The 144,179-nt window shown below is 42.7% G+C and overlaps 3 protein-coding genes across 6 annotated transcripts; 1 reads left to right on the plus strand and 2 right to left on the minus strand.

Moving 5' to 3' along the window:
• Positions 1 to 327: 327 nt before the first annotated feature.
• On the plus strand, positions 328 to 62,232 carry LOC140897151 (piezo-type mechanosensitive ion channel component 2). The gene is made up of 49 exons (XM_073309522.1): positions 328 to 334; positions 1,870 to 1,912; positions 3,007 to 3,193; positions 3,680 to 3,881; positions 4,473 to 4,656; positions 5,375 to 5,537; positions 5,905 to 6,105; positions 6,993 to 7,107; positions 7,763 to 7,878; positions 8,679 to 8,942; positions 10,106 to 10,211; positions 10,918 to 11,099; positions 11,573 to 11,721; positions 14,258 to 14,431; positions 17,081 to 17,184; positions 17,831 to 17,994; positions 19,419 to 19,595; positions 20,251 to 20,394; positions 21,166 to 21,366; positions 22,646 to 22,850; positions 24,869 to 24,970; positions 25,113 to 25,278; positions 26,326 to 26,569; positions 28,012 to 28,112; positions 29,355 to 29,364; positions 30,796 to 30,941; positions 32,229 to 32,318; positions 36,285 to 36,400; positions 37,985 to 38,097; positions 38,753 to 38,864; positions 39,309 to 39,380; positions 41,674 to 41,840; positions 43,577 to 43,764; positions 46,193 to 46,417; positions 47,609 to 47,867; positions 48,259 to 48,447; positions 49,049 to 49,247; positions 49,709 to 49,838; positions 50,033 to 50,180; positions 51,839 to 52,053; positions 52,813 to 52,971; positions 54,722 to 54,869; positions 56,276 to 56,464; positions 56,833 to 56,925; positions 58,025 to 58,194; positions 58,930 to 59,046; positions 60,014 to 60,093; positions 60,469 to 60,697; positions 61,977 to 62,232. Exons 1-49 carry the CDS (start codon positions 328 to 330, stop codon positions 62,230 to 62,232), a joined length of 7,521 nt encoding a protein of 2,506 aa, XP_073165623.1.
• A 1,508-nt stretch (positions 62,233 to 63,740) lies between these two features.
• On the minus strand, positions 63,741 to 84,859 carry NPEPL1 (aminopeptidase like 1). The gene is made up of 12 exons (XM_073309226.1): positions 84,656 to 84,859; positions 82,077 to 82,262; positions 80,180 to 80,350; positions 77,312 to 77,401; positions 76,398 to 76,479; positions 76,023 to 76,165; positions 74,796 to 74,873; positions 70,608 to 70,708; positions 68,886 to 69,009; positions 66,978 to 67,154; positions 65,808 to 65,918; positions 63,741 to 64,569 (listed from the first exon to the last, which is right to left on the minus strand). Exons 1-12 carry the CDS (start codon positions 84,803 to 84,805, stop codon positions 64,411 to 64,413), a joined length of 1,572 nt encoding a protein of 523 aa, XP_073165327.1. The 5' UTR covers positions 84,806 to 84,859; the 3' UTR covers positions 63,741 to 64,410.
• An 8,505-nt stretch (positions 84,860 to 93,364) lies between these two features.
• Positions 93,365 to 111,974, minus strand: STX16 (syntaxin 16). 4 transcript variants are annotated; one of them, XM_073309229.2, is made up of 9 exons: positions 111,715 to 111,969; positions 107,282 to 107,293; positions 102,769 to 102,876; positions 101,819 to 101,959; positions 100,847 to 101,009; positions 99,110 to 99,201; positions 97,240 to 97,383; positions 96,437 to 96,517; positions 93,365 to 94,179 (listed from the first exon to the last, which is right to left on the minus strand). In XM_073309229.2, the coding sequence occupies exons 1-9, from the start codon at positions 111,847 to 111,849 to the stop codon at positions 94,075 to 94,077; spliced, it is 981 nt and encodes a 326-aa protein (XP_073165330.1). In that variant the 5' UTR covers positions 111,850 to 111,969; the 3' UTR covers positions 93,365 to 94,074. The 4 variants fall into 4 exon arrangements, with proteins under 4 accessions (XP_073165330.1, XP_073165331.1, XP_073165332.1 ...); XM_073309230.2 differs by lacking the exon at positions 107,282 to 107,293 and having other exon boundaries at positions 111,715 to 111,974; XM_073309231.2 differs by lacking the exon at positions 107,282 to 107,293 and having other exon boundaries at positions 111,769 to 111,973.
• Positions 111,975 to 144,179: the final 32,205 nt, after the last annotated feature.

Here is a 144,179-nt window from a genome sequence, read left to right on the forward strand (position 1 = left end):
GGCAAAAAATAAAATCAAAGAAGCAAGAGGCAGAGCAAAATAACAGAATACATAATCATGGCTCTTGTACCAAAGAGTGGGGTAGTCTTATGGTTAGAAGTTAGAGGGAATGAGCGATATCTTTGAAGTAAAATATCTAAATTCCTCTACTGATCCAGTGTTAATGACACATACATTCATAGGCTTCATTTTTATTCCAGTTTATGTCTCAGTTAAAGTCAGTTTGATTATTTCACAGCGATATCGTTCAGATACAACGGGCTGTCTCTGGCCTATCTCATCTTTCTACTGCTTATTCCACTGTTCCCCAAGCCTACAGCTGTCACAATGAAAGGTAGGTGACCGCCTTCAAGTTCTAGACTATCAATATTGTGTTAAAACAAATTAAATTAATTGAATAAGTAGATTCCACCTTGTAGAATTCTATAGAGGCACATTGTGCTAAGTTCTTATTTACTTCCTTTATTTGATGTTTAAAGAGTGTAGCTGCAGTTGTATATCTTTCTATTTATTAGTCCTGGGGGATGGCCCCACTCATGGGCCTTGGGCTGGTGGATGTTTGGCCTTTCTGTGGGTGGAATTGTTTTTGTTCACAGTGCAGTTGGGAAGGGCAGGGAGCTGTTGCCCCATGCATTGTATCCATCTGATTTAGTCTGTTAGTTCTTAGGGCAGGGACCTTGGCTTGTCATGTTTCGTAGGATTCTTGGTGCGCTATCGTAACAAAGCCAGCATTTTATTTTTCAGGAGGCACACAGCAGTTCCTTAGAGCGATAAATTACACCAGCTTCACTTTCCTTATGATCCAAGTGGCGTTTCAGATTGCATTCTACTATCTGCCACCTAATGGTAAATTTCATTTCCACTGCAATAATTTATCCTATGGTAAAGAGCCCAAGGAATTCATCTACAGGAGCAGAATGCCATCATTAGAGATGGGCCTGGATCCAATTACCCCTGAGCTATAAAGGATTTTGATTGATCTCAACTTCTCCTCTGATTGCATTTCTACTCTGGGCTGAAACAAACCCTGGGTCCAAATGTTGCAGTTCAGATACAGCTCTCATTGCTCCTAAAGGTGCCCCTAATGCATTTAAATGTGCTTCAATGCCACTGAAATCCCACAATTGCTAGTCCCTTTCGGAAATCTTGACCCACATGCTTTACATGTGCAGACGAAGCATTTTGCTTGTGCAAATAATGCAAGCATGTTCTTTAGAAGTCTTTTGAAAGTCCTTAAAAGTAAAATAGATTATATTCCTTTCACCCCAGTTTTGTTGCCGTATAAAGTGATCCATATCAATGAATCTTGTTTTGGGGTGTTATACTGCACTCACTGAAGACAATAGCAAAAGCCCTCCCTATTTTACTGTTCTGCATGTTATGCAGTATTTCCACTGTCTATAGATTTACTTTTCAAAAGGATGCAGGCAGGAAAGCGAGACGCAAGCCTATTGATGAGAATGAATGTTTGGGTTGGAAAACATTAGGGCAGTGGTTCCCAAGCTTGTTCTGCCACTTGTGCAGGGAAAGCCCCTGGTGCGCCAGGCTGGTTTGTTTACCTGCCGCATCCTCAGGTTTGGCTGATCATGGCTCCCAGTGGCCGCGGTTTGCTGCTCCAGGCCAATGGGAGCTGCTGGAAGCGGCACGGGCCGAGGGACGTACTGGCCGCCGCTTCCAGCAGCCCCTTTGACCTGGAGCAGTGAACCGCAGCCACAGGGAGCCGTGATTGGCCAAACCTGTGGATGCGGCAGGTAAACAAACTGGCCCGGTCCACCAGGGGCTTTCCCTGAACAAGCAGCAGAACAAGTTTGGGAACCACTGCATTAGGGAATCAGTTTATAAACAGGTCTCTTTGTTCTTTTCCATTAGGCTATGGTTGGGAGGATGTGCTTGGTCATTTTGGAATTCTAAGGTAGGATATCAGTTGCATGTCTCTTCTTTTAAGATGTAGACACTGAAAATTGAATGCTTAATAATAATATCACAGATTTGTTTAGGTCCATAAGAAAGCACAAATTATACATGAGAACCCTAGTATTGTAGGGAATTACAATCCTTCTGCAAGCTATGTGAGCACATTTTGAAGGGGAGAATTAGTTCTTTAGGGTAGGGACCATCTCCTTATCACGTGTTTGTACAGTGCCTAGCACACAGAGGGCCTGACTCTGACTGGGGCCTTTAGGTCCTATTGTATTATACTTAAAAATAAGGGCAATATTATTTTAGTGGTTGATTTAGCAAGTATGGTCAATTAAATATACACTTAGATGTTGCAGATGGGATTGTCTGTTAATATTGGAGATCTCTCTTTTTTTGCTGATCTGAATGAGCTGTAAAAACCTTTCTATCCTATTGGTGTGGGGAAAAAAATCCATTGAATTTTCTTTACTGAGGTCTCCACTTTGCCAGGCTTGACGGTTTGCTCTGAAAAAAATACACTACAAATTCTAACGCCATTTGAACCAGAGATGCAGACTAAATGACCTTAAAACATACACCACTGGAGCTGGTAATTTTGACCAAGTGTTCTATGGCTGACTTTTATAACAAAAAACAATAAAAAAAAATGTAAATACCGAGTATCAATAACTCTTTTCTTAATGTTGCAAATGTTATAAGCTGTGTTTATAATAAAACCCTTAGTTTGCTCACGCTCTGCTAATAAAAGATCAAGAGATTTGAAGATTATATTTCTTCATTTCAGCAGATGTTCAATGCCAATTGTGGAAAAAAAGACATCTTAAAAAATTCTGCTCAGTATCTAAATGTAATATTACCTGCTATTTAATAATGTGGTATTGTACTCTGCTGTGGAATACTGAAACTACAATAAAGCAAATTGCAATAGGATAACCAAGTGCACTTCATTCTTAGGTCCTTTTTTTAATGCACAGATGCATTTCTGGGATTAGTTTTCAGATTAAATATTACAGGAACATTTGGAAAAATTAGACTCATTTCTGAGCACTAGCCTCATGTTTCACTCATGTGCTTTCCACTCTGCAGGCTCAGCAAAGTTGATGCTGGAAATGTCATCCGCCTGCTGGTTCCTGACATTGGAATGTTTTTCACTGGCTTCATGGTTATAAAGCTTTGTAAAAAACAGGTGAAACCTCTTATTCCCAAAATGCGGCTTCATTCTGAAGACCAGGAGCAGGATGAGGAGGAGCAGGATGAGGAGGAGGAGGAGGTGGTATGTTCAGCATCCTCTTACATGAATTAAGAGACTTCAACAGGCTAACCCACTGGACATTGGGGCAAAATGAATTGGGCTGTGTGTGTGGGAGCCACATGGACACTGGATTACATTCACTTACAGAAACAAAACCCGATGACTGCTCCATAGTGGGCCCGCTATGCAGGGAACTAAAGAAACAATTCCACTCCCTAAGCCAGTGGAGTGAGTCCTGCCTTATGTATTCAGACATGAGAGTTGCTTTCTCCCTATTCATGACTGTCTGTCTAGCCTGATGAGATCACAGGAACAAGCGCTCACACCTCAGACTGTATGGTTTCAGTGAAGTATTTAGGGACTCAAATGTGCCATGGCCATTATGTTTTTCAGTAGCCTTTTGTGCCTAATGCTGCATATCCATGCTGTAAACCATAGTCCTGGAATCTGTCTGGCAACACTTGGTTTTCATGCTCGGATCTTGCTTAGACATTCTTGTTTCCACAGGACTATGAAACGGAAGAAGGAGACAGTGATGAGGAAGAGACCAACTGTTTATCTGAAGAGGATTTGGGAAAAGAGGCACGTGACCGAAAACCAGGTTTCATTCAGAAAGTCACTACGTTCCTAGCAGGCTTGAAAATCATATTTGAAGCCATCCTGACAAGTGCTGGAAAGGTGGTAGCAACTCTTCTATTAGGCTTAGCAGGTAAGAATGTTAAAGCAGGAGGTTAAAAGGAAGTAAGAGTCTTCATCCCGTAAACAAAGCATGAAAAATAAGACAAGCAGCTAGAAGCAATCCTTTTCACCTCCATTGCTTGTTATTTGCTGTTGCCCAGTTATTTTTTTGTTTGATCTATGCATTGTTGTGTTGTTGTCAGCCTTTATTGTCATAGGTTATTGTTGCAAAATTGCAATCACTTATAGGGCAGAATTTCCTTTTCAGAGCTGCAGGGAGACCTTTACACAGCTATTCATTGGAGGTTGGAGAGGGGAATTTGTCTGCAATGGGCAAGTCCCTTGGCCCACTGAAAACTGTGAGGGTCTCATTTTCTTTTCTAGTTAGTTAAGATGGTTGAAGGCATCACCTGAGACTGTGTTCTGCTTGCTTAATATTTATTCATATGGAAATTAATAAATGGCACTTTCACAGTGGCTTCTCTTACTAGTTGGGGTCACTGTCCATCAATTGAGGAGCCACTTTGGCCTGATCTGTGTATCCTGTTTGCTGTGGAACAGAAGCCCTTTCATGGCCGGTTTTTCCCCCCAGGTATAATTTTGCCTTCTGTGACTTCTGCAGTCTACTTTTTCACCTTTCTCGGCTTGTGCTCCTGGTGGGCTTGTCATCGTCCCATTACCGTGGTCACCTTCAGCAGTTTGTGTGTGATGATGGCTATATTCAGTGCAGGTCACCTTGCTGCCCTTTACCTGTACCAGTTGCCATATTTTCAGGACCTGGTTCCTCCTGATGACATTTATGCCAGGTAAAGATGTCAGCTTCCATACAGAAAAGGATAGGGTTAATACTTTTAAATAAACTGTTCTAAAGGCAGAATTGAAATATATACGAAAGATCCTAAGTTGACCCACTGAGGCAGTATAAAAACAAGTAACATATCAACATTTCCCAAGGAGAGAGATCTGTAGGGAACATTTTTTCTTTTAAGCTTTTAGGACTTCCGTTACTTTGCTGTTGCCTAGTACCTTTTATCGGAGGAGTTCATAGCAATTTATAAACATTAACTAAGCCACAAGTCTTCTGTGTTTTATCATCATCATCTCCATTTTATAAATGGAGGAGTTGAGGCTAAATAACTTCCCCAAAGTCACACAGGAAAACTGTGGCAGGAGAATAGAATGTAATCCAGAAAAATCCTGGCCCAATTGAAGTCAATGGGAGTTTTGCTGTTGACCTCAGTGGGCCAGGAGGTCACTTGAGGACTCATGCCCAGTCGCCTTCTCTAACCACTAGGGTGCATCAGGAATTTGTCATGGTCTCTTTAATAATTACTCTGAGTTGCAAATAAAGGCAGTTTGACAGAACAATAAAAATGAGGATGATCAGTGAGATCTTATTTTTAGTAGTAAAGTATTTAGTATTATTTGACACTATTCTTAAAAATTCTAAATAATAAAACAGCAATAGTAAAAATTATAGAATACAACCAGTGTTAGCACTGTCTCCAACTTTTGTTTCTCCAGGTTCCTGGGGATGGTGGCGCTTATCAAGACAAACACCACAGAAATCTGGAAGCTGCAGATTCATTCTGGATTAAGCTGGCCTGTGTTTTTAAATCCTCTTTTGCTGCTTGTATTGTATTATTCACTGGTCCTGTTGCTACAGCAGTGGGCTCTGAGTCCTAAGGTAATGCATGGGTCAAAGTGCAGAATGGACAGGACAGATCACAAATGGCACCATAATTAAATACAGCCATATTCAAGAGAGAAATCAAGAAAAAAATCTGTCTTTCCATATGCTTTCTCCATTCCCCCCCTGGAATTTATGAGGGAGGCCTGGCAAGAAGTTCTTTAAATATTCATCCCTCTTGTCCTGTGCACTGCACAAATGTGAAAACAGGCCATGTCTGCTGTTTCAGTTCCCAACTGGATCATGTCCATGGAATATAATAAGGGTGATAGCCAGTAACAGTGCCGTAACCATTGCATTGGATAGCATGTAGCTGTATCCAGAGGTGGTGTGACATCTGTCTGTTATATTTCCTTTAATACAGGAATGTGAAGAGGGCATCCAGTCACCACCAGAAGAGCAGAGTAAGTTGGAGGTGGACACCATGCTCTGGATGGCAAAGAATGAGAAGAAAAGGGTAATGGCTATCTTAAGACGGTTTCTGCAACTGTTACAGGGGATATTAATGGTTCAGAATTTGGGTTTTGTACGAAGGGCCAACATTTTCACCAGTGAATGCCTAAAGGTAGGCCCTTAAATCCGTAATTAGACACCTCAGTAAGTGGCTGGATTGCCGAGACTGCTGAGCATCTAAGAACTCCCATAGACACCACATTGGGTGCAGTCACTTCGCTTCACTGTTTTCTTGGTGCACTCTGGAAACCAGCTGTGACATTTATAGGGCTAGTTGCATCTCTGTCTCCTTTCTGGTCTCTGAGTACACTCCTTCAGGTGTCAGGCCTTGTGCCTTTTCCTGCCCCAGCGTGGACTATTGCAATTCTTCCACTCTTAGGCTGGGCCCTGGGATACAGTACCCTATGCATCAACTGGTCTTACATAGTTACATGAAATCTTACTGAATTTGGGCCCCTGCAGTTCTTCCCTTTGGGAGTCTGACTAGTGGTGAACGCTGTGCTCAGACAGCCTTCTGAAAACCACATATTGTTTATTCTAACAGTAGGAACAAAGGATTTTAACCAACCAAACAGTCCACATTCATCTCTTACTTAAAAACGTATCATCTCCCAGTGGTAATCTATGCAGGTGTAACTTCTTCAGATACCTCACTGTGCCTCCATCTTAGTCTGGTTCTCCCAAACCGCCTCCCACTTTTGACCTCCTATGTTTGCAGGACTTTTCCTGTCCTGGCTTTTTCTCTTAAAAACTCTCAGGTGTTTGCTGCGAAGTGGCTTATCTTGAGCCATTCTTTCCCTTCTTGCTTCCCCACTGCCAGTCTCCTGTTAGTCCCCAGTATAGTCATACAATAAACATCCCAATAGCCAGGTCAACATACAGTATTCATCAATTACAGAGTAGCTCCAAATCTGTCACACCAGCATCCTAGACTAATGCATGGCACAGTGTCTGTAGAAAAGATAGGCAGGAGAAACACTATTCTATTTCCTTTTCTAGGTGGCTTATTTTTCAAATGGAAGCTGGCAGGACACGCCCCTTTTACAGTGTGAACATGGCAGGAGCCTCACAGCCAGTGCGGACACCAGTGAAGGACACAGCGCTCCTCTCTCAGGTACTGTACATCTCAAAGTGATGTTTGAATCATTGCATGAAAAAGCATGACACACAAACCATGAAGTGTAGTAGGCATCTATCATCTTGGAAAGCAGGCAGCACCAAGAAGACTAGGAAAGAAAGAATTTGATTTCATTCTGCATTTGTCATACTCACAGCATCTCCCAGTACATTTTTCTGATCGAGGTTATACAGGTAGACCAGGCTCCTCCTTCTACAGCTGGCTCTGTCACTGCCATCTTGGAAAACAAGCTAATTTTTGAATGAGGTGTGGAATGCAGCATCCTCGGTGGGTGAGGCCAAGGAGTCTTGTGCATTAGATGATACCTGCAGCAAGGCAAAAGCTGCAGGTAAATGAGTTTGCGTTACGGGCAGTTATATTTGCACATGTAAAGCAAGAATTTATCTCCATCCATTTAATATTGATTATTTCGGAGGTATATTTTCTACACAGTATCTGTGGAGGTATGGTCAACTCCTTCCAGAGTTCAGGGGAGTTGCACGCATACCTCCTTAAGTGCAGTCACAAAACACACACCCCTAAGACAAGACTTCTAAAGGATACAGAATACCATCAATTCTCAAAATAAGGGCTCAGCTTTGTACTAGAGACCTTTCAATCACCTTATCTATACACTTTACATTTCTTACAGAGGATAGCACCTGCCCTGAAAATGCAGACGCTGATGGGGATGGGACTAGCAGTATGGCAGTACTAGGGCAGTTCATTATGAATCAAAGTTATGTCAGTGCACTGATTGCCATGATGGTAAGATATGGAGTTGATGGAACTCTTTTTTCTACCTTCTTGTCATTTTCTGTTTTCCATTTGCCTTCCTAAAGAGCTTGTTATAGCGTGGAATACATTCATTGGAAAACATTGTAGAGTGTCTCAAAACCTTGTAAGAAACGGATTCACTGCTTTCTTCTAGGGCAAGGCTTCATATTCTGCACTACTTTCATGAAGCCCAACAAAATTCTGCATATATTGTGCATGTGGAATGTGTTGTAGAATCAGGAATGGTGAATAGATCAGCACTGCCCATTGCAGAGTAAAATGTTAGTAAGGAGTAATACAGCAATGAGTGGATTCTGATCTGCTACATAGTAAATCCACAGCAAATTCACTTTCCGAGCAAGCTCTGAGAATATTCTCCCCTTGCCATTGCAATGAAGAACACAAATAGAAAACGCATATCTGGTCATAAGAAATCCTATCTACTCTGATTTTGTAATGGGCAGTGCACTTTGGGCTAAATTTTCAGCTAATCTCAAACTGGCCCTACCGTTTTGTGTCCACCTTTGCACAGATGAGTGCATGTACCTGTGTTACACGCAGAGAACCTGCACCTGGGTGCAAATCAGGCTGCTGGTTGTCCAGCCGCATGATAGCGGGACAGGAAATAGAAATATGTTCACTTTTGTGGCCACAGGGGCATGTGCCAAAGTGGAGTGCAAAATTAAAGACTGAAGCTGGTAATACGCCTCTTGCTTTTCAGCTATCCCTGATTTTAGCTTCATTAAGATTTAAACAGCAGCATTCTTTCACTTAGATGTATTTGTTTGCAGGTTTGGAGCATCACCCACAACAGCTGGCTGACTTTTGTTCTGCTGATTTGGTCTTGTATCATTTGGATGGTTCGTGACCGGCGTCGTTATGCCATGCGTAGCTCTCCGTTCCTTGCCATCTATGGGAATATCCTGGTGATCCTCAATTTCTTTGTAGGGTTCAATATTTCACAAGAAGAACTGTTTCCTGAAATTCCAACCTCCGTGCTCATTGACTTTGATTTAAAACCATATTCTTTCCCATGTGTGCATCTTGGTGTTAAGGTACAGCCTTGGTGTTTTCTCATTTAATTGCAATGCTAGTAATGCAGACACAGGAAAGAACCAAGAAAATACATATTTATAAGTTGCGCCTCCATTTTGGGAGAAAAAAATTGAGATTGTGATCAGGGACCAAATGAGAAAGACTCACAGACTCGATAGAGATAGTCACAAGAGATTTACACAGTGTGGTCATCATGTACTTATCAAACCCAATTCATTTCTTTGAAAGAATGGTAGTAAAAGCAGAAAGGGCCTGATGAAGTTGGCTTAATTTGCTTGGACTTTTATGAGGCTTTGATTCAGCACAGTGTGCCTGGTTAGCAAGAGATGAGTCTGAGCCACAAAATTTGGAACCAGATATATATCTGAAGTTGCTGAAAGGTTCAGGGTGTTCCGATTTGGTTTTTGGTCTCAGTGCATTATACAGATTGAGGCCAGCTGCAAAATTCAGATCTGGGTCCAAACTCTCCCAGAGTTCAGGGGTTTGATCCAGGCTCATCTCTAGCCTGTGGAGATTGGTTAATACTCAGTTGTTTAAAAATGGACTTTGTAAGAGAGGCCAAGAAGTGGAGGCAAGAAGTGGTGGCAAATAGTTAAGATCAAATATGTGTAAGAGAAAATGAAGGTGAACCAGAATCCCTATGAATTAATAAATCCTCACAGGGAGGTTTTATTTTCTCTTTATATACTTCACCTCAGGACTTGTGTAGTTTTTATACCAGAGTTGGGGAGGAAGAACATTTGGGATGGTGTCACAGAAGCCACATTTTGCCTTCTGCCTAAGCCAAACTCATTAAGTTGGCAACAAATAAAGCAACAATGTTATCACTAAAAAAGTTGGTTTGCAAATGATTGTTCTCAGTTTGTCCTGCAGTAGTGCCTGGGATCAACCCCTCTGTGCTAGGTGCTATACAAACACATAATAAAAGATAGGTGCGACCCCTAAGACCTTGCAACCTAGATTCTGCTCCTTAGTTATAATTTAAACATATGTAAAATCTAAGCACTAGACCAGCTTTTTCTTTTTCCCACTGTGCTACTAATTTTTCCACTTCATTGGGACAGAGAATTAGGAATCTATATTCCTAGGGAGAGGAGTTATTTGCATTTCTATGTGGGTTCTTTCCATGAAAAAGTAAGGCACAAATGTGGTTTCACTGCAGATCTTTTATGCATTCACGTTCTGGCTATTGCTAAGGCAGCATATGATCAAAAGACATATGGAGGAGAAGCAAGAAACTCTCACAGAAGTCACAGTGGATGCGAATGGTAAGAAAATGTAACACTATATCATCAGACCACCCTGATACTCCATCTGCCTGTTGTGGTTCGAGCTCCCCATCACCGTTGTTCCTATGAGTCACCATTGCGGGGGAGGGATAGCTCAGTGGTTTGAGCATTGGCCTGCTAAACCCAGGATTATGAGCTCAATCCTTGAGGAGGCCATTTAGGGATCTAGGGCAAAAATTGGGGATTGGTCCTGCTTTGAGCAGGGGGTTGGACTAGATGACCTCCTGAGGTCTCTTCCAACCCTGATAGTCTATGATTCCATACAGAAGATGCCAAATCTCTTGATGTATTAGGTCATTTAACAAGCCCTAATATAGCCCTAATAGGGCCCAGGAAGCCATTGCAATATTATTACTATATTAGCAATACATTATATTGCTATATTATTTATTTGTCTTACTTTAGCATTGTTGCTTACTTTAGCCCCAGTCCTGGGCCAGAACCCCACTGTGTGAGGTGCTGTACAAACACAGAACAAAAAAGTTGGTCCCTGCCCCAAAAATCTAAGTATATGACACAGTTGCAATCTAAGTCTGTGACATAGTTTAACATGGGACATTAAACACATTAGGATAGATATTTGCTAGCCTAGGAATGTAGAATGTTAATAAAGGTATTAGAATGTTACAATAGCCAAGCACATCCTAGTGTCACACCTGACAGATTTGCATTCCTCTTTTTACAGAAAGGGAAATCCCGCACAATCCTCTGCTGGAAATATTTGGCTCTCTGATTAAAGGAATGCTGGTTAAATACTGGATCTATTTCTGCGCTGCCATGTTTTTCATTGTCAGTTTCAATGGCAAAGTAGTGGTCTACAAAATTCTGTACATTATGCTCTTTCTGTTCTGTGTAGCTTTATATCAGGTAAGCAACCTGGAATTTAAAGTTCTCACACTCTCCACTTTGTTTCCTGCAGGGCAGATCCACAGCTGGTGTAAATTGTCATAGCTCGATTGACTTCAATGCAGCTATGACAATTTGCACCAGCTATGGATTTGCCCTTTTGTATCCTGCTTTGCCTACAGTATGATTATCTTGATATAGCTACTGGCCTATATTTTGTCCTTAGTCTATGAAGCTTCTCATTTGCTATGGCTACCATTCAATTTGAATTGAAATGACTGTCTCAAATAGAATAGATATCCAAGCTGCTCATTTTGTTGGGAAACCTTTGAGACACACACACACTTTGTCAAATGTTCCAGACTCATCAATAGGAGTTCTCAGTTTAGCATTTTGGATAGGAGAGGGGATTTGACCTAGATGCTGTCAGTGGGCTGTCTTCAGTTTACTTAACAAACTGAGGTTCATCTAATCTGAGATGCATTTGGTTTCAGGTTCACTATGAGTGGTGGAGACGAATTCTGAAGTATTTTTGGCTCACTGTTGTCTCTTATTCAATGGTGGTCCTCATTGCTGTGTACGCCTACCAATTCAAAACCATTTCTGGGTCCTTGCTCCTGACTTTGGGACTGTCAGAGGAGGGGTAAGGACTCTAATTATATTTTAAAGAAATGAAACAAAATTATCCTCCTGGAAATCCTATTTCACTCATTTTATCTAGGAATCTATATTATTTATATGTATTATGGTAGCGTTTTGAGGCATCAACCCTAGATTAGGGCCCACTGTGCTAGGTAGTATACAAACATATCAAGCTACAGTCCCTACCCCAAAGACCTTACAGTCTAATAGACAACACAGAGATTATAGACCAGACTGTGATATGCTCACTCACCCTGAATAGTGCCCTATACCACAAATAGTGCTATTGACATTAATGGAACTTTGCCAATGAGGATCTGCCTCAGAATCTGCTCACCTGCATTAAGCATGACGATGACCATGATGGGGAATAAATGAACATTTATTGGCCCATCCAAAAATTATTCACCCCAGGTAAGATGAGAGGAGGAATTTTTCAAGGCTGAAAGAATCATTTTCACAGTGTAGACTGGTTATTCAGGTACCCTTACTCCAAATGCCCCCTGACTCCTTAAGGATAGCTACTGATTTCTCAGTAGAGAACTCAAAGTAAGTGTGAGTCACACAGCATGAGTAAAGATATCAGTATCTGGCTCTTGGATCACTCGACACACTATGTGTCCCCCACCCCAACAGTTACATGAAGCCACTAACATCCATTGCTAATAGTAGCTGGTTCTTATCTCTCCATCATCAGGTATAGCTGCTGCCTTAGATTCCCTTCAGGATCAGTACCCGATGGGTGTGGACATTTTAGCCCTTTAGCCAAACTTACAAGGCAACCCCTTGCAGGATATCCAAAGTCCCAAGTAAACAACTGGGCAGCCTGACTACAAGAGTTCACTATACACACTGCCTCCTCATCGGGTTTCTTCACCGAGGCATTTCCACCCTAGAGGCTGATGTAAAAAAGCCATAAACAAAGAAAAGAAGGCCCAAAATACACAGTCCCTGGGTGGATCCTTGGCTACTTGATCACAGGCTCCCTCCGCTGAAGTGGGGAATGTGGGGCTTCCTTCCTTCCCCTCCCCCCTCCTCAGCAGGAAGACACAACTCTGGTCACTTCACCCAGAAGAAGAAAACTCTAGGCAAAGCCCTAAAAAAACTCCTTTGCCAAAGGTTTTCATCTTTACCCAGCCCCAAGACCTTTCTCAGATACCTTTGCTCAGTTCCTAGGTCTGTCCTGGAGAAATCCACCAGCAGCTACCACTCTTCTCAAAACCTCTCTGGGATGAGGGACAAAAGGGTTTATAAACCAGGTCCTCTTTTCCAGCATGCCCTGCAGGCCAGTAGACCTGTTTTTAAAGAGCTCATACACACTGTTACACTGATCACCATTCAATCATAATTCCTACCCCATCACTCCTTTATAGCGCAATTAAATTACAACCTCCCTTATCACATCCTGTGAGCCCATCCCATCCCCAACAGCCTGATTCCAAAGCCTATGGAAAGACTCCCTTTGACTTCAGCAAGCTTTGGATCAGTGCCTAAAAGCCTGTTAAGGTTAGTAAGTATGTGCCTGGAATGTCAGTAAATTTGAGCTATGTTGTATTAGTTAATGATTGTCGCCACACTGAGGTGCATGGATGAAAGGACTAGTATGGGTCCAGTCCTATAAGGTGCTAAGTGCCTCCTCTGATTTCAGTGTGAGCTGAGTACCTCAGCACTTCCCTTGATAAAGCCCAATAAATTCACAGCATTATTATGAGATTAATAGTGCAGTGAGGGTGTGTTACCCTATTTTCTTTATGGGAATGTACAACAGCTCCCAGTGGTTTCTGTATTTTCAATGATGTGGCTAAGGCAGGAGGATGTAGGGTATAACCCAAACAAACCACAATGGGTGACTTGCTGAAATACAAACCCCAGGCTTGCTTGAGGGACTCATCATCTTTTTTTCTTTTGGGAACTATTGCTGATGTTAGCTTGAAAATATTGTAGCCAGCTTTTCTGGAAAGACTCTGTACTTTGTTTGGTTAAATAGTTTGAGGGTTTTCACAGTAATTGTAGCCACATAGTGGTAGATTTTCTAAGATCAATGGAGTTTATTCCCCCACACAAAGTTGGACTTGGATCTTTCCTGAGGTTAGAGAAAGAGAGAGACAGCAGGAAGGAAATTTGGGAATAACATTCTGTGCTCGAAAAAGACAACAGGGTTCTTTATGTGAACTCAAGATAACATTGAAAATAAAAGGGTGTATCTCTGTAGATGAAGTGTAGTGAATAGCCCCTGCCATGACTTCAGAATCCAGGAAAGGATTTAGGAAGACCATGACTGGTAGCACAAGGCTCCATCAGTCTTCTGAAATCTTGAGATCTAGAGAGAACTATATGGTCTCTCTGCATCCAGAAAGCCTCAATGAAGAATCTCTTTGATGCTCATTAAAACTGAGATCAGTCTATTATATAGTAGCTTCATATAACTAGCTACCTCACTATATTCTAGAGTAACCTTTCTCTGTATCCTTACTAGAAATTTGTCCCTTAGTTAATAAGGCTGACCTGTGAAAGGCTTTTTCCTTTTTACCTGACAGGTTAAAAGACCTGGGTCTTGAACAGTATGACACAGTAGAACTGTTTGCTAAGATTCTGCTTCCTTCCACTTTTCTCCTGGCCTGCATCCTTCAGCTTCATTACTTTAGTGAGGATTTTCTGAAGATCACTGACCTGAGTAACATTCCCATCAAGCATGAATGTACTTTTGGCAGGTATGTGACCAGATCTGCACATTGGTAAACTGCCAAGCATGTGAGCATGTCCTTACCGAAGCGTTATCAGCTGGAAAATGAGACTTGAAAGTGCTTTACAGTTTATATATTTACAAGAATTTATATTGGTTTTCTGATGCACATGGAGGAACAAAGGCACTTTACAGATAAGTTAGGCTGGCAATTACAGCAAGTCTAATCGGTGCATGCTTTTATTACAGCTGCACATACAAAATGGTACCTCCAGAAATAAATACTTAATAGTGATAATTTGTCCTGCACTTACTCAGCTGGGGGAATTTCACATACACACTGGTCACATATATGAATGTGCAATTACTATGCCTCACTTATTTGAAATCTGGTCTTTTAAACATAATAGGCCAAATTTTTAAAGCCATGCACAGTGGTTGTGCCCATAAAGAGATGTGAACAGTAATCCCACTTTTGCATTCAAAAATTCCTCTTTCCATGCAAAATTCTGGGGCTTTCTGGGTGCATTGGTATGGAAACCTTGTTTGAAAATTTGCCACAAAATAAGAGTCAGACAAGAAGAGAACAACATAAGCTTTCCTTACTTTCTAAAATATTGGCAGGAATTTTCGTGGAAATACATTAATGTGTTCCTTTCCCTTAATGAATTATAATGACTCCTATTATACCTAAAATATTCCATGTTGATTTTCTTTGGATAATAAATATTGTGTGGTTTTTTCCCCCTGAATGGAGGGGGTGGGGATAATAGAAATATGCCAATAAATATGATACGTACATAAAGAGCCTGCTCCCACTGAAATTCTGGTTAGTTTTGTTATTGATTTCAATGGGAGCAACACTGAGCACATTGCTCTACTGAAGATGAGTTTCACACTGAACCATTGCCACACGTAGCTTGCAACATAGGTAAATGTTCCTAACAGAGAAAGGGCCCAATTTTCAAACTTGGGTGCCCAAAACCTTAATCCTGCATTAGGCCATGCCAACATGGAGCCCCATGCCCATGAGGATTCCCATAAATGCAAAAAAGATCCTTGAAACATGTGTTAGGTGCCTAGGTGTTAGTTTGAGCACCCAGAAGCACAAATGCATTCCCTGATTTAGTAACCCAGCTTTGAAAATTGAACTCTGTATAATGTCAGAAATATTGGTCTCATCTTATTTTTGGAGGGATTTTTGGAAAGGAAGGTACTAGTGCTGAACCTCATTGTGATGCAGAAGATAATGTGGGAGGATGAGGCACATCCTGTCAGCCATGTGCTAAAGAGAACATATGTTGACTTTATGCTATATTTTCTCTCTAGTAAAAAGAAAACTGAAACTCAGGTGTATCTCTTGGCTGACATGTGAGTTCATTTAATTTCTTCACCCTTTCCCAAACATTTTCTTTTTAACTATATCCAACACCGTTATTTTGATTGTCGTTCCTTCTGCTGTAGGACAACACACAATGGAGCTCAGCAAGGATAGTAAAATAGGTCACTGATGGAGAGGGGAAGGAGAAACAGGGAATAGGCCATCAATAACCTTCCCATACATGTCCTGGCCAACATTTTCTTTCCTGTATTATAGGGCAGTATTCTGTGTACAAGTTTGCTGCTTTCCTCACTCAAGATGGATGCACTGTAGTTGGTGCAGTGTAGGTTCAAAACACTTGTTTGTGTGTTGAATTCTCTCTCTCTAATGGTTCTCCCCAGCAAGGATAATCACTGGCTGCTTTCTGTTAGCTGCTTACTGATAGCTCGAGTGGTAGGTGCTGAACCTATAACAGGAATAATAGGTTATTCCTATTAATAACCAGGGATACTGTATGAACGTGGCCATATATAAATTTGTGAATTGCTGTGGGTCTGTTGGGATGAAAGACTCCATAAATCTGTAAGGGATTCATATTAGTACTTGTAGAAAACTAGACAGATAAAATTCAATATTTGGATGTTATATTTTTCCTGCTTTTAATTTTCAGGCTTAAAGAAAGTATTTGGAAACTGCAAAACAGGTGAGAATGAAAGGACACTGAGGAATGCATTTCTCTGTATGCTTCATTGGAGTCTATTTTGCTCTTGATGCCTGGATGACACATAGGTGTAGCTCTGATTAGAAGTAAATGGATTTACTTGTGTTACTTCTCCATGAATTTATAGTAGAACCAACTAGTATAGTTTGTACTTAGCAATCTGACATTGGGAACACTTGTTCCCGATATGCAGCGCTGTCATAGCATGTCTAAGAAGATAGTGGAGACAGGTTTTTTAAAAAATGGATTAACATGAGATTTGTTTGCTTTAGTTTAGACCCCAGGCTCACAACACAGCAGTATTATTTACAAACATAATAGGGTGGGATTTTCAAACTTGCTCAGCTTTGGTTCAGTTCTGCTCCTGTTAAATTCAGTGGGAGTTCTACCGCTTGATTTTAATCAGAGCGAGGCAAACCATGAGCTCATTTGAAAATCCCACCCATAAATTATACATATCACAGGTGTATACTTCAACTTTGTATTCTGTTCCCTTTCAGTTTAGTTGCAGACAATTAAAAATGGATCACAATTTGTGTAATATCAGCATATGTCTAACTCTCTTTAACACCACAAGGTAAAGGGATCAATGTCTAAGTTGTCTGGCATTAGCAACTTTCTTGTGTTCCCAACAGGCTCGCAGCCAATGAACTGCATGGTGAAAATCAAACCACCTTGGACAAGATAGAGAAGACAACAGTGGATGAACCCCTGGGAGGGGCTCAGCAGGAGAAATCAGGTGATATGATATTGCAGCATTGGTTGAATGATTTTTTTTTTTTTTTTTACATGGAGCAAAGCCAATACTATGTAGTTTATCGGCAAGTACTTGAGTATTCTTATTCTAGGGGTTGACTTCAGGCATTGTAGGTGTATGGCAGTGGGATTCCTGCCCAAGGGCTGACGATACTTGCAGTCCTTGTCCTCCCTAAACACAAAGGTGATAGGAAGCAATAATGATTAGTGAGTATGGAGATATAAAGCATGGTGGATATATAGTTTTTTTGGATCTAGGCCCCAAATACAATTTTGCTTTGTTCTTTATTCCTAACCTGATTTTGCTCTAGCAGGAACTGTGATACAGTGGAATTCACAGCTTATTTCTTAAAGCTTAATTGTGCCAATACAAAATAGTCACCAAAGCCAGAGGAAGGAATAGCTCTCCATGTATGAGCTATTGTTGACCTGTTTAATCCCATATTTCTCCACCACAATACTGCCGCCCCTGAATTCTTCCTTCCTTACTCTGATGTGGAGTATGAAGATATAGCTGACAAATCATTTGACAAAGCAGTAAAAATAGTAAAGGATTTCTATTGTTCTGTCTCCAAAATCATCTTTAAAAGTGATTTTAAAGCACTAACCCAGCACTTTTCTTTTCTTAGTGGGAGGGCCTAATAAGTGGAGCCTGGTGATCGACAAGTTGGCTTCTGTTCTCCTGCAGCTTTTGGAAAGGTTTCATAAAACTCAGGTGTTAGCCTGGAGAGTCCTAGAGCTGCACATCCTTAAAATTGTTTCCACTTGGGTCATCTGGATCACGCTCCAGGAGGTTGGTGAATAATATGAAGATCCTGAAAATATCATTTGTTTTCTGCAAACACCTTTCCTGGTGCTACAAGAGACTCAGATCTCCTCCAAATCAGCAGCCATGGCCAGTTATGTTTGTATTTTAGGCCAGTAACTGTAATCCTCTAAGTACATAGAAATGTATATTAGTGGGGGTTTGTTCCTGCTTCTAATGAGGTCTACACACGCTGCATGTTGTCCAACCTGAGCAGCTTCCTGGAGTTTGGCTTTATTGTTAAGTCAAGCAACCAAACAAACCTCAATCTAAATGATCTCTGCAAGCTGGCTGTTTTTAGGGTTTTACATCCAACACCTCTCCCCCATTCCCTAGTTTCCTCTGCTTCTTGAAAGGTTCTAAACACTTCTGTATATTCTAGATGGACCTGACTGAATCGACATGCTGGTACTTCTCTGCTATAAATTCCAATGCACCTTCATAAAGGGTTCATTTATATGTAGAGTTCTAGAGAGTCTGCCAACCTGCTACAAGGCTTCACTGTGCCTTTAATGTGCCAGCTTGCACACTGCCTCCAAGGTCTCCTGGGGAGTGCAGCCAGCATGCCACCCTTAAAGAAGGTGTAGCATGAACTCTCATCTGATGATGAACAGCTCTGCTAATTTCTGTGGTGGATGACACAGAGCCATGGCCTCACTTCGACCCTATTCTTCCCTGCCCCTTTAGTTAAGTTTATTTGAATTCAGGAGAGCACAGGGACTGCTATTGTGCCTAGATGTGGGGCACCATCTGACTTGTTTTAGAATTTTTATCATGTGATATGCCATACTAGATCCTACTTGGTTTTCTTCTCGGTTTGCTAAGCAAAGTTTCCTTTCCTCCCTGCAGCCATCAGAATAAACCTTAGTTAAGACTCAGGTGGCTTATGTAAGTCAGACCCAAGATTTCATAGTTAAATGCATGTGCAAATAGCTAGTTAGACAGGGCTTCCTCAGAACCCAAATTGTTCCTGTTTGTTTCTGTTAAGATCCAGGTTTTCATAAATGTTTTTCATGAATCTGTCTGTGCAAACTGTAGACATCAAATTTTACAGAGCTAGGAAACTACATAACAGTGACCTAAATGTCACTTAGTCCCTTGCAAGGTCAAAAGTCATCCTTAAATATCAGTAAGAGAAAAATGTAAATGAAAACATATCACTTACTACATTTACATAAGACAAGATTTTCTAAACATCAGGAAAGGACCTTTCTGCCCAGCAGTATTACTTGTCATCCCAAACCATCAGGGCATATTTTTTCCTCAAATAGTCTTTTGCTTTATTTAATAGTATATCTGTTATTCCGTATTGTGTTGCAAATACCACAAGCTGAATTCCTCAACCCACAAACACACCGGCAAAGAGGTAAGTTACAGTGAAACAACTGATTTTTTTCCTGCAATGATTTTAGGTATCTTTGATGAATTACCCTTTCTTCATCCTTTGGGTGTTTGCCCTGCCCTATCCCAAGCTCCGCCCTCATGCATCAAAGATCTGCACAGTTTGGTCCTGTGTGATGGTTATCTGTAAAATGATGTACCAGTTGAAATTCGTCAGGCCGCATGACTACTCCTCAAACTGTATGCAGGTGAGCATTCTAAAGAACTTGGGTCCTGATTGTGCAACCACTTGTGATATATCTAGCATAGCATTTTGAGTGAGCAAAAGCGAACCTCCCAGCCTGGGTCGACAGACTCTGACCAGTGAGGCTCACTCTGGCCCTCTAAAATTAGCTGTATAGGCGGTGCTTTGATATTGCATCTCAGATTAGAGTTCAGGCTCTGAAGCCTAGGGAGGGGATGGGGTTCTTAGTACATCGCACTCAGCAAAGATCTGTGACCAGCCAGCAAGCAGTCAGTAGTAGTAGGTCAAAGTACATTAAGGAACTTAATTTCCTTTACTCAATCACTTCTCTCTCATGTTACTTACTGGGCACAAAGAAATGAATTGTCAGGAGGCTTATAAAATTAAAAGATGTATAAATGATAGCTATGCACATAGAAGTGTTGCCAAGCAAGAAAAACCAAGCACTCTTAGGTGAAGTTTTTGGAATAGAAAATTATCCATGCCTACCACAAAAGCTAAATTAGAAGGCATCTGTTCCATTTGTGTGCATTACATACTGGATATAAATAAATAAACTTTAAACACAGTAGGGAGCTATTAGAACTTGTGCTTACCCCTATTATTGAAGGGGTTAGTTTCTGAGAGTGTATTTCAGACAAACATGCTTCATTCCATAGGGACTGTACCAGAACAGAACCTACTATCATGACAGCCTGGACGAGCTGTTGCAGAAATCAGCGTTGTACGTTGCTCCTGTTGATCCTGCCGATTGGTGTGGAGGGTTACAGAAGTGCGGTGACAATGTTTTACCCTGCTTGAAGGTAGGATTCTTATTGGCTGTCTGATGTCACTGTTACTAACTAGAGTAACTGGGGTAATCAGCAGCTTCACTCAGCACAAACCCCCTGCTGATATGTCAGACTTTGACATGCACAAGCAGAAAGAGGAGCTTGAAATAGGAAGAGGGAGCAACATGGGAATCTGAAAATTTTTTTAAAATAAATTCTGGTTAGATCTTAATGAGAAGATGTGATAAAAAAAGATGACAGGATAAATGGAAGAGAGGAGATCAAAGAAAAGGAGGTGGTTTTCTCAGCCATTCTGCTGTACTTGGTTGTCTTCTCATTCTGCTTCAGCAGCTGATGAGACACCAATAAATGTTCTTCATACCTTCAAGAGTCATTATTGTTGGTCTCAAGGAACAGCTTATCCCTTGAAATTGCCACTGGTCTGTATCCAGCTTAGCTACTACTCCAGTATTATGGGAGAGAAGTCCATGGGAGACTCTTTCCCAAGACAGCATGTTGCAATGTTCCAGGAGAGAAAAGAAGCATTTCTCATTCATGTCTCATAGCACTTATTATTCGCATGAGACATTTTTATATAGTGCTGTAAATGTACCTGGCACTTTACAGAATAGAGGAAAAGCAGAGTCCCTGGCATCCAATGTAATGGACAAGACACAGCTCAGAACAGCAGCTTAGTTGTTGTAAGCTCCATTTGCCCTGCCGTTTGCCCTTCTCAGTGTGGGTTGCTCAATATTGCATTTAGGATGCCATTAACATCTGGGCCATTTCATTCTGCCCTTGCAGAACCATCTCAGCATCTTGGCATTAATGGTAATAGAAGTGACTGTGCATCACCACCAGCTCTTCTACCGGACTCAAAACCAGCTGACACCACCTGTTACGGGGATCATTTTTGATACCATCACCCGAGAGCACCTGGATGATGGGTTACTCAGCTGCATCAAATACTTTATCAACTATAGTTTCTATAAGTTTGGACTAGAGGTGAGCAAATATCAGGGGAGAACAATCCTCTTTGGACTTGGTCCCCAGCAATAGCTCACTGAGGCATTAAGAAGCCTGTGGAAAACACACAGAGAATCTAAATTCCCTTCTGGTTTAAACAAGCACAACTCCATTGACTTCCCCTAGAAAATTTGTTCCCATGCAGATATGGGCAGCAATTACCAGTGAGATCAGATTTGCACAGATGCAGAGCTCTTAGGGCTTGATTCACCTCCCTGGTTGGAGCTGGTTGCAGTTTGAAGCCTCCCCTGCCCAGGTTGCCACACCTGAGAGCAGATTACAGTATCAGGGATTCAGTCTGGGGAGGACAGCTTTAAAATCCAGGCTGCCTGCAATTTATGGCCTGCTCTTCTTGGGCTTATCATGCTCCATTTCAGGGTGGCAGCAGTGGGCTCCTGTGCCCCGATGGAGTGCTGCGCTCCCTCTCCCAGAGGGATAAGGAGGGGGAAGTTCAGCAGAAAGTTTTTATTGCTGCTATAAACAATTTAACATGTCAGCAGGTCCTTTTTTTTTTGTCTTCTGGCGATGGTTTTCACTGTAGCATGAGGTAAATGCATTGTTTTGTGGGTACATCCTCTTTGAAAACCTGGCCCTTGTCATTCCCTTCACTGCATGAGCTTCTCTCAGTGTTTCTCTTCATAGCATTGGTTCAGGGGAAGTCACCCTTGTGGAAGGAAAGGCAGAATTTTCCTCTTCGTATCTTATTCCCTAGTGACCAACTCTCCTTTCTTGAATCTATCAACTTTGACTACGGCCTTGTCTACATGGGAAAGTCTTACCAATACTGTTAAACCACTATAGTTACATGGGTATAACACTCATGTGGAGGCTCTTATTCTGGAATGAGCGCCTTGTTCAGATGTCTTCTGCAGTTTCCACAGTATGCATCCGATGAAGTGAGCTGTAGCTCACGAAAGTTTATGCTCAAATAAATTGGTTAGTCTCTAAGGTGCCACAAGTACTCCTTTTCTTTTTGTTCAGATTAGTTTAAACTCCTTTTCAAGTGATGTAAGATAAACTGAAAAAAGCCTCTCTTATGCCAAAGTAAGAGTGTCCACATGGCAGGGTTATACTGCTAAAATTATATTGGTTTAAATTCACATCTTAGCTCATACCAGTACGACTTTCCCACACAGCCAACTGCTAACACTCCCTGCAGTGGTGACCTTTGAAAAAGTAAGCAGTCAGAAGGGCTTTCTGAGTGACCGTGGGCTTTAACTGATGCCACCTGGCTCACTGGAACATTCCATTCTTTCAGATGTGTCTCATCATGTCTGTGAATGTCATTAAGCAGCGTATGGATTTCTATGCCCTTCTCCACGGCTGCTGGCTTGTCTACCTGCTGCACCGCCGCCGAAGGAAAGCAGTGGCTGAGGTCTGGCTGAGATACTGTTCTTGCCTTGCCAGTGTCATGACCTTTCAGTATTTGCTGTGCATTGGCCTCCCTCCTGCTTTCTGTAAAGGTAAATGCAACACGGTGCATTGTCTGAGTGGGGGCGGTTGAGTGAACACATAGAAAAGCCCCCAGCAGTCACTAATAACCTGAAAGAGGACTGGCCAAGTCATGATTGGTGAGGGTGGTTGAGCCATATCCCATCCAGCTCTGTAAGGAGAAGAGGGCATACAGAGACACCGAAAGGGGAAAGTCCCTGGTGATGGTGTGTAAGCTAGTGGGGGGGGGGGGAGGAAGGGGTGTTCTACCAACCAGGGAATGGAAATAACACTCCAAGCCTCAATCATCTAACACCCTTTCCTTTCCTATCTGCCCCTCAAAACACCACCAAATCAACTGAAAACCACTGGGCAATAATCCCCAGAGGCTACTGCCTGCTCGGAGAGGAGACCCATCCTTTCCTCTTAGTTCTCTTGTGTTCCAGCTTACCTTTTCTTTTAGACTCCACCACGAGCATCCAGTGACCAGACTTGTTAAACCCGTTTAAGCTGAAGCACCTTTATCTGGTCAGGTGACCCCCAAAACATACCCAAACATAATATTAGTATTACGATGATTATTATTACATCCCTGTAAAATTGTGTCTTTTGTCTGTAGCTTCTCTCTCCCTCTCTATGGTTTTTCCCTTCAAAAGGTTACAGTCACATTAGGCTGACTTGCTTGGTTTCACCTCCTAGCATAAGTGACACCCCATGTGCTCTCCCTGCACTATGAGAATCAGAAGAGCCAAGCTATTCCATGATTCTAGAGACACCAGGTACAGCCAAGGGACGGGAGGGGAGGGGGCAGCGAGGCCACGGCAGAGAAACAGATGAGGTGAGGTATTTCAGGGGGACCAAATAGCTTGTAACTCACTGGCTGGGATCAGCTGGCTCTGAGCTACAACAAGCAGAGGTCAGAGAACACACTGGAACAGACCAGGACAATTCCGTCTCTATTCAATCCCAAGCCCATGTGGTAAACTGCATGCCAGGAATAACACTACGAAGATTTTAAGTTCTGGTCCAGCTCCCATTAAAGTCAGTTGAAAGATTCTCTCACGGGGTGCATTACTCACGGCCAGGCTGGCGCCTCCTCGTGATCACTTTGGGGATTAGCTCAAGGCTGACGCACCCTGTCCACAGCTTGCACACTACCACTCCGTCCCTGATTCCACCTACAGCCCCTCCCTCAGCTGCTGGAGCTGCAGCATCCTCTTCATGGCTCAGCCCTTTGACCATGTCACTATCCATATTCCCCCTTCCAGGGGTTAGTGTCTCTGTCCAATAATCATGCCACTTCCCTAGTGGCAACTGGGATGGGGGGGACGGACCTGGGCCCACCCGCTACTCCAGATCCCAGCCCAGGGACCCTGTATCTTGCAGCCTCCTGCTGCACCTCTAGTTCCTCTAATCACTGCTACGATCCCCTGGACCACTTCTCCATGGCCCCAGCATCTTCTTTGCCCTTACTGCAGGGCACTCAGCTGTTCAGTCCCTGTAGCCAATCAGGAGCTGTCTCTTGCTCCCTCAGGTCCTGCCAGCAACTGACCTGTCCGTGGTGCTGGCTTTCTTTCCATCTGTTAGGGACACAGTCCTCATCCTTTCAGCTCCCAACAGCTACTAACCTTTATTCAGCCCTGCAGCTCCTTTTATGTGAACCTGCTGGGCCCTGATTGGCTGTTCCTTGCAGCCTCTCTCCTATTGACTGCGCCCCATACAGTCTCTTTAGGCCTCTTTTAACTCTTTACATGCCAGTGAGGGGTGGACGCCCTGTCACACACTCCCATTGAATTCTTCAGAGGCTTGATCCAACTCACACTGGAGAACTCATGCCCTCAACACTAGTTGTTTCAGCATTGATGAGCGCTCACTTTTATTGGTAGCAATCGTGCCAACCCTGTGCTATCAGGAGGATGTGCTGTTATCCTGACGTGTGCCATTTCCCTTGAGAAATGCCAGTGCGCTTCAACTCGAACATTTCTAGGCTGTAAGCTCAGAAATTAGTTTAAAATGTTTTGTGTGATAAAAAGAACCCCTTTGCCAACAGATTATCCGTGGAGAACCTCTCGCTGGACAATCCATTCCAATCTGATTAAGTGGCTCTATCTGCCTGATTTTGCCAAGAGACCAGATGCCAGTTTTCTCCTGTGTAAGTATCAATCATCCAGTGCAGCATTTTACTGTCTGAAATCCCTGCTGCTATCTACTAATCATTGTCACCATAATATTAAACATAACCAGAGCAGTCTTGCCTGAAGCTGCTAAGAAGCTGTTTTCCTGTCTCCTCCCAGATGACTTCCTGCTTCTGCTTTTTGCCTCCCTGCAATGGCAGGTATTCGAAGATGAGAATAAGGCTTGTGTGCGAATAAAGGCAGGAGATAATGTGGAGATCAGCCGTGAATTAGACCCAGCTGCTCTCAGCCAGTACAGCCCTGTGCCAAACTTTATCCACTGCAGGTAGGAACCAACAAGTTTTGCTTTGGACAAGTATAACCGGTGGAAACATGGAATCTGGATTTTGAAGGTGTTTGGATATAAGATTTTATCAGGCCTTTAAGAGAAGTAGAGCTGTGCAGTTTGGATCTGGAGTCAGGTTTGTGCTCAGAGTCCCCATCCAATCCATAGTTTGTGGGTGTTTGTAGGTGGGGCTCATCTTTAGTTACAAACCCTTTAATAATTAATAGATTTCAAAGCCAGAAGGGATCACTAGATCACCCAGTCTGGCTTTCTGTGCAACACAGGGCAGAGAATTTTACCCACTTACCCCTGTTTTGAGCCCAGTAACTTGTGTTTGACTAAATCATAGTTTCAGGATGGGCATCCAGTCTTTATCTGAAGACATCAAGAGATGGGGAATCCACCACTTCTTTAGGTAGTTTGTCCCAACAGTTCATCACCATCACCCTTAAAAATTATAAACTGACCCACTGCTGCCATGCTGCTAAACTGTAGCACTCTGTTGGAATTCCCTATGTCTTATATAGTACAGTAGCTGGCTTTTAGTATACTCAATGCATCCAAATAAAATGTCATTTAATTACAAGGAGGCATGATATCAGAGAATGGACTAATATCCTAGGATAAAGATCAAAATAGATTTAGTTAACTTTATCAGCTCATTAGCAAAAGATCTTGAGTGGGTCTATGCAAAGTTCATACTGCGTGGAAATTTTTTGCACATAGCATCTTTTCTCTTCTTTGTCTGAACCAGCAATGTATTTATGAACCACTTTAATTTTTAGTGTAATAGACAGATAAAATAACTGTTTGCAAAAGGAGTGGGCAAGCCTATTATCTCAGTTCACCTGGTAGAGCTTCTACCTAGGGAACACAAAGTTCACTGATCTCGTCTCGACTGAGCTGGTGTATAATGTGTAGATGCAATGGGGTGCTGCCATAAGTCAAGGGGCACTGTTGGTTTACATATTTAAGTGCATGGCCACCAACTGGCAGACACGAGAGTCTCCCTGATACTGCTCTAACACTTCATTTCCCCTCCCACAGGTCCTATTTGGATATGGCTAAAGTGGTTGTGTTCGGCTACCACTTCTGGTTTGTGCTCTGCCTGATTTTTGTCACTGGGACAACTCGAATCAACATATTCTGTCTGGGCTACCTGACAGCCTGTTTCTACTTTATGCTCTTTGGAAGCGGTCTCCTTCTAAAGCCGGTCAAGAATGTTCTCAGATTGTGGGACTATTTGACGGCATACACTGCCTTAGTTATAGTGATGAAGAATCTTCTGGCTGTATGTATTGTCTTTCACAGAATTAGGGAAATATCTGCCCTCTGGCTATTTTTAATATTACAGAAGGACCTAGAGTCACCATCCAAAATCTGGGACCCAGTGGGCTAAGGAGTTTACATGTGTATTATGAAAAATGTCCCTGCCCTAAGAGTTTACTATCTAAGGCCCTGATCCTATGAAGACCTCCTCATGGGCAGATCCTTGAAGTCAGTGAGGTTCTTGACAGACAAAACGTAGAAGAAAGGGAAGTATTAGTATCCCCACTTTTCAGATGGAGGGGACTGAAGGATGCAGAGTTCATGTGACTTTCCCAAGGTCACACAGGTAGTGTGTGGCAGAGAGGGGAACATCACCCAGAACTCATGAGTCCCAGTCCAGTGCTTGAGCTGCAAGACCATCCATCCTCTCTATTTCCACAGCCAAGTAATAGCCAGCTGGCAGTGGAATCAGTGGGCGTCTGCTGTGTGTGAGGAAAGCAGGATGTGGAGAGCATGGGAAAGGGGGCCCCACACTTTCTGCAAATACAGAGCTGTGGGTGAGGTTGGTTTCAGGAGCTGTGGTGTGCAGGGGAGGTGAGTTTCAGGACAAGACTGGGGAGTTACAAGGGCACGACCAGGGCTTCCGCAATGAAGTGGCTTCACTGTCTAAAGCCTTTCTCTTCATGCATGAAGGGGTGGGGACACAGCCGCTTTGAAGGCTAATAAGTCCTGAGGCCAAGTAGTGGCTCTGTTACTGGCCTATGGCCTCTGAGGCAGGATTCTGCCACCCATTTGTGGAACTCCCCTGGGCACAGCCCACTTACGCTCTCTGTGACAGTGACTGGAATATGGCCCTGTTTGACTTTTCCAGTTCAGTTGATTTAAGCCCTTCTATATGATGATAAATGTTACATAATAAAATTATGCACATTTCAAAAAAATAATCTGGCCCTATATCTCTTTCGCCTAGAGGGTAGGGAAGCATTCACAGCTGTGGTCTGTGCTGGAGCTCTTCTGTGGATGAAAGGAAGATGTCTTTCCCCAGGCTACTCATGCAGCACCTTTAATGAAAACTAAATTCACTTTAAAAGTAAAAAAGAGTTTTCAGAAATAGCTTCCTGCTCATGAAAATCTATCAGTCCATCCATTAGGGACATGTGGCATGGCTTGGCCCCAGCTTTCCACGTGCGGGCCCTCCCAACAGCAAATAGAGAGCAAAGCACTTTTCTCTAATTACAGGCCATTCCTCCATGCTTCCTATCTTCTCTGTTCCTTTGGCAGGAAAGTGGGATACCTGAGAATCCTCTTCTCTAGCTAATTCAGGAACAGCAGTTAGAAAGGCTCATTAAACTGACCCATCACACTACTTTAGATAAAAACAGCAAGTGCAATTAGAGCTTAGATAAATGAATACAAGGAACAAAATGCTGCTGAGCCTTTTCACTGTCTCCTTTTTGATTGTAGATTGGAGCGTGTGCCTATCTTGATAAGTTACTGAGAAACCATTGCTGGCTAATACAGACCTTTGGCATGTTCTGTACTATACCGGGGTATGACTTGGGTAAGTAGCAAATAATGAACAGGCAGAGAGGAGGTACCATTTGACTGTAATTTCAGAAAAACATTTTCTTACTGAAGGATAAGCAAAAGTCTAGTCCACTTTTTCTACAAAGCCAATAAAACACTGTCTCAGTAGCTGTGCAAGCAGAGACCTGTTTATTGAAGTGGAGGTCACAAATGTGTATGGCATGTAACAATTCCATGTGGAAGCATACCATGGCCCAGCTAGTCTGGGAAACAGATAGGAGCTAGATGCTCCAGAGAAATGTAGAAAGCCACCGTAATACACCCTAGTCATTCCAATGTGTTATTCCATGTGGGGTGTGTGTATGTGAGAGAGACGGTGACCACAAAAGAGCCCAGAAGCCTCTACTGGAATTGTATAATGGCTTACGTAGGGTCTGATCCAAAGGCCATTGAAGCCAATGAGAGTCTTTTCATTGAATTCACTGGGCTTTGGATCAGATCATAGAGAATGAAAATAGGAGCTGAACCAGTAGTCCTGACTTGCTGCCTTCCTATTCACGGTTGCACTGTTTCATGATGTCTATAGCAGAACCTGAGGGTTCTTTATAGGCTGCAAATTGCTGCAGGTTAAGTATATGTGTCTGTCAGTTTTTTCCTGCTGTGTTGTAGCATGAAGACTTGATACTGCCTGTATCAGAGGAACAACATGCAGTGAAGCGTTTGTACAGTTGGTGTGACGCTTTAGATCTTCAGTGATCTAAAAATTAAAAAGCAGTCCTACAAAAAGTGGAAACTAGTGGAAATAACACAAGTATGTAGGGACAAAATTAGGAAGTCCAAGGCACAAAACGAGATCAAACTATCTGGAGACATAAAGGGTAACAAGAAAACATTCTACAAATACATTTGAAGTAAGAGGAAGCCCAAGGAAAGGGTAGGCCTGCTGCTCAATGGGGGAGGGGGAGAATAATAACAGAAAATGTGGAAATGGCAGAGGTGCTTAATGACTTATTTGTTTCGGTTTTCACCAAGAAGGTTGGTGCTGATTGGACATCTAATGTAGTGAATACCAGTGAAAATGAGGTAGGATCAGAAGAGGCTAAAATAGGGAAAGAACAAGTTAAAAATTACTTGGACAAATTAGATGTCTTCAAGTAACCTGGGCCTGATGAAATGCATTCTAGACTACTCAAGGAGCTGACTGAGGAGACATCTGAGCCATTAGCAATTATCTTTGAGAAGTCATGGTAGACGGGAAAGATTCCAGAAGACTGGAAAAGGGCAAATATAGTGCCAATCTATAAAAATGGAAAATAAGGACAACCCAGAGAATTACAGACCAGTCAGCTTAACTTCTGTACCTGGAAAGATAATCGAGCAAATAATTAAGCAATCAATTTGCAAACATCTAGAAGATAATAAGGTGATAAGTAACAGACCGCATGGTTTTGTCAAGAACAGATCGTGTCAAACTGACCTGATAGCTTTTTTTGACAGGATAACAAGCCTTGTGGATGGGGGAAGCGGTAGATGTGGTATATCTTGACTTTAGTAAAGCTTTTGATACTGTCTTGCATGACCTTCTCATACACAAACTAGGAGAATGCAACCTAGATGGAGCTACTAAGGTGGGTGCAAAACTGGTTGCAAACTGTTCCCAGAGAGTAGTTATCAGTGGTTCACAGTCATACTGGAAGGGCATAATGAGTGGGGTGCGGCAGGCATCAGTTCTGGGTCCGGTTCTGTTCAATATCTTCATCAATGAGTTAGATAATGGTATAGAGAGTACACTTATAAAGTTTGCAGACGATACCAAATGGGGAGGGGATGCAAATGCTTTGGAGGATAGGATTATAATTCAAAATGATCTGGATAAACTGGAGAAATGGTCTGAAGTAAATAGGATGAAATTAAATAAGGACAAATGCAAAGTACTCCTTTTAGAAAAGAACAATCAGTTGCACACATACAAAATGGGAAATGACTGCCTAAGAAGTAGTACTGTGGAAAGAGATCTGGGGGTCATGGTGGACCACAAGCTAAATATGAGTCAACAGTATAACGCTGTTGCAAAAAAAGTGAACATCATTCTGGCATGTATTAGCAGCAGTGTTTTAAGCAAGACACGAGAAGTAATTCTTCTGCTCTACTCTGTGCTGATTAGGTCTGAACTGGAGTACTGTGTCCACTTCTGGGCTCCACATTTCAGGAAGGATGTGGATAAATTGGAGAGAGTCCAGAGAAGAGCGACAAAAATGATTAAAGGTCTAGAAAACATGACCTATGAGGGAAGATTGAAAAAATTGGGTTTGTTTAGTCTGGAGAAGAGAAGACTGAGAGGGGACATGATAACAGTTTTCAAGTATGTAAAAGGTTGTCACAAGGAGGAGGGAGAAAAATTGTTCTTCTTAACCTCCGAGGATAGGACAAGAAGCAGTGGGCTTAAATTGCAGGAAGGGAGGTTTACACTGGACATTAGGAAAACTTCCTAACTGTCAGGGTGGTTAAGTGCTGGAATAAATTGCCTAGGGAGGTTGTGGAATCTCCATCATTAGAGATTTTTAAGAGCAGGTTAGACAAACACCTACCAGGGATGGTCTAGATAATACTTAGTCCTGCCACGAGTGCAGAGGACTGGACTAGATGACCTCTCGAGGTCCTTCCAGTCCTATGATTCTATGATTCTATGATTTCTCCTGTGTAGCTCTTCCTGAGGACGAGAAATGCGAGCTGCCTGAAAATGAAGCAGGGGTTGTTTGGGACGCGATAAGTTTCACTTTCTTGCTGGTCCAGCGGAGAATCTTTGTGAGCTATTACTTCCTCTACGTAGTGGCAGATCTGAAGGCTGCCAAGATCTTAGCTTCAAGGTACATGCACTGGATGTAACAAGTTTAAACCAACAGTCCCCAATGGTGCAGAGAAGTTGGAGGCTCCCGCTTCTCTGTAAAGAAATCTGGTCTCTCTGGGATTTGGATTTCTGGGGATAGTAATGGGGAGCCTCCCAAGGTGTGTGTTCCAAAAACAAGGGATCCAGTCAGACAATTATTAATACTTGTTGAGCACTGATAATGTGCTCAGTGCTGTAAAAGTAAACAAGATATGGCGCCTGCCCCAAGAAGCTTACAACCTGACTCAAGCCTCTATAATGCCCTGGGTGATGATGCAAACTCAAGGTGGGGAAGAAATCTTGCAAAGGTTTCATGTAAGGAGTGTGACTTAAGAAGGCAGATGTTTTAAGTGCTTGAGGCTCCATTGCAATGATCATGCCTTAGCCAATTTGTCAGTGAGGCAAGAGATGAGGATGGGTCTATGGTAAACCTGGCTTTACATCCTAACTTTCGGGACCACATACTTCACACAATGGGCAGGGTGGGGAATATAGACCTTTTGTGACTGTTATAACATTCATCTGTAGTTCTGAGGATTTCAGTGGAAATCCTGAAGGGTTTGACAAGCAGATCGCCATGTGTTTAGGAGCTATGTTTGGGCAGTACCAGAAAGTGGCAGAGACAGAAAATATGGCATGTGCCATAAAAAAAATGTCACCTAGAATAAATAATGTGCAACTCTGAACTGTGGGATTATAATTCTATTGGGATGTTCATGGGACACCGTAGTCCATGAAAGAGAAGCTTCTTGAGGTGGAGAGGATTCCCTTTACCCTTTCTACATTCCTCTCCCACTTCAAGTTTCTGTTTCTCGTTGTCCCTTATCCATTATCTATATCTGCTTGTCTGTTTCTGCACTTACAATACACCCCTTAATATGGTATTTAATATCTATCAACCCCTCTCTCTGTTCAAATTTCTGCTGGAGTGATTTACCCTGAATCATCCATCTCACTGCCAGAGTGACTCTTCACTGAAATCTTCAGAACTGCTGTTTTTATTGGTGGAATCAGAGGTCTGATGTCAATCTCTTTTTTACCAGAACTCACCAATCAGAGCCCAGAGAATGATGTAATTGCTGTCAATTGCCTTAATCCACCAATGAGAACGGAGACAGAAGTGTCACTCCAATGTGATTTACCAGATTGATAATGCTCTGGTTAGCGGGGTATATTTAACACGGTCTACCCCTTTGTGGTATGAAGATAGTTGCATGCTGCACAGTGAAGTGTTTATCGAATGATCTGGTTTGTTTCACACATGCAGAGGAGCTGAACTGTTTGAAGTAAAGCTGAAAAAAGTTGTGGCGCTCAGATTGGAGGAAGAGAAAAAATCATTACAAGCCATGAGGAGACAGTAAGTTTGCTGTTCATTTAAAATCACACACTACTTATACACCACATATCTAACCGGTGACTACAGGGATGTGTAAACTCTTCACTTCTCTCTCTATTCTATACTACAGTATAGGATACTATATTTTCCATCCTCTTTGATTCCCCCTCCCCCAACCTTCTTAGTGACTCATAACTCAAATCCTTTCCCGTCACTATGAGGAAGAGTTAGGGCTAATGCTACAAACAACAACAATGGCAATCAAATGAAAATAGTTACTGATGAGCTTCAAATGGAGGGAGTCAAAATATGTACTCAGTGCCCAACACACAGTAAAAACTCCCTGCCCTTATTCTTCTGTGGGACTTTAGGATCCTGATAGAGGTAGTTCTAGGAGAGTTTTGGACTCTCGACGGCAAGACCAGAAAGCTATTGACTCCGCTCCATGGTTGATACTACAGAGGAATTGTAACACAGGCCAGCTGTTTGGCTGGTACAAGATCCCTTGTGCTGGACGACAATCAGCTGTTCTGTGCCATGGAATTTTAGGCTTTTCACTGTTTGAGAACAAATTGCCAATAGGATCAATGATGGTATCCAGTCAAAAGGATTGTCTGCATTAGGCTTTAGCCAGTAGTGTAGCTACACTGGTACAAACCATACCATATTGCACTGGGGTAAACTGAGTCTGGCACTGGTACAATATATCCCAGTTTGAAACCACGGTAAGTGGCATTGGTGCAAGTCCCCATTAACACATCACATCTACAAAAGGGACTGGCACCGGTACAACTACACCAGTGCAGCTATAACACAAGGCTTTATTAAAGAGTCCCACACTGGAGATGACCCCATTCAGACAAAGACAAACCAACCTAGAGACGTATTAAACTTCCCTTGAAGACTGAAAGGATGTGTGAAATGGGGACCTGCACAGTGCCTATAATCATTAGCCCCACAGGGGTGATAAATCTGATTGTACTTGGCAGTGTCAAGTCCCTGGTGCTACCTGATTACTGATGTGATATAGGCGACAGCCCTGTAAGAAACAATACAATCTGCCTGGTGCTGTCAGACTGGAATAATGAGACCCACATTCCGTCTTGCAGTGGGGACTGGATGAAACCTCGATTACTCGTTAGATAAGCAAAGCTTGATCAAACATTTCATGTCATCTGCTGCAGAATTTCACAGATGTTTCCTTGCAAAACTCCTAAGTTAAATGCCAAACATTTCCTCACCACATGCAAAGTTGGCCAAAAGCCAAACATTGGTGGAGTTTATTTTGGTTTGGCCTATAGTATTACATGGATATATCAAACTGCTTCCTGTTTTGAATATCAGATCTTGGACTCGATAGCTTCCAAATCTTAGCCAGGTCCAAAGTAAGCTGTGCTCAGTAAAAAAAATAATAATAATACTAGCAACAGTATACATAGTCAGATGAATAATTATGCTTTTATTATTTCCTGGCTGGCTAGCTTGCATGTGTTCTTATGGAGGCGACCAGCCTTCTCAGAGACATATGCTGAGCCCATTCTGGCCAAAGGGTATGTTATTATCACAACCTTTTTTCTTAGCTGTCAAAGGAGTGCTCCTCAACATCTGTATTCAGAGCTGAAGCCAATTCCTACTGAAGTCCATGCAAAGATTCCCCTTGACTTCAGTGGGGTTTGGATTAGCTCTGTTACAATGTTAATATTCTCAAGTTAATTTAAGCCCAATGAAGACACAGGCCTCCTGTTTTAGTATCAGTTATAATATTTTAGATAGATATGCCCTGGGGCTAGTGTTAGTGCTTGTGATAAAAGCTTCAGAACGAAGCGTATTGGTGACACTTCAGGTGTTAGGAGGAGATGGTGGGGAACGAGATTGAAAGAGAAAGAGAGAAAAAGAAGTGTCTAGTTTGGGTACAGGACTGGGAGCCGAAAACTCCTGAGATTAAGACCCAGCTCTGACAAGGCCTCTGCTCCATCTGTGTCGTCGGACAAACTGGTTCCACATTTACCAGCTGGTGCTAGTTACCAGGGCTGTTCCAAATTTTTCTGTCAAAACCTTTTTTCGATGAAAAAATTGGGTTTTTGACAGAACACAGTGTGTAGAATGCGTGTAGTTCCTTGAAAATTTTTTACTTTCTTCAAAAAACCCAAACCCCAAACATTTTTAGCTGAAAACAACATTTTTGGATTTTGGTAGTTTTTGGCCAAAAACGTTTATTTTGCGTTTTGTTTTGTTGTTGGGTTTTTTTTGACAAAAAGTCAACATTTAACATGAGGAAAAACACCCATTTTCTGATCACCTCTATTATTAATACTATGTTGGAGGTAACAATGACCAAGTTGGGGCTCATATGTCATGGGGATTTTTTGAGGATCACTATGTAATGTTTGCAAAAAGAAAAGGAGTACTTGTGGCACCTTAGAGACTAATCAATTTATTTGAGCATAAGCTTTCGTGAGCTACAGCTCACTTCATCGGATGCATTCAGTGAAAAATACAGTGAGGAGATTTATATACACACAGAACATGAAAAAATGGGTGTTTATCATGCACACTGTAAGGAGAGTGATCACTTAAGATGAGTGGGGGGGAGAAAACCTTTTGTAGCGATAATCAAGGTGGGCCATTTCCAGCAGTTAACAAGAACGTCTGAGGAACAGTTGGAGGGGAGGGGGCGGAATAAACAAGGGGAGATAGTTTTACTTTGTGTAATGACTCAACCACTCCCAGTCTCTATTCAAGCCTAAGTTAATTGTATCCAATTTGCAAATTAATTCCAATTCAGCAGTCACTCATTGGAGTCTGTTTTTGAAGTTTTTTTTGTTGAAGAATAGCCACTTTTAGGTCAGAAATCGAGTGACCAGAGAGATTGAAGTGTTCTCCGACTGGTTTATGAATGTTAAAATTCTTGACATCTGATTTGTGTCCATTTATTCTTTTTCGTGGAGACTGTCCAGTTTGACCAATGTACATGGCAGAGGGGCATTGCTGACACATGATGGCATATATCACATTGGTAGATGTGCAGGTGAACGAGCCTCTGACAGTGTGGCTGATGTGATTAGGCCCTATGATGGTGTCCCCTGAATAGATATGTGGACACAGTTGGCAGCAAGCTTTGTTGCAAGGATAGGTTCCTGGGTTAGTGGTTCTGTTGTGTGGTGTGTGGTTGCTGGTGAGTATTTGCTTCAAGTTGGGGGGCTGTCTGTAGGCAAGGACTGGCCTGTCTCCCAAGATTTGTGAGAGCGATGGGTCGTCCTTCAGGATAGGTTGTAGATCCTTGATGATGCGTTGTAGAGGTTTTAGTTGGGGGCTGACGGTGACGGCTAGTGGCGTTCTGTTATTTTCTTTGTTGGGCCTGTCCTGTAGTAGGTGACTTCTGGGTTCTCTTCTGGCTCTTTCAGTCTGTTTCTTCACTTCAGTAGGTGGGTACTGTAGTTGTAAGAATGTTTGATAGAGATCTTGTAGGCGTTTGTCTCTGTCTGAGGGGTTGGAGCAAATGCGGTTGTACCACAGAGCTTGGCTGTAGACAATGGATTGTGTGGTGTGGTCTGGGTGAAAGCTGGAGCCATGTAGGTAGGAATAACGGTCAGTAGGTTTCCAGTATAGGGTGGTATTTATGTGACCATCGCTTATTAGCACTGTAGTGTCCAGAAAGTGGATCTCTTGTGTGGACTGGTCCAGGCTGAGGTTGATAGTGGGATGGAAATTGTTGAAATTATGGTGGAATTCCTCAAGGGCTTCTTTTCCATGGGTCCAGATGATGAAGATGTCATCAATATAGCGCAAGTAGAGTAGGGGCATTAGGGGATGAGAGCTGAGGAAGTGTTGTTCTAAGCCATAAAAATGTTCGCATACTGTGGGGCCATGCGGGTACCCATAGCAGTGCCGCTGATTTGAAGGTATACATTGAAGACAGAAAGCACTTACTTTTCTAAATGCTAATGATTTTTATACTCCTGTCTGTGTTCTGTCTTAAACCTATAGAATGGAACTAATCAAATTGAAGCAGAAGAAACTTGACAATTTGAAGCAAATGACACCAAGCCCAGAAGAAACAGCTGTGGATCAATCCGCCAAAGAGCAGCAGCTGCTAGATCTAGGTGAAATGATGTCACGTTAAATAGCCTGTGTAGTGACAACAACATGGAGAGAGATCACTTTGCCTTCCCTTCCTCTGCTTTCCGTTTTTGCACTGCACTGCGTTTTTGTACTCCACAGTACACAGTAAATTGCCTTTTCACAACCCCAGTGCTGCTGAAGCTGAAATTCACATTCAGCCTTCGCATCCAAAGCCAAAATAACTGGGCTCTGTCCAGGCCTTGTCTGTAGGTCTGTGGGATGAATTTAATCCCTGAAACCCACAGTTAGGCCACTGGTCTTTGATATAAACTCCCTCTGCTGCTCCTCACGATAGGGTATCTAGGCAATGGGATTCTGGGGTATGAGATCCAGGGAATGGATCCTGCCTGCAATTCAGAGCTGCTGTGGAGAACCCCCCTAGGGCTCACAAAGAATGAAGAGATCTACCTGTACATACAGCCAACCCACAGGCTCCAATGCAGTCCCACAGTGGGCCCTGCACAGCTTTGTGAATTGAGAAATGTAATTCTTTTAAGTTGTGGAGAGGGGAAAAAAGACCTGTCCATCTGTTTCACGACATACATTTTACAACCACCTTTGCAGAGGAGGGCGGCAACAAGGAAAACAAGGACAAGAAGATATGGTGGCAACCCTGGGTGAACCACACCTCCAGTAAGTTTTCTGTGTGCACTAAAGGTTTGTGAGCCACAACTAACTGGAAAAATGACATGTATAAGTTAGGGCAATGTAGCCTGCTAGAAACAGTGTCTTTGCACACAGTTGCTGGGATTGTACACAACAAGAACCTGCAGAAACTTTTTGTTTGGTTGGATGGTTGCATTTTAGCCCCACACTCAAAAAAACAACAACAAACCACCCCCCAAAAAAAATACAACCATAGGGCTTCATGTAGAAGTCAATCGGAGTTTTGCCATTAACTCTAGTGGGAGCAGGCTTATGATTCTGCTGTAAACCTAAGGCCAGATTCTGCTCTCGGCAGGAATACCTCCCCTGCTGCACACACAGCAGGCTGGCAGCAAAAAGGAAACATCATGGGTGGGGGGGGGACCCATAGAGGACAATTGTCTTTATTTAATTCGGGGTCAGCTGACAATTACATGATTTATAAAACACATTTATAATGCAACCAATCTGTTCTTCAATAGCTGTCCTAACAGTCAGCCCTATTTAGGAAGGATGCTTGCTATGTGTATCTTAGCAAAAACTGTACCATTTGTCTGCTCTGTCCCTTCCAAGCCCTCTCCTAGCCCTACATATTTCACTGCTGTTGAAATGTGGTTTTCTTTCCCAATGTCCCTATTCATAGCCTAAGGGCTGCTCTAAAGTATATTAAGCATAAAGATACTAATCAAGCGAATAAAAAATAGTAACAGCAAAAATACTCGCATGCTCCACTATGCTAATTAATATTTACTAAAACGTGTTCTGTTAAAATGGCTAGACTAGGATTTTCAAAGCCACATAGATAGGCAGCTCCTATTTAGATGTGCAACTCTTATTGATTTCAAGGGGACTTGTGCATCTAAATCCCCTGGGCAGCTCTGCAAAATCTCAGCCACATCTCTTTCTGGAACTGATTTTAGTGATTCGAGCTGGGAGCTACTACCTCTTTGAGACAGACAGTGAGGAAGAAGAGGAACAAGGGCAGACAGAAAAGAGGGAGGAAGAATCACCAAAGAAGAAAACAGCATTCCAGGTGCAGGACTTACTTATGATAATACTGAGTAGTGTTGCCTAGTGGATTGAGCACTGGACTGGGACTCAGGAGACTTGGGTTCTATTTCCAGCTCTGCCTCTGGATTCCTGTGTGACCTTGAGCAAGTCACCTGATTTCCCGGTGTCTCAGTTTTGCCTTCTGTAAAATGGCAATGATGATGCTTATGTCTTTTGTAAAATGCTTTGAGACTTACGGGTGAAAAGAGTGAGGTCTTATTATTAATTTATTATTAATCATTAATTATGATTATTTTACACAGTTACCTTTTTTCAAAAAAATCCCAAGAGATTTACTGCAAACTACCAAAATATTTTCCTAACATTGCTCTTCCATGGAAGCAATTGCTGTTGTTACTAGGGGGATGTTAGGTGTCTGTAAAGGGAAGCGGAAGGCGTCAGTGAATTCCCAGTGAGAGGGAAAGTGGTCTGTAGACCCATGAATGGGAGAGGAGCAAAGGGATCCATCTGAATGGAAGTGGGAACGGGGGACACACCACATATTTGATCCACTCTATTAAAAAGTTTGTGAAGCTCCGGCATACCGGAGTACGTCAAACGAAACACAGCTTAGGCTTGATCAGCTGGATGGAAGCACCAGGCTTCTCTCCAAAGACTAATGGGGTTTCTCCATGCAGCTTGCATATGAAGCCTGGATGTCCAGCTCTAAATCAGCTCTAAGAACAAGAAAACAAGATGAAACCAGAGAGCAGAGGAAGAAAGAGGAGGAGGAGCAACTGCGACTGGCAGGTAATGGGAAGAATGCACAGACACCTGCGCACAGGGGCTGCTTGGCCAAATTAGACAGAAAAAGAACTGTTTGAATGAGAGAGGCTGTAATTCCTACAGCAAGAATCACTAATAGAACATTAAGGGTAGTCATTTACATGTGGCCAGGTCAGGAAACGCTGACACCAGCTTTAATTACCATCCATATCGCCTGTCCGCAGCACATCCCACATGCTGGATGAAGACTTCCCTTTTCCATAGCCATAATGCCCTTAACTTTGCCCCACATACATGTGCATTTCAATACAGTGTCTTGTTATCTGATTATGTAACCTGCAGCTGGAGTCATAACCCCATTGATTTCACTGGGCATTGTGCTGGGCTCATAATTCCTGAATAGCTGGAAAGATGTCAAGGCAAAGTTTCTCTCCTCTATAGCTCTGTTTATGTTCCTATATGATACAGGAGAGGTGAAGTTGGAATTCCATGAAGAGAAAGGGGAGATATCAGTCACTGAAGAGAACCTAGATGAGCCAGGTGAGTAGCTCCATATTGTAGCAGCAAACCAGAAGCCCTTGCTCAGATGACTTCATAGACTCATAGACTTTAAGACCATAAGGGACCATCATGATCTAATCTGACCTCCTGCATTCCAGGCCACAGAACCTCACCCACCTACTCCTGTAATAGATTCAAAGCCTCTGGCTGAGTTACTGACGTCTCAAGATTTGAAGACTTCAGGTTACAGTGAATCTACCATTTACTCTAGTTCAAACCAGCAAGTGACCTGGACCCACATTGCAGAGGAAGGCAAAAAACAACCCAGGATCTCTGCCAGTCTGACCTGTGGGAAAATTCCTTCCCATCCCCACAAATGGCAATCAATTAGACCCTGAACATGTGGGCGAGACCCACCAGCCAGAAACCTGTGAAAGAATTCTCTGTAGTAACTCAGAGCCCTCCCCATCCAGTGTCCCATCTCCAACTGTTGGAGATATTTACTACTAGCAGATGTAGATGGGCCATATGCCATTGTAGGCAATCTCATCATATCATCTCCTCCATACATTTATCATGCTCAGTTTATTTCCCCCTTTACTCCGCTTGGAAGGCTGATCCAGAACTTCATTCCTCTGATGGTTAGAAACCTTTATTTAATTTCAAGTCTAAACTTACGGATGGCCAGTTTATATCCATTTGTTCTTGTGCCAACATTGGCCCTTAACTTAAATAACTCCTCTCCGTCCCTGGTGTTTATCCCTCTGCTGTATTCATAGAGAATAATCATATCTCTTGTCAGCCTTCATTTTGTTAGTCTAATCAAGCCAAGCTCCTTAAGGAGGGGTTGTAAGTGCTTTGGAGGATAGGATTATAATTCAAAATTATGTGGACAAACTAGAGAAATGGTCTGAAGTAAATAGGATGAAATTAAATAAGGACAAATGCAAAGTACTCCATTTAGGAAGGAACAATCAGTTGCACACATACAAAATGGGAAATGGCTGCCTAGGAAGGAGTACTGCGGAAAGAGATCTGGGGGGGTCCTAGTGACGCAAGCTATGAGTCAACAGTGTAACACTGTTGCAAAAAAAGGAAACATCATTCTGGGATGTATTAGTAGGAGTCTTGTAAGCAAGACACAAGAAGTAATTCTTCCGTTCTACTCTGCGCTGATTAGGCCTCAACTGGAGTATTGTGTCCAGTTCTGGGCGCCACATTTCAGGAAAGATGTGGACAAATTGGAGAGAGTCCAGAAAAGAGCAACAAAAATGATTAAAGGTCTAGAAAACAAGACCTATGAGGGAAGCTTGGAAAAATTGGGTTTGTTTAGTCTGGAGAAGAGAAGACTGAGAGGGGACATGATAACAGTTTTCAAGTACATAAATGTTGTTACAAGGAGGGAGAAAAATTGTTCTTCTCAACCTCTGAGGATAGGACAAGAAGTAATGGGCGTAAATTGCAGGAAGGGAGGTTTAGGTTGGACGGTAGGAAAAACTTCCTAACTGTCAGGGTGGTTAAGCACTGGCATAAATTGCTTAGGGAGGTTATGGAATTTCCATCATTGGATATTTTTAAGAGCAGGTTAGACAAACACCTGCCAGGGATGGTCTAGATAATACTTAGTCCTGCCATGAGTGCAGGGGACGGGACTAGATGACCTCTCGAGGTCCCTTCCAGTCCTATGATTCTAAGTCCTCTCTTGTAAAGTAGGTTCTCTGCTCCTCTGATCATCCTAGTAGCCCTTCTCTGTACCTGTTCCAGTTTGAATTCATCTTTCTTAAACATAGGAAACCAGAATGCCACACAGTATTCCAGATGAGGTCTCATCAGTGCCTTGTATCATGGTACTAACACTTCCCTATCTCTAGTGGAAATACCTTGCCTGATGCATCCTACGATTGCATTAGCATTTTCATGGCCACATCATATTGGTGGCTCATAGTCATCCTGTGATCAGCCAATACACCCAGGTCTTTCTCCGCCTCTGTCACTTCCAGCTGATATGTCCCCATTTTATAGGGATTAAGAAGAATTTTTCTTAAATGCATGACCTGGCACTTTACACTATTAAATTTCATCCTGTTTCTATTACTCCTGTTTTCAAAGTAATTCAAATCTTAATGTATGATATTCTGGTCCACCTCTGTGTGGGCAATATCCACTTCAGTAAGATGGATCAGGATTGGATGGGAATAAAGATAACCTAAACTGACCTTTGAAATCCTTTATCACTGTGTCTCAGCCAATGCTGAGGAACTGGTTGAAATAGAATAGTGCATAGAACCATTTCCTGTTTGTAACTGTATATGTTTTTTTCCCCTTTTGACAGAAAGTATAATTGAAAGGATAATCAATACAGTCAAGTTTACTTGGGTCTTTGTTCAAGCATTGCTAGATGATATTACAGAGGCACTGAACTCTCTCTGTAAAAATAACCTGGACATAGCAAATGTGCTGAGAATTGAAAGGTGCATGCTATGGCGAGAAATTAATAAGGTAAGATCACTGTCATTTTACACAATGTCCTGTTTTTTTTTGTTTATGTAACAGGATGTCTGACTATATTCAACTGTAACAAGCCGGAAATTCTGGGCTCTGTCCTGAAATCTTTATATACACAAAATTCTCATTGAGCTAGATATGCATAAAAATGCCCCATTGAGCACAAGCTCATTGATAGAGGTGTCTTGAAAAGAGAAAAGTCACATAAAATTTTCATTGGTCACTTCAATTCCAGTCCAAGACTCCATTTCAAGTCACTTTTAATTTTCTTTTTCATTTTCAAAATATGATGTCCAGGTTTTTTATTGAAGTTTTCCAACCAGTTTCTTTGATTATTTATGCATTACAATAGTAACTAGGAATATGGTTTATTCATGTTCATTTGTGGACCAATCTTTCTGCATTAGGTCATGTTCTGAAACCCATTGTTACTCCCCTGAAAGAGACTTGATGTCAATATAAATTCTGAGCGCTGCTTACATCACTGAACAAAAGTATTCCAGGTGCCTGAAAGACTGACTTGCAAGGAAAGATTAAAAGAGCTAATATTTAGAGCTGGTTGAACAATTTTATTGAAACTATTTTCTAATGAAAAATGGCTTTTTGATTAAATGGGAACTTTCATGAAAAAAAATCCTGTTATTGTAAAAAAAAAAATTGGGGTTTTCTTTTAAAAAATAAAACGGGGTGTTTTTTAGTTTTCAGCAACAACAAATTGAAAAAAATTGTTTACATTTTTTGTTTTTTCAACAAGAACCAGGAAAATTTTAAGAAAAGTTTTGGTGAAACTGAAAATCATTTGTCTTCATTTAAATTTTTCATGGAGAAAATCCCCAATAATTTAATAAGAACATAGGAACTGGTGTATTGCAGCGGTTCTCTAACTGCGGGTTGGGACCCCAAAGTGGGTTGCAACCCCATTTTAATGGGCTCGCCAGAGTTGAAGCCTGAGCCCAACTGTCTTGGGTCAAAGCCTGAGGGCTTCTGCCCTGGGTGGTGGGGCTCAGGTTACAGGCCCCCCCCCAGCCTGGGACTGAAGCCCTTGGGCTTCGCCGCCCCCCACACCCAGGGCCGTGGGGCTTAGGCTTTGGCCCGCCCTGCCCAGGGCAGTGGGGCTTGGGCAGGTTCAGGCTTCGGTCCATTCTTCTGGGCTCATGTAGTAATTTTTGTTGTCGGAAGGGGGTCGCGGTGAAAAAATGTTTGAGAACCCCTGGTGTACTGGATCAGAACCAAGGTGCAGTTAGTCCAGTGTCCATGACAGTTAGTCCAGTGAAAGTGGCCAGCACCAGATTCTTCAGAAGAAGATGTAAGAAACTCCACAGTAGGGAGAAAGGGGTCTCCTCTTGGTCTCCAATAGAGATTGGCTTAAATCACAAAACATGAGGTTTAATATTCCTTTCAAAATTTGTGCTATTATTAATTTATGATAACACTGGATATTCTTGAGATCCAAATAAATATCTATTCCCACAGGTTTCTACTAACTATGTTTAGTTGACTAAGAGCTGTCATGCTTATATTCTGAAGGGCATTAACAGCAAGGAAGGGAACATCTTATTTAGTGTGGGACACAAGGATATAAAAAGAGCACCAGCCATCGGTTTTAAAGATGGGAATTCCCCATGGGAAGTAGGGGTCTCAAAGGGTAATATGGGATTACAATCGCTTCCATTGACAGAAACGAGGACAGCATTTTTCCCATCTGACTGATTTTGTATTAATTTTTTAAGGGAAAAGAGGCCTCGCCAGACACAATTCTCCAATATTACAACATGAAGAAGACTCAGCAAGTGCAAGCAAATCCTTATGGAGGAAATAAAATGAAAGGCACATGGGAGGATCAGCGTGAAGACACATTAGAGTACCAGCAGATACCCAGGGGGGGAACCCAGCTACCTCATGAGAGCAGTGCATCCAGGTGAATAGACGGTGGAACATTATCCTTGTCAGAACTTCTCATAAGAGCTGGTCAAACCTATAGTGAGGTAATGTGCAGCTAGGCAATATTTGCTGGATTTGTTACAAATCTAAGGTGTTTATCTGCTCCCCCAACCCCAGCCATAGTATCTGAGCAGCTAACAATATTTTAATGTATGTATCCTCACAACTCCGTGGAAGGTGCTGTTATCCGCATTCTACAGCTGGGAACTGAGGCACAGGGAGGCTACATGATGTGCCAGAGGTCACACAGGAAGTCTATGGTGGAGCAGAGACTTGAAGCCAGGTTTCCTAAACCTTAGGCTAGTGCTCTGATCACTGAGCCATCCTTCCTCTCAAGCCTCCAAGCCTGGGTTGTGGAGTGAACCTGGTCCCAGTTCAGAGTGAGTCTGGGATAACTGATGGTTTGAATGGAAGCTGGGTGAAGCTCGGCAGCTCTGCTTTGCTTCACTTTGAGATTTTTAAATTCATTTGAGCTCAAAGCAAAAACTGTGGCATGAAGCAGGAGTAATCCCAAGGGAGGGGTATCAGTGTCATCAGTTAGCCACACTTGGAGTCAGCTAATGAATGGTTACAGTGAGATGAGGTGGCATCCTGCAAAACTCAGAACTGATAGGTAAGGTCCCAGGAAGAAAATCTAAGGGAAAAAAGGAGTTCAGGAGAACTGGTGGTTTCTCAAGGAGACAATACGAAAGGCACAACTGCAAGCTATCTTGATGCAAAGGAAAGACAGGAAGAATAGTAAGAGGCCACTATGGCTCCATCAGGAGCTCTTTAATGACTGGAAAATCAAAAAGAAATCCTAAAAAAAAGTGGAATCATGGACAAATTTCTAAGGAGGAGTACAAATGAATACGCACAAGCATGTAAGGGCAAAATCAGAACAGGTAAGGCACACAATGAGTTACACCTAGCAAGGGACATAAAAGGCAGTAAGAAGAGGTTCTTCAAATACATTAGGAGCAAGAGAAAGATGAAGGAAAGTCTGCTTAGCAGGAAAGGAGGGCTAATAACTGATGACATAAAAAGAAAGCTGACATGTTTAATGCCTAGTGGGTCACACATTGAATATAAATTAACAATATGATGCAGCTGCGAAAAAGACGAATATCATTGAGGGGTGTTTTAGCAGGAGTATCATATGTAAGACACGGTAGGTATTTGTCCTGCTCTACTCAGCACTGGTAAAGTCTCAGCTGGAAAGCTGTGTCCAATTCTGGGTGCCACACTTTAGGGAACAAATTGGAGAGAATCTAGAGGAGACAAAAATGATGAAACGTTTAGAAAACCTGACTTATGAGGGATGGTTAAAAAAAACTGGGCATGTGTAGTCTTGAGAAAAGATGACCAAGTAAGGACCTGATAACAGTCTTCAAATGTGTTAAGGGCGGTTATAAAAAAGATGGTAATCAATTGTTCTTCATGTCCACTGAAAGTGGGACAAGAAGTAATGGGTTTAATCTGCAGCAAAGGAAATTTAGGTTAGATGTTAGGAAAAACTTTCAAACAATAAAGGTAGGTAAGCTCTGAAATAGGCTTCCAGGGGAGGTTGCGGAATACATATTAGTGGGGATTTTTCAGAACAGGTTGGACAAACACCTGTCAGGGATAGTCTAGGTTTACGCGGTCCTGCTACAGAGCAGGGGCCTGGATGTGGTGACTTCTTGAATCCCTTCCAGCCTTACATTTCTATGGTTCTATGATTCTATGAAAAATAGCCCCTAGGGCAGTGGTTCTCAAACTTTTGTACTGGTGATCCCTTTCACAAAGCAAGTCTGTGAATGCGACCCTCCTAATAAATTAAAAACACTTTTTTATATATGTAACACCATTATAAATACTGGAGGCAAAGCGGGGTTTGGGGTGGAGGCTGACAGCTCATGACCCCCCAGGTAATAACCTCATGACCCCCTAAGGGGTCCTGACCCCCAGTTTGAGAACCCCTGCTCTAGGGAGTGGCTACAGGGAGGTCAGTTAGCAACAGCTAAACTCGGGGGAATGATTACAGCGGAATTAGCTGGCATGCAGCTGGAGTAACCCATGTGTAATATTGCAGAGAGATCAATTAGCATGCAGCTCATACAATGACTGCTGTGAGGCCAGTTAGCCTGCAACTAGTGTGATGCAACATGAAATACTTTGAATACTTTAAAAGAACAAGCTTATAACGTTAATTAATAACGTTAATAACGTTAAATTCTGTGTGAATCCTTTCTAATCACTGTCACCATGACCTTACATGTTAAAATTCTTAGCTGGATTCTGAATTTATGGTGAGTGAGCCCCTTCTCCCTTTGGCATGAGACAGGAGGTTTCATATTAGTACAATTATTTCAGTGTCAATTAAGAAACTTAACTTATGATTTTCAGTGATTTTTTTTAAATAAAGAAACTCATTCTGGATCTAGGACACCTGATGAAGTTGCTGAGGAAATTAATGGAGATGAGGCAGGACAGAAGGTGGAAGATGAAGACAGCGTCAAAGAAGCTGCCCCAGAAATGACCACTCCTCTTCCTTCCTCTGAAACAAAAGATTATGCTGTTTCCCCATCAGCTGAGAGGAGCAAAGAAGCAGGCAGGCCATTAAATGAAGTTCCTGTTATCATGACTGCCAGTGAGCTGCTTCTGAACAGGCAAGAAAGACCTAAAGTCAAACCCAGCTGCAGAGATACCCACAATGTGTTCATGGAATGATGATGTGCCTTAAACAGCATGGCGCCACTTAATTGTTTCTAGTTTTTTCACTTGCACAAGCTGACATGGGACACTGTGTTTGATGTCAGACTAAAAAGAGACTTTATAGGGCAGATGCTCAGCTGGCGTAAGTCAGTGTAGCTCCATCCATAGTAAAGCTATGTCAGTTTTCACCAGCTGGGGGATATGGAATTATGGATTATAGTCTCCACCCATGAGAGACTAAAACTACTGCATGGTCGAACTGGTTAAAAATTTTCACATTAAAAGTCCCCCCCCCCCAGCTTTTTTTTTCCAAAATGAAACTTTTCATAACAAGTTGTTGAAATGCTCATTTTTTTTTGCAAATTTTTCCATATGATTTTTTCTGAAATTTTTACCAAAATAGATTTTGTTGCTTACCACAAACAGTTACTGATTGAAAATGGTGGTTGTGGTAAATGAAAAAATATTTAAAAAACAAATTAAAATTTCAGTAAAAAAACAAAAACAAAAACCCACCCCCACAGAACATTTTAGGCCCAGTTTGAACCCTGTGAGATGAAAACAAGTCAGAAATTTCAAAAATGTCACTAAGGTGTTTTTTGTTGTTGTTTTGTGTCCCCTCCTCCCCCCTCTTCTCCCCCCGGCCCCCCGACCAGCTCTACTATTAGGGATAGATTTAAAGAACTGTGCCCATGCAGCAGAGGCATTTGTGTTCATAGGAGCACTATGGTTGTTATGCACTAATGCTACTGAATTGGTGAATTAAGGGCTAAGGTCAACAAAAATGGAGGGTGCTCAGCAGCACCTCCAAGAGTTGCTTTGTACTTGGAAGTTTAAATGTGCAAACACACCCATGTTTTGTGGGGGCCACTGAGCAGGTGCTGTTCAGAATTAGGGGTGGGGGACTATGAGTGTATGTGAGTTAGGTCAGTAACAGCTTTCACAGAAGATTTGGTTGACAAAGTATCACAGCTTTAGTCATGCAGTTCTGAAGAGATTATATTATGCCATACATCTGGTCTCATATATATATATATATATATATAATCTTCTGTATTCAAAATACTAGCTTATAGCCTTGCACCAATTTTGTGAGGAAATATAATTAATCTATTTTTATATATTTTTTTTGTTCTATGTTTCAGGATGTTTCATGACAATGAACTGGAGCAGTCAGACAAGTTTTATCAGAGTCTGCCTCGATCCCTGAAGTTGGGCTTTGCTTTGTACAATGCGATGGTGTCCAAGTCAGAAATGCTCTGTTATTTTGTCATCATTCTCAACCACATGGTCTCTGCTTCTGTCCTCACTTTGGTTCTGCCCATCCTTATATTCCTGTGGGCCATGTTATCCATTCCAAGGCCTACTAAATTCTTCTGGATGATGGCTATCGTTTATACAGAGGTATGCAACAGCCAGAAAATTGCCTTGCTGCAGACATAAGTGTCTCTCTGCAAACAAGTACTATTCTTTTTCTTTACATTAAAGTGCAATAAACTTCTGTTAGAATGGATGTTAATGGGGTAGACTAGATGGCAGACGTGACTAAAGGATACTGGTAGGTCTGAAGGTAGTTCATGAACTGCAGGTAATTTGCTGAACATAAAACCAGAAATAAAGAAAATTAGAGAACATCTATACGGGATGAAACACCACGGCAAGGTTGGCTCTTCAGGATCACAAGCCAGCAAAAATGTATTTGGAAGATCTACAAACTCTTCTGAAAATGTTTAAGGCTAGATGTTGCCCTGCCAGGCCATGTCTTCCAACTAACTTCGTCTTTTTTCCTCTCTAGGTAACAGTAGTTGTCAAATATTTTGCTCAGTTTGGATTCTTTCCCTGGACCACTAAGTTATACTGCGGCATCAATGCAGAAGAGCCATTTGTTCTGCCAAACATTGTTGGGATTGAGAAGAAGGATGGCTATGTGCATTTTGATCTTGTGCAGCTGCTGGCTTTGTTCTTTCACAGGTCTATCTTGAAGGTAACTTGTTCTTGAAGAGAAGGAGAAGAAATGGCTAATTTCTTAGAGCTCTGCTGAATGTTGGCAGAGAAAAACTGAAACTCTGCTAAACTTGCCTGGTCTTAATTTCTGTTATAAATTCAAAACTCATCCCATCCTTTGGGGGCAGGGACTCAGACTCCAAACCCAGGTTTAGATTTAAACTTAGCATTTGGCCCTCAACTCCAATGGTCTGAACAAAATCCCAGATTTGAACACTTATGGGCCTAATTCTTTACATATAAATGCCATTTTCTTTAATGTGAGATACTCACATGCTGTGATGGGAGATTAGAGTCCTTGGGGTGAAATCCTAGCCCTGCTGAAGTCAATAAGAGGTTTGCCCCTGGATTTTAAAGGCTTTGAAGTGTGGATCCAAATCTGGGGACTTGTGCCCATTCCCTACCCACCGTGAAACCAACCGTTCGTCTCAAGTGTTGCCTCCCCCTGTTTCTCTCTCCCCCATTCTGTGTCTTTCTGTCTCCGCCTGCAGAGGGATTCATGGTTACTGTGAATTAAAGATGGTGTGCTGAGGACACAGTGTATCAAACTGTATTAATCATTCTTTAAATGTTCCCATTAGCGTCATGGACTCTGGGATTCCAACGGTGTCAATGTGTCTGATTCCAAGAAAAGGAGATTTTCTAGGAGGCAAAAGAACCAGGAGTCCAGAGGTGGCCTGCAGGAAGAGGAGCCTGGATCGGGGCCATGGCACCTTTTCAGACATCACAATCCCTCAGGGAGTGTCTTCAGAGGAAGGAAGACAGTCTCCGTTAACAGAGGTAGTGGGGGCCACACTGAGCTATTTTTAGACACTAAGGGGGCTTTCATTTTAAAATTCAGGTGGAGAAAATACTATAAGAGCCAAATTTTCAGTTGTTCAGCTTCCTTTCTCTGGATGCACCTGAAAATAGGGGATTGTGCCTTAGGTGGTTGTAGTCTCTACCCCCCCATAGTAGGGTATTACTGTGATTTTTTTCCCTAATGTGCCCAGTAGCATGGTGTATAGGTGCCAAATAATTCCTTCTGAGTAACTTAATGTATTTGCTAGCCCAAGAAACTATATTCATAGGACATTCTCAAACACTGATTTCTTGAGAGATAACCCTACTGGCTGAATTACTGCCTTATTGGAACATCTAAGGTTAAACAGAATTGTAAACCTTTGTGACAAAATTAGGACCTGGCTGTTAAGAAAAGAACAGCCCTTAGACAAACCTGTGATTTGTCTTCCCTTTGGTAGGCAAGACTCAGAAGAATGAAGCCAGGAAGAAATGGAGGCTTTTTAGAAAGAGTCCCATCAGCAAGAAGAAACTTCTTAAGGAAAAGATGAAACAACTGATATTGAAAGCAAAGAAGCTGGTGATTAAAATGTAATTGGGGTATTATTTGTAACATCTCTTACGAAAATGAGACATTGTTGCACTTCAGTTCAGTAGAGTAATTATAATTCCAGTTTTTATGCGTCTTCTATGGAAGATGTGCACTGGATACATTCATCTGATCGTTCTGAGGATGCATTGTTACAATTTCCATTGAACTAGATTATATCTGTTTTTACCCCTAGTGTCCTTCAAATCTATCGACCTATCAGGCAGTTCTTCTACGACATTATTCATCCGGAGTACAGCCCCGTCTGTGATGTCTATGCACTGATGTTCCTGGTTGACGTGATCAATTTTATAATTGTTATCTTTGGATACTGGGCTTTTGGCGTAAGCACAAATGCACCTTCTTTATATAGACTGCAAAGCAAATAGCTTGATTATTAACTTGGGGACTGTGGTATATAGTCAGCAGTCTCTACCATGACTGCATACTCCAGGATTTAGGGAGACACGAGGAGGCACAGGCTAAGTTAATCAGTCTGGGAGCCAGGAGGAACCACAGTGTCCTGTGTGTGTGCGAATAAAGAACACACTTTGTATTCAGGACAGTTGATTCCTCTCTCTTCTCTACCACCAGGGACATGATGGAAATTTCCCCTGAATTACAGCCACTCTTTTTGTTTGTTTTTGATTCAACCTTAAATTCTCTTGAGCAAGGAGTCTCCATAGACTAGAGAAGAGACTATCTACAAAAGACAGGCTAACTGATACAGATAACACAGAGATTAATGATGAGGGAGAGGCTCAACAGCAGACACTGGGCAGGGAGTACCATTGTTTCCCAAAGAAAGCAAATGTTTCACTTAATTCGATCATGAATTCTGTTTGTTCCATTCCCCGCCCCCCCTTCTCTAGACTTTGTTTTATTTATTTTATACAGAGTAGATCACCTCAGTACAGATATTTTAGATGGAAATCTAGTCAAAAGAAAGGAGAAAGGGAGGGTTACCTAAGGCCTTGATCCTGTGAGGTACTGAAACCCTTCTGCAAGGTGAAGAACACCATAGACATTAATGGGAGCCGAGGGCAGCCTCTTTCAGGAGAGGGTCTTACTGCACAGAGAGCCTGTTTCATTTCCAGAAGGGCTATAACACCAAACCGATGGCAAAGCGGCAATGCAGTGTAGGCTTCTGGAACAGAAGCACAACCCAGTCAGTGAGTGCTATGCTTATACTCTCAGCATTGCTGCTTGCACATTGTGCTTGGCTGCCATAGCACTTGCTTGTGCTTTCCACATCTGGATGTTGTTGTTATGTCTCAAAGGAATCTGATTCTGCTTCCAAGTGGGGGAATGATCAGTGATAACAACAGATGAGTCTATCAAGATCCTTAAAGGCTTGGTTTCATGCAAAATAGTCCTAGTTATAAAAACTTAGGGAGGAGAAAGAGAAAGCAAGGGATGGAGATGGATCCAAACCGCAGCTCTGAAGCCCTGATATTTTTATAATGGGTCTAGTTAAAACTCCATATCTGAACCCTCCCAAGCATGAGTGGGGATTTGAAATCTGGATCTGAATATTTCCAAAACACAGGGTGTTTGATTTTGGCAGGTTCAAGCTACAAACATGGTCCTGGCTCTGGATGCAGGGTAGATGCCCATTGCTCTATAACACAAAGGAATAGAATTGTTTAAAAACCAGTTGATCTTCAGACTCCTCCACGGGGCATCAGCAACGGCTCACTGTCATTTTATTTGTGTCTTTATTTAAGATGCTTCTACTTAGTGCCTGCTGAGTAGAGATTTGCTTGTAGAGAGGAGGGATTAGAGCTTTGCCTTTCCAACCCCTACAGAAAATGCAGCACTTACTTACAGTTGTAAGCCCCCTTATACTCAGGGGAAATACTTGCCTGAATAAGGACTACTCACATAAGTAATAGTCTGGAGATTCCCACTCTCCAATGGGTTATATAAAATCATTGGATAAATCCTGAGTGGTATTGCTTTGTAACTAGATTTTCCCCTTATTTGTTATGATTAATTTCAGAAACACTCAGCAGCTGCTGACATAACTGAATCCCTGTCGGAAGACCAGGTCCCTGAAGCCTTCCTGGTGATGCTTCTGATTCAGTTTGGCACCATGATAGTGGACCGGGCCATTTACTTGAGGAAGACTATGTTTGGGAAGTGTGTATTCCAGGTTGTCCTTGTCTTTGGCATTCACTTCTGGATGTTTTTCATCTTGCCAGGTGTTACCGAAAGGTACAACTGTGGCCAGTGTCACATGAAAATCTCTCTCTCTCTCGTGAGCAGGACTTGCTTTCAATGGGAAAACAGACATTAGCCGTGGTGGCTTTGAAGTCTGACATTTCTTCATGCTTTCAGCAGTGATTTAATTTGTGCTGTTGGCACTTATGCTGGGATGGGTGGGTTTGGAAATGGATAGATGGACAACTTAATTTCCTTCCACAGTCTTCATGTTGAAAGTGCGGCATGCTTTGGGTAAAGAGAACAAAAGAGAGTGCAATTATGTGTGCAAAATGCTACTGCGTTGCACGCCTAGTTTATTTGAGAAAATAGCAAGGTATATGGTTCGTATGCAAACTCAGTTATGTCTGTGCATCTGACTCTTTGAAAATGAGATCTCAGGAGAAGGAGACTTCTGCAGACTTATGAAGTATGGCAAGGGGAAAAAACCCTGGAAGAAATAGTCTCCCAACTTTAGATATATCCTACTTTGAAACTGCTCACTATTGGTCAACACCCTCCTTTCATGGATGGACATTTATTATTCAAGCTGCAGGGAAAAGAAGCTCCATTTAACAGGACCCATAGTCTCAAGTGACGACATATGGCCACTCACTTTACATCTCATTTTCACTAGGTTCCAATCCAGTCTGAGGAGGTTATATTAACATGAAGGTCAAACTAGTGATTGAGGAACTGTCACATTAAAAAAAAATGTAAGGACTTTGGGTGACCAAAATAGTGTAATGGAATCTCTGTTTTATTCACTTACAGGAGATTTAACAGAAACTATGTGGCTCAGCTTTGGTACTTGGTCAAATGTGTTTATTTTGGCCTGTCCGCGTATCAGATCAAATGTGGTTATCCGAATCGGGTCCTAGGCAACTTTCTGACAAAGAGTTACAATTTCGTAAACCTTTTCCTATTCCAAGGGTAAGCAGAGAGGCGATGTTCAGCTTTTATAATAGAGGCTAAAAACCTGTGGGCCAAGTCCTAGTCTCATTGAAGCCAATGGTACAATCCTCACTCAATTCAGTGGGACCAGCATTTAGCTCTATGAATGTTGACTGTTGACTCTATGAATGTTGACTGTTCTGGGGGTATGTGTGATTTATGGCAAGTATATCACAAATTAAGGTCAAGCCCTAAGTTTGCACTTTAGAGGAAAGGAGAGCAGGGTCTAAATGCCATAATTTGACTCTTGAATCCAATCCACATTTCTTGTTGCTGTAGCCGAGCTTTTCCCCTAACCTGATTGCTACTTTTCTACATAATCGCTCAATAAACTTCTTGGACAAATCATCTCACTTCCTGGCAGTCTCCCCTTAGCTAGATCGTTTCTGATTGCCTAGAATAGCTGCTTATTCCTCCAGCATGGGTCTCTGGAATGTATATGCTGTGATCCAGTGTCAAGAGGCAAGGAAATATTAGCAGAATTCAATGTAAATATTGTGTAAATCATCCTGAAATAGCATGGTTGTGAGATGAGCCTAACTGAAAGTTAAATAGACTAAGTAAATATAGACTAAATATATTCCATGCCTGGAATTGCCACTGGAATGGATCCAGACAGGAAATATGTTGATACACAGTCTTGTGGCAGAGATATTAAAAAGCCATTGGCCAGTTTGGTCATATTTGGGATGAATTTTATGTACTCAGTGCATTTTTAAATACATGCTGAGTTACATATTATTAACCTAAAAAACCCTATGGAAAAAATATCCATTTCCCATATGGGCTGACATTGCATGGAGCAATCTGTGGGTTTTGTATAAAGGAAGAGGCTCTGAAAGGAACTTTAAGGGAGGAATCTCTCTCTGGCATATTCGTGGCCTAGTTTTCAAGCATTGGCCTCCAGTGGGCCATGCAGAAACACTGCACTGCAGTTTTGAATGGTATTACCTGCCAACTCAGGGGATAGCAACAATGATTTGTACACAAAGGGGATAGGCTTTGCAGACACACACCCATCAGGATCAGTGGATGTTCCATGAATAAACTCCATCTCTTACATCCACAGGTGAGCAAATCTATCAGTTTGGGTTAGAGACTATACTACTCTGTACAGCACCTAGTACAATTAGACACCATTCTTGGGTGGTCTTTTGTACACAGGCGCTGACAGCTGAAAAGGACGCACACAGGTATTTGCACAGGAACAAGAGGAGGCCACGTCAAGGCCCCATTGGAAATTTGGCTTTTAAAGAAGATCTTCCAAATTTGAATCATTCCCTGGTGGGTGAATAGGTTTATAGGAACTGCCAGATGGGATCAGATGAGTGATCCATCCAGTCCAGTACCCTGCTTCTGATAGTGGCCAGTACCAGATGCTTCAGACTTCCCATAATGGAAAATTGTGGGATAATTTGCCCATAGGGGAAGTTTCTTCTTACCCCCAGGCAGTTAGCATTTGGCTTCTGCCTCGAAGCATGAAGGTTTCTGTGATTTCTGAAATCCCTGGGCACTCTGTAAAGTCTCAGTACTATACAACTACACACTGGAAACTGTTTTTCAGGAGCTGATAAAGGAAAAGTCCCCCAAAATCAAGGAGGATTGTGCCAGGGAAAAAGATTTCAATAAATGCCTGAAAATTATCTGCTAGCACTCTGCTAGGCTCTGATATTTAACACAGATGTCACTCTAAAAGGTTAATAACATTCTTTCTTTCTTCAACTGGTAGGTTTCGTATGGTGCCTTTCCTTACTGAGCTGAGAGCTGTCATGGACTGGGTTTGGACGGACACCACGCTGAGTCTTTCCAGCTGGATCTGTGTGGAGGATTTATATGCAAATGTTTTCATTATGAAATGCCTGAGAGAGTCTGAGAAGGTGAGTGATTCCAGTTGTACAATCCCGTCTCATCAAATTCTCTGACAGATGTTTCTGAGGCCAGTTGAGGCTGTGGAGGGAGAATAATGCACCCTTCAGAAAAAATTGGACTTGGGAAGATTGTATGTTTGAGCAGAACCTTCCCTTGCTCACTGTCCACCACAATGCTGCAGATAAATGGAGATGCCTGTAGCATTCTGACTGTATAGTTAAACAAGGCAGCCGTAATTACGCAGTCAGCAATGTCTCGGGCATAGACCTGTTTTACTCAGAGTGGGGATTTTATCGGGGACTCCAAGATTATGGGATCTTTTGCCTTTTAGTCAGACAGACACTAGAGATGGGAGTTTGGTTTTGCCTAGCAGTACATCCCCATTCCAGTACCACTTCAGCGTCAGCATTGGTTTGAGCCCATCTGCAGGATCTTTTATGTTATCAAAAGCTACTCTTGCACTTACAGAATAGTCACTGTGGGTGGCATCCTGGCCCCACTGAAGTCAGTGTCAAACCTCCTGTTGACTTTAATGGAGCCAGGATTTCACCCTCTCTCTGTAAGGTGAGGAGGAGAACTCCTTGCCCATATCTAAAAAAACCTCTCCCTTACAATTTCCAGCTAGACAGTTCTTCCTTATTTATAAGTACAACTCATATCTCCTGGTGGGGATGAGGGAATATATTAAATATAGCTTCCACTAGTTGTTTTGGAATCAAACCTGGGAGCCAGCTCCATCTCAGATTTGTCCTCAATATCTGAATGCCATGCTCTGCCGCCAGCTGCTGCTGCTTTCTGTGGAGAGCAGCGCCCTTTCACTGGAAGGAGTTGGGGGACATCTCGTTTCTATCAAGACTTTAGGCTCCCAGCCCTTCTCCCTTTAGATGCTGCTTCCTCGCCCTGTGGCCTTTTTACAGCCTTGCCCCGGTCTATTTCGCTAGTGCTGTTTCCTCAAAGAGCTGTTCCATGGCAGTGGCTACTCAGTCCTGAGAGGGAGCAATGGGCTACTCTAAGAACATCATATATACATTATACTGATAATTTCTACTGAATTATAAGTGTGTACAGTTCATTACAACTCCAACCCTCACAAATAAAATAGTGAGCATTTTCAGCTTATGCATGTCTTAAAAACTTTATAATTTTTAAATAGTTCATTAGAGGTGAATAGATAAGTTACAAGTGGAATAACTAATTTGAGGTTGTGTGTTTTCCAGTTGGTCTGCACATGGGGTGTGTGTGTGTGTGTGTGTATTGAGTAATCTGCCACTCAGTGTGCATGCAAAACAGTTAGGTTGTTTTCCAAATGCTTTGACTATCTCATAGCCTCAAAATGGTCACCAAGTTCCTTCCTGCCTGGTTTCCCTGCCATGCTACAATTGCATCATACTCAATTATATCTTTTTATTTGCAGAAATATCCTCAGCCTTCTGGCCAGAAGAAGAAAATGATCGTGAAGTATGGAATAGGGGGCTGCATTGTCTTTATATTGGTCTGCATCGTGTGGTTCCCACTGCTTCTTATGTCACTGGTTAAATCTGTGGCAGGAGTAACCAATCAGCCCCTGGATGTCTCAGTCCAAATTACCATTAGCGGTTACGAGGTAAGGGGAGTATTCTTACACGAGTGTGACAGACACTGACACACACACGGGCTAAGTGGATTTACACTAGGGTCAGAATCTTTTCACCTTATTGTTCACTGGTGTGCAAATGGCCTATGCTAGGGGCGATGGAAGGCTGCTGTCACTGGAAGGCTGTTCAGTGCCCTGTGTGAAATGGCAGTGGAAGCAATAGAAAAGGGAAAGGTATTAAGACGAAAGAAAAGGGGAGGTGGTAAATTCTATCTGGTTTCATGCTTCATACCAGTGGCATGGATTTTCTCTGTATTGCTACAGTGCCTGGAGGCACAGGGGTCCCAGGCTGCACTGAGAATGCCAGATCTGTGATTCGCCCTCTCTTTCTTGCCTAGTCATTATTCACCATGAGCGCTCAGCAGAGGAATCTGATCCCTTTCTCTCCAGCAGCTTATAATGAGCTGGCTAATCAATATGCCCTTCACCCGGTAAGTGTCAGGGCTCATTTAATCAGAGAGCCCAGATTCCCTCCAGTCATCCCTCAATGTTAGTGCTGCTCAGTGAGAGTTCTCCAGCAGGTGTCAGGTGCTTTGGTGGACATATCTTCCCTTTCCTGGAGTGAGCCCCTCACAAAACTGCAGTGATTTTTTTAGCCCAAGTTATGTCTACAGAGGGATTTCAGCAGTGCTTAGAAGTCATGGCACATGCTGGCAGGGTGACTCAGCAGAAACAAAACACAGGGGTAGTCAGGCGGGTCTTTCCTTAAGAGGGTATGTTTGCAACTTAAAGTCAAAGCAAAAAACAAAAGTCACCAAATATTTCCCCAGTCTAGAGCCTGACAGTCCCTAAAGTAACTCTTCTCCTCAGTGCCCTAAGCAGCCAATTTATAGCCCTTCCCCACAGCACCTGTGCAAGGGGGGAGGGAATGCTGAGCTGGTGTTAACCCCTTGCTCACCAAGAACCAGATAGTGCCATGCACCCTGTCACACCTGGTTTAAATCTGGCTGCAGGTTAAACTGGTTTTTAACCCTACTCTAGGGTACATCCCTGCTTCTATGAGGGTTAGTGGGCCCTCAGTCCAGTTATGGCCCCTTTGTTACACTCAGGAAGTGCAAAGGAACCATAATTCAGCTCCAAATGCCCAGCAGAGAATTCCCCTGCTGGAGGAGAGGCCCTATCAGCACATCAGTGCTGCTGCCAGGTCCTGTTCTCCCAGCCAAGGGCAGAAGGAGGGCATGGGGGGGGGGGAAGATGAGTGGCTCTATTCCACTGTGCCAATCTTTCCTGGCAGCAGCTCTGTGAGGGCTGTTCCTTGGTGACCCCATTCCTGTCCCTCCTGGAGCTCTGGGAACTTGGCCGTGAGGGAGGATTGGGCCCAGCACTAGGTTTTTGAGTAGTGCCTCCGACAGCCTGGCCCTGCTCTCAGCAGTCGAGCTACCTGAGGTAAATGCCACAGTTTGGCTGCTGTTGAGTTTGAGCCATTTTAAATGGGTTGGTTCCCTGTTGCAAAACCTGTGTAGATGAGGCCCTAACAAGAAGCCAAAAGGTTCCTGTTTTGATGTTTTACCCCTTCTATCCCTTCCCAAGTCTGCCATGCAGTTTATAGTGAACTACGGCCCAGAGGACATCGTCATTGCTAAAATAAAGAGCAATGCCAGCTTGCTGTGGAGCATCAGTCCTGCCAGCCGAGAGGCCATGATGGACGAGCTCTCCAGCTCCGCTGCTGTCTACGTCGACTTTCACTGGACCATTCTCAGGTAAATGCAGCATCGTGGTTAACACTGCAGTCGGTTAATGCAGCTCAAGGTCTATATTTTAAAAGTACTTTTCAGAGGAGTGACAAGTCAGTTTTAACAACATCAGTTAATGAATTATATAGTGGTCATACTCATTCATTCAGACTTCACTACGGTTAGCCTGCTGGTGTGCTGAGGTCCCTGCCACTCATGCTGTCACATTGTGTCCTGTGCTTCCCCTGCCTGTCTAATACAGAGTGGGAGCTCTTTGGGGCAGGGACCATCTTTGTGTTCTGTGTTAGTACATCACCCAGCACAAAGGGGGCCTGGTCCATGTCAGGGGCTCCTAAGAGCTACCACAATACAAATACACAATAATAATAATTAGTTAATTAATGGCTTCCATTCAGGGATCTCAAAGCCCTTTACAAACATTCATTCATGACTTGAGCCTTACACCTACCTCCGCGGAGAGGCTGGTGTAATTATCCTCTGAAATCTCTGTAGCACTTTGTGTTGCAGCTTCACCTCCAACATGTCCCCTTCCATAGGGCTTGCAAGGGACCCTCATAAGAAAGCCCGTAGCTGTCTTATACAGTGCCTGCACCAGAGGAATTCTTTCCCACCAGTTAAATGACTTTTACAGCCCCTGTACACCTCCACAGCAGGAAGAAGAATCCCTTCCAGTAAGTCTTATCTTGGAACTACATTTGTGTACCACACTTGAATATACCTCACTTGATTTTCTCTGGGCAGGAACGCTTCTCTGGTGAAGAATGTGGAAGCATCTGGCAAGCACACCGTGCGGTACAAAGAGAAGGAAATAAGAGAACAAATTGTTCAAATGCTAAATGGGACCAGGAAAGAGCCAATGTCAGTATTTTTCTTCTGTTTGAGCAGCATTTTCAAAATGCGCCATGGCAAAGAATTGTTGTTGGTGAACACAGTAGAGGGGATTTTTCACACGTTAAATGGGAGGGTCATTCCTTTTACAAACATTATAACCACACTATGTTAGGACTTCCCCCGTTTGATGACAAGGAGGGGCAGGGGTGTTGTAGTCACTCCTAGAAGTATTTTAGCTCCCATTTACGGTCATCCTTTTCTAAAATACATTGCATATGAACAATGGTGTCTGTACAGCCCTAGAGACTGAAGCCCTGGATTCCACAAAGCAGTACAACTCAGGCAGCAGCTGCCCTGCACACGTGCCTGGAGGGATCATCTCTGTGGTTTCGGGGTGGTTGGTTTCCAGAACCCAGTCGACCCCAGGACTCTTTCCTGAAGCTGCCAAAAATGGGCAACTAATGAGGAAGACTGGAAGGATGATCTGGTTGTTAGGGTGCTAGCCTAGAACTCCACAGACCTGGGTTCAATTCCTGACTTTGCCACAGACTTCCTGCAGGACCTTAGGCAGGTCACTCAGATGTAGATCCACAAAGTTATTTAGAGACCTAACTCCTGTTGATTTCAATAGGGGGTTAGGCATCTAACTACCTTTGAGGGTCAAGGCCTCATTTTCCCATCTGTATAATGGGGATAATGTCACTGCCCTACCTCACAAGGGTCTTAGGAGGTTAAATATGTTAATAATTTGAGGCACTCACATATTACAGCAATGGGGGGGCAATATAGGTACCTTAGCTAGTTTCTCTGTTATGGTCCTTGAGAGCTAGACAGAACCATTCTGTTAACAGATTGAGTGGGAGTTGCAAAGTTCAGATTCACTCTGGGGGGTTGATCCAAGCACATTTCTAAGTGGTAATGATCCAGAAGATTAATGCATAGCACTGAAGTATTTGATAATTCCAATGCAACGTTGGCTTCCACTTGCTTCTAGACTGCTTCCTGGCGTCGTACCAAGATACCTCAGGGCTACTGCTGGATCAGAAGCTAAAACTGCACATCGCTTGCAAGTTGGTAAGCAGTTGCAATAAATTAATTATGTTTTGGTCTCAGAGTTCCTTTGTGGAAACTGAAGTGGTACCCACTGTGGGCTAAGAGGGGAAATATTGTGAGCCTCACACACATTTCCAAATATCACAAAGATTCTGCACCAAACTGGCTGAAATGGAAATATTTCCCCAGTAACAAATTCCCATAAATTTGTGAGCACATCAGTTTTTACATGTGCAAGAAAGCAGATCACTGCACTGCTCTACAGAACAGATTCTCTTCTCTGAAGAGGAGTACTTGGAGAAGGAAATAGCATGCAGGGAAGGGAAGCATAGAACTGAAAGGTATTAGGCATGTAGGGAAAAAGCTCCTAATTTTATCTTTGCATTTGGGAACCAGCTCATTCTCATAAACCACAAGATATAGACAAAATGGCTTTCTTCCGAAACATAACCATAAAACTACAGCAGCTGGCCATCAACTCGTCTTCCAGCCAAGTTACTGAGTGGTGGGTTATTCAAGAGTGGAATCCTACCTGCTCTGGTAATGCTTGCAGCAAGAATATGGAGCTTATCATCTACAATGACAAAGTCAGCCCTTCCAGTCTGGGATTCCTGGCAGGCTACGGGTAAGGATGGCATGCTACGCTACAAAAATACTCCCCATTGCTCTTTCTAGGTGGTGGAATACTTTATTCGGGTTTATTAGGTAGTTATTCAGTATTGGCATTTCCCTACACAACCAGGCAGAATATATATCTATTCTGTCTGATTGTGTTTGACAGGTTGGTTCTTTCATAGTTTTTCAATATTTTCTATATGGCTCAAAAGCTGAGCCTGTCAGGCACTGCTCTGAAAGATAAGCCCTTAGGTGGGTTATTAGCAACTGAAATGGAGGTGTAGGGTTATCACCAACCAGATCTAACATTTGATTACTCCTCTTTGACCCTGCTGTAGTCAATGAAGTTGCACAAGTGTAACTGAGAGCAGAATTTAGCTAATGGTCAGCAAGCTAACATTTGATCTACGTCAGTCAAATTGTTGCAAAGTGCTACAGCTTTCAAAATTAGCAGCGATTCTGAGGGAAAACAGTCACATAAAGCAATTCCATTTCCGTGTGTCCCACAATAGGTTTTATGCACCACCTAGCAATTTACTGAAGTCCTAGGTCTGTGTTCTGAAAGGGCTTGAAGGCACAGGTGCTTTATTTTCCTTCAAAACTGAGAACAAATTCCTTGGGTTTGGCCAGCGAGCAGTCCTTATATCCCTAAAAATCACACATCTTTCAGTAAAAGCAAATGTGAAAACAAAGAGGAAAAAAGTCCCCTTCCCAGAGCACTAGGCTGGGAACTACTTTGGACCCAGTTTCCAATCCCTGGGTTAGGAGATTTTATTTCAGACTAGAAATAAAGCAGAAATTTAATAGTGAAGGGTAATTAGCTATCGGCACACCTTAGCTAAGGAGGTGGTGATTTAAAGAATTCATGTGATGGAAAATCCAAGATTGGATTTCTTTCTAAAAAGACATGCGGTAGCTCAACCACAAGTTATGGGTTTAATGCAGGCAGCACCGGGGGAGGTAATTCTATGGCCTGTGTTATGCAAGAGGTCATAGCTGATCACAATGGTCTCTCCTTCTGGCCTATTAATTGACCTTAATCTGCACTGGTAGTCTCACTGAAATTAGTGGAACTTTGTATAACTATTCGAGGTAAGGATGGTAAAGTTGGGTCCTTTGGGAAAAGCTAAATTGCACATTAATGGATACCTAAATAGCTTGCTTATTATAGACATTTATGCACAACTCCCATAGAATGGGCAGATAGCATGACCATATTAGGGAAGAGATATGGTCCCTTATTTCTTCTCCCAGTTCTGATCAACCCTGTACTCCCCTCTTCTCCTCAGCATCGTTGGCCTCTATATGTCCGTTGTCCTCGTCATTGGGAAGTTTATCCGAGAGTTCTTCAATGGCATCTCCCGTTCAATAATGTTTGAAGAGCTGCCCAACGTGGACCGCATCCTGAAACTCTGCACAGACATCTTCCTGGTGAGGGAGATTGGGGAGCTGGAGCTGGAGGAACAACTCTTTGCCAAACTCACCTTTTTGTACAGATCTCCTGAAACTATGATCAAGTGGACTAGAGAGTCAAAGGAACAGTGACAGGACAAATATTTGTTTAGTGAAGATCAGGCTTAGGAAGCAAACTATTGGCATGGGCTGCTTCAGAAGCAAATAGAACATTCAGGAACGGGAGATGCTGTGAGCATCTCCTCTCCATTGGCGTATTTCCACCTTAAGCTTTTCCAAAAGTTCCTCACCAAAATGTATCGTGTTTAGGCAGAAAGTGTACTTTTCAGGCCAGTGACTTCCCTTTGCTCAACCAGGGAAGACCTAGTATTGATCCCCTACAGACTGCACCCCACAATCATGGGTGCAGAGAGCTCGGCCCAAGTCCACCTGATTTTATCTGCAAAGCAGCTAGAAACTTCCTCACAGAAACTTCTAATCAGCCTCTGAGCAACTGCAGCTTGGGCTAACCAAGCTGAGCACCATTAATGGCTGAAGATAAATTATAGGGAGGAAATTTTAATCGGGCTAATTTACAAGAGTCTAGGTTCAAATGCAAGATTTTAAAAAAACACTTAAAGGGGTACTAGGACATGGGTGATGAGGCTTCCAGTGCTCATTGGACAAAATGCACAGACTCAAGATGTGTAAACATTCCAGTTTAGAACATAAAAACAAACCATTCCAAGACAAAATAAAAGAACAGAATGGGGCAGGGCATGATCTCTCTAGCTAGGCCTAAGGTCCCTTCAATTCTTAAGAGGTCTCTACCACAGTCTTTACCCAACTAATATTCTACTTCATAGTTTGGAGGGGTTTTCTATCTTGCTCTGCTTTTAAGTGGATACTCACTCCTTCCAGGTGAGAGTTCATCCACTTTTTCCTCGCTGCAGAATCACTGAAAAATGGGTTGGCAGAAGAGAACAGGGGTATTGGGCAACGTTTTGTTAGGTTAAAATGGAGGGGTTACCTGAATGGTATCCAGGATGGTACCCCAGCATAGGGACAAGGGGATGGAGTAGGGAAGTTCTTTTACAAATAAAAATGTCTGAGGAGGCAGCATGCCTCCAGCGGACAGGGCACTGGACTGAGCATCAGGAGCCCCAGGGTTTCTATTTCCAGTTCTGCCAAGCTGTGAAACTCTGGGAAAGTCACTTCTCTCCTCCGTGCCTGGTTCCCCTCCCAAGATCCTGTCTGTCTTGTCTATTTAGACTAGAAGCTCCTCAGGACAGGGTCTGTCTCTCACTATGTGTGTGCACAGTACCTAGCACAACAAGCCCTTAATCTCTGTTCAGTGAATCAAGTGAGAGAATTTGGTATTCTCATTCCAGTCATTAGCAGAAGCTCCTCTGCACCTAGTCATTCAGCACAAGTGGCAGCAGCTCCTGGGAGGAAAAGAGTGCTGTGGGTCTGATCTGAAGTGCAGCAGTAGAGCTGGGTGTGAGAACTTGCACAGCGCAGTCCATTCAGACTCTCGTTTGAGGAACACCCAGTACTTTCGGAAATACAAATAATGCCATGAAGTTCCATGTTGGGATACACAAATGGCTTTAATAAACTCAGACCATGCATGTGCGAAGCAGATAGAAGCAAGCAGCCACTTTGCTTTGTAAACCAAGTTTATTCATAGTCCCACTATTTCTTTTTTTCTTTCAAAGTGAATATGTTCCGTTATCTGAAAGAGTAAGAGCGACATGGAATTGCGTTTTGGCCCACTCTTTTGTTGATTGTAATGGTCAGCAAAAGCTTAACATGCAGGTTCTGCCCCTTACTAAAATAAAAAGCCTTTTCCCATTAGACCTTCTTTGCTGCTAAGCTGAATTGCCATGGAATAAGCCGAGCCTACAGTGGTTTTTTCTTCCTCAAATAACTCTGTTGTGAGAAGCAGTGGGGCCTGTAAGAATCAATAAAACCTCATGGAAAGTAACAAAGGAAATCAGAAGGCCTGGTAAGCAAGAGTTGCAGTGGCTTATTCATGCATTAATGCACTCAGCAAGTTTTGAGAGGTGCTTTAAGGAGGACATTTCCCTCCCTCCACTAAAGCTAGCGGAGCTCAGAGATTGCAAGGTCAATGTTGTTCAGCAACTGTGTGCACAAATAGTTTAAAAAACAAAAGAATAGGCCATTTAATCAGAAATAAGTAATCGATCTCATCATGACAGTTAAAAAAAAAAAATGGCAGTTTCCCAAATGTGGTATTTTCTTTGCTTCAGAACGGATCGGTGCAAGGTGAGGTAATACAGGCGCCCCATCGGTAAGTGCTGGGGAACATTAAACAAGGCGTCGCCTTTTAGAATCTCTCTCCATCTCCTCATCTGGAGAGTCTCCATTGCATCCCAGAGGGGACACCATGTTCAGCAGAGGATCTTCAGATGCACGGCCAAACAGGGACAGCAACAAAGCCACTCCATAACCAGTAGCTCGTTCGCCCTAGAAAAAAATGGGTACACTTCAGATTTTAATATCACTTGGGTATTGCACTCATCCTCACTCTTTTCCAAGTAGAATCCAGGCACATCCAGACAGAGAGCTGACCCATGAGTCTGCTCACATTCTTGGGGTGGCATTTTCCAAAGTGCCTAGGGAGTGGGATGTCCAACTCCCTTAGCTGCTTTGGAAAATCCCACCTTTTATGCCGCACTTGGCAGAACTCTGAAGAAGCTGGCAGCGTGCTCACAGGCAGGCATTTCTGAGGGATCCTGCTGAAATGAAAGTGCTAAATAAGTGGGCACCACACATAAAGGAGAAAAACGGAGAATCCCACTAATACTTTAAGATATGCAGATGTCTAGAAACATACATTCTATTAATGCAGAAATCCCAGTCTGCTCTGTAATAATAGAAATGAACACAGCACAACATACTTTACAATGATCTTTAACATCAAAGCAAGAATGTATTCTATGAAACTGATCTACAGATGAGTTGGAAGTAGTACATGGTTGCTCTACAAGAGAAGCCTCCTCTGTTTCTCTGGAACTGTACTTTGTGGGTTAAGTTACGGCTGATATTGGTGAGTGGGTGAAGTTTGCACTCTACTGTAGTTTAGTAGGAGGCAGAGTACAGTTGATTTGCGTCAGAGAGAGACTGACAATTAATGTGTTGTATTTATCCTAACCCCTCTCACAGCAGAGAATCCACAATTCAATACCAGAGAGGAAAATCCAGCTGCACAATTTTGTTTTGTTTTTTAAAAACAGCAAAGCAGCTAGTTGGTTAGCAAGAGAAGAATGAGGGTGCAAATATCTGCTGAGGCATTGGGGGAGCAGATAGAGCCCCACAGAAATTTGACAGGCAGCCCGGACAAGCCAATCGGGAACAGACATAACAAAGCAAACCACCATGAGAGGATATTGGGCTAAATCACTTAGCACATGTTATGTACTCATTTCTTAAATCTGTAGAAGGCATTTAGTTGGGTTAAGAAAGCACATGCAGTTGAAATCAGAAATTAGACTAAGTAACATTTAGAGATTTCTTTTAAATAAAAAACCCAAATAAGTTGCCAGAATAAAGCAGTTATCTTTCTAAAATCTAGATCTCTTTGTACAGTCATTGCTTCCTACAAGAAAGCTTTTCTTTCTAATTCCCCCACCCCACAGCAGAGAGCTCTGCAAAAGCAGCAGGCAGGAAAGGTGATATTTCACACGACAAATTAACACACTCACCGCATGGACAGGTGCTGCAATGTCTATATGGACCCAGACACCAGACCAATCGAAACCAATGTGAGAAGCAATAAAGAGCCCAGCACAGGAGCTCGGAGTATTGTCTCTGTCCTGGAGAAACAATAAAAAGTTTGTTCTTGTGAGATAATTTGTCTTTAAAAATATTATTTGTCTAAAAATAACTCCTAACAATTTCTTTACATTACCCACCATTTTAGAAGAGGGGTTCTAAACCTTTTTCTTTCTGAGGCCCCCACAACATGCTATAAAAATTCCACAACCGGTCTGCGCCACCACTGTTTTTCTGCATATAAAAACCAGGACCAGCATAGGGGGCAGCAAGCAGGGCAATTGCCTGTGGCCCGGCGCCACAGGAGGCCCTGTGAAGCTAAGTTGCTCAGGTTTCGACTTCAGCCCCGGGTGGCAGGGCTTGGAGCCCTGGGCTTCAGCCCCATGTGGTGGGGCTTTGGCTTTCTGCCCTGGGTCCCAGCAAGTCTAATGCTGGTCCTGCTTGGCGGCCTTCCTGAAACCTGCTTGTGGCCCCCAGACCCCTGGCTGAGAACCACTGTTTCAGAAGACAATGTACAAATCCATCTCTCATAAGGCACTCTTAAAAGCCGTAACTTAAGGCTGGCCTTAGTATATGCCAGCAAGTTCTCAGGTATGCAAGAATGAATTAACGCCTGCTGCTCCTTTCTGGAGTTATCGGCTCTCCCCACTCAGCTGTGTTTTCTCCTTACCTCCTTTCCCCTTACTAAACAGAACCACTGTACTTTTACTGGGGCAGAAGGGGTGGGTTACACAGCCATGATGCATGTGGTAGTTAAGAAGGCAATGCAGAATCCTCCATCACACCAATTCCAACCCCCAAAACATTTTGGCACTTGTTTAGCTTAGATGTACCACGGTCAACAGCTGGAGTCACCGCAGTCAGACCTGAGGCCCAGCCTTGCTCCCTTTGTTAAAAACAGAGTTGTTTGCAAGTGTCAATGGCAGGCAGGTAGGTTGGTTTCTAAAAGCTTTTACTAACTTCCCATACATCATCTTTGTATCTTCTAGCCCCTCCTACAACTGGTGCATTATGCAGAACATGCACCGGGAGTCTGGCCTGAACAATTCTGATTAAATAAGGGAATAAAAAATAATAATAAAAAAAAAAAAACAACCTACTGCCACAGAGTTCTTCATATCAGCTACAGCAGAGGTAAATTCACTAAAATGGAGCTCAGGACAATACACAAGAGGATGGACCAGGTCTCCGCAGTTCCTGCCAGCTATAACACAGGCCTTCTCCCAATCTTCATTGTTGGTGAGGACAGCAGCATGGTATTTCCCTGTGGCAATTCCCTAGTGAGGGATAAGACACAACCGGGTAGGATTAATATGGGTTTAGTCCCAAACTCTTTAGCGGACGTGCTGGATAGAACAATTTTCTGCTCCCTACTTGGCGCTAGCAGTTGCCTGCCACAGAACATGGCTATCAATAAAATTCCCACTTAGAAAACATATCTGAAAACGAAAGAAAAAGACGGAGGTGTTATAAATAAACAGAGGGGTTCTGGGCATCATCAAAACATTTTACATTTGTGATAAGAAATCCATTTCACAGTGAAATATTCCACACTCATCTAGGCTAACACAACAGCAAACACACAAACATCTCCCTGGGGTTTCATAGCCAACAAACGATACGGCCGTATGACTACACTCCCCATGTTTGTTGGTCCAGCAATGAATAATAAATAAGATGGCTCACATGCACATAGAACCAACCTAGCATTTTGTGTCAACCACAGATAACATGGACATTGTGAATGCAGGACCCTTCATAGGAAAAGTCATTTCACCCTAGATCTGCATTTAGGTCTTGGATTCGACCTGAAACCGAGAAGCCATATGTTGTTAGTGTTTTCCACACTGGTACCATAGGGCAGACATAAGGCAAGTTTTCAAAAGGGCACTGTTACATTGGCATGCACAACCCCTGATGAATGCAAACAGCATGCTTCCAGGAACTGCCCAATTTTTCAATGAAGACTAATTCTACCCCCAGACCATCCAGGCTAGATCTCATCACAGGAACTACTGCCTGTCCACACTATCTTCTATAAAAATGTTACAGTGGTTTACAAAAGTGACATTTCAATGTCAGTTTTTACCCTTTTACTAATATATACTGTGTGTAACATATGCCCTACATTATATAACATACCTTGTAAATCAAGACTTTGCCAAATAATTAACTGCAGATGCCAGGCCAGATACTCAGCTGGTGGAAATCAGCATAGCTCCACTAACTTCTAAGGAACTAGTGTGATTTACATCAGCTGAAGGTCTGGCCCACTAATCTCAATCTCGTATAGAACTTCCAGCTCTTGCAACTGTTAAACAATATCCAGCTATAGTTACAACATCAGATAAAAATGTGCTAGGCCAAGCACAAAGTTCTCTTACCCGTCCTTGTGATGATTATAAAGCCTAACAACATTTCACTCCTTCATACAACACATGTCTTGTGCCTAAGCCAAAGTGATGAGCCAAATTTGCTAGGCTGAATTTAGAAACACCCATGTGTTCACCATTATTGATGGTTATTACCTCCAGCTCAGTAAACCCCCCAGGGACTTCACTGGGAACAGGATCAGACCATGAAAACTGACAACAGCATCTTAAACACTGGTTTAAGTTCTCTCAAGGAGAAATTGATAAAACTGTCAACTTTTGAATAATACTGGAGCATTTACATGAGTTTCATTTGTGTCTGAATAAACTTCATTTTTTTACTCAATTATGTATAAGATATAAAAGCCCACAAGGTACACAAACCATGTCTGACTAACGTAGTTATAAATGTAACACGCTGGCGAAGTGTGTCGTATTCCCCTCTGGCGGCTGGTTCATGTAGAGGATAACAGCCTTTTACTGCTGCTAGCTAACAGAGTTACTTCTCCAGCTCAAGTTGTAGAGACCTGTGGTTTGTGCAGCTTGATGTCTCCACAGACAACTTACAGTGGTGGCATGGGGCCGTTATAATAAAAAGCTGTCCTCCAGCAACCCAGAGGCTTTGCAAACAAGTACCTGAGCTCCGGTGAGAGTGGCCATGTCAAGAATGATATCAGCTCCGAGATCCTTGCACGCATATGCGACTCCATCAGCCAACACCAGCCTGCCCTCTGCATCAGTATTGTTGATTTCCACAGTTCTAGGAAGAAGACATGTTATTTAATGCAACAACGCTTCAGGTTGGGAATGACGTCTGCAAAGAGATCCTGCTCAGCAGCTCTAAGAGCCAACACTGCTGCAAAGCGAAAAATATAAAGAAAATGCATTTACTTCTTATTTGAAGCAAGGGACCCTTTCCTTTAAAGTTCCACAACAGAGCGTACCTGAGCGACTAATGCTGGCTTTATCATAGATCCTACAGTCTGCAGAGCAGGGACCATCTTTCTATTGGGTTTGTACAGTCTCTCGCACAATGGGGCTGGGATTTCTAGGCACTACTGCAACATAAATAAGAATATACACAAACAGCAACAGCTACCTATCTTCAGCTTAAAGAGCCCTAAACACTCAGGCAATCCTAACCTATTACTGGAACTGGGACTCTACAAAGCCAGGATGAAAATGGACAAAATCTGATGCTGTTCTGCTCAGAGGGGAATCAGATTATAACAATATCTTACAACGGGCTAGCCAGAAGAAAGCATCCACTTCTAAACACACAGGAAACTCACAACTACGGCTATGTGAAATAGTGGCATCAGGATTTCGGGGGGGGGGGGGGGGGGGAATGAAATTAGAGGTTTTTGTATTTTGGTTTGCACTCAGAAAAACTGTCATTTTCCAGGGAACCTGTAAAACTTTGAGGGTCTCCCCCGCAGCTGCATCTCAGGGGAAAAAAAGTTAACTCTTGTGTGAAAATGTTCTTGTGAAATGGTGAGATTTCATGCAAACAGCTACAAACTTTCAGCCAAAGACACAGGTTGTGATGTTCTATTTCATACTTTTAGGGTAGTTGCTTTCCCAATGTCATTTCCATGACTGCTCTTCAAAGAAAAGGGTGATATTTGCTCTCCCATTCAATGCTAAAAGTAAGCAGTGAATAAGAGTAGCTTTATCCCAAGCGCTTGATACAGATCCTTTAATGACAGAACAGTTGTCTGGGAATCAGGTAAGAATCCTTTATTATCGAAGCCCATTTCAGGACTTAATGAGCAGATTTTCAAGATACTGATGAAGATTTCGTTGCAAAAATTTGTCAAAAAACCTGGTTTAATTTTTTCAGATTTTGAAATTTCAAAAGGGAAAACGAGGATGAAAATTGTCATTTTCCATCCCCATCCCATTTTTCAACCAGTTCTAGCTGACAATAGAGATGTAACATGAGATTTTTACAGCATAATATTGCGTACAATAAACACCTCATAACTATCTTTTGTTTCTTTATATTCTCCAATTTAAAACTTGCTGCAGATGTTAATATTGTTTGATTTATTCTCAGTTACTTAGGTAAGGTAGCGTGGATTTCATTTGGCATGTGGCTATAGAAGGGAAATGTATCAATGATATGAGCATTTATCATTTGTATTGCGGTAGCATCTACGACCCTCGTGCTGGATCAGCACCCCGTTATGCTAGCTGCTGTACAAACACAGAATGACAACAATAAAAGGTCCTTGCCCCTCTAAGAGCTTATCATATAAGAAAATAGATTCTACAGCTATACCTGTTGTTCACTTGAATAAAGTGGAGAGACAAAGCACTACTAAACAGGTCTATGAAAGGGACAGACAATCTTACTTTCCCGAGTAAAGGACATGGATGTCATCAGGTCTTGTTGAATTAGGCCCAACAGAATTTTCAGCCAAGCAAAAAACAGCATGAAGATTGTCTTTAAAGCCCTGTAACAAGAAGAGGAGAGATGCAATTCAACATAATGTACATAGTAGTTTACTGGGACTGAAATTAATGAGGGATTATGGCTTTTAGATAGAACTATTTCCATGAAATGCATTTATCACATGCAAAATCCGGGACAAGTGGCTTCTAGCCTGCAGCGGATATCAAGATATGTAAACTCACTGGGGCAGGGACTATCTTTTTGTTCTGTGTTTGTACAATGCCTAGCACAATGGAATCCCGATCCATGACTGGGGCTCCCAGGTGCTTTGGTAATACAAATAATTAAAAAAAGACAGCGTACAAGTACATTGATTTGTAGCTTCTGAGTTTTCAGTGGAGAGATAACAAGGAACCTAACAGAAGGAAAGCAGCACATGCTGAGAGGAGAGATCTTGTGTATGTGTGTGTTAGGGAGGGGAACTAAAGCCTTTGCCATCTGCATAAATCACTGAATTCAGCCTCTTTCACTCTCTGGCACATAAAAGTTTAGTCTCTGTGGGTGTCGTTTATTTCGGACTGTTGTTGGGTTGAGTGTGCGGCGCTGGCGGGCTGTGATATACAGGAGGTCAGATTAGATGACACAGTGGTCTCTTCTGGCCTTAAGCTCTGTGACATCAGAATTAAAGTGTCTTCTGTTCAAGATGTCTGCATCACCAGAGCTGGTTGAAACTTTGTGAAATTTGATTCTTCGATAAAAATAATCTAGAAGTTTTTGCAAATTAGTTTTGCTCTTTTTGACCAGCAACTTCCAAAGCCTATTGAAGTTGATGGGTGTCTTCTAACTGACTTCCATGGGCTTTGGATCAGGCCCCTACTAAGACAAGCTCCTTATACATAAAACCAGAGTATTATTATATGAACAACAGTGGTGCAGATTTTCAAAGATGTGCTACTGCACATGTTCAACCTCAATACAGCCCTAAAGGCATCCTCAAAACACAGAGACTAGGGACATCTGGGCCAATATTTCTAGCTACTTAATCATCTCTAGCCACAAATAAAAGATTCAGATAATAAATCCTTTGAACATGACAATTATAAAGACTTGTGACAGCATGTTAAAAAGTAGTTCATGATGAATGGGCTTTTATTTTCCAATGCTTGTGTTTTCTATTACTTCTGTTTTACTCTTGAGTGATGCCAAAGACTATAACTTGGGGGCCTTTAATAAATTGCTTCCATCCCTATCACTTATGGAAATCTCATGGAAAAGCCTGTAGTAGTTATGAAGAAGGACAGATACAACAACAGTTGGTCTACAACCATTTGTAAACTGTAAGCCTTCTAAAGAGGAACCCTAAAAGGACAACTGCCTGACTACGTGGACCCCAACCGGATTGAACCAGATGCCAGAAGAGATCTGCAGGAAGGTCGATTCTCCAGACAAGCTGAGTGACCTTACTGCCCATTATCTGTTCATTGCCCTGCAGGGCCTAGTTATAATTAGCAATCTCCCTGTAGAGAACATGCCAATGCCTCCTGACTTTAAGAAATTCCACTATGGAGACTTCATTTGGAAGACGACTGGGAGTCCTAGAGTATGGTATTCACGTGTGTCAATGCATCACTTCCCATCCCATACCAGTCTACTGCAGGGTTTCTCACACCTCAACGTCCATAAGAGACAAGATACTTGTCCATCCAGTCCACAGGTCCTATCCAATATAGCAATTCCTATGGTTTCCCCACTTCTAAATGGTACCATAAGGTGACTCACAACAAAAAAGAATTATCACGGTGTGGTCTCGTATTTTGCTGTGAGCTACAAGGCATACTCTTAGGAGCTGGCAAATAATTTGTATTTTCCATTCCCTCTTTTTCTCTCTTTCTGATTAAGTCCCACTCTGTTTTTTTCTGGTTTATAACCACTTTATATTTGTGTTTTGTTTGATGACATTTTAGAATATATCATTGTTTTCATGTGTACAACATGCCGAGTACCCTGGGATGGGGGGGGGGCTTTTTTAGTGGGGGAGAAGGAGGAAAGTGTGGCAGCTGTGTCTTAATAAATAAATAAATCTGCTTTGATCCCCTTTCACAATTTTCAACAGCACCAGCTGCTTTTAAAAGAAGCAAACTCTCGGTTGCGTCAGAGGTCAGTTTCACTAGGGATCTTTTGATAAGCTTCACCTGCTAGAGACGCCAGGACTTGCTGAGCCAGCTCATGGTCTTAAGTCCAAAGGGCTAATCCAAGAGTTAGATTGGCTCTTTGTACGTTGTAAAATAAAGCCAACAACCATTCCTACAAACCGACGGCAGCAGGGAACCATCAAATTAGCTCACACACAAGAGCTGGGGTACTTTGCAAACAAAGGGATACAAGAGACACTGTGCTAACCAGAACCCCCTGCTGGGCAAAGTTGGTCTGCATGACAAAAAGCTGTTCTATTCATTTTCCATAAAAGGAATTCCACCAAGCGGGTGTATATTTACTCCTCTAAATAGGAAATGCAGCTAAACTAATGCTGAGAAAGGTGGACATTCCATCCCATTATCAAATGTCCCCTGACAGATGACTGAATCCTTTTGGTTACTTTTGCAGGCTCTACACGTTGCTTTTAAAATACCTTAAATGAGTAACAAAAATGAATACTCCTCTACTGTCCAAACTACAACTTTGAAGATAGCTTCTTTTTGGGCTTATTTACCTTACATTTATTCTAGACATTTTAAAACTAGGCAATAGGATCTTGGAGTTTAAAAATATGCAGGCCTGGATTTTCTGAGCAATACAACAGCCTTTGCAGGCTTAATTTGCCCAGACTAATTTTACTGCCATATTGCACAGTCATAGTAATTGTGTGTGAAAATGACCAGCCATTTCCATGCACATTTATCACGATTGTGAGCAATAACTGCACACAATTAGGCAACACAGGCACTTGTAAATCTTTGGTGCACAATCACTGAGGAATACTTAGTATAAAACTAAGTCAAGTTGTCAGGTTGACGGCAGACACGGCTTTTGTAGTCCCATTGGAGTGCTGTGAAAATTCTGCCTTGTCCTTTGGAATTGTGTGTGTGAGAGATTTAAACTATTTGAGGCATGAGAGTTACAGAGCTAGCAGCTTCACGTAAGTTGCTCCTTGCAAATTTGCTTCCAACTGCAAGTCTCTGCAGATAACTATGAGGTTTATAGTCCCTCAACATCAAACGCTCCTGTTATGGCCAAACACACAGCTAAAGTCATAGTAAATTGCTGCGAAATGGAAGTTTGGCACCTGACCACCTCCTGGACAGATCTTCTCTTAGACCTATATGTTAATCCACAGCAGCAAATGTTCTTTGAACCCTGGATATTTCTTGGAGGCAAGGGTGACTCCATCAGCAAGACTTACAGTGACTGGATTTGTGGTGAAAGCTGAATCCCTCTGGCAGCATCCATGCTAGGTTTATTATTATTACTCAGAAGGGTTCCCAATATTTCAAGGTTTGGCTTTATGTTGGTGTCCTTCTACCTTCTGGCCACAGCAGCAAACCAAAAGCCAGCTCCTTGTAAGACCATAAACTGGGGAAAGATAAGCCTGTTTTCCCAGTGTTCATACCTTATCTACCTGTTTGCTGACAATAAGGAAAACACCCAATGCCCTCACCTGAGGCAGATGATTAACAGCATATGACAACACTACATAACAATAGCGCAGGAAGAGAAGAGCAACACTCTTGCATTGTTATGTAGTGCTAACACAAAGACATTATTCTTCTCAGCAACAGCAGCTACCAACAATTCTGCAGAATGGATGTGACCTAAGAACTAGCATCAATGAAATCCTCAGGATAGGAGCATATTTAGCAACTTACATATATAGGTTCCGGTTTGGGAAAGTGGTTTCCCGAATCGGGGCCCTAGTGCTTTACAAACATTAATTCCCAAGACCCCAGTGATGTATGTAGAACAGCAACCTCCCCATTTTACAGAGACAGGCACTGATCTGTAGCAAGTTGTCCAAGGCAACTAACAGAACTCTGGCGCTCCTAGGCCCCAGTCCAGGGAACGCACCACTAGACAAGACGGCATCTTCTTGGGAATACGTAAACTTAGGCAAGAATTCTGATCTAAGTTATGTTGACTAAGATTTCACTTACTTGCTTTACCGTGGCTTTGAAGGCACCCAAAACAGCAGCTGCTCCGCCACAGTCACGTTTCATGCCAGGCATAGTGGTCTATTTAAAACAGAAATATATATATTTTTGTGTGTGTTTGCGTGAGCGCGAGAAGTCAAAAACATAAGGAAGAGTCACAGTTTTAGTCCCTGTTAAAACTAGAATCCCTGATGCAACCTTACCTCTCGTCTTGTGAGGGCTTGTCTACAATACACAGATCAGGAGGGTCTCTCACCCTGTGTGAAATTACAATCACTTTCCAAGTGTTAACTCTTGCTCTGCACCTTAAACTTTTAAGACACAAAACGTACAAATGCTATTGCTAACCCAGTGAAAATGAACTGCTTGCACTTTTTTGCTACACAAGCGAAGCTTTCACAACATGATCTGCATCCTCGACAAGCCAATTTTATGTTAAATACAGTCAATTCTCCAGACGTTGTTTCTGTCTGGCTCTTACTGGATCCTGTTTTAAAACTGAAAATACTAAACTTCTGTTGCTATTTCAGTATATAAAGTTAACAGGCTGCAATGTTCTCTATGGGCCTGACATGAGTTAAAGTTGATGAGTGTCTTTCCATTGACTTGGAAGGGCTTAGGAGCAGACTTTGTGTTCAGGAACGAAGGCCCTTCAATTCTGGCTTTCTTCTAATGCAGCAAATTACTGCAGGAGGAAAATACCAGCAATTTAACTGCCACATGTAAATACCAGCAATTTAACATGCCACTTTGCCACATGTTCCCAGACTCTTATTTGCCACTTTCACCCTTACAGCTTGTTTACAGATATGCAACCGTGCACATGGGAAGGATCAAGTACAAGTGTTTAACCCAAAAGAAAAACAGCTCATTTTCCATGGACATTTCTGACATAAATTATCCACTTCAACTTTATCACAAGCAAAGATGGAAGCAGGACACTGGGTACGTCTACGCTGCAATCAGAGCTGTGAATGCAGCACATGTAGACAGACCTGAGCTAGCTTTGACCCAGCTAGCACAAAAACAGTAGTCAAACCATGGGCTATCTGTTCCTGTCCTGGGTACGCAGTGGAGAGACATGCTGCAGAATGTGCTGCTGTAGCTTAACTGCTCTTGTCATTTGACATAGCTAGAAGGAAGCTAGTTCGAATACATCTGCACGTGCTGACTGAAGTGTAGACGTTCCCCCAGCCACCTATTCTATCTACAGATACAGCATTTACATACCTTTCCCTTAATGCTGAGGCCTCCGGTGTCATACACAATGCCTTTCCCAACCCATGCGATGGTTTGTGTAGCACCATCCGGGGTGTGACTGAGTACAGCTAGGGCAGGTGGATGCACAGCTGCTTTGCCAACTCCATAGATACCTGGAAAAGAAAGATTGAAAAACCCGAGTTGTTGTTAGGGAACTCTGTGGGGGGTGGGGTGGGGGGGGGAATGTATGGCACTGTGTTCTGTTTGAACCAGCCTGGGGTTATACAGGGAATTTCAGGGCTATAAAATTGTGCCCAATTTGTGTAAACAACAAAAGTCATAATGAAGTGGACGTTATCCTGAAGTAAACTGAAGATGAAAGACTGAGCTTTCAGCAAGACATACCTCCAAATCCCTTCTCATTCAGCTCCTCATCACGAATAATGGTTGGAACAATCCCAAGATCCTTGCCAACTTTTTTGATTTCCTGTAAGGTTATCATAAAAATATATATATATAAAATTAAAGAATAATAATTAGCCAATGTTGATTAGAATGTACATGTGTCTTTCCAAAGCTAAAGATGCCCACCCACACATCCACTGTGTGCAAAGCCACAAAACGTACAAGATCTTGGGCCTGATGCTGATCTCTTGATAGTGTAATTCTTTTTACTTCAGCGGAGATACCACTGATTTATGACAGCGTGAGGGCTGACTCTGGCCTTTAAGTTCTGATCGAGAGAGGAGCTTTTAAATAGGAAGGTCAGCCAGCCTCCACAGAAGGCACTTGCCTATAATCAGGCCATGATGAAATAGAGAAGGAAAGTTAATGCTCTCAAAAACTTTGCATAATAGTAAACTAATTTTCACATATGGCTCCTTTCACCCTATCGGAAACACTTTACAGTGATAACTAAATAGCATTCCCTTTTCATGGATGGGAAACAAGTGGCTAAGGGCCTCATTTCCAAAAGAGGGCAGCACTGTAGAATCAGTGGGAACTGTGAGCATCCAGTACCTCTGAAATATCAGCCTTAAGTGACCTGTCCAAAAATCACGGAACAAGCCAGTGGCACAGTCAGAAAGAGAATCCAGCTTTCCGGACTCGTGATCTAACTGTTTAACTGGGCTTCCCTCAAACTCACCAGTGCTCTTGAGCTGCAAAAGGGTCCATTAATGACAAGCCTGTAGCAGCTTCTTGGGGATGCCTGCCATCATTCACACTGCACAAGACTTCACTAAGAGATGCCAGCATTATTTCTAGACTGTGACATTCAAGACAGACTTCCAATAAGCAACCCTGTTGTAATCACCAACCTCCAGGAAGCTGTTAGTGTTCATCTCATTGCATGGAGTGTCCACAATGCGAGCAGCCAGCCTCACCCCTTCTGTAGCACTTGCCAAACACTGGAAATAAAAGAGATGGAAGGCACAGACAAACGAGAGTTGGCTGACTAATTGCACAATGCTGCACAGAAATTGGGTTCAGTGTAAAGACAAAGATGTGCAGTTCCCCGATTCCCAACTGCAAAAGATCCTTGTTCAAGTCCAACACTCTTGCACTGCCTGTGCTTAAACTCCAATTAATTATGCTGTGCCTTAAGGAAACTGAATTCCGTTTCAGCATGAATTGACAGCACAACGTAACAGTCTTTTTCACTGTCCTATTGAACAATTACAGTGCAATGTGAAGTTACGAATGCAATGGAGAGGGCATGAAACCGATTCATATAACCAAGGGCTCACATAAACGGTGGGCTGCTTATGCTGGAAGCCTATGGAAATGATACAGTCCAGGGATTGGCAACCTTTGGCATGTGACCCGTCAGGGAAAGCCCCTGGCGGGCCGGGCCAGTTTGTTTACCTACCACGTCCGCAGTTTTGGCCGATCACAGCTCCCACTGGCTGCGGTTCACTGCTCCAGACCAGTGGGGGCTGCGGGAAGGGCGGCCAGCTCATCCCTTGGCCTGTGGCACTTCCCTCAGCCCCCATTGGCCTGGGACGGCAAACCGCGGCGAGAGCCACGATCGGCTGAACCCGTGGACGCGGCAGGTAAACAAACTGTCCCGGCCTGCCAGGGGCTTTCCCTGATGGGACGCATGCCAAAGGTTGCCGATCCCTGATCTAGTTTTTTGGAGGGGAGGCTGTGGAGTTGATTAACTCTGGAGGCTTCAACGCTGAAGTTTACTATAGCAATACATTCTACATGGGCTCCACCTTAAACCGGCCCAGACAAAGGAGATGGTGCAGAACAGAGAGGCCTGCCTGGTGAGTGGTGTGTCCCAAAGGAAGCACGAGACATCAGTGCTCTGGGGTCTGCACGAGCCATCTCATATTTTCTGGGCTGAATTTACAGAGTGAAATCCTAGCCTCACTGAAGTCAATGAGAGTTTTTTCACTGAACTCAGTTGGGGAAAAGGGGTCAGGATTTCACTCTAGGGCAGTGGTTCTCAAACGTATTTGATCGCGCCCCCCTTCTGTGTGTCTGTAGTAGCTTATGACCACTTGCCACCAAGTACATATACTGATAAAAAAAATCCACATGCAACTCACTCAATATCAAAAACAGAGAAGGTGCAGATTCAAACAAAGCCATTTAAGTATATAGCAATACCATACCATGCCAGCCTTACTTCTGCACTGCTACTGGCAGAGAGCAGCAACTGCTGGCCGGATGCCCAAGTTTGAAGTCAGCGCTGCTACCAGCGGCTCCTCATATCCCCCGCCCCCCACCCGCAGAATGTATTCAGCGCCTCTGGGGGGGCCATACCCCAGTTTGAGAACTTCTGCTCTAGGGGTTGGTTTTGAGCCATAAAGTGGCTTGGGCCCTGTCTCCCTGACGGGGTCCGTTTTCATTACTCATATGATAACACTTAGTCCTGCCATGAGTTCAGGGGACTATACCTCTCAACGTCCCTTTCAGTCTTATGATTCTATGGTTTTCTCATTTGGGGTGAGGAGCAGCTGCTGTTACCCGACTGCCTTATATTGTACTATACTGTCACAGCAAAGATGCTCAGAGCTTGGGAAAGCCACTTTAAAAAAGAAATAAACACCACTATATCCTGCCCTTAGCCAATCTATGAATACTTCCTTGCCATCCTTGCGAAAACTGATTAGCTGGGGTGGCATGACTTTGTGTTGTGTAGCTAATCCAGCTCGCAGGTCAGGGCAGAAGCAAAGGCAGACGCTAGAAAAAATTTTAACTGATCTTCTGACAGGGACAACCGTCAGCTCAGAGACACTAGTCAACCTAGGCCTCTTCTGCTCCACCACAGCCAAAAACATGGTTGAGGGGTTCCTACAACTAATCAAGTGATATGCTAAATTCATGCTGTATAATACAGACTTGCAACTCAACTCTATTTCCCTAGTGCAGAGGTTCTCAAACTGTGGGTCGTGACCTCTCAGGGGGTCACGAGCAGTCAGCCTCCACCCCCAAACCCCACTTTGCCTCCAGCATTTATAATAGTGTTAAATACAAAAAAAAGTGTTTTTAATTTATAAGGGGGGGAGGGTTGCACGCATAGGTTTGCTGTGTGAAAGAGATCACCAGTACAAAAGTTTGAGAAACATTGCCCTAGTGTCACATTTCTGGCTACAAAGTTTCACTGGGAGAATAAAACCATGAGGTGATGTAATGTCACATATAAATACCATAGGCCACATTCTGGCCCCAAAACATTCAGTTTCTGGTGACTTCAACGAGAGATGCACTTATGTAACCAATGGTAGAATTCAGCGTCATAAAAGCAGGATAAACTTACTATAACTTCCTTTGCCTGGAAACACATGCACATGCCTGATTCAATGCAATATTAGGCCATAGGTTAAAATCTATTACTTGCACCCAAGACAAATATTATAGAAGTGAAGTCTCTTTGTGTGATGTGTTTGTACAGTTCTCCGAGGACACAGCAGTCTGACCCCTAATTGAGATCTTTAAGTATCTCTGCAAAAATATCTTCAATATTACTAATTCTGAATGCTATAAAGTTATATTCACACAAGTGATAATAAAACTGAATTGATCTGTGACCATTTCTTATCTTGGGTGCTGCAGATATTCTACATTCATTAGATACTGAATGGTAATTCATATCAGTGTAACAATTCTGAACGAAAACTGGGCTGGATATACAAGGAGCAACGTGACAGCTAACTGAGGGAAAATCTGTAACTTACTTTAAGCGTTGCCACTTCTATGGGCCCATTGTTCTGTCCAACCAGGAAAAACTCCACAGTTACAGTTTTCTTCTCTGTGCGCCTAGAGGCACTGGACCGGTGCGTAAACAGTGGGAAAGCCCTGGCTAGCGCACAAGCCGAGGCAAAGACTTCAGAGCGCTCACAGACCATCTGAAATACCAGCAAGAAGACAAATGGGTCACAAAGTGTTAGAAGGGGATGAAACCGGATTATGGGGTCTGTTATCCTTGATAAGAGTGCCAGTGACAGAAAAGAGAAGGAGCTCAGGCCTGGCCTATATGCAGACTTTAAAGTAGTTGAACTATTTCAGTTAGGGACTGATTTTTTTCCTGAAATAGTTATACTGGTATAACCCCTCGTGTGGACACAGTTATACTGGGATAAAGGGCCTTAGACCAGTCTTGCTTCTTCCGCTTCCCATACGGGGATAAGCTGTACTGCAGGACCCTGTAGCACTTTTATCCAGGTGTAAGTATGTCCACACTGGGGTGTGTGTACTAATTTAATTACATTGCTGTAATCAAAGCGTTTCAACGTTAGTGCATAGTCAAAGCCTAAGAAGCGTGGGAATTGCCCTTCTATTTTCCAAGCACACTGACAGAAAATTACTACTATGGCTAAGGCTAAATATTAACTTCAGGCTCTTGATACATGCAGTAGATTCTTGAAGTTTACACTAGGAATGGGAAATGGAAAACTGTTTTAGAGAAATTCTACAAACGTTAACTCAGACAGAACAGACTTAGACCAACTGGCCTCCCAACTAATTTTTCATGTGACGAGTGCTGTAGATAGCCTAATAGTTTATCTAGAGAAAGTTTCATTACTGACAGTAACCTGAAAGACACCTTCAAACTGGTCTACAGGAGATTCCTATCAAATTAAAAAGTCTCTCCAGCTGCAGCAGTTTAACTAAATCCTTATCTAGACTAGGATTTAAGGTCTGACAATAGCAGGTGTTAGCTAACACGTTTTAAGAGTCTAGTGTAGACAAGACACATTGCCTCTAATATGTCCTAACCTGGTTGTGTAGCATGTATTAAAGGCAGGAGGCTGCTTCTACATTATACTTTTAAAACACACTCGCAACTATGTGTTAACGTCACACCTTAGATCTCGTCTAGACAAGGCATCTATTGCTGCAAACACTTTGTTTGGACTCTTATTCCAGATGAAGAGTGCATTCAAAAACAGAGTAAAAAACATTCTTAAAGTGATTTAGTTAAACTGGTGCTCACCTTGTGCACAGACTAGCTCTTCCACTTAGTCCTTGGCTATGCTAGAAAGTTGTACCACATTATGGGTATGTCTACACTGCAGCTGGGAGCATGCCAACAGTGGAGCAGCATGCCAACAACAGGTCCAGGGGGTCCAAGCGGGTTTGTACTCAGGTGGCTAGCCTGAGCCACTGCCCATGCTACCCCCCAGATACGCTGCTTTTTAGCGCATTAGCTAGAGCAGAGCTACCGTGTCTGTCTACCTGCACTGGGAAACACCTTCCCAGCTGCAGTGCAGAAAAACCCTGTAACTATACCAGCAGAGTTATACCTAAGCAACCAACCCCTCCTAGCACAGATGCAGTCATATTGCTATAAAGTGCTATATACTAGTATAGCTAGCCCAACATGGAAAAGGGAACAAACTATGCCAGTATAAATCTTCTTTATGGTGGTATAATTGTGTCCACACTAGGGCTTTTATTGCTTTAACTGTTTTAGTAAAAAAACAAACAAATAAAAAACCCCAGCCCTCCCTGAATGAAATAATTTTATAACTTTCAAGTACAGACCAGGCCTTCTACAGATCAGACTTCCTCGAATACAGGAAAATGCTTAACTTGGCTTTTTACCAAAGGTACTTTCTAACTGTCACTTACAACAATACATCTGTTGATGCCTCCTGGAAGACAGTTTCGAACAAGGCGGGTGATGAAGTGAGCTGCAGAAGGGCTATTGTGTCTGCTAACTCTGGAAGGTAAAGCAGCTACGGTGGCATAGTTCAGGTAGAGGGGACAGTTGTCGGTAGGATTTGGATTCAGAGTGCTTAATGCAGCCTGCCATATCTGAGAGGAAGAGAAAGGGAAACAGATTAAAAACAAAGAACTGCAGGACAACACTTTTCTATCAGTCTCACTCTTGGTATTTCTGATGGATTGCCCAACTGTAATATTCAGGTGCGGAAAGTGTAGAACGATGCACCTGAGTTTAAATACAGTATCCACATGCAGCTTTTTAAATGATGTTTTTATACACACAATTTAAATATGGAAAACCAATTTGTTAATCAGGAAGATACATACTTCCACAGGCAGTGCAAGTTATGTTTGATACTACATTAAACATGGAAACAGGCCATTTTATATAATAGCTATTCAAAGCCTTTTTAATTAAAACTGTTTTAATAGTGATAAAAAGCTGGTTTGATTTATTAGCATAGAATATACAGCTATTTCACATGGCCATTTAATTAAAAAAGGAGATGAGAGCCAATTGTTCTTCACAAGAGACACACAGTCCAATCAAGAACTGCCACACATCTAGCAAGCTAAAAACCATAATGCAAAAATATTTGTGGTTGTCCCATAATTTTTAAAAAGTCATTAGGAGCATGAAAATAAAAGCAGATCTACATATTCCATCCAAACAGCTGGGGGGGGGGGGGGGAGAAAACCACAGGATATGTTTCACCCTTTCCTGAAAATTCGATTTAGGTCTCAAGCTTGCCATTTGGCATGCAAGAATATATATTTCAATAATTACATTAGTTACAATATCCTCACCTGGCACTGCTAGAACACCCGTGACCTCAAAGGAACATAAAGCACTTTACACCCATCAAAGCAGAGGGAAGGTAAGATCAGTTCTACATTTTAAGTTGCAAGCACATGGCAAATCCCACAGAACTTCCAGCACAACAACAGACTCCTGCCAGAAGTTGCTGTCTCAACTGTTGTGCCTGGAAGCCCTACAGACCCCTCTACTGGGAAAATGACCTGCCATGTGTCTCTCAGCCGGGAGGGGGGATTCCTTTGAGGAGGGGCTATTTTAAGGTTCATTTAAAGCATCATTCATTGAGAAGCAAAGGATTTTGCTTTGTGGGTTTCAAGGAAACATTTAAAATCTCATTTCACTTGAGAGGGCCCTGCTAAGCCCTCCTTCCCCACAACACTCTGCCCCCAGCCCCAATCCCCTGTATGGGGCTGCAAGAAGCAAGGAAACCACACCACCATCTTAGGCAGGGCTCTGAGGCCCCCTTCACCAGAAACTGCTCTCCTAGGACAGGCAATCATAGCTAGTCGCTTCCAGTCACAGCAACTGTATTTCTGCTCAGAAAACACATGAAGGTGCAGGGTCAAACACCCTGTGATTTCCTTCCCAGTCCCCACCCTGCAGCGGCAGGCTCAACCAGCTGCAAAGCCAGGAGATTAGAGCGGAGTGCAACTCACCCTGGAAGACGACGATGCTCTGATGGAGCCCAGGCACAGAGGGATTGGGTAGAGACTACTCCCAGAAGGATGCTCATTCAAATGACAAGCCCCCCAGGGATTTTTAGCCCAGGGGGCTTAAACACCCCCCCCAAAGGGGGACTATGCACCCCCCAGAACACCCAAGCCAAACCCCACTCCAGGAGGGAATCATGCACCTTAAGCCCTCCAGAGTCTCCCTCCACACACACACAGGGGCCCAATCATGCACTTGGCAGTCCGGTGGAATGAGTAACCCAGGGGAAAGAAACGGGGAAAATAATCAGTCTTGACCCTAAAGAAACCCAGCCCTGGGCAGGGGCGCTGGAACCATTTGTAGAGTGGGGGTGCTGAGGGGCATTAAATCAAATTTCAAACCCTGTATGTGCGGGAATCCATTTGAAGCCAGGGGTTGGGGCAGCAGCTCCTGCACCTTTGCCCCTGTGGAGCTGGGGGAGACCAAACGCCCTGCGGCCCTGGAGAAAAGGGGCCCTAGAGAGGAGCGGGAACGTGCGTCCTGGCGCCCAGGGAGACAGCATGCACCCCGCAGCCCCGGGGGGAAGTCGGGGGGGATCGCGCATCCCGCAAGGGGGGGCACCGTGCACCCCGTAGCTCCGGGGAGAAGTCGGGGGGCGCGAATGGAGCACCCCGCAGCCCCGGGGGGACACCGTGCACCCCGCAGCCCCGGGGGGAAGTCGGGGGGGATCGCGCATCCCGCAAGGGGGGGCACCGTGCACCCCGTAGCTCCGGGGAGAAGTCGGGGGGCGCGAATGGAGCACCCCGCAGCCCCGGGGGGACACCGTGCATCCCGCAGCCCCGGGGGGGAAGTCGGGGGGGGCGCGAATAGAGCACCCCGCAGCCTCGGGGGGAAGTCCGGGGGGGCGCGAATAGAGCACCCCGCAGCCCCGGGGGAGTCGGGGGGGGGGGTTGCGAGGGACACGGAGCAGCAGTCAGCGAGCTGCGGGGGAATCGTGCCCCCGGCCCGGCCTCACCTCCTCGCTGACTCGTGGCTGCAGCTTGCCCCGCAGCTGGGCCCAGGGCAGGCGATGCAGGTTGTGCAGCTGGCCCAGCACGAGCAGCGGGCGGCTCTGCGGATCCGCCTCCCCGGCGCTGGCCTGGAACTCCAGCTGCACGTTCGCCATCTTCCCGCCCGCCGCCCCGGCCCGGCAGCCTCCCCGCGCAGCGCCGCCGCGGGCGCCCCCTGCGGCCGCGCCGGGCACAGCCGCGCTCCCCGGGGCGGCGCGGGGGCACGTCCCTCCCGTGAGTTCTGGCTTGCAGCGAGCTCAGCCGTTCGCAGCGCCCTCATAGAATCATAGAATATCAGGGTTGGAAGGGACCCCAGAAGGTCATCTAGTCCAACCCCCTGCTCGAAGCAGGACCAATTCCCAGTTAAATCATCCCAGCCAGGGCTTTGTCAAGCCTGACCTTAAAAACCTCTAAGGAAGGAGATTCCACCACCTCCCTAGGTAACGCATTCCAGTGTTTCACCACCCTCCTAGTGAAAAAGTTTTTCCTAATATCCAATCTAAACCGCCCCACTGCAACTTGAGACCATTACTCCTCGTTCTGTCATCTGCTACCACTGAGAACAGTCTAGAGCCATCCTCTTTGGAACCCCCTTTCAGGTAGTTGAAAGCAGCTATCAAATCCCCCCTCATTCTTCTCTTCTGCAGGCTAAACAATCCCAGCTCCCTCAGCCTCTCCTCATAACTCATGTGTTCCAGTCCCCTAATCATTTTTGTTGCCCTTCGCTGGACTCTCTCCAATTTATCCACATCCTTCTTGAAGTGTGGGGCCCAAAACTGGACACAGTACTCCAGATGAGGCCTCACCAATGTCGAATAGAGGGGAACGATCACGACCCTCGATCTGCTCGCTATGCCCCTACTTATACATCCCAAAATGCCATTGGCCTTCTTGGCAACAAGGGCACACTGCTGACTCATGTCCAGCTTCTCGTCCACTGTCACCCCTTGGTCCTTTTTCGCAGAACTGCTGCCTAGCCATTCGGTCCCTAGTCTGTAGCGGTGCATTGGATTCTTCCATCCTAAGTGCAGGACCCTGCACTTATCCTTATTGAACCTCATCAGATTTCTTTTGGCCCAATCCTCCAATTTGTCTAGGTCCTTCTGTATCCTATCCCTCCCCTCCAGCGTATCTACCACTCCTCCCAGTTTAGTATCATCCGCAAATTTGCTGAGAGTGCAATCCACACCATCCTCCAGATCATTTATGAAGATATTGAACAAAACCTTCCCCAGGACCGACCCTTGGGACACTCCACTTGATACCGGCTGCCAACTAGACATGGAGCCATTGATCACTACCCGTTGAGCCCCGGGGGAGGCGGCTGGTTAGGAACAAATAAAATCACCCCTCCTGGACCCCCCCGCTTTTTTTTTTGGGCTGAAAAATTCTGAAATTCAAAATGACAAAGGCCTGGCTGGGATGATGTAGTGGCGTTGGTCCTGCCTTGAGCGGTGGGTTGGACTCGATGATCTCCTGAGGTCTCTTCCAACCCTCCTCTTCTGTGATTCTATGAAACGTTTCCAGCTGCCCCTAGGCCAAGCGACAGGCAGCAGCTCAGGCTTCCTGCTCCCCGTGTGTAAGAGGCTGGATGAGGGGCAAGGGAGAGCGTCGCGCTGGGATGGGTTTGGAGAGCAAGAGAAATGTGTGACCTGCATCTGGCTGGGGAGCGGTTGAGCTTTTGCAGCCTTTGGTCACAGGGGTTAAAGAGAGGCCTTTCTGTGGGGAGAGGGGATCACAGGTCAAGAAGGGGAAACGCCTTGGATGGTTTGACCACAAGGACAAACATCTATGACAGCCTAAGACCACAACCAGTGATCAGTCAGCACACTTGGGCTAAGGGCATCTGGTGGTGCCAAGAACCCCCAGCCCAGAGGATAGCTTGCGGGGGTCTGTGAGTGGATAGGATGCTGCCCCAGGAACTGTGGGGCTTTGCGAGCAGGACCTAGGCCAGTCTAGTAAGTGAAGACAGAGTGATGGAGGAAGAAGAGAAACATATCTGTGGTGTACCTTCAAGGAAGAGAGGAATCATTTAGAGAGGAAGAAGGGTAACAAGATGGAAGCTAATATAAAAGAACATTTGGGGTAAATACACATTCAAACATTTCAGAGTAAAAACAGGTTGTGGACTAGTTTCCTAAAGGAAGTGGGAAAACTTCATTGCTTGGGATATTTAAATACAGGCTTGATAAAGCAACATGGCCTAGCAGAGGATGGCGTACATCTAGGGGGCTTCAGCTTTTCTGTAGTGGGAGGGGATCTCCCTCCTATTGAGCTGGGACACCCTTCCAACACTATCTTAAGGGCAGAGTGGTCCTAGTTGTGGCCCCAGGCTGAGAAATCCTGAGTGAGATGATCTAACATGTTTTTGCATTTAATGTAACTTTCAATAAATATACTAAGATTTTTTTAAAATGGTTTACTTATACATTACAAACTCCACAGATAAATTCATATTTTGGGGAAATGAATGGAAGTTATTAGCACTGATTCCAGCTACCATCCACCTACAATGAAAAATATGCACCCTTTATAAAAGGAAAAGGAGCTACAGCTCACGAAAGCTCATGCTCAAATAAATTGGTTAGTCTCTAAGGTGCCACAAGTACTCCTTTTCTTTTTGCGAATACAGACTAACACGGCTGTTACTCTGAAACCTGTCTTTATAAAAGGAAGCACTCAAGTTACACATTCTTGATGGGTTTTTTGATACCTTCTAACTGAGGGAAATTGTAAACAGACTAAAAGTGTTAATTTCAGAGGTGACTAATTATTAAATATAAATGGAAAGCTGAATTTTCTTCTTTGCATTCACAAAACCATAACTAAGTATCAAACCTAAATTATGTTTATAAAGGAACATGCCAAAAACCAGAAGAAATGGCCAAACTGTGCTCTAAGTTACAGCATGATTCACTAACAGGATTCCTGATTCACTAACAGGAAACAATGTTCTCCATGCTCCACTTTTAGTAGTATGTTTTAGTATTATGTTTAAACCAAACATATTGGGGTATATTTTCATCTCTGCATATTTGGTCAGCTGGAGATAGACACAAATGGGTGGAGGGTCTACATATCAAAGCGGAATGTAAGTGCAAGTAAAGAGAAGACATTTAAAAAGGAAAAATTTAGGCTGAATACCAGGAAAAACTTCCTTATGGTCAGATCTTATTAGGCTGTGGGACAGCCTCCCAAAAGGAAGTGGTGAATGCCTCACTGCCTGAATCCTTTAAAACTAGCCTGGATACAGAAAGTATATTGTAGAGAACAATCCTGCTTTGCTCAGGAACGGACAGGATGACCTACTACATAGGTTTCATCTTTAGCGATATTACTGAGCCAGAGAACATACTCCACTAGGGATTCAATTCCATTCCAATACACATGGACAAATTATGGTGGGAGATAGGAGAAATAGGAATAAACAGGAGCATTTTGGATTTAGACATTAAAACAATCTACGATTGGAAAAGAACATTAGGCCATCTAATCCAAAGCCCAGGATGTTAACATGCTCAGTAGGTAAGATTTGGAATGGGTGAAAAGCACTGATACTTAAGGCTTGATCCTACCTTCATTGAAATCAATGGTAAAGCTCGCCTTGAGTTTAATGGTGCAAGATCAGGGTCTTAATCAAGGCACTGGACTGGCTGCAAGTCTAATCTCTTTCTGAAGCCTTGTCTATGCCGTGAAAATTTCCTAAAATTTCTGCCCAGCCCCCCCGCCATTGGTTTCTAATAGCATTTGCACTGGTGTTAATAACGGTGAGAGCCCTAGCACAGACAACTAAAATCCATGGCCACTGCAATTTTTAACGTTGTGCCCGTTCAATGGTGTTTATGGAATCAAGCAACTACTAAAGACTTAAATGACAGGTTTCAGAATAGCAACCGTGTTAGTCTGTATCCGCAAAAAGAAAAGGAGTACTTGTGGCACCTTAGAAACTAACAAATTTGAGCATAAGCTTTCGTGAGCTACAGCTCACTTCATCACTAGCATCCGATGAAGTGAGCTGTAGCTCACGAAAGCTTATGCTCAAATAAATTTGTTAGTCTCTAAGGTGCCACAAGTACTCCTTTTTTAAAGACTTAAATGATTACTTACAATTCAGCACCCGGGTGCGGGGGAGGTTGGACTAGGTAACCTACTGAGGTCCCTTCCAACCCTGATATTCTATGATTCTATGAACAGTGTACTGGGTTCCTTATTTTAAGTGTTTATTTTATAAATCCAAGTTTTGATCTATTTTATCTGTGTACAGGCACTATTTGGGGATCTAAATCAAGAAAATATTTTGATGAATGTGGAAAACACTCTTGGAGTTCAGGAAAATTACTATGCAAAGTAAGAAAAGTTATGTCCCTATGTTTATCCATCTGTTTGGAAAAAGGGGTGCTGAGCAGAAAAAGCCCTGACAATGCTTTAAGCAAGCACTGCTACTTGTCCCAATCTTTTACCAAAGTTTTCTTACAATGAAACCATTAGGGATAAACAGAAGAGATCTCAAGTTTGCAAACCCCTTTGGAATGTACATATTTTACATTTAGTCTAGCTCAAAAACTAGGCTGTTAAACCCAAATTATGTTGTCAAATCATTTGCTTTTTCTTCCTCTCCCCACAAAACAATGTAATTTCTTCTAATTACAAGTGGATAAATTACAATATACACAAAATCCCAGAAGCTTTCCTCGACCAACTCATAAAGCTCTATTTTGACAAATAGAGTGTAACTTTTCATTCTGATGCCTCATGCACTAACAAAGATATACTCTAAGGACCGGTTTGCATTAATACCTCTTTGCAGATTACACAGGACACGAGAGGGTTTTTTGGTAGATAAAATTATTTTACTATGTTTTCTTTAGCAAAATCAAAATGCTAACTGTTTGTCACCTCTTGTTTCCTTATGTACGGTGCATGGCTGTACTGAAAGCCAGAAGATTTGTAAAAGTTAAGCAAAACAGATAAAGTTTCATAACAGAGTGCATATAGCAAGTATCAAACATTTCAGTTTGTTATATCCTACATTAAAAAGCCCCAGTGAACACTAAACCATTAGTCATCATTCCACTGCCAATTAGGCCCTGAGGCCTAGAAGTGGTGTTAATGCTTACATTGTGTGTTTTAAGGAGAACCAGTACACATTTTCAGTTTTTAGAGAGGAGTCAAAGTGGAACCTAATATTCTATTGACAGTAGCTTACAAGACTTTGTAGTTTTCAAACATTTAATGAAGTTTGATTCTAGTAAGTTTGATTTACATTTAAATGTAGATTTGGTCGTTTTTGTAAGCTTGTTTGTGTTTAAGTGGAGAATTTTAATTCAAGTCAATAGGCTGGCCAAGGAGACCTGTAGGCCAGGGATGTATTCAGGACAGGTAAGGAGAGCCTTGCATTCTTGGAGAACACATTCTTGCAATATTTATTCTGCTGGCTCTTGCAGGTGTCTGCCTTCTCATCTAAATAGCTTTCCACATCAAGGACTGAATCCTAACACGTTCTCCCATTCTGCCCTTTGTGCCCACAGCAGATTCTGAACATAGCCTGGGGCTCCACTACAGATAGGGAGGTGTCTGGAGACCAGGAAGAGGTGGACACCCCACCTGCCATAGAATACATGGCATTGGCTTTCTCCACAGCATGCAAGGGAGGTTAGAGGCATGGCCAACAGGTTGATGAGATTATGCTGATCCAGTGGCCCAAATCCTCTGTGTAGGTGTAACAACTTCTGATACAGCTCACGGGCTGCTGTGGCTGTACAGCTGCTCCACAGCCTAGGTTAGAAGGGTAATGCCATCCGGTTTTAACCTCCAGGAGATTAAAGACAGATTATTCCAGCCTTGCATAAACGACTATGCTTTGGCCCTGAATAAGTATCTAGGATGGATTATAATGAAATTCAGACATTTGGAATGATATAGGAAATAAAATCCTATCAAAGATCCACTCTCTCAGATAAACACAGTGTCACTATGCATCAGCTTCAACAATTTCTAGCTCATCATGAATTATGCTTGACAGTGTATCTGAGCTTAAACATGTCATTTGCACTGTGTATAAAATGCGCACCTCTATTTAAAATGTTCACATTTGTTAAATATTTTCTATCATTTTAGCACGGTTAGGCCATTACTTCCATTTCAGCAATACTTATAGATGAATGCTTTTCCTTTCCTAATTTTGGCTACGTATAGTAAAGTGTTTATGCTACATGAGATTTAACATTAGTTAAAAAGAGCACTAATTTTCCAGGATCTATGTCATTACTGCTTCCATTAAATTTGACAGACTACAAACACAAAATTATTTTTGTTTAAGAAACAACAAAGTAAGTGCTTAACTGTTTTATTTTAGTATAAATATGTAAGAAAAATGAATAACAATTAACCAATTAATTTGGAAATGTTGTTTTATTATGTCTAAATTAATCAGCTAGAATAAAACAACAAAAGCACGGGTCAAGGCAGAAATAAATAACATCTCAGAGTGAAAGTTGCAAATACAGTAAATTAAATTAAAGCAGTGTTTACTGCTACGCACCAAATGAGTCAGATAGCAGTATCCCACTTAGGAGACAGTAGTTGTAGTCACAATCATCAAAAAGATCTATGCCAACACTGGGGAGCTGCACACCAGCTACAAAAATAAAGAATTTTATTCTACCTTTTACAAATTGTGTGTGTGAATTTACTGCTGGTGAAAAGTCTAGATTGGCAGTTTCTGGAGACCAAACTGATCTTTACCCAAAAAACAAATAGTGGGACTAGAAGCAGTGCATGGATTCCCACACTGTCCCACATTTCAAGGCCAGAGGATAGTCCAGTCTCATTGGCCTATCAGTTAAGATTTGCAAAGTGTGCCAATTAGTGCCAGTTTGTGAAATGGGCCTGAAACTATCATCTTATTCCACATAGGTGATGAATTATCCATCAGGTGGAGGTAACTAAAGGTTGTTACCAACTTGGAACGGATTTCAACCAGTAACCTACAGGTGAATGGCTCCACATATTCCATCACCGATCCAAAGAACCATCCAGCCCCCCAGTAAATTTATTTTGCCCTATTCCCCATATCAAATAAGCATTTTCCAAGTATGAGCTCTCACTTTAATCAGCAAGAACCCCATTAGTCTGCAGTTATCCTGAAAATGTCTGTAGTGTGTAACCCTGTGGGTCATGGTGCTGCATGCAGGCAAACTATTTGCTCAGAATTCTATCCCATTTCATAAGATACTGTGTATTAGGTAGGGTTCTGCCCTCATAAAGTCAGTCACAATACTTTAATGAACCTCCTCCCCATTAGTCTCCTATCATCTGCATGATTCAAAAAGGACAAATGCTTCCCCCAACCAAGGGAGACTATTAATAAAAAGTGAAAATTAATCCAGTTCCAAGGAAGTTCCCTGGCACACTCATCTTGCAAAAGGCAGCAACTTAAGCACATGCTAGGGATTTCTCTCTTTAGCCTGCAATATCTTCTCCATTTTTAATAGAGAAAACACCCATTATTCATTATGAAGGACATCCATGTGTCTCCTCTGCCTTGCAGCTACTAACACCAATTCTTCAGTGGCATGGGGGAAGGCAGAGGAGAAAGGGGTTGGCAGGAGAGGGGAGGCAAGAATATCCACTTCATTAGTGGATCTCTTTCCATCAGAGTAAATCGGTCCGGTTTAATTTGCCATACATAACACCTAGAGATTTGGAACTGACACTGAAGTATCCCAGCAAGTAAACAGAAACCCTAAACACCTTAATGACTGAAGAGCTTGTCAAACAAAGGAAAATCGATAAAATTGATAGCTAGAAGTACTTTTTAAAGGGCCATATCTTAATATTATGTCTTAGTATGCCAAGGAAGACCCATGTATGCCATCATTACTAGGGAAAGTAGGGGTTGGTGGATGGCATACATGGCCCATTACAGGAAGAAAGCTGGCAAGAGTCTGTGCACGGATATGGACAGTGGATCCCAATCCCCCATGTCCAATTTTAGAATCATTATATTGTGTACCTGAGCTTCAGTGGCTTTGGGCACAACATCACTGCAAGCACAAATCGGAACAGAAAGTGCCATTAGCACAAGCTATAGCCTCTTAGAGAAACCAAATATTCAATACAGAAAAGCCTTGTTAAAAATATTAAAGCAATGCCCCTAAAATTGTGCAACACTTTGGACCATATTAAACCATTAATACCCACTGCTCAAGATTTCTCTTCTCTCTCCCCTGACCTACAGCAAATTGTACTACTGCAGAATCACAGCAAGCCAGAAATCCTGCACCAAAGGTCTGATGCATGCTCATACCAGTACATCATTTTAACCATGGTCAACACTGCACCTTAAACTTGTCCCCTTACAAAGTCTGGCCTGGGGCAATGACTGCACTACATATTGAACCCATACTGAAATACTTATTTAGGTTGAGTGTATGGATAGATGCACTGTAAATGTTTGGGACTACTTGTACGTGAAGACAGCCTACCATCCACTGTTGTGGGACACCTGATGGAGGGAAATAGATGAAGGATACAGGTGGCTAAATGGAGAATTTTCTTTCTATTGCACGTTTAGCTCAAACCATTAACACTATTTGAATGTAGCTGGCTGTACTTAATATATAACCAAGAAATTTGCAATAATAAATATCACGCATGATCTTTTTGATGAGGAAAAATTATCCCTATGATTACTTAGGCTTAGGAAGCTATTTTAATTAACTATAAATTAACTGTGTTAAATTATACCAGTGATTAACTCTTGTTATTTACACTTTTAAGTCTATCTTGATAATTACTAACGGTGCAAAATCTAAATTAAGATCACAGGGTTTTAATTATGCTCTGTTTTAAGAGGTTTCTTTTTTAATAGTCAATCCAAATATATTTTTTTAAAGTTTGGAGAAAAGTAGGTGAAATCAAACAGTTAGAATTTTGTGCATCTTTTAAGGCATTTAACCTCCAAATCATAGTCCCATAAAAACCTTTATAGTTTACAAAATTGCAACATAAGACTACAAAGAACAGCACACTTTTTTGCACACAGTGAAATACTAATTATTGTACTTTCTTGTAAACTTCTACTCTTATTTTCCATAATTTTTTAAAAATACTGCACAGTATTCCAAATATGGTTGGATAAAGAACTGGATGACCAATTTGGTAGCATTATCAAGTGACCTGGCATTTTCTGTACAAGTTCTACAAACACCTCTGGTATCACCGAAGCATGTATTATGAAAAGAGTTCTACTGAAACATTGCACAGACTTTGTACCACTAGGGCTTATACATTCAAAGGCAATTTCAGGAGTGCAGGTCCATCCATTCAGATTAGGAAAAATAATTACATACACACAAAAATAAGAAAATCATAGAGCTGTTACCTAGTGTGACTTTACACCAACAAGAACAACAATAAGTACAATTACTATTACAAATAAAATTAAAATGACAAACATCTTCCGATTCTTCTTCTGATATTGTTCAGCCTATAGAAACAAAAGAAAGGTAGTTAATATGTTGATTTCAGCACTGTGCAAAAGCAGACCCTGGCATGATCCAGCTTTAGTATCTAGACACCTACTAGACACGTACACTGTTTTTACGGTTATAATTTGACATTTCACATTATACTGCAAGGCGGCCATTTTGGGTACATCTATGCTGCAATTAAACACCTGTGTCTGGCCCGTGTCAGCTGAGTCAGGCTTGGGCTGTGGGGTTGCATAACCGTGGTGTAGATGTTTGGGTTTGGGCTGGAGCTTGCACTCTGGGAACCTTCCCGCTCACGGGCTGCAGCCCGAGTCCAAATGTCTACACAAGTTCACAGCCCCACAGCCTGAGCCCCACAAACCTGACTTAGCGGACATGAGCCAACCAAGGGTGTTTAATTGCAATGTAGACATAGCCTTATAACTCAATAACTTATGTCATCATTGTACAGACTTCTTTGACTTGGTGTAGATGTGCTGAAGACAAGTATGTCCTGAAACCCCATTTATCCACATTAGATTAATTCAGATAAGAGGGAAACTTCATGTCACAGAATTTGATCTCTTGTCAATTAAACAAAGTTGGGCTGTGCTTATCTTTAGTTCTTGGAAAAGCTGTATACCCCATAGGGTGCTGTGTAAAATATTACTTTACATAAAATAGAGGTGGCACATCTGAAAGTGTAAATGATAAACTAAAATCAGAATTTTAGATTGTTTAGGTGCGGAAATTACCTAAATTGTGGACACAAATCAGGTAGTTGTATGTACAAATGTCTCTAAGTAATAGAGCTGGTCAAAAATTCTTCAAACTTTTTTTTGGTATTATGTTAACAAAAGTGGTTTTTGAAGGAAATGAAATTTTCAAAAAAAGCTTAATTTCCTTCCAAATGTATTTTTTGATATAACAAATCAAAATGAAAATTTTCTTTTTGTTTCGATAATAATATTAATGGCATCACGTTTCCAAAGTGAATTAATGCAAATCAGCTGGCGTACAGAGTTTGAAATAGCTTGACAGTTTGAAATAGCTGTGTACATTAAAAGCAGAAAAGAAAACTGACAACATATGCCTTAAAGAAAAAAAGAGATCCCAATCATATTGAAAATAGCAGGCACTCTCCGTTTTACAGTATCATGATGACTTGCATATATATATTTTCTGTGACTGATTAGATTTCTATCAAGTGCTTAGCTACAGCTCACATCTACAGAAAACTGTCAGTATAAAATGTATATTGCACTAAGTATCCAAGCTCTAATCAGTATGTCACAAAGGACCTGTGGCAGGGTCACTAACGACTATCTTTCCAGTTCTGATCATTTATTTATTTCTAGCCCATTTTGTGTAAACTGCTGGTCATTAATTTAATAATTAAAGCCAGGGGATCACTGCCCTGTTTTCAGTGGTCACCAATTAATCTTTATACACAAGCAGAAAAAAGAAACTAGGTAGTAATATCTTATGCTCTTCTCCAATGGCACTTTTCTGCTGACAGCGTATCAGAAATCTGCAATGACATGAGAAGACTGAGTTGGCAGTATATAGACTTGCAAGTTTCCAAAATATAATGGGCCACTGAGATTCTGAGGTTGAATATAAACCTCTCATTCCATGTTGTTGCCAGCCATGGAAGGAGTCAATTCAACTAACAGAACAAAATTCTACATTTTTAAAAAAAAAGAGAAAAAAAGCCTTTTTGTATCATTTTGCTGGAGTCCAAGCTTTTCAACTACCTCAAAGCTAAGATGTCCAGAGCAGAAGCATAAAGTTGGACTAAAATCCTAGCTGATGCCATAGAAAAAAAGAAAATACCTACTGTTAGCTCCACAAAAAGCAATGCCTGCATATTAAACCCAGGCCTCAAGGGACAACATTTGCAAACTTGGGCACCTAAAATGAGGGATTTAAGTCCACAATGAGGTACCTAAGTAACTAGCCTGATTTTCTGTGTATGCTATATGTGGCTCAGCAATTGGAAGTCAGGGCACCTGTATTTAGGTGCTCAGCTATGGATTGGGTGCCTAATGCCAGGAATCACACTTGTGAATATTACCCAGTAAACTTCCTGGTAGAGTTAGATCATAGATTGCTGTTGCATCCACAATTGCCACAGAGCAATTGTACGTGACAGAAGAGGCACCAGTTTTGTTTTTGTTTTTAATTTGGCCATGGTGTTTGATGGATCTTCTTAAAAATGTTAAAGAGTATCTTGTAACAAAGTATATAGCATCTTAAACAACCTCTGTTTACCTTATGTAATTGTTTCAATCCCTCTTCAGTTTTTACACACGACTGCTCAACATTGTAGTCAATTCTGTCCAGAACTGTACCCTGAATAACAAACAACAGTTATAATGAACCTGAACCTAAATAAATACTACAGAACAAATCAGTTACAGTTAATAAGAGGGTGATAAATAGGGTTCACAGAAGATAACTGATGAACTATGCAGGCTAAGCACATCTTCAAAAGAAAGAACTGGTCAAGAAAATAAAATGTTGTCTTTAAAGGAGTTCCTAGCTTGGTTGGCTAAATAATGGGACTGTTACACACCTCAAATTGTGCATGCTTTAACAGTGATCATTTCAGTTTTTAAAGTATAAATGCAGATCCAGTTACTTGTAATGACCAAGAGTTTCTTGCAACTTTAACACATTTTCATGGTCCTGGGAAATAATGTTGTACTTTTGGTTGGTTTTCTTCACCCCTGAATTCCTTGCACCATGGAAATGAACAGAAACAATGGGCATCCAAACCCTTTGGGTATATCTACATAGCAACCGAGAGGGTGCTTCCGATACAGACACACACTAGAAAAGGTTGCCAGAATTTCTTTTAACATGGGCAAACATTCTTCCCTAGCCTGGAAACCATTGGGGGGGGGGAGATATGCAAACTAGCTTGAGGCAGACACGAAGCATGGAATAGCATGGAACCAGCAAAGCTGTAAGAAATTGAAAAGGGGGTTTTACAGTGAGCAGTGTCAGGCAACCTTAATAACAGGCAGTGCTATCAGCTCTGTCTGTAGTGCTGATACCATGGGTCCACACACCTGTTCCACTATCATTGCTCCAAGGTCCCTAAATATTTCATTGAGATCAGAGATTGATTGTACAATCTGGCGGATTTCTCTTTCCCGCTCTTCCACCATTAATGTGTTTTGTTCCACCAATACTAACTGGTCATCTGTAAAACCCTGTAGAAATAGAAGATTTAAATGATGAGCTAACAGTAATAACATGGAACGCAAATAGTAATAAATATAAAGCACTGTCATCCTAATGCCAGGGCCTCTTTGGAACTCCCATAGCAGCCACAGACATCGTTAAGAAAAAAAATCTTAGCGTGCAACTGTGCATTAAATATGTAACAGATTTAGGGCTGCCACAAAAATTATTTGGATTGTCACCTGAATTTCTGGTAGAGATGATTTAAATCCAGCTACGCATAATTTAAAAAAGAAACTTGCACACCCAAAATAGACTAGCAGTTTAAATGTCAGCAGGGCATAAAAATCTGTCTGAAAGCAAGTTTGTCTGCATGTATAAAACCAAGGAAGTGGCAAAACATACATGTCAACGGTAGCAGGTATGGCCTATCTACTTAATGCTCAGTGTACAGAACATCTCATAAGGTCAACTGCTGCTAAAGTGTGTATATTACTGCAAGGATTGTGTTTGCAGAATCCTTTTGTATTACACAGACATTACTATTTTTATCTCCTAAGGCCATTCATTACAAAGCACTGTGCTCATTTTCAGGCTTTCTTGTTTAGAGGTCAAGTGGAACACTACTTTTATTATCTTGCATGGTGTCAAGTATCAGGGGGTAGCCGTGTTAGTCTGTATCCACAAAAACAACAAGGAGTCCGGTGGCACCTTAAAGACTAACAGATTTATTTGAGCATAAGCTTTCGTGGGTAAAAACCTCACTTCTTGATCTGAAGAAGTGAGGTTTTTACCCACGAAAGCTTATGCTCAAATAAATCTGTTAGTCTTTAAGGTGCCACCGGATTCCTTGTTACTTTTATTATGCTAGTTGAAATACAGTCCGTCACCTTTTCCACGAGTTTGCTGCTTAATCCTTTAGCATTGGAGGGAATAGTGTTTTGCAGTACAAACAGAGGCATACTGAGAAACACTGACATAGCAGTGATACGCAGTTCCCTGAAACACTGATGTGGGAACTTATAAGGGACGCATCTGGCATGCGTGGTAATGCTGGAGATGTGTATTGTGTCATATACCAAGTAGGTGAGGTAGAGGTGAAGCATTAAATTGGACCCATTCTTCGTATCTATGCTCCATAAGGTCTGTGCAGAAAACTTCAACTTCTTTGTCAACATGAAATAGAGCCATAGGCATTCACTCCTAATGATTGCACATTGCCACCATCCAATTGACGCTACTATCCTGACAACTGATGACAGTTCTCTTCAGAACCCCTGCATCTGCCCTGGGAAGATGGAGTGAGGGGTGACAATGCTGCCTCTGCAGAGCTCCTAGTCCCTAGCAGGAGAATGAGAGTTTGACTCCTGAACTCATGTCTCCCACACTTCAAAAATCAAAGCTAATCCCAACTTCCTAACATTATGGATGACAATCTGTGTTCTTCCTTTTCACCAAAAATGCATGGCATGGTACATATTACTAAACACATCTTACCGATGATATATCAAAGCAGGAAAAAAACCTTTTTTTAAATTAAAGACTTTAACCACCGCCCCCCACCCCCCAATTACAACAGTGTTTATTAGGAAAACACTAAGACAGCTGGCTAGATGGAACTCCCATATGGTTTGATGCATACATCAGACACAATCTGATTTTTGATTCATTCTCATGATTCTCATATTTAAGACCACAGTAAAAAACAACAAACCTCACTCTCCAATAAACTTCACTTAAAACCTATTAACTTACCCGATCATAAAGAGTACTGTCCTCTCCATCATCCATGAGCGGGACTGACGTATCAAAGAAATGCTTGGCTCTTTCTTCTCGATTTTTCATGCCTGTAAAAAGAGAAAAGCTGTGGTTGAGTATAATATTTAGATACACAAAACAGAAAGTCACTCAGATCCACTATTACCATTTTGAAATGCAACATTCTGAATGTTAATGTACTTCAGGTGAAATAATATTTTTCCAGAAGCTTCAGGAGGACACGAGATATGTGCAGAAGAGGTCAAGTTATTTATGCAGAGTGATATCACACCATTAGCCAGATTTTCCTAAGTGACATGCACTGAATTTTAATCAGCATATATCGATTGCTATTTACAAAGCATGACCAACTTTGACTACACAAGATTTTGGCTAGATCAGCAACTCTTAATCATTATGTTCCATGAATATCAAGTAATTTAGCATGCTCTAACATGCAGCATATCCAATTTAAAGTAATTTAAAAGGAGCTTTTTTTGTTGTTGCCCCATCTTTAAAAAATTATTTTATTTCTTTTTGCAGAGAAACACATTATTAGGATTGAGCAAAACTAGAGGTGATGCGTAAATACAAGATACTAAAGTGATGTGGGCCCAAAAGTACTTAGGTAGATACATGCATTATGTCTCTCACAGGGCAGCAGTTTTCTGTATGTCACCCCACAAGTTATTTTCTAATGAAGAAATCCTCTCAGGTGCATGTCTCCTCCTAGTCTTGATCCCAAACTTTACCTGTGGTAACTATAGTGCTGGGCTACAGGATGAAGAGATATTAGGCCAATATTAAGTGGAGAAGATAAAAATGAGTTGGTGCATTTGCCTAGTTACAGAACTTTGGATACTGCACATTGTATATATGATATATTGCACATAGCATTTTGCATCTGTTTTCTCTCTCCTCTATGGCTGTTGGACATTAAAATTTATTAGCAATCAATCTCCACTTGTTGCCTACAGCTCCCACTGCTCTAATCTCTGTAGGTCACTTTGCAGTTTGGTTTTTAATTCTTGTATTTTTGATACTCTCTTTAATTTTGGTGTCAGCCACAAATGTAATCAATTTTATTTACGCCAAAGAAACACAACTGAATTTAAACCAAAGAGAGAGATGAAGCAGTCTTGTAGCATCCTTTTACTTTTTGACTTTAGTTTGACAAAACACACCTTTGGAAGTCCTAAAGGTCCTGAATTTGGATTCAACTAGCAGCAGGCATCACTGATTGAAGACTAACAACTGCTTCACCAATGTAACAGAAGTTCTGCAGATGACTTGCAGGCAATGCGCACACCACAAAAGTGTTTCACAAAACATAACTTGAGAAAGAATTAGGTAGTCGAAACTTTGATAGCAGACTAAGTTAGTCTGTACATAAGACTTCACTCATATATTTACACCTCATATATGTACTTGTATCAAGACCAAGCTAAGCATATTAACTTATTGTATAAATAAGAACAAAAGAGGCACAGTTAAGTGGTTTTGAGCACAGGACTTAGAGCCAGGAACTCCTGAATTCTACTACTAGAATTGGACAAGAATCTTAGAATTAGAATCTTGGACAAGTCACTGAACCTCTCTGTGCTTCTGTTTCCCCAACCCAGAAAATGGGGATACCACCTTCACAGCACAAATGGAATAGGGCGAAGGTGAGTATTTGTTCAATACTTTGCAGACAGAAGGCACTTAGTACTGTATGTCTTTGCAGATGCTTACGTTTGAGATAGTCAGACTGCGCATGCCTAAAGTTGGTGGATAGGTCCTGAAGGGACTGTGCTAAGGAAGACACTATGTTTCTGAGAACACGTTCTTCTTGTTCTGTACAATTACGTGACCTGCTCTGCAAGGCCTGGACTGCTCTCTGGCATCTGTGAAATAGCTGAAAAAATAATTCCCATTAGTCAAGAATAATAAGACATTTTAATTATCACATGGCTCAAATATTGAATGAATGACTGTAATACTTTAACATAAGGATTTTTAAAGAAAAGAAAAGTACACTGATGTCCAGGCTGTCATTTAAATGGATATAAAAACACAGCACTCAGATGAAGACTAAAATCCAAACAACTTTGCAGCTAAATGTAAATGAAAGTTTTCTGTAAACTAGATTTTGTAACTGATTAAAGGATTTGTGATTAAGCAAATTATGATATTTACTTTGTGAATAAAAAGGCATTCAAGAGAGCATGCAGGTTGTTCTGCACAAGAACAATATTTACTCCATTCGAAAGTAATTACTTCTGTTCAGAATGGAGGTTGCATATTTAGTAATACTATTTTATAACTCCTTTACAAACATGAATTACTTGAGCCTCATAATCCTATGGCAAGGGGGTTAACATCTATATTACAGATGGGTAAACTGAGGCACAGAGCAAGTAAGTGACTTGTCATCATAGAGTCAGTCATAGAGTATAGGGCCAGAAGAGACCACCTGATCATCCAGTCTGACCTCCGGTATATCACAGGCCACCCCCCCGCCCCAGGATCTCAGTGACATATTGGAAGAACTAGGCACAGAACCCCAACGTTCTGGCTCAATCACCTGTTCTAACCACAAGAGCGCACTGATTATCAAATGTGAACTTTATTTCAAACAAGTCAGTGCCACACCAGGATAGAGCTAAGTAAAACTGCGGCTTCGGAACTGAATTAACATCTTCTCTGAAAATATTTTATCTGCACCTGTGTGATCTCTTGGGTAGTAATTTCTATTGCATGTTCTTCTTCGCTGCTATCATCCAAAGTAGGTCTGTTTAAATATTTGTCATGAAGACTGGCTAATTCTTTCATCTTCTGTTTAATCCTGCTGATATCATCCTGAATCTAAAAGAAATGGAGAAAGGACAGTAATGCCACAGAGGAAAAGGTTCCGACAAATATCTGATAGACTTAATTTATGTAAAGACATAATTAACAGAAGCGTGTACTGTAGAAAAACAGGCCAAATATTTTAAGCCAAAATGTACAAAGTTGGCCTCTGAGTGTGTGGTTTGTGATCTTGTTGCTCTTTTGACATTTTAACTTAGCATAAACCCTCTACCAGTACACACTGGATGGGACTATGGTGCTTTCAAAGATATAACTCCACTGGACTGGACCATAATACAGTCAAAGAATCACTAAAATTATATTAAAAACGAATAGTAAAATCAAAAATGTAAATTTAGAAGGGAACATGAAAAATCCAGATTGCATCTTCACCCATATCACATGGTGTTGTAGTACAAACCAAGCATAATGGTATAAATTAAAGGGCATAATTTCAAATTGGCTTCTACCAATACAACTGTAAAGTCATAAGCCAGATGTCTGCAAGCAGCGTATTGTGCTTGTAAAGGCTGAATACCCATTTCTGTGCACATATGATGGTTTCTGTATACAGAAAAGGACGTGACTGTAAATTTTGTGAGCACATTTTCAGAGGCCTTTTTGAAATCTGTACTAGTAGGTTCAGCCTCACTTTTTACACTGTATTTCTTGCATTAGAATTTACAAAAAGACCTCACTTCAATTAACTCCTTTGTAAATTACTATTACAATAAACCTTATTGCATTAGTGTTGTCACAGCTATTTTCCCATTAAAATCCTTGAACAAGAAACTACACCCAACAATAACATGTAAGTAACTTACTTCTCCCACTCCATCAACCCATTTGGGGGGTAGCCGCTTTGTTACACAAACTGCTGCTTCGGGATCTAAACTGATTCCTGATACTAGTGCCATGCGATCATCAGCAAGCTACAAAAGGGAAAAGCAACAAATTTAAAGACAGAAAACTATGTCTATTCAGATTATATTCATCCAATTCAGGTATTCGTAATCACTGTAACTGCAACCTCCCTTAAAAAAAGCCAGCTAAACAGAGTAGTTATTGCACTCCATGTACAGTTTACTCATTTGTGATGGATGCTCCTCATATCCTGGCTTGTTTCTCACACATTAATTAGCAATGTCCTTGTGTCCTACCAGGACTCGGGAGATAGAATCCACTCTGCAACTAGCGGGCAGCCACAGTTTCCTTTCTGCTTCAAAGTTGGGACTCAGGAAGCCCCTGAGCTGGAGTAAGGGAAGTGGCCTCACTCTATGTGAGAGCTTGTTGCCACTGGATCCTTGTATTAGCCACATTTCTCTGCAGATCAGGGCCAGACAAAAGTTTCACACTTTAGATCTTTGAAATGAAATTAATTTCTTAAAACAATATATATTGTTTTGTAGTCTCAAACAATAGTATGAAATTTCCAAATAACGAAAGATAGGTTTATTAGCTCCCTGTGAAGCTAAGAAAAGAAAGTTTTCCATATTCTCAGTCTCCAGGGAGTTCTTTCAGATAAATACTGTATCTGATTCATTCGGAATCTCAGATACTAGGTGGACACAGGCTAGATAAGTACCTAGATCAATATATTTAATAAATGATCACGTGTAGGGTCTTCTAGAATTGATACGAAGAAAAATTGGAGGATCCAAATCATGACCACCAGCAAGTTGGGGCAGCAAACGGAGGGCACAGGGTATAGAAATACTTTTCCAAGAAGCCCTACAGATTCCCAGGAGGTGGAGAGTAGGGCAGAGCCCAGATGTGACTTCCCCCTAGTTCAGAGCAGTGCTGGAGGTGGCAGAGGGAGGGAAGAAATCCACTCTTACTTCCACAGCCTAAGAACCCAAGTATGTTCCCCCACTATGTGTTCTCAAGGGAGGAGAAGCAACACCTGTGGGCAGGCTACCCACTCCGGGAGCCCAGATGACTCTTATTGCCACCTTCTGAGCCTTGGAAACCAGTGACATCAAGACATCTACTCCATACTTGAACACAAATCTTCTGAGGGGAGGAACCTTTGAAGCTTTGATGGCCCCCCAGCCTCAGATGGGGAGAGGACCCCCTCATCTCAGGGTATGGGGGGGATAGTTTATATTAAAAAATACTAATAATGGTAGGTAGAGAAGCAGTCTGGAAGAGGCAGGGGAGAAAGCAAAAATAAATAAAATAGTATACAACCAGGCAGTGTGCCCAGAGTCACCTTATTTGGGGTAAGAGAATTTTAATAAAACCTGAGGGGCTATGATTTTAGGAGGCATGTTTACAATAACAAAACTAGTATAAATGATCTATACCTGTGCAATAATAAGCCAACATAAATGCATGTTATCCCTATCCTCCCTTCTCTACTCCCTTCTGCATGTTGCACTCACTTGTTGCATCTTGTCTACTTAGGCTCCAATCCTGCAGAGATCTGTGCAGGGCCCCACTGACAGCAACAAGGGTCTGCCTGCATGGAGCTCACTGTGACATCAGGGGCTTAGATTGTATGTATACTTGTATTTGTACAGTGCCTAGCACAACCGGGTCTTGATCCTAATTAAGGCCTCTGGGAGTAATTATAAAATAAGTAATAATAGTAGCAACCCTGGCAAGGAAATAAATAACCACATAGACGAAGCTGCCAACAGAAATGCTGTTAGAAGAAAACAACCTCAAAACCATTTTGTATGTACCGGTAATTACATTAACTCTCATAGTGAAAGTAAGCCTTGAAAAAGTGGCCCACTAACATCAGAGCATGTTCTCTAGAACAGCACAAATACAAAGAGGAAAAACAACCTGTATACATCACAATTCATAGGAGTCAAATATTTTGAATGATAGAAGAAGATGTTTTAATAGGTGTCATGATATAGAGTTCAATGTTATTGGGAGCTGAAGTATATTAATTTATTTATATTAGTGTTGTAAACGTTTTAAAATGAGGGTGTAGTACACTGAGGAGAATTAGATAGTATACTTGAAAACAGAGTGTGGATTTCATTAAAACATACCATGACTGCAACCAGATTTGAAAAGTTGAAAGGTTTTAAGGGAAAGAGAGAGAGAATTAATAATAAAGATTATCTGCAGAGTTGCAAATGCTTACAGTAAGTGTGCAGGAGCCTTATTTTCCAAATCTTACTGTTAGGTGTAGGTCACAAAAATTTCACTTTACCCTCAAGAGGCATCTAATAAAGCCTTAATATACAACAAAGAAGCTAAAAAGAGCATAACATCTTTGCTCAGTCTGGCAAAGACTAAAGGCCCAGTTTTGATGTCAGATATGCTGATGCATTATATGCTGTTATAGGATTTGACATCATTAATGATGAAATACACTTGTTTATCCTGAAGCAGAATTGTGTCCTTAAGGTGTGGAGTGGGTGGAAGGAAGATGGAACATTTATTTCCTTACCCTAGCAATCTCTTAGTGCCCTTCCTGACACTCCTTTTTACTGCCCAAAAGCTAGTAACAACAGAAGAATCTTAAACTGATTTAGACACATAGAACAAGGTACTGTATATACTCGTTCATAAGCCGAATATTTTTGGTAAAAAAGTGATGCATCAAAGAGCGGGGGTTCGCTTATAAACGGGTCTACACCAAAATTTGATGATTTAAAACTCTATGAAAATCACTGAATTGAATATCTAATACATTGTCATTTTGTTTACCTGGAGTGTCTGCAGGCATGGAGCCCCTCAGTTCTCTGTGGCCATGGTTTGCCGTTCCCAGGCAATGGGAGCTGTGGGAAGTGGCACCACTTCCCGCAGCTCCCATTGCCTGGGAATGGCAAACCGCAGCCACTGGGAGCTGAAGGGCTCCGTGCCTCCAACACTCCAGGTAAACAAAACGTCCCGACCCGCCAGAGGCTTACCCTGATGGGCCAGGAGCCGAAGTTTGCCAACCCCTGAAATTTAGGGTCGGCTTATGAAAGGGTCATACAATTTTTACCATTTTTCCTTATCCATCTTGGGGGGGGTGGTCAGCTTCTAAACGAACCGGCTTATGATCGAGTATATACGGTAGTTTACCTGGATCCGTTCTTTTTGCTAAGTTAGCTACTATAACCTCAGTATTTTTATATGCAATTGAAATAACTTGTAATTAAAAAGGGAAATGATCACAGGACGTAGTTACAGCAGTAAGGCTCATTACAGCTCTGTATAAACAAGAAAACTCTGAGGTAAGGCTGATAGTACAATAAATAGCATAAACCACTTAATACTTCTATAGCACTTTCATTCTGAGTACATTAGAAGGAAAACTTTAACTCACAAATCCCTTGTAGTAGCCTAATATAACTGATGGGTAAACAGGGGCACTGAGAGGTTAAATGACTTGTCCACAGAAAATTTATAGAAGAGCTCGAAATGAGACCTAGGTCTCTTGACTCCCAGTCCTGTGATCTAGCTATTAGGCCATGCTTTCTAACTTAATTCACTCAGCCTCCTCTCATTCCCACTGAAGTACTGCTGCAACGCTCTGCTCCAGCTACAAACAGAAACACTCCGCTTCTTTATAGGACATTGAACAAATAACAGAATGGATTTATTTTATAATTAAATAAAGAAGCACGAATGGTATCTGATAATTTACTTTACATTAAGAAAAAGCTAACTGAAGTACATTTTCTTCAGTTCATTTTGTGTGGGTTGCATTTTGAAGTAGGTTGCTGTGCCTATACAAATGGATTATACGTGATTGCAAAGGCAAGATTTTTCAAAATGTCAGGTAAACCGGAGATGTCACATTAGAGAAATCCCACCAATACTACTTTGTGTGAGCAGATGGCAACATGTATATTTTGTAGCTGTGCAGACAATCAAAAACTGTGCAAATTAATTGTTTCTAGTGTATAATGCTTTTCTAATTTAAAAGTTTAAGCTCTGAAGATCTGTTGATAATAAGGATACTCCCAAAGACCCTATTGCTGCAAACATTACTCGGCACACTGCTTAGTCCATTGAAACCTAAGGGACTACTCACAGTAATAAGCCCTATGCCTGCTGTAGTTTACAAAAGCAGGAACAACATTTAATGGTTTCACTGTATAAAGTTTTTATATGTAGTGTGTAACAGTGTAACAGCAAATCTGGACAGTTTTATGTAAGTATATAGTAATACTGTAATGTGACTACCCTGAACATCAAAATGTCTCATGAAAGCTCTCCTTCACGCTAATGAAAACACTGCCTCATCCTTGTATTGTGAAAAAACCATCAGTGATCTCACACTGTTAAATCTAAAAAATTAACAGTAAAAAGAAATGAGTGTTCTAACTAATCATCATCTATATTGGATGCACCATGGTGGAACAAAATATAAAAAAACAATACCTCATCCAGCTCCTGATATGATTGGTTGATTCCATCAGCCCCATCCATTTAGGGACAGCAAAAGGTAAAAGAGAGAAAGAGAGAGAGACACAGGACAGAAATAGGGTACAGTCAGTTGAGAAAATACTGAAACTTTATTTTTTTAAAATTGACAGTTTACCAAGAAAAAACCAAAGAGGCTCTTAAAACAATAACGACTAATAAAATACAGCATTCTCAATGTATCTACATAAGCATTTAGTCTGGTGCATAAAAGCACATTTTTCTTTAAAAGTTATTTCAGTAGTTTTCTGGTAAACAGGAACACAATTTTTGTTTAAAAAAATCAAGAAAGTCAATAAATTGATTTAAATACAATATATGATTTCAAATACCAACTATCAGATAGAAGAATTGCTATGTAAAACATGTTTAATATGAATTGAATGTAGCAAGGATCATGTGCTCATGCTATTCAAAATCCAGGATAAATTTTGACACATTCAATTCAAGAAAGAGATTGGAGGACCTGTATGCATTTTGGTTTGATATTTTTATTAGGCAAAGCTTGAAAAATTGACTCAAGACACACATTTATTGATAAGCATCCCAGTCACCTTAAGAGGACATAGGGAAGAGCAAAGAAAAAACCACACCAAAACACCAAAAGATGAAAGATTTAGTTTAGTATACTCTAGTTATCAAATAATGTTATTGTCCTTATAGTTGAAAACCATATAAAAGACTAGCAACTACAATATATTTGCAACTTTACCAGTGAAACCACTGCGTTATCTTTGTATAGTGTATGAAAAGGGGACCAGAAGGATCATTGAAAAATTAATAAAGCAAATATTACTTTTAAAGCAAGGACAAAATGCTTAGAGGTAAAAAGGTGTCTCATGTTACACTTAAATACTTCTTATATTTACATACTCAGCGTTAGAAATAAAAAGTAATTTAAGAATGCTAAGGACTTAAACTTTGCCCGAGTATTTAAAATTTCAGTTGCATTGATTCAATGACTGTCAGTATCAGAAGGCTGAACTATTCTAATGCAGGATAAAAACAGTGAACTTTTTACAGCAATGTCTAGTACTCATGAAGGGTGGTAGACCAACAACCCTGGAACCTGTTTATCCAAAAACAAGATAAGGCAAGGTAGTGACAATCAGGCTCTGTCAACCTGCCAGCGGGCTTCATCCCTGCTCTGGAGGCACTATGTTAGGGGAGGAAAAGGCAATTTGCATAGATGTTATACTGATAGGTGTAGTTATAGGCACCCCAGACAAATATATGACAGATAGCTCGGTCTATACAGTTTTTGGCTTTCTTGCTGAGACTAACTTGGATTTAACTAAGTAGCAATTATGGAACAGACACCTGTCCACTAGGAACTAGGTCCAACTATTAATTCATTTCACACAGGGCAACAAAGGTCTGGTCTACACCGGGGGTTGGGGGGATCGATCTACACTAGACGTGATAGATCGATCCCTGACAGATCGATCACTACCCGCCGATCCGGCGGGTAGTGTAGACATGGCCAAAGAGACATGAAGCTTTTCAATCTCTGCCAATGCTGATTGCGTTTACGTGAGCACTTGACAAAACAGCTTTTTATTCCATCAATGCTAGTAAAGGCTTTGAAAATGTAAAGCTGTAAACAAGTGCTAAGTATTACTAACCCATTACCCTTTCAATGGATACTGAATTTGATTGGTCAGTTGCTTCTATGCCTGTTTTCATGATCAGTAACATTTCTAGGTAAATATTAAAATTTTAGAATGTCTAAAAAAATCCTGGTGATTTAACAACCTCTAATTACAATCTGCACAAATACAATTTTAGAAAAGCCAAATAGAGTGCCAGAATAAAGTACATTTAAAATATATTACTAGGTGTGACCTTTACTGTTCTATAAATGTAATTTCAGAAGTAGCTTGTACAAAGATAGGTGGAAAAAAGCTAACCATGAACAAAGATTAGTCAATGGTAGCTCCCAGGTTGAAATGGAATTTATAACATTAAGTACCGTTTCTCTTTACAGAAAATGCACTAATGAAAAGCAACAAAGAAAGAAAGGAGGACCTATATGTTTACTGGAGGCTTTTCTAAATAAATGAGAAGATTGACCTTAAGTGGAAATAGACAGAGACAATTCTATACTAATGTAGTTTCAGTTACCAACCAGAAAACTACTTGGCTGGGCGGTCAAATGGGGTGCTTCGTTACTTACTGAAATCCAATTTTTAAAACTCAATTCAAATTGGCACTGGTTATGTGCATTTACAAAATCTTCTCTCTCTCTTTCGATAATTATTTCGTAAGTGATTTCAAAGCAACACTGGAATCTGAAGTTTTCCGTCATAGTCTGACCAGACCAAAATTTACAAACAGCCACAGGTATAGAGTTTGTCCTCTTGCACTTGAGGATTATGCTTGGTGGTATCTGCACTATGTATTATAACCACTTTGCAACAGAATACAAACAACAAAAGCTATAAAAACCGTTAAAGAAGAAAGAGAAAACAAACAGTAAGATATTAAGGGGGAAAATGGAAGGGCTTCTCCTTTCATATTTAAAACATCCAAACTGGAACTACAGCAATATATCTATATAAAATATAAATAAAATAACTTGCTGTATGTATAAATTACCAATGGAAAGAATACACTCCAAGCCCCAATCTGGCAAACTGATGAACAAGGGTGGACTCCTGTGCCTGCAGAGTCCAATTAGCTTCTACATTTGCTATTATACTATGAAGTATTTTCAAGTAGCTGAAATAATGTTTAGCTGAAAAAATGTACAGAGTTTTGTGTGCTGGATTTTTTGCATACTTAGCTGTATATATAGCAGTGGAATGTGGCTTTATTAAAACAAGTGATTAAATTTCAGAATGGAAAAATAGCAATGCTTATTCCTACTAGGGAAAGAAAAATTGAATGACCGATACATAACTAAACATGTCAAATCACTTATGGCCCTGATCTCACCTGCAGATGTGCTAATGAGCACATCTGTGCCTGCATGGTGGCCTACTCTAATTACATCTTCTTGCAGGAATGGTAGCTATAACACAGACTTCATACAATGAGTCCAATTTTGCGATCCTTCCTAAAGGATTCAACAGGGGCTTTGCCTGTGTGAGTCAGTATTGGACCCTGTATGCATATGTACATGTTCTTTAAAACAAGGAAGAATCAAACTATGAACTAAAAGTGCACCTGGATTCAGACTGACTTGAAGATATAAAAAGCTGAGTGGCCGCAAATGGTTTTAAAACTAGAAAAATGTTATTTGATTATTGCTTTTGCTTAAATTGTTTCCTTGCTTTTTTCATCACTCTATGTACAACTGGAAAATAGATGTTTGCACTCGCTAAGATAACAGAGCTAGTTACTTTGGAAATTCAAAGTCCTAATAAAATTCAGCTTTTAGATTGCTTCTGGATGACAAAATCCCTAAAGGGAATGGTAATTTTTTGGGGTAGGGTAAAACAGAGGCAAACAAGCACTGGCTGTGTGGACAATTATAAGCCATCTTACTTTCTTTTTCTTACACTTTCACTAAGTGTAATTATGTGATGGTATTTTCAGAATTTGGAGATTGAATCATGGTAAATTTGGAACGCACCTATTGATTGAACAACTTCTACAACAAGAAACAACAAAAAGATCTGTCAGTTCTAGGATGCCATGTTACATCAATTTCAAAAGGCATTCATGCATTTCATTTTAACAAATTTATGACACCATGATACATAGGCCTCTTTTTTCCTTAATTAAAATATCAGATACACATTGAAGAGAGCACAGTCATTCATTTTACTTTGGAAAAGGGAAAAAAAAAAGAGATACCAGCAACTTGTCTCAGAGTAAGAAAAGGTTAAAACAATGGTGGTAAACTGCATTATAGGTTTTAACAGTGCCCACAACAAAGTGAGAAAAAGAGATCAGAATGAAAAGATAGCTTTGTTCCTTTCACCTGGGAAGGGAGATGGGGTTGGGAGAAAAAGGAGGACAACAACTTAATGTCTAACAATAATGTGAAGATATTTAAATAATAAAGTTTATTATTTATGGAGCAAATAGACAAGATCAGTATAAGAGGACAGATCTATTCTATTCATTTTAGATGGGGAGAGGACAGTGGGAGGGAGAGGTGGTGTTAGAAGTGTGGGACAAATGGAAGGTGGGAGATGGGGAGAAAGGGGGAAAGAGGTAGTAAGAGGAAAGGAGATGGGAGGAGGGAAAATATAGGGTGAGGAGAAGAAAGGGGAGCAGGGGGAGTTTAAGGGGGAAGGTGAGGCAAAGGAGTGTACTGGGGGAGAGGAGATGGGGTGAAGAGAGGACGGAAGAGACAAGAACACTTGCTGTCTGACAGTCCTAAGCAGATGGCATTAGAGCAGCAAGTGTGGGATACAGTAGGATGAAGGGAGGAGACTCACCGCAGCAGCCATGCTACGTGAATTCAGAGGGCTGGAGGAGCTGTAACTACTCACTTGCTCGGCCAGCAGCTGCCGGTTTTGGATCGCGTTGTTCCGCAACAACAAGAACGCGTCTGTTAAACGCCGGGTGGCCATGGCTCTACTTCTAGGGCCCCCCTGGACTCCCCGCAGAGCTGTCACGGGACCCCTCGGCACCCCCAGGGGTCCCAGCCCCGAGCCTTCAAGAGCCCTCCCTGCACTCCCAGGGGCCCCAGCCCCGAGCCTTCAGCCCCCCCCCCCCGCACTGCCAGGGGTCCCCGGATTCCTGGACTCCCCTTCGGCCTGCACGGGACACCCCGAGCCCCCCAGTGGCTTCTCTACCTGAGGACTCCCAGGTCAGGCTTGTGCCCTGAGCATCCCTCACCCCCTCCCAGGGAACCCCGGAGCCTCCCCCGCTGTCCCAAGGCGCCCCCCCCGGGGGGGGGCTGGCTCTCCTAGGCCTGGGGCTCCCGCCCTAGCTCAGCCCAGACACCCCGGGGCGGATACAGCGCGAGTCCCCGGCGGCTCCTTCCCGCCGTTCACAGGGACCAAGGAGCGGGGACGAGCCCCGACTCCCGGCGGCAGCCCCCGGCTTCATCCATCCTTCCTCCCCGGATCTGACCGCGGCCCGGCTCACTTCCGCGTTGTGCATCCCTAGCCCTCCTCCCCCCGACCCGCGCGCCGCGGCACCAACGTTCCGGGCCCCGGGGCGACCTGGGCACCTGCCCAGAATGGGAGGGGATGAGCGGGGTGGGGGAAGAAGCCTGTTGTACCTTTCATCCTGAGACTGAGATCCTGAGGGATTCCTCAGGGCTGCCCCATTGTCCCCAGCATCTCTGGGCAGTGCCATGGGGGTTGCCCTCGTGCCAAGCCCGGTGGGTGCTGCAAGTGTCATGGGGGCCTTTGCTCGGGTTGCCAGCATTGTATTTCAGAAACAAGGGAGGTTTCAGAGGAGCAGCCGTGTTAGTCTGTATCTGCAAAAAGAACAGGAGGACTTGTGGCACCTTCGAGACTAACACATTTATTTGAGCCCAAGTTTTCGTGAGCTACAGCTCACTTCATCGGATGCATTCAGTGGAAAACAAGGGACTGTTTTCTTAGCACCTCTGCCCCACCCCTCCTGGTATTATTAATTAGTATTAATAATATAATTAATAAGCAGTACTCACTTATATTCGCCGGCGGTATTTTTTACTGCTTTTTGCAGCACTCAGCAATTCCTGAGCTTATTGTACGGAGATGAAACAATAAGGGATGGATGTCCCATGTTTGTAACAATGTCCTCAAGGGGTCACTGTCTGCAGGGACCAAACTCCGTGGAAGCATAAGCCTGTACTGATTGGGGAAAGGGCCAAATCTAGTGCCCTAGCTGGAGGGCAGCCACTGACTCATTAACCTCTCTACAGGACTAACCTCTAAAAGGGGTACAAAGAGCCAAACTGTTAGTAGGATCACCAACCCCAAGCACTCAGAAACCATTAGTCAGGTCCCAAAATCATGAGGTTGCCATAAAAATCATGAGCTATTAAAACTAATAAATGTTGGGTTCCCTGATTTGACTTCTGGTTTCCCAGCATTTGCTGTTTACATGTTCCAGCTTTTCTCTGCAACCAGGAAGGCTGAAAATGAGCTTCTCACATAATCACAAGACTCCAGAAGGTGGGGATCTAAGAAAAGCACTGGCCATTGCAAGATTCTGGGTAAAATCATGACAGCTGGCAACACAGTGCATAAGCATCAGAGTAACACGGAATAAAGGAACAGAAAAGTGACCTCTCCAGGAGGGCTGCAGCCAGTACAGTTCTGGAATTCTTGTCTGCATTCATTTAAAGTGTGGGAGATGTTATTTACTAATTAAAACAAAAATACATATTTAAACATTAATTTATTTGAATTTTTCAAGTGCCAGAAAAAAAAACAGAACTGGGGTTGATTTAGAGAAGAATCTCAGGCTTTTCCGGTTTCCTTTGTTGTTGGATTGTTCTGTTGCACTGGACATTCTGTGTGCTGTGCTGCTTCCTGGAACTGCCTGGGATCCTCCTTTTGGTATGGAGAGGGATCTATGCTTCTGCTGTCTGCCCAATGATCCAATGCGAGGGTCTACACATTCTTTCTTGTACTACAGCCCTGTCTCACCAGGTCTCCAAAGCTTACTTTTGAAACAGCAAGAATCTGAAGCCAATGTACTGTGGCAGGCAGCAGAGCGACTGTCCCACAGTGCATCTCTCTTGTCCTTCAGGAGATTCAGTGGCCTAAATTCTCAGAAAAAGATGTGTCATTTGTACATATGGTTCAGGCAGTTACCATAATCACAGATACCTTTTCCAGAAAAATCATTCCATTGTGTCTAACCACCTGGGTCAGCATCTATAGTGAGCAGTGGCCTTTGCCATTATAAGACCTTTTAGGACCTGTTCTTGAACAGCTCTTCTGACTCAATGGAAAAGACTAGAAATTTGGAAGTTGAGAGGGATATAGGACTCAGTCCTGCAAAAACTTAGCCATGTGCTTCGTTTTCAGTGGTCTGGTGAAAATCTGTTTTGATTCTGGCTGAATCATAAAGGTTTAAAATATATACTTCACTCCTCTATGTGATTTTTTTAATATACTATAGCCATTTTTTACTCTGTGAGAACAGGTTTTTGCTAATGATCTTCCAACAATTTCTTGGCACTGCATGTGCATGTGTATGTAAGTGAGTTGAATTCTTCATTCAATAGGCAATCTCTCAACATTCCTTTAGTTCTGGACATGTGTATATAAGAAAGCTGGTTGGAATTTCTCTGAATCTGATGAGGGTGCATATGAAACAAGCCCTTGTTCTGTACCGAATTGCAAGGGGCAGATGGTACCTTAACTTTGGCATTTCATGACTTCATTTTTACAAACTTTGATGTTCTTTTAGTATAGTTTTTCTTCCTTTCTTGTCTCCATTTAGAGATTTTTTGGATTCCCAGGTCTCTGGCCACTTTTTGTATTATAACTCACTTATTATTTTGTTGTTGTTGTTTTTTAAGTGCTATTTCTTCCCCACTATTTCTTAGCATCTTTTCCTTGCTGCCCTACTTAGTGAACAATGGTACAGTACATGCTCTATGGACTCTTACAATCCTCCATTCATGTTCTTTCCCACAACCAGGACCGAATCCAAAGCTCATTGAACTTGGTGGTAGTCTTTCCATTTACTACAGTGGGCTTTAGATCAGGCTCCCAAAGAAAGACAAAACTACGCCTTATTTCATCTAATAATTCTATTTTGAGGCAAACAGCTAAGCAAAATTTTTCAAAAATGGTTGGATAACTAGAGCTACATTTTCAAAAGATGACTTTAAAATTGTGCCCACACGTTTTGGCATCTCAGTCTAGTTCCTAATGCAGTGCTATCTACATCATACTAGCAGGGGTGAAAGTAAGGCGGTACGGGCTGGTACAGCGTCCCGGTAAAAAGTAGCTGCCAGTACTGGCCTGTACTGCTGCCTTTAAAGCATTGGCGGCCCCAGGGAGGGCGGGGGGCGCAGAGCCGGCCCCATACCAGTAAGAGCTCAATTTTACTTTCACCCCTGCATACTAGTCACCAGCTTTGTGTAACTATTCGGACTATTTAGCCAAGGGAGATCAGATCTCATGCTTCAGGGCTCAAAACAAGGGTCAGGAAGGAATGTCTTCTCCCTTCCCCATTGGTACATTTCATATGGGGGTAGCAGAGCGCACATTGCAATCCTCAGATGCTACGGGCCTGTGCTAGTGGCAGGATATTGGGCTAATAAGTCCAACTCAGCATGGCAAACCCTACAGTCCTTTCATAACTGGGACCTTTGTTGGCAATCTCAGCAGAGATGCTAAAGAATAAATAGGCCATGGTGACTGCATGACTCTGTCACTGCTAGATGTGATCCCTCCGGATGAGAGTTCAGGCATTTTGGAGGAAACCTGCACTTCCCTTGCAGCTGTTCAATGGATAAATAGATGGTTTCAGACACCAGGGGTGTTGGTGTGCCATCTTTCATCGGTATTTCATTTATTTTAAAATTAAAACAGTGCACTGCTTTGACAGCGAATTGGGGTCCTGTCTTTTGCAGGTCGATGTGATTCTTGCAGGCTTTCTATAGGTGGTGCTGTAGGGTAGCAAAATGAGAGTGGAAACATTCTAGACTTTTTTTTTTGGTAAATGAAATCTCCTTTGTTTCTACAAGTCCTTGGTATTTCAACTTTCTTAAAGAAAACTGGAGGTAATTGCCTATAATTTCTTTATTTTGCTGAACCATAATTAAAATGCACCCATTGGAAAGTTGTATAAACAGAAGAGAACTATTATTGCCTCTGTGTTACAAATCTGTGCCTATTACTTTTCTTTTCCTGGAAACCCACTGATTGAACAAGCTGTCTTTTCATATGATCTAAGTTAACTCAAATTTTAACAGAAGATTTTTTGGAGTTAGAGATTAAGAATATCGCTAGGGAGAGACCCTGAATAGTAGGCATTTAAAATGCAGTAATGCTAGGAATTCATTTTCCAAAGTGGGGCTGGTTGTGTCTCGATCCACACTCAAAAGTCCTGTTGATTTCAACAGCACTCCTGCACACAGAACAATTGCATAATTAGGCCATAGGAGTATACAGGTATCACTTACTATACCATTGAAACGCAGTCACATTCGGGGTGGAATGTAGCATCTGTTTAACAGCATGTAGGAAATGAACAAGAATTATGTATCCAGGTGGAAATGCATGGGGAGTTTAATGGATCAGAATTTAATAGCCAGAGTTGGTGTATACATCTAGAAATGACATTAAAGTACCTCTGGTTCACATAGCTGAGTAGAAGGGGTATCCTGCCCAAAAGCAGATGTGAGATTTATAGTATATGATCTCCAGAAATCTCTTACATTCATATGCCAACCTAATGACGCATATGGTACTATATCTAAACAAACACCCTCATTATCTTATTTGGGGCACCCCCCTTTCCTTCCCCTTTGTAGGATGTTAAGTCTCCAGTGGGATGTCATGTATCTATAACACAGATTGTCAATTACACAGCATTAATCTGGAGTAACTCTGCTGAAGTCATTTGGAGATACTCTGGATTTAAACTGGTGTAGCAGATGTCATAATTTGTTGCTGTGGCTTTATTCTTGTTGTAAAGAGCCATGAACACTTGTGCCACTATATACAGATGAATAGGAATAATGGATAATAACTAATGTAACACGAACCCAGTACTGCTCACACTGAAGTCAACGGCAAAGCTCTCATTGACTTCATTGGGAACTGGACCATATGGGACTGTGATGAACAGAAAGGGTCAAGTTATAGTATTATTATTTATGTAATAATGTGGATAGACCTGGTGCTAGACAAAATAAAAACATGGATGGATGGTACTAGATAAAATAAAATATAGAGAGATCCCGATTCCCATCTCACACCATTGAAAACCAGGAACAACGTCACTGAAGTAAAAGGTTTCAGAGTAACAGCCGTGTTAGTCTGTATTCACAAAAAGAAAAGGAGAACTTGTGGCACCTTAGAGACTAACCAATTTATTTGAGCATAAGCTTTCGTGAGCTACAGCTCACTAAAAGGAGTTAAACTGCTGTGAAAACTGTACAAATGAGATCAGACTCAAGCCAGATTATTTGCAATAACGAGCCCACCTCCTCCCTGATGTGACTCAGACTCATACAACTGAGATGATTTTGTAAAGCTCCAGGATGAGACACAGGGAAAGTGAGGAGAGATCATTATTCATTATTTGTATTGCAGTAGGACATAGAGGCCCCAACTGTGATCAGAGCCCCATAGTGCTAGGCGCGGTACAAACCCATAATAGAAGACAGTCCCTGCCCTTAAGAGCTTATCATCTAAATGCCCAAAACATAAAAGGAAGTACCACTATCTATACTTTACAAATGGGGAATCAAAGCATAAAGAGATTCATTAAGTGATTTGGCCATGGTCACATAGGATGTGAGAGCTAGGAATTGAATCCAGAAAGCAGACGTGTCTCCATTGTACAGATGAGGAAACAGGCACAGAATGATTAAGTGACTTTTCCAAGGGTACACACAGGATGTCTGGGGCAGAGTCAGGAGCTGACCTAGATTTTTTGAGTTCCAATCTGGTATCTTAACCTAAGTTCCCTGTGAGCTGCACGGCAGCAGCCTATTAAGTGCCATGCAGGCGCTCAGGGCTGCGGCAGGGAGAGATGCCTCTCCCCTAGCCCTGGACCTGCTGCGGTGGGGAGAGACACCTCTCCCCACTGGCCCCAGCCCAGCTCCAGACCTGTTGCAGCCTGGGGAGAGGCCCCCTCCCCTGGCCTCAACCCAGCCTGGACCTGCCGCGGCTGAAGGAGAGGTGCCTATCCTATGGCCCCAGCTCTGGAGCTGCCGTGGTGGTGAGAGGTCCCCCTCCACCCCCTTCCCCCCACAGCCCAGGTGCTGCTGCGGGGGGAGAGAGCTGTGGGGAGTCCTCTCTCCCCACTGTAGCCCTGGGGCAGCCTGTACCCCAAACCCCTCATCCCAGCCCCACCCTAGAGCCCGCAACCCCGGCTGAAGTCCTCACCCCCTGCACCCAAACCCTCTGCCCCAGCCCTGAGCCCCCTCCTTCATGCCAAACCCCTTGGCCTACCCCCGCCACATGAATTTTGTTATGTGCACCAGTATGGAGATGATGTGTCACACATCACCTCCATATTGGTGCATATAACAAAATTAATTCCGCACATGCATGGGAAAAATTAGAGGGAACACTGATTAACCCCTAGACAATCTTTCTTCCCTGATTTCCCTGAGAAATCACTGATGAGGAGACCAATGTGAGCAATTTTCCCAGGAGCTATGGGATTTAAGGAGGAAGAGGAAGATTGTTCCAGATGAACAAGAAGTCTGCCCTTGTTCAGAAAGGGAACCACAGACTGCCGTGTCCCCAGTCCCCAGCTTCTGCTTGTGTTCACCCTCTGAAAGACTTTATCTCTTCAAATTAGAAGGGTTTTTAGCTGCTAATAAAATTTAGTAGAGTGATTAAGAAAGCAGCAACACAGATCATGGCCTGACATTCATTCCAGCAATAACAATTCTTATCAAAGAAGGATCTCTTTCATACACTTAGGAAACAGGCAGGTCAAAATGTCTTTCCAAAGAAATTAATAGCTTTTGCACATTGAAATATACATTTGCAAACAGCAGAGGGCAAGCAGGAGCAGGCATCTAGTTAGCAAATCTAAACTCTCCTGGTCTAGATTTTCCTACAGAATTAGGAACTCTGAATAGTGACTTTCTTAACGAATTGGTGCCCAGTGGCTAGAAAATTTCTTAAATGGGTATCCTCAAAACAGGGCTTTTTGGATTTCCAAAATGGCAAGATGCGGCTTTGCATGGTGTTTATTGCTATTCTCAGAGGTCCTTAGAAGTGAGAAATGCAAGAATCTGAGACAAATACAGGGATGATGTAAGAAACGAGACCATACCAAAAAAAAAAAAAGCTTATTAGACCAAGTGAAGTGAGGGGGTAGAGGTGCAGCTCTGAGTAGCTGAGGAGAGAAGATGAAAACCCTTTTCTGCCTGAAATAGCCTCATACAACTATATATTAAAAAAGCAAACCACACTTCCTAAAACAATACTGGGGGCTTGTAAGAATCAGCAGCAGGTCCAGGAGAGGACCTGCTGTCTCACTAGCTTTTCCTCTTTTCTTTATGTTCAGAAAACACAATTACAGTGTTTCTATGAACACATATGGACACTTCTATAGGGCCTGTCAAAGAACTTTTATTACCATGAATCAAAGCCTCCCAAATTCCTTGTGAAGTAGGTGATTCTTATTGTCACCATTTTACAGATGAGGAAACTAATGCGCAGAGAGCTTGAGACTCTTTTAGGGCCAAGGTTTGCACTTCATTATCCCTGTGCAATCCCACTGAAGGCACAGACTTCCTGTGTGACCTTGGACAAATCACTTAGTCTCTCTGGGCCTCAGTTTCCTATCTGTACAATGGGAGTGATAGCACTGCCCTTCCTCATAGGGGTGTTGTGAGGATAAACGCATTAAGGAGCCTGCAATGATGGAGGCCATATAAACAATATAGATAGATAGCGATTCAAATTCTGCCCGGATTTTATCTTATAAGACAAGAACACTGAAGGGGGTAACTGGGACAGAATTTGGCCAGGTGTGGGTTTTTTGAGGCATTCTGTCCAAGTGAAACTCAGCCTTTGCCCAACTCCAGCTAGGATTCCTGACCAAAGGCGAGATACTAGGAACTGATCTACAGTTCCTGAGAGGAGCCTTTGGAGTCTCCGCTGCTTTTCTTTCTCCTCCTCCAGTGCTTCAAAGCAAAACAGCTACCAACTTCTTGAGACTGAGGATGTGCTGACTGGTCTGGCAGAAATTCAGGGGGAGGCAAACAAGCCCCACCCACCAATAGCAAGGGCTCTGTACCACCTGCTGTCCATGTGTCCCCTACATTCTGACTCCCCATTAATTGCACCTCCATAAACCTCAGTCTGGAGAAATGGCTGATCATTGCACCATCTTGTGTCATATGAAATACGAGGTGATGCACCACACTTTGGCCTTAGGCCAAGGACTTGTCCACTGATGGGGAGATACTCTCGAGGCAAGGCTGGAAAACGTGCACTTTTCCAATTCATGGTCTCATGGGCACTGGGGTAGCATATGCTTGACTCAGTTTGCTTGTGGGTATTTAGGGAAATGGGGAAAGGAAGTAGGCAGGTCAGAGACATCTTCGGTTCATGAGCTCAAATGTGTCAGATTGGCAAGTGGCCCCAAGGCTTTTGATGGAAGGCCAGTTAGTTTCTAAAGATCAGTTCCTATTGCAGTTGGATTTTTGGGGATAAACACAGCAGACCAAATTCACCTGTGGAGTAAGATGAAGAGTGCTGAGCTGATTTCAGTGAAGCTACACAGGATGAACCGGACCAATTGTAAGTCTGGCTCCAAATCCAGTTAAAAATTTCTTCTTGCTGCACTAGATGTGACTTACTATCTCCTCCTGTGTGACTGGAAGTAATTTTTCTATGTCTGGCTGAGGCAAGGAATGACTTGGTCCTGCTTGTGTTTGTTTCTATTTGCCATTAGATCAAGGAGCTAGAGAGATCTAGGAATACCTTTCTGTGCTCTCCTGCATCCATTTGGTTCTCCAGACATGATGACAGCCACAAACTCTGCACATTTTCTGTTTCCAGCTAACTTTTCACTCTTTTGAGCAAGCCATCAGTCACTATAACCAACCTGTAGACCACTGTAAAGAACACTATGATCCTAATATCTACACAGCAAAGAAAAACCTGCAGCTGGCCCATCCCAGCCGGCTAGGGCTGTGGGGATTCACTGCTGTGTAGATTTCTTTTGAAAATCTGGCCATAAGTCATGGGTGTAGTTTGGGGTAGGGGTGGGGGGCAGTAGGGGCGTTGCATCCCCAAACTGTAAGCCTTGGGCAGGCACAGAATTTGCCCTTCACAGGTGTGGCCCCATTGGTCTGACTGGAGCTGCCCCCCCACCCCGATATGTAGAAGTCAAACTATGCCTATGCTGTAAGTGTCACAATAGGAGCTGCTGGGTACTGAGCACCACTGAAAATCTGGCCCCATATGTCTCCCTTAGTCACTTTCCATCTCTTTTCAGCCTGCTGTTCTTTATGTCTAACTCTGAAGCTTTATTATTTACCTCTGGAAAGCATTCTGAGCTATAGTTTTTATCCATGTTTAGGATACGGTTTGCATGAAAGACTGTACAAAATAAAGTTGTGCTGTCTTGTAATTTCCAATACATTTAAGTCTATGCATACCAATACGGCATTTGAGTTGTATTCACTTGGCCACTTGTGTGATCTATTTTTTTTTTTTTAGGGGAAAGCTGAAGAGTGAGAAAAGTACCCGGGGAGAAAACTATAAAGAAGGAACCCCAAGGAAGCCAGTATGTTCACGACTAGACCAGGGAATGGCAAATTCCACATGGGAAAAGAGATTTCTGAGCCACAGCTTTCATGGCCTGGGTCTGATAATGATCTTAGGGCCTGATCCAACTCCCACTGATACAGGAAATCTTCCCTTTGACTTTGGGGGGTGCTGGATTGGGCTCTGAATAAGTGAAATTAATGCTGTTTATGAGAGGAAAATGAAGAGCACTGGGCTGCATTGAAAGTGGTAGCTTTAAATAACAAGTACGATGGATAAAGCAGTGTGAATGCCATCATCTATCTGTCAATCAAACAATCTATCTATCCCTCTAGCATTTGATTACGAGAATTGTTTTCCTGCTGTTCAGGAATATTTTGAATGGGAAGGAAAGGAAAGACAATTCTTTGATAGGATGCCTTCTGCCAACCATCTCATCACTGTGGTGCGCAAAATGCATCTTTCCTGTGGTTTTCTCATTTAGCTAAATGTGAAAACTGCCCAACGGGCACAGTGCGCATGGCGGGCGCGTGCTGCGGATGGGAGGGGACAGCCACATGGCAGTATCTTAGGGAATGGCTGCTTGTGCCGCTAGCAGTTTGCAGGCATACCATGTCGCTATTGCCCCTTTATCATGCTTTCCAGGTGGTGCTGCTCACACTGTCGAGGTAGGTTAACCGGCAGCCACCAAACCTCCCCACACCAAGCAGGTCAGTTCTGGAACACAGAGTCACCCAACTTCACATAGAAATGTGGCTACTGATCCTGACCCTGGAATCTGCCAATGCTTTTTCCTCTAGCAACCTTGGCATTAAAGATTGTAGCTATTCCTCTCTGAATTTTCTGGTGCCGGCTCTTTCATAGTCTTGCTCTTTCAGCCTTGTTCTACATATTGGACACGCCTCCCATTTACACATCAGATTTTTGAACAAGTGTGTGTCACTTGGACACACAATTGCCCGGTGTGGCCCCATTGTACAGCTGCACTGACGACTGAGACACCTTGGCCGTTTCACTTCTACAACTGTCCACCTAATTTGCAGACACAGTTCCTTGCGACAGAAGACACAGTTGGGAGTAACGGCGCTCACAAATAACCATTTATGGTCCTTTTGCGTGTGCTGCTGCACTCCTCATTCCTTGAACAGCCAGGCCCCAGGTGGCTCAGTTTGGTTTCCATGTGGACGTGGTGGAGCTAATCTGAAAAAAATCCCTAATGCAGTGATAACTCCTTGTTTTTTTAATGCAGGAGCTGAACAGAAAAACCAGAGTGTGAGTACAACATTCCTCTGTGTGTGTACGTGTATGTGTGAGTGCATGCATGCACATGCCTCTAGAAAGGTTTCTGGTTGTTTATGTAACAGAAGTGTCATGTGACAGAGCTGTTTGCTTTGAAGAGCAAAGACTTAATGAGTAATGTTCAATTAAAGTCTGCAGAGGAGAAAAGGCAAGTGAGAATAATCTACTCTGTTCCTTCTATCTGGTTTGTTTCACATGCATTTTTTGGAGTGTTTCTTTTTAAACACATATGTTTCATTTCTGCTTTGAGGCCAGATTTTCTAATGGCCCCCTGAAAAAGCGACTTCAACATGTGCTTGCACATCCATTTGCCATCTGCAAAATGGGGTGACATATATGGACATACAAGACAGTAGCAGTTTCCCACAAGGGGTTCAGATCTGGTTTTTACAGTCAGAGGTTGCTTAGAGAGGAAGGTTAGTCTAGTGGTTAGAGAGGTTGCCTTGGACTCATAAGATCCAAGTTTAATTCCTGCCAGTGACAGAGTTTCTGTGTGAGCTTGCGCAAGTCACTAAGTCTTTTTGGGAATAACATGGGGCTCACCGTTCTTCCCTATCTCACAGGGTCTTATGAGGATAAATACATTAAAACTCAGATCCTACAAGGACAGGAGTCATATAAATACCCGAGGGGTGTGTGTATATGTATATATAGGTTGAGAGAGGGTGCTGAAGTGCTCTGGACCCAACAGGGGCATTTTGGTGGCCTCTGAGTCCAGGACTGTTGAGCTGGTGCAGGCCAAAGCTAGAGCTGTATAGTTCCTCTCACCCCCATACTAGTCCTAGGAAGAGAGGGGCCAGTGCCATATTGTTCCTGTGCAGTAACCACTGCTGGGAGCGCTTGGAAAATGTTGAACTTTCAAGCTATGAAAATAAACTGTTACTGAATTTTCTAATGTTACCACAATGCAAAAAATAGACTGGCTGTAAATGGTAGAGGAGACAAAGAATAGGCTGGATTTTAATGAATAGAGGAGAGAGACTTTCCTACGGCTGGTTAAAAGTTTCCATTCTATGAGAACCGATAGTATATTCAGTCCCGTGTATGCTGCAACACACTTTTATCACTGGGGAATGTTGCAGCCTGGGTGTGGAGTTAGTAATTCCTCTACATTCCCCTTAATGCGGAAAGTCTGGAGGCAGATGTTTTGCTTGGGAGGGGCACAGCAGCAAGAGCTCCTTTGGTGAAGCCAGTATTGCCTCTTTTCAAAGTGACTCAGACATCAAAGGTGCATGAGTTTGAGAATGTTTTTCTCAGAGTGAAAAAAAGAGCAAGGATAATTCTATGGAAGACTAAATCCAGGCACCTACCATGTACAGGGAGAGGTGCATGGCACACCTCAAATATGAACCAGCTCAGAGGAGTCCAGATCCAGGGCCTTGATTCAGCCTGTTATGCAGGTGGTGACCATACCAAGCGGGGTAGGTAGAATAAGTATTATTCCCATTTTGTAGAAGGGAAAACTGAGGCACAGAGAAAGTAAGTGACTCAGCCGGGGTCATGCAGCAAGTCAGAGGCAGAGCCAGCAATAGAATCCATGTCTTCTACTTCCAGGCTATATCCAGTGGCTCAAATTGCCTCAGTCTCCCCAGCTCTAAAGTCGATAATAAAATGTACAACGGGCTATCTCACAGGGCTTTTGTGAGGATTAACTAATGGCTGTGAAGCGCTTTATAAACTTATAAGTCCGTAGCATGTGTAGGTACCCTATTATCCCCATCTCTCTAGCGAATGCTAGGGTAGGGGCACCAGCTCCTTCCCTAGATGGCACACTAGACCTCACATGAGGGCAAGTTCTGCCCGGTCCCCAGCTGGCTAGAGCATAGGCTGCGGTGTTCAGTGAACACTATCTGAGGGCACATGCTGCTCTTTCCTAAAGGAGTATCAGTGCGCTCCTCACCAAGTACAGCTGCTGCCCAGCTGAGCCATTTTGCCTTGCTCTAGCAAAATGGCTCTGGTGCTGAATGTGTGGCCAGCACCCTTCCCCCACCTCCAGCTTTCTGTATCTAAGGGCAGGATTTTGCCCTGTAAATATAGGTATCACTTCACCACCCACTGAAATGCAGCCACTTATGGGCTAGAATGTGGCATAGGATTTACCCGCACTATACAAAGTAAATAAAGAGAGGCATTTGCTTAGACATCATGGGTCAAATTTATCCCTGGTGTAAGTCTAGTGACTTCAGTGGACTTATTCCAGAGATGAATTAGGTCCCATGAGTCAGGTCCCATACTTTCTGGAGCAGGGACTGACAGTTTTGTTTTGTGTTTGTATGCCACCTAGCACAATAGGGTCCTGGGCCATGACTGGGCATTACCCCAACAGAAATAATAAATGGAGAAAAACCCTTTCTTGCCTAGATTTGCAAATAAATGTCTTAGTTGTTTCTCTGATATGGTCTATGTCTGAGCAGCCTACTCAGAGGAAATCTTGTTCTTTTCATCCCAGCATGCCTGCTGCTTTCTATCTATCTATCTTCTTGCATTGCACCCATCACCAGGGTATCAGAGCACGTGAAGCCTGATGGGCTTACGTCTCACCCGGAAAAATCAGCCTTCCTAAGGTTGAGGAATTTCGTTTTGGGCCTCTGATAAAACCATTACATAGAGATGAATAACTCGTGTGGTTTTATGTTTCCTGTCCCTGAAATGCCATTAGGAACATCAAACACTTCTGTGTTTATTCAAGAAAATTTCCTACCCAGGTTGTGCATGCGGGGGGAAGGGGGGGAGGGATGGAACGGAGGGGCAGAGAAGGGAGCTGGGCCCGAATTATGCTGCTCATTTGCAGTGTCTGAGTGAGAGCTGCAGAGTCCGGCTTTTTGCCTCATTTAAATCCATTGGTGGTACCATGAGGTGCATCCAGGATAAATTACATTGTTGGAGGAAGGGGGTTGAAAGACCACATCAAAGCCTCATACAGATCAAAGGTGAAGTGACAGGCATCCCTCTGCCCCCCACCCCCCAGGGTCATCCGTCAGACCTTCCCTTCCCTTTAGTTTTCACTTTGAATTTGATGCTGCAACCTGAACTCAGCCTTTTATGCTGCGGCGTTCCACAGGGTGCAGGGGGTGTGCAGCCAGTATCTCATTGTCATGCCATATGGGGCATAGGGTTTCCAGAGCTTAGCTCTCAGGGTCAGGAGATATTGAAAAGGTCTATAGTTCTGAATGAGTCAATGCAGGATTGATTGAATCAATGCAATAAAGCAGCTGCCCTCAGAACTGGGGTGCGGAAAGGTGGCGAAAAGCCCCCAGGGATCCGATCCATAGTGAATTGTTAAATATTATTATTATTTTTATTACAGTAAAACCTAAGGGGCCAGTCAGGATCATGGCCCCATTGTGCTAGGTGCTATACAAACAGTAGATTTTTCTGAAGAGAATTCAGCATGTGAAGGAATGGATTTCTGGGAAGGATAGAAGAGACATGGTTGCGGTGAGGTTGGACTCGTAATCTCGTGGAATGACTCCACAAAAAGTACAAATGCTGCCAACGAGGGCCTTTCCCCCAAGAGACAACTTTTACATCAAGAAGTGAACGTAAGTGGAAAAGAGAAACAGCAAACTCCGGCCTCTGGGTCTACCCTGGTGCTATGAGCCTGGATGTGGAGCCCAAATCATTCTGAAGGAAATATCCTCTCCCCTAGCTCTCAAGCTGCAAGCTGAGCTCCTATGAGCACCTTTTGCTGGGACTAGGCAGGGCCCATGAACCCACTCCCAAAATATTACTGAACCCAGGCCATAACCCCTCTTCAATATTTTTCTTCTGATAAATATAAGCAAAGTTCTCTAGGAATACAGGCGAGGTCCTCATTATGTCTGTGCAGCTCCCTCCCAGACATGGCAGTGGGTGAACAGTTGCCCATTATCAAGGGGAGAAAAGAGCTTGTGATTGCTTCACGTGCAGTTCAGGAAGCTCAGCCTTACAATTTAAAAACACTTTTAAACAATCAAGGCCAATACATAAGCATTTGCAGGCAGTATAAACATTTTCATAGTTGCGATGTGACTGCCAGCAGTAAGCAGACCCATGTGTATGAAACTGCTTTTCACAGCTCCCTCTTCTCCTCATGAAATGAGAAGCACATGTAGATGACCCTGTCTCTGAAACTCCAGCAGGATGGCCATGCAGTCAGCATAAGCCTCATTTCTGTTCCTAACTGCAGCATATTGTAAACTCGATCTATCTATCTATTGAGCTATCTATCTATCTATCTATGTACAGTTCTTATATAACCCAAAATGGCAACAAATGGCAGATGAAATTTAATGTTGATAAATGCAAGGTAATGCACATTGGAAAGCATAATCCCAACTATACATATAAAATGATGGGGTCTAAATTAGCTGTTAACACTCAAGAAAGAGATCTTGGAGTCATGGATAGTTCTCTGAAAACATCCACTCAATGTGCAGTGGCAGTCAAAAAAGCGAACAGAATGCTGGGAATAATTAAGAAAGGGATAGATAATAGGACAGAAAATATCATGTTGCCTTTATATCAGGGATTGGCAACCTCTGGCACATGGCCCATCAGGGAAATCTGCTGGCGGGCCGGGATGGTTTGTTTACCTGCAGTGTCTGCAGGTTTGGCCGATCGCAGCTCCCACTAGCTGTGGTTCGCTGTGCGAGGCCAATGGGGGCTGCGGGAAGCAGCAGCCAGCACATCCCTCGGCCCACGCCACATTCCCGCAGTCCCCATTGGCCTGGAATGGTGAACCGCAGCCAGTGGGAGCTGCAATCGGCCGAACCTGCGGACGCTGCAAGTAAACAAACCGTCGCGGCCCGCCAGTGGATTTCCCTAATGGGCCGCATACCAAAGGTTGTCAATCCCTGCTCTATATAAATCCATGGAACGCCCACATCTTGAATACTGCATGCAGATGTGGTTGCCCCATCTCAAAAAAGATATATTGGACTTGGAAAAGGTTCAGAAAAGGGCAACAAAAATGATTAGGGGTATGGAACAGCTTCTGTATGAGGAGAGATTAATAAAACTGGGACTTTTCAGCTTGGAAAAGAGATGACTAAGAGGGGATATGATTGAGGTCTACAAAATCATGACTGGTGCAGAGAAAGTAGATAAGGAAGTGTTATTTACTCCTTCTCATAACACAAGAACTAGTGGCCACCAAATGAAATTAATAGGCAGCAGGTTTCAAACAAATAAAAGGAAGTATTTCTTCACTCAATGCACAGTCAACCTGTGGAACTCCTTGCCAGAGGATGTTGTGAAGGCCAAGACCATAACAGGAACTAGATAAATTCAAAAAAGAACTAGATAAATTCATATAGGATAGGTCCATCAATGGCTATTAGCCAGGATGGGCAGGAATGGTGTCCCTAGGATCTCTTTGCCAGAAACTGGGAATGAGTAACAGGGGATGGATCTCTTGATGATTACCTGTTCTGTTCATTCCCTCTGTGGTACCTGGCACTGGCCACTGTTGGAAGACAGGATCCTGGGCTAGATGGACTTTTGGTCTGACCCAGTAGGGCCATTCTTATGTTCTTATGTTTTTAATACATAGTAATAAGAAGAAGACCAGAATTCATGGTGCTTTGGCAGAGTGGAGTGTGGTGGCTCACACAATGACTTCCTGTACTAGGCCCCAGTTTAAGTCACTGCAATTAGCTCCTAATTTAATGAGCATAGAATTAACTCATATATCAGGAAGGAAGGAGGGGCGTGTATAGTAGGTGTTTAGCAAAGAAGTTTCACAGGAATGCCTTTTTCCTTTGCAGAAGTTCTTGGAATCCAAATGATGGCGGCTGAGATACCCCATGGGGCATGATTCACTGCAGGATCTGTATGGGGAAAAGCTAGTGCAGGTTCTCTGGTTAGAAAGTCTGCCCTGAGGCAGTTGCTACAGCACAGGAAATCTGCAACCTTCTCTTCACCAGGGAGCCTGCACATGGCTTACACATCTCCAAAGGTGAGGTCAGGATGCCCTGATTCAGCCCTCTCTTAGCTGGCCGGCATGTGACGGAGATTAAAACTGCCACCCCCATTGAAAGCCCAGAGGAGAGCTGCACTGGCGAAGGGAGCTGTGCCCAGGATGTCCAAAAACCAGGCTATTCGCCTCACTGCACCTCAGCTTCTCTCTTTGCAAGGTGGGGTTAATCACTGTTACCTGCCAAAAAGGTAATGGTGGCAAAGCACTTTGACATGGAAGGTACTGTAGGTGTGTGGTTATTACAGGAAACAAACCTGTGCTGACCTGCAGGCCTCACTGCACCTCAGCTTCTCTCTTTGCAAGGTGGGGTTAATCACTGTTACCTGCCAAAAAGGTAATGGTGGCAAAGCACTTTGACATGGAAGGTACTGTAGGTGTGTGGTTATTACAGGAAACAAACCTGTGCTGACCTGGGTATAAACACTGCAGTTGTTTAGCTCCACAAAGAGCATTTGGGATCTACTTGAACCCAGCTTTCTCTGGTGTAGCTACAATAGTGCAAGGGGTGCAGTAGTGCCGGGGTCCACAAGGTTATGGGGGCCCAGCCAGCAGATGCTGCTCTACCTCAGGCACCACTGTAGTTTTGCCACAGTCTACCTGAAGGCAGACTTGACAGCTGCCTGCCAGCCAGGACTCCAAGGAGCAGGAAGCAGCCCTGTGCCGGACTTCCGGGGAAGTGCTCCTGCCCCCTGCTCAGCTAGAATGTGTTTCTCCTAACTAGGCTAGATTCACTGGTGCACTCTAGCTCTTACGTAACATTTTGGCAATGGAAAACCACTGTCAACCTAGTTGGATCAGCCAGTTAAATTGAGTTTTTGGGGTGGCCTCAAAGAAGCTGGAGCATACCAGTGAATCTTGCCCTATATGGAGTAGGATCAAACTCTATCCGAATAGTGCGTGCACCTTAGAGGTACTTAGAAGATATTACAGATGTTGGGGAGGGCTGTCTTTTTATCTAGGTCAGATAACATTTCTATGATATGAAAGCAGACATACCATAAGTGCCTGACTTCTATAGTAATAGAAAATGGACTAGGTGTGATTTTGAGACGTGCTGAGGATGCAGTTTTTTAATAGTGGATTTTTTTTAAAAAAATCATGGCAGAATGGATCCTTCTGTTTGGTTTCTCTGACAAAGACACCACATTTTCGAGAGTGGTCTGTATATCTGTGACAACACTTATTTGTATATTGTGCCCAGGCACATGACTGTGCTCAAATTGCAAGCTTTTCCATGGGCAAAACTGTGGGTTCACGTATTGACTTGGGCTTGATTCCCCATTGCATTACTCCTCTTTTACAGTGGTGTAACTCTACTAAGGTAGTTCCAATAGAGTTGCCCCAGTTTGAAACTGGAATAACACAATGGCGACTCAAGCCCTTGGGCCTTTGACTAACTACTTGTGTGCTGTGGATGTGCCTTGCTACTTAGTTTTAAGTTTTAGTTTTAAGTATGGCATGCAAAAGGTGAGTTATGTGTGTTTTATGTTGATAGGATATGTGAATTTAAGATGAATATGTAGAAAACTCATAATTGCTGTTACCCAGACTTTTAATGAGAAAAAATAACAGATAAAATGTTAGTAAGGTTTGGAACGTGGGTGCTTTACCTTATGATGATGTCACACATAAGATAGCTTTTGGAGACTCTCTCGTAGGTGACAGAATCATTGAGGTAATTTCCGCAGGGCTCCTGCGCTGAAAAAGTGGTACTACATCACAGCCAGTGGTTTCAGCTCTGCAGCATGTAACAAGACTCCTAACTGAGTCTAAATGAGTTATTTGTATCAAGGTGAAAAGAGCCTGCAAAAATACATAGGCATAACCTGCATACATTTGTGTACTTGTGGATAAGACGGATATGTTCTGATTTTCCAAGATGGTAAAGGTAAGTAACTCTTTAGATTTCAGAATCGGGAAGGGGGCCTTTAACCTATTCCTCCACCAGGGCCTCTAGGACCTTGCCCCATCTCTCCCCATGTAATGTTGCCATGGCATGCTCAGACTAGCAGGACCATGGTTTAATAGGGGAAGCTACCATTTATGCTGGATTACTCAAATGGGTGATTTATATTTGGGGGAGATGAGGTTGGCTTTGAGGTAGGGTGACCAGATGTCCTGAATTTTATAGGGACAGTCCTGATTTTGGGGTCTTTTTCTTATATAGACTCCTATTACCCCCCCCACCCCCTGTCCTAATTTTTCACTATTTCTGTCTGGTCACCCTACTTTGAGGAGAGCAGGCAGTGGTTCTTCCCCATCTCTAATTCCTGAGTGAATCTGCAAAGAAAAACACTATGCCTCTCACCCAAAGAAGTTTTGTTTTCTCCAGCAGAAAGCTTTGCAAACCATTTGCTCCCAGTTCTCATGGTCTCCCCAACCACTCTAGCATTCTGTAACAGCCTCCAACAGAAAGACAGTGGAATGTTTCAAGCTAGAAATGGTCCTTATTTACATTAGCAACAGCTGCTTTCTTCTTAATTTAATTCTACATTCTGGAGTCTCTTTATGAAAGCTGCCATTAATTATGTTTTTCATCAGTCAATGTTCAGAGATGGCTAATGGCCCAGCACACCTAATTAGTCCTTCATGTATGATAAAGTTTCAGCAAATCTATAGTTAGCCATCCGGGGCTGATATCTCCTGCGTGGTGGAGTTGTGACTGGGGCTGTACAAACTCTCCTGGTGTGTGTCAGAGAGTGTTACAGATCTGTTCCACTGCTCTTTCCAACATCTGGGCAAGCTGCGGGCTGCAATTACTGGGATGTGATGATAATAGCGAGTGCCAAAAATGGCTTCTAATGTCACTCATAACATGCTAATGAAAGGGTGAAACATTCAAGATGCCTTTTGAAACCTCTTTGAAGACCATTAGTGCATAGAGTAGACTTAGAGCTACACGTTGTTTTTAAGTGATGCACTTGGGATATATAGTAGAGCACTAGCTGTGGCTTCCAGCTCTACACAATTGCCCATAGAAGCATTAACATATGTTTAAAAGGATTTATCTGGGTCCAGACAGCAGCTCTGGAGTAACAAGTAGTCTCCTCTTTGTTCAAACATATTTAAAACTATACTGACTGAAATACTAGCCAATACTAGAGATGGGCATAAGCTATCGAGTTTGAATGTCAGTCAGAATCCAAAGGTTGAAAGTGTCTGTGTCTGGGGATTTGGTTTGGTGGTCTGTAGCTGGGTAGACACCCACTCCTGCCCTGAGGGGCTTAGAACAGCCCTGGAGAGGGCTCTGGCTGGGGACAATAAGCCTGGGCTGATTGGGGAAGGCAGCAACAGCCGGGCCATGCCCCAGTCAGGCCCAGCTGGCCCCTACAAGAGGCTGTGAGCCAGGTGTCCAAACATATTCTCTCTGCCTGTAGAGAGAGAAGGGCCTGGATGCTGGGGAGCCAAACCAAGTGCCTAGACTGGAGCAGGGCTGGGGAAAGGCCAAGGGAGCTGGAGATCTCCAGCCTGGAAACCCCCCAGGCTGCGGCCTAGTCAAAGGCCAGTTTGGTACTGGTGTTGCAGGGGGCAGCCTGAGGATAGGCAGAGGCAGCAGGTCCAAACCCCCGTTGCCGGTGATGAGTGGCTTATATACTGCAGTCAGCCCCAGTGAACGGGGGCTAGCTAGTGACTGGGCAGTAGCCAAAGACTGAGGCGAGGTAGGGATAGGGGGTGAGGGTTCCCCTGGGTGGGGAGACCCTGAAAATGAGGGGTTACTGCCAGGGGGCAGCACCCTGGCATACAAGGGGTACTGGGTCTGGGAGGGACATGGGGGCCCAGCGCTCCAAGGCTGGAAGTAGAGCTAATTCCCAGGACACCAGCAGGAGGCGCCACAGGGGTGAGTCCCACACACTTACATGGTCCTTGCCTTGAAAATGTACTGTAGAGAACGCTCTTGCATTGGGTACGTAATGGAGCTTATGGGCTGAATGACCAATGCAAGGGATGTTTAAAATGGTTGAGTGCATGGGGAAGAGAAAAATGTTAAATATTTACCATAATTGATAACTGCACTTGAAAATCCAGTAAGTGTGCATGCATGTAGTTGGCTCTGGTCATTTGCCATGCTTTTATCTGATCTGCTCATGCCACCACAGAAATTGCATGCAAATATTAGGAGCACGTGGTGTTCACCATTGTTGAAAACTGGCAGAAGCCCCAATCATGAGTTGCAGTGTATTGTATAAGGCATGTTCAAACATTCCTGCTTTAGGAAAGAGGCCAAGACTTGCACAAGCTACACGTATGATGTGCGTGACAGTAGGATCTACTGTGATTATTGCAGAGTAGGACTCACTGTGCTCTGATCCCTCTCCCTTCCCCGAAAAGAGCACACCACACAATCCTGATCCCTCTAGAGCAGACTCACTGCCTTGTGCTTTATTCACATGACTTTTGTTCACCATAGGTCGCGCTTGGAAAGGGAAACAAGTGAAATAAAACTAACCACATTTGCTTATAATAAGAAAAAACCCTCTATTGACTATTTTAGCATGTTTGGGTTTGAATGTTAGAAAGCTCTGGTACGTTCTTTAACATTGGAAATTTTATTTTCTTTAGACATTGGAAGTAGATCAGCACAGGGAGGTGTCCTTAGGCCATTATCCCAATGGGCCAAATTCTACCTATGCTTCCTCAGTGAAGTCAAAACCAGTTGATTTCTGCTGAACTTGCCAGTTACCTCCAGGTAGAATGAACCTGCCAAGTTGCTAAATGGATCAGGCATTGTCCAGAACACATCTGTACTGGATGTACTGCATAATTTATCAGATACACCCTAACATTGCTTTGACTTCATTGTTCTTAATGGATGAGAGCAACAGCAGGTGCAGTGCAGGACTGGTACTGAACGAGTTAAATAGGAACAGAAGTAAGAGCATCCCATGGTTGTTTTTAAAGAAGACCAGAAAATAAAAGTGACCCATCAAGGCACATATGTACTTAAGCCTCACGTCTCAAACTGCAGTGAACTTCTAGTGAACTGTAGTGTTATTTTAGTATAACACAGTTTTAAGTGGCTAGCAGGACAAGTGTCATCATATTACTGTTATCCCGAGTTTGGTTTCTTTCCATGTCAGTTCTTTAATTACCTTAGCTATGAGCCGCTCGTCTGAAATTTCTCACTTGGAAAATACCAGATTCACAGGACCTTTGGAATGATAGTATAAAAATAATGCATTAGTGGTATCAAGATCTGGCTGTTCCTTAAATCAGTGTAAATCCAGAGTAACTCCAGTGGAGTTGATGGAGTTAGTCTGATGTAACTGAGGGTGGAATTCATTTCTCTGTGCTTACATTTTGGGCTCTTCTGTTGGCATCTGAACCTGATGTAATATTGCAAAAACACATCATTTGAGTGAAAGTGATAAGAAAGACAAATGTTTGGCTTTTTCCAGAGAATTTAAAGAGGCTACAAACTCGGTGTCCTTTGAAGACTGCCGAGTTCTGCACTGTGTTAGTTGTACATGTCTATCTTAAGAAAACACTCATTTCATCACAGCCGATGCCATAAATTCAAACTTGCAAGCAAATGGCTAGATTGAGTTAAATCACCTTTCTATCTGCTAATGGCATTTATGCCTTTACTTGATGATGAAGGTTATCTTGCTGTTTGGAAGTTATAACCTACAACTGTTAGACGACATTATCTTCAGACTTCGGCGAGATAAGTTGTATGAAAAATTCAAGCAATCTGAAACTTACTGGCTTCCATTCAGATGGGGCTGAAATGATTCAAGATTCCAGCTGCCTTCACATACTGCTTTACCAAAGCGCCTCCTGTTATACAGTAGAGAAAAAATAGCAGATGGCAGATGATTGATAACAATGCAGCAGTCCAGTAAAGGGTTCCTGTTGACATCATAAACAGGAATGGGAGCAGCTTGAGCTGTTTAAAAAACTCAAGAGGGGAATTTTGCCTCCAAATGAATTAACTACCATTTTCTGCCTTTCCTCCTTCACCCCCACTCAAATTCCAAACTCCTTCAAGAGAAACAAACATCTGTAAAGACACAGCGTTAATTGTTGTACTTAGCACTGTTTACATTTTTGATGCAGGCAAGTCAAAGCACGTCAAGGGTATCTCCAAGCGGTCAAAACAAGCCAGCAGTCATGTTCCAACCGAAATAAAACAGGGTGGGGTTCAGATCTATTAGGCAAAGTTGCTCTGGGCTGATGCTGGCATAAATGAGATCTGAATGTGGACCCCTCAAATGAGCAAAAAGCAGCAGAAGGGATCATCAGAGAGTAAACATGGCTGAGTCACTGGGGAATCCTTACACGGATATTCCAGTTTTCCATTATCTTAAATATAGTTGGGGATTTCACTGCATTTATAAGGTTGGTAGGATGGGATTCCCTAAGCCCCTCTCCCATCAAAATCCAATATCATTGTTCTGTATCGGAAATGAGGAACTACTGCCATGCCCACATTCTGCTTCATGATTTCCACTATGCTTGCATCCACTTAGAGTTCATTTTAATTTTAACACTTACAATGATCTATGAGCCAAGTGTGACCATGGGGTTCACAATCATTTGGTAATTAGTGTGTTAAGCAGATCTCTTTAGGATGCCATTTCAATGGGCTCTGACCCACACAATATTTTTTCTTGTTGTTGTCTGAGCCTCTCCAGGCAGGAGATATTATACATGAGTCTTACAGGATCCATCACAACTGAGGATGGAACGGAATGTAATGTAATGAAAGAGAGTCTAGCTGAGTAGGCTATGAGATTGTCTTAGTTATATGGCTGACAAAACTTTGGCTGTGATTCAAAAAGGTGCTTGGCTTTCATCTGTCTTCCTTCCTCCACCCTTCTAAATATTAATGGCTGGGCTCATACCTCCTATACCCCTGACCTACTGTAATTGTTCACAGGTTGTTGTGAATAATGGGATTGACCTTTTTGTCCTTACAGATGTAGAACTCTCTACCTGGGCCTGTGATGAGTGGCCCCTTCCACCCAGACTGCTGGGCCCAACCCTGCCTTGCTTGGTTCATTCCCAGGCAGCAGGAGCAGACTAGGCCATGTCTGTCAAACTGGTGTATTAGGGGAATCGGGATGGAGCTTTCCTGGTAAAGAAGAGGAAAGGAGGCACTGCAGGGCAATGAGCCTGACTCAATGGAGACATCCTGGGCGCATGATCTGTCGGTGTTGCTGGCATTTCTCACCCATAGGAGCCCAGGGCAGCCTAGTTGTTGTAATGGATATTTAGACTATGGGTGTTTTTAATGCTCAGACTTTGCTGTTCCGTTTTCCACTTGCTCTGTGATTCTCCTTTATGGGCTCAGGCAAATGTTAAAAGCTGGTGAGGGAGGTGAGTGTGCCCTAAGTGCTGAGGCCTGCATCTCCAGGGGGGTTGGGCTTAGAATGACCTTAAAAACTAAAATGGAAAAAAATTGGTGTAAAAAAGCTGCAGTCTCCAAATGGATCTGGCTGCGTGTAGGCAAGGAGCTAAACACTGAGGGTCAAGTCCTGGCTTCACTGAAGACAATGGCAAAACTCAAGAGAGCCAAGATTTAACTCTGAGAGACTTGAAGGTCTGGATACTATGTCCAGGGATGGAGTAAGGCAAGAGCCTTGGCATTCAGGCGCACAGTCAGACTCTGAGGTTCAGGGCAGCAGGTGGTAATATAACACACAGCTGCCTGCAAGGTTGCCCTGGCTGGGCTGCCTCACTTGTGGGCAAAATCAAGGATTCAGAACTGAGTGGAAGAAGTCAGTTCATCCAGTGGGATTGGGCCAGGAAGAATTGTTTGTCTGGAGGTCCCAAAGTTTTGATGTATCTAGACCCCATTAAAAGCCAGGCTACAGCTTTAAGCCACTAGCCACATTGGCAGGACTGATGGGGGGTGGGGGAGTCAGTTGAGATCAGTGTCCCATTTTGCTAGGCACTGTACCAATATAATCCCTGACCCCAAAGACCTTACAACCTAAAGGAACAAGCCAAAGACCAGAAGCATTATTATCTCCCTTTTAAAGACAGGCAACCATGGTGCAGAGAGATGACATGACTTCCCCAAGGTCACACAAGAAGCCAATGGTGAATCTGTGAGCTGAAGCCAATCCAGATCTCCTGAGTCCTGGTCTGATGCATTAAATGCAAGACCATCCTTTCTCTCTAATGGAGTACAAAGTGAACAGCCTCTCATGATTCTTACGTTTCGGACAAGCAGAGGTAGCTGTGAAAAAGAAACATACTGAAGAAAAGTTAACAGATTTTTTTCAAAGTCTAAAGGTAGTTTCAGGTTGAGTTTGAATCAGGATGAAGATTCTGGGGGGAAAGGGTGCTCTGATTTTACCCAAATCATCTCTAATTGTAACTCTGTAACTGAGCAATTGCCGTATATCCCATCCTTTGCACCATAAGCAAACAGAGGGAGTGTAACTGCATAGCGTATAAAGCCGTAAGCACGTCATACAGCCAGGACGTATGTATTTACAGAGAATGAACATACTACACCACTCCCCTTTCACGCTGGATTCTTCTCACTACCACCACAAACACTTCTGCTGTATTACCACTTTCATTGGATGGCCTTTGCCTGATTTACAACGGCGGGGAGAACGGAAGAGAAAATTGCATTATTTTCCTTTAGAGAAATTGTGAGGCAACTATGTTGGCCAAGTTCTGATCCTTATTAGCAATATTTGGCTATGTTTGCTCTGAGAATCTCTAGTGCTTTCTAGTGCAAATAGCTCAACAGATTATGCTCTTTCAAAGTTTGTAGTAGACATAAAGAAGGATTTTTTTCCTTTTCAGATGTTAACATTAATTAAATCAATATTTTAATACTGTGGCAATTAGTCAAACCAGATGTGATAGTCAATAAGACCACAGACACATGGATGCACAATTAAGATCTGCTCCAAAGGCCACTGAAGGAAATGAAAGACTCCCATTGATTTCAATGGGATTTGGATCAGGTCCTTAAAAACATTGTTTCTGTTCCATATAGATATTAAATAGCTTTTTTTCATTAAAGTGGGAACTTGGCCCAGTGTCCTTGGCCAGCATGTCTTCTCCCTGTGATGGGAGTTTGGTTCTTCTCTGTCAAGAGATAACTGCATGCCAATGGTGTGTGCATGTGTGTATATACTGTAGCTTAGAAATGCTTTGAGTAGAAAGATGTTATGTAAATGTAACTTATTATTAGTGGTTACTGCAGAGGACTGGAAGCTATTAGGGATATATTTTAATAATTTTTCCTTTAACTTAACATGATTATGGGCAATTTGTAGGGGGATGGACAGGATGATCTAATCAGTCTTTTCCATTGCTAACCTCTGTGATTCTGCAAGAGGCAAGGGGGGAAGTGGGTGTTAATATATAAGCAACTTGCAGATCTATGTTCAAACCTTGCTTCATTCAGAAGTGAACAGAGTTTGATGGTGTCATCCTAGCCCTTTGTGCAAATTTGTCCCTCTGACCAAAGCACCACACAATTCAGTACAGTGTAGAGTTGGCGAAAGAGTTCTAAGTGTAGGATAGCAGGCGTGCTATGAATTAGCATGGAAGTGCAGTGACATAGTTGAGTGGGAAGGAGTCCTGGACGAGTAGGTATGGCAGCTCCCAGATGAAGCACATTGGCAAGCGCTGTGTGTGGGGGTGGGGGAGGGCTCAGGAATGGAATGGCAGTGGGTGTTGCAGGTCAAGACTGAGGTGCATTGGCAGAGCGGTGGGTGTGTGGGCAGGCTCAGCACCTGGCAGCACTATAGCTGGCTCTATTCAGAGTATTAGTCCTCGAACACTAGTGCTGCCCACAAAATGTTTAGAAAAACAGAAGGAAACCATGCCTGCATGCAGGTTATAATAGCCAACTTTTAGCATCCTACCCTTCTTTTTCTTGGTCTCGAATCCTGTCAGCCTGTTGCAGTCCAGATCTGACTTCTTAAAACTGGAAGGCATTTTGCATAGCACACCGCCTCTAAATCTTATAATAAGTCAAGTGTCAATGCATCAATGAAGCTCATTTTCCAGGCCAGTAACTCTGGTTTACCAGTTAATGAAAGGTATAGCATGAAGAACAAGGGCAGTGGGTGAGAGAAGGGAATAGGAAAGAAAAACGAAGGGAGTGGACATATACTGGTAGAAACATCCCGTTTCTTGAAAAGCTGATTTTGAGGTGTCTTGTCAAAGCAAACCCAATGTTTATTATGATTATTATATCACATGACCTTGGAGTGGCTTGCTGGTATTTCTCAAGGACCACCCAGAAGTGGGGCAGGTTTGGTTATTGGATTTACAAAACAGAACAAGAAACACGTAGCTCCTGCATGCTATTCAAAAATAATATTGCCAGGCAAGCAAACCACAGCGAGACCGCAGGCAGTTGAAGCCCATTTTCCACTTGCTTTGGGAACTGCCCTAACTTGCCGCAGAACGAAGCCTCCATATGCTGGGAATGGTTCCCAAATGTGCTCCGTCCTGGCCGACTCACTCGCTGCTCAGCTTCCTTTCAGAAGCTGCATCCAGTAGAGACCCAGGGTAAGGAAGTGGCCCTGAACAGGATACTCATGGGTGTTGGCTGTGTGCAGCGAGGTGGAGAGAACAGGCTGTAATTGAAAACACAAAAATGGTGTTGGACTAGAACAGAGAGAGAGTGTCTGTTTCTCCTTTCCAAGGCTTCCAGAATTATGGCCTGTGGACCACCAGTTCTGCAGAGGGCTTGTTGGTGCTCCGCCACTTAGCCTGTGAGGAGGACGTGTGTCTGAGAAAGAGAGAGCATTGCTCCCATGTGATCAAGTCAAGCCCCTCTGATAAACTGTCTGTTCACTCTGCCACTAGGGGCCCTGTAGGAGGGAGTATAGCTCTCCTCCAGGCCGCTAGGCGTGAGAACGAGAGAGAGCATATTTTGGTGGAAAGAGAGAATAGAATTCACCCTCTCTAAGAAGCCATGGAGCTGGTGGCCAGAAAGAGAGAAAGAAGGGGTCTCTCTCCATCACTGGGGTATGTGTGGGGTTTTAGGAGGGCAGGTGGGGGCCAAGAGGCTTCCTCACAAAATGGTTTGCAGAAAGAAAGACTATGAGAGCCACATGCAGCTGTGGGAGTGAATATAACAAAATAAGGATAGAGCTAATTTACACCAATCCTTTGAAAACCAAGAGCCTGATTCTGCCCTGCCTTGCCCCTGTGGCTGTCACAGCTGTGGAAAGGGGGTGTAAAATGCTACCAAATCAGAATTCTCCACTCCCTTATATTAGCATTAACACATCGCACCCACTTGATGTAAGGAGGGGAGAATCAAGCCCCTAACTCTCCATGCATTTTTGACCAAGTCACTTCTGTTTTCAGCCTACCAGCTCTTAAGAGGTTAATGGGAAAAGTTTCTTCATCTGACCTTTCACCTCCTAATGTGTTCCTTGATTTTTTTTTTATTTATTTTTTTCCCCCTCCTGGGCATGATTTTTGTTTTGCAAATGGACCACGCTTACTCACTCATATGCATTTGTTACACAGACACCATATTTAGGTACATCATCAATCAGAGGAAATGTCACTCTGTGTAAAAGCCCCATACTCAGTGACAACTGAGTTAGTGCTTGTGGTATGTGGCAGCCTTCTTGCCAAGTCTCTGCAGCTGGACATTTTAAACAAAACTAATTTATGAATAGATCCACAAACACAGAAATCTGCAATGGCCTAATGCAGTTCTTAGGCTAGTGAGAGTTTATGCAATCCCTAGACAGCTTATTAAAGGCTCAGAGAAGAAGAGGAACTGTATGGATGATAGTCCTGTTGCTTGCTGGGTCAAATACACCTCTGGTCAGTAATGATCAAAAGTTGTTCTCATCTGATGAGTCTTTAGTTGCTTGTGCAAAATGAGTTGTTGGTCTCAGTTCAATTCTTGCTGAATGGATTCCATGTCTCAAAAATTACCATCACCGTTGCTACTGATTGACACTCTAGTCTCAGCAGAAATGCCAAGTTCTGAATGGGCCATGAAGCCTGAACTTCCATCTGGCCTAGACTGGGTCAGGATCTTAGGCACACTGGTGGTGGTGATAGTCTTGCTTTTAGAAACCTGGACCAGCGTTTAGCTGATATTCACGTATGAGAGACCCTGTTTCTTTCCGGGGGAAGTGTCACAGCTTTTGGGCTACTGATGGGTGCCTCCCGCTGTCTGGGCGCTGCAAAACCCACGGGGCACCCTGTCTCCATGGTACAAAATTGAGCCAAGTCGTCTGACTGTGTTTGAAGTGGGGAAAAAATTTAATCCTGAAAAACTCAAATGTTTAGTTTTGACATTTCCTACATGAAATATTGCGACTTTCATTTCAAAATGACATTTTGTTTTGAAATTTAGCTGCATGTATTTAAAAAACAAAATAAAGTTTAAAAAACATCTGGGGGGAAAAAGAGAAAAATTGTTTCAAGTTGAATGAAACATTTTATTTCACCCAAAACAATTCCCCCCCCCCCCCAGTTTTTTCATTTTGGCAATAAAAATTGAAAAAATTCCATTTTTGGCCAATCCAGTACTATTTTTTCCCCCCAGTTTTTCAGTTTATTCACTGAAACCTTAGTTATTTGCTCGGCTCTGTTTATTACCATAGCTCAATCTCAGATGCTTCAAATTTTGAAAAAATGGCCTCTAAATTTATCCCAGTAAGTTTGCTTAGAGAATCATTTGCTGGCCCAAATAAGAGGATTTGGATGTCCAGCTACATGATTTACAGGAATGAAATGGTTGCATCAGCAACTGTTTGTTGAACTCAAGTATTTAGACATCTAGAATGAAATCTTGGCCCCATTAAGGCCAATGGGTATTTTGCCATTGACTTCAATGGTCCAGGATTTTTACTCCTACATCCTATTGATGAATTTGTTCCTGCAAGTGAGTGTCATGCAGGTGCCAATAATTTGGGCTTGCATATTTAGACTCTGAGTTGTTGCCTATTTATAAACCAAGTCCTAAGGTTTACATTACTTATATTTTTATAGAGACATGGTGGCTGAGATTATATCTTTTTATTGGACCAAATTCTGTTGGTGAAAGTGACAAGGTTTTGAGCTACACAACTCTTCTCCTGGTCTGGGAAAGGTACTCAGGGGTTGTCTACACTTAAAATGTTATAGCACCGCAGCTGTGCTGCTGTAGCAGTTCAGTGTAGATCAGGGATCGGCAACCTTTGGCACACGTCCCATCAGGAAAAGCCACTGGCGGGCAGGGATGGTTTGTTTACCTGCAGTGTCCACCGGTTCAGCCGATTGCAGCTCCCACTGGCCACGGTTTGCTACCCCAGGACAATGGGGGCTGTGGGAAGTGGCGCGGGCCAAGGGATGTGCTGGCCACCGCTTCCCGCAGCTCCCATTGGTTTGGAATCGCAAACCATGGCCAGTGGGAGCCGTGATCAGCCGAACCTGTGGACGCTGCAGGTAAACAAACTGTCCCGTCCCGCCAGTGGCTTACCCTGATGGGAGGCGTCCCAAAGGTTGCCGATCCCTGGTGTAGACACTACCTACACCAACAAGAGGGATTCTCCCTTCAGTGTAGGTAGTCTACCTCTCCAAGAGGCAGTAGCTAAGTCAATGGAAGTTTTTTTTTCTGTCAGCCTAGCACTATCTACATGGGGTTTTATATTGGCTTAACTGTGCTGCTCAGGGTGAGGGATTTTTCACATCCCTGAGCAATGTAGTTATGATCTAATTTTCCAGTGTAGGCCAGGTCTCAGAGTATCACAACTAAATACAAGGTGTAACAGATTGTTTAGCATAAGTAGCTCACCTACTCTGAGACCATTCAAGGTGAAGTGGCTATTTAACACCTCTCCAGTCATAGGACAAAAAAGGGGGGTTAGTGGGTTACAGATTGTTGTAATCAGCCATAAATCCAGTGTTCTTTATTAAGCCCACGATTTTTAGTGTATATCAAAGTTATAAACTTAAGCTGACAGGCTTGTCTTTGAAAGTGTTGGGCCGGTTTCCTTTGAGGATGAGGACTGAGAGGTCAGATATGGAGTGATCGCTTTGTGAAAAGTATTCGCCCACGGGTAATAGGGTGTTTTTTATCTTTTCTAGTTTTTCTGTGTGAGTTCATTTGAGAGTTTCACCCACATAGCTGTTTTGGGGGCATTTAGTGTGCTGGATGAGGCACATGTTGTGATAGGGATGTGTAGGACCCCTTGGTCTTGAGAAGTGTGGTGTGGGGAATATTGATCATTGTAGCAATGGAGATTTATTTGCAGGTTTTGCGTCTGTTCTGGCAGGGTCTGGTGCTGCTTTGAGTTGTTGTGCCCTGGTCTGGGGGGAGCTTGCTTCTGTTAACAAGGTTGGTGAGGTTGTCGGGTTGTCTGAAGGCCAGAACAGGGGGTTTAGGAAAGATTTCTTTCGGGGATGTGGTCTCCGTTGAGCATGGGTTGTAATTGCCTAATGATACCCTGTGTGGGTTCCAGTTTGGGGTGAGAGGTGACAACTAGGAGTGCATGGCGGAGGGTTTTTTCAGTATTGAAGCAGGTTCTCCCAGTATGTTTGGATGGCCAGTTCCATGCTGAAATATTTTTTTATAGATGGGTGTAAATACCCTGAACTTTGAAGAGGAGGCTCAATCCAAATTCGGCTTCAGATTTACATTTTGTACCTGGCCCTTATTTGTATAAATAAAGCTGGTGGAGAAATTTTTTTTTCCTTGTGAAAGTTTTCAGAAGAAACATTTTCATACACATTTCTCATTTGAATTTCTTGTTGAGAAATTTCTAAATGAAATAAAATGAAAAATTTTGAATTTCAAAGACAAGCTTGGCAGCTTAAATTCATAAACTTTTTTCAGTTTGAATTTGAAAACCAAACTGAAACGAAAAGTGCAATTCAAAACAGCACAAATTTCATTTTGTTCAGAAATTTCCCATAGAAATTTTCTTTAAAAATAATTGAAAATAACATTTTCTCTCTCTAAACAAAAAAATAAGTTTTCAATGAAAGCCCATTTTTCCATAGGAAAATATTTTGCTGACAAATTTCAACCATCTTTATTTATTATTGGCTTTGGGTGAAATTATTATTTTAAAACAGGGACTGATCTCCACAATGGGGTACCCAGATCTCCAGGGTGCTCAAATCTAAATCTGATTTGGGAATGGGATCTGATTTTTGAGGTGTGGGCTACAATTTTTTTGTGTTGTGGTGAAAGAATACCCTTTTTTTTTTTAAAGCAGAAAAAGAAAATGTGGCACCATGATTTCTCCTTAATATGTGGGAGTACAGAGCTCTTTCAAAAATGGATTGTGATTTCTCTTAGCTATACAAAGAGATTAATCTTGTGAAGGAAGAA

The sequence above is a fragment of the Lepidochelys kempii genome, chromosome 13 (genome assembly GCF_965140285.1).
Source record: "Lepidochelys kempii isolate rLepKem1 chromosome 13, rLepKem1.hap1, whole genome shotgun sequence".
Taxonomy (NCBI): Eukaryota; Metazoa; Chordata; order Testudines; family Cheloniidae; genus Lepidochelys; species Lepidochelys kempii.

What these genes read in the sequence shown, in the direction of transcription:
- LOC140897151 (XM_073309522.1), top strand. An exon ending in ATGAGGAGGAGGAGGAGGTG is followed by an intron (nt 3,194 to 3,679) that starts GTATGTTCAGCA and finishes TTGTTTCCACAG; the next exon opens with GACTATGAAACGGAAGAAGG. An exon ending in AGTCACAGTGGATGCGAATG is followed by an intron (nt 10,212 to 10,917) that starts GTAAGAAAATGT and finishes CTCTTTTTACAG; the next exon opens with AAAGGGAAATCCCGCACAAT.
- NPEPL1 (XM_073309226.1), bottom strand. Translation starts at nt 84,805, where the DNA reads ATGGCGAACGTGCAGCTGGAGTTCCAGGCCAGCGCCGGGGAGGCGGAT. An exon ending in AGCCACGAGTCAGCGAGGAG is followed by an intron (nt 82,263 to 84,655) that starts GTGAGGCCGGGC and finishes TCTTCCTCTCAG; the next exon opens with ATATGGCAGGCTGCATTAAG. An exon ending in TTGCAGCACCTGTCCATGCG is followed by an intron (nt 64,570 to 65,807) that starts GTGAGTGTGTTA and finishes ATTTTTTTCTAG; the next exon opens with GGCGAACGAGCTACTGGTTA.
- STX16 (XM_073309229.2), bottom strand. Translation starts at nt 111,849, where the DNA reads ATGGCCACCCGGCGTTTAACAGACGCGTTCTTGTTGTTGCGGAACAAC. An exon ending in CTACCCAAGAGATCACACAG is followed by an intron (nt 101,010 to 101,818) that starts GTGCAGATAAAA and finishes TTATTTTTTCAG; the next exon opens with CTATTTCACAGATGCCAGAG. An exon ending in GCAGTCTGACTATCTCAAAC is followed by an intron (nt 99,202 to 100,846) that starts GTAAGCATCTGC and finishes CTCTTTTTACAG; the next exon opens with GCATGAAAAATCGAGAAGAA.